This window comes from Panicum hallii, chromosome 6, assembly GCF_002211085.1.
Source record: "Panicum hallii strain FIL2 chromosome 6, PHallii_v3.1, whole genome shotgun sequence".
NCBI lineage: Eukaryota > Viridiplantae > Streptophyta > Magnoliopsida > Poales > Poaceae > Panicum > Panicum hallii.
The window spans coordinates 5,685,315-5,829,493 of NC_038047.1; the positions used below are offsets into that span (position 1 = coordinate 5,685,315).

Below are 144,179 nucleotides of genomic sequence, written 5' to 3' on the forward strand. Positions count from 1 at the left end.
TACCCTCTAATAATATTTTTTTCTCCGCATACGAATTGAGTTTTAAGTTGAAATTTTTTGAGTGGATAGAGAACATAATGTCATATGTTAAAAAATATATTAAGAATTTCTCATCGTTATTTTCATAATTTGGAAACATTTAACATGAAATTTATCCAAAAAATACAATTCTGCATGAAAAATATTCATGAAAAAAACCATAATATATTTTTCTAGCATAGGGTATCATATTATAAGTTATATTGCAAAATTTAAAGTTCAAATTCCACTTGTAAGTGGAGAAATAAAAAAGAAAAATCTCATTAGGGGGCAGATTGGACCAATTGAAATAGTTTGGGGTAGTAGCTTGAGCCTAAATTTCGTTTAGGAGGTTAGGTGGACAAAGTGAATTGTTGAGGGGAGTAAAATGGACTTTTTTTGCTATGGAAAAGTCCATTTTACTCTCTTCAACAATTTACTTTATCTGTACACGTTGCAAGGATCGCGTGAGCTTGAGAATCGATGAAAACGGAATTAAAACAGAGAAGTTATAGCTAAAATATGATTTCAGGGGCTTATTTGTAAAGATTTTAAATAAAAGAGCTATGAACGAAGAAACAGAGGGTTAAAACATAAATAAACCTAAAACTCGGGAGTTAGCATAGAGATCTAGGGTTTCTGCACGGCAGGTTAGATTTTAGAAAAAGACAGGAGCTAAAACAAAAGAAAAAGGACTGTTTTGCAAATAATTATGAACTAGTATGGACTGCGGGTTGATTTTATAAAAATAGAGTGGCCTTTTTGAAAAGAGGCTAGGGTTAACCGGTAAGAGATCTATTGATTCAGATTGGATCTAATCTGATTTGTTGGACTGGAACTGAACGACGCAGAGCGGCTCGAGGGGCGGCGCAGGCGGCCGGCGGCGGGTGGCCGGAAACTCGCCGACGTTCACTGTTTTTGGTGTTCCGGGGCTCAGTTTGACTCAGGAAAAGGACTGCGAGGCAGAGAGCGAGATGGGGAACACGGTGGAGGGCTTGCGCGCAGAACCTCGACGAGTGGAGCAGGGTGCACGGCGGCGGCGCGCGGCTCGATCGCTCCGGCAAGCAATTGCCGCGGCGAGAAGGCGCGAGAGAGGGGGAAAAGGGGCTGATGGTGGTCCTTACCATGACACGGAGCTCCGGCGACACTTGGCTGGCGAAGAGGGGCGGCGAAGCGGCAGGTCCACGGCGGGGCCGAGCTTGAGCCGCTGCGAGCTAGGGCTAGGGTTTGTGGGGGCAAAAGGCGGCGATGCAAGTCGATGGGAGGTCAAGGCGGGGTCTAGCGGTGCTTATATAGGGGTCAGGAGGGGGGGTCCTTGGCGTGTGCGCCAAGGCACGGCACGGCGGCGTGCGTGACCGGGTCGGACTCATGCTTGAGTCCGGCTCGGCTGGGAGGTTGGGGACGGACCAGATGGGCGGAGCCCACGCAGCAGCGAGAGCAAGGGAGAGAGAGAGGGAGGCGGAGCAGGCCAGGAGCGGGAGCTGGGCTGTGCGGGTTGGGCCGCGCGGGTGAGAAAAGAAAGGGGAGAGGGAGAGGGAGAGGGGAAAACTGGGTTGGGCCAAAAAGCCAAGTGGGCTGTTCGGCTAGGAGGGAAAAGAGGGAAGGAGATAGGGAAAAGGAGAGGATATTTTTTGAAACAAAAGAGAAACAACCAAATTTATTTGAATTAGTTAAATTTAAATTCAATAGAAAGACAAATAATAAAAAAATACAGTGCGGCATGAGAATGCACAAGACCTATTTTCCTTATATTTCTTTTTATGGCTAAGTAAATTATTTATAATTCACGATAAATATTCTGAAATCAAAAGAAATTAAAGATAACCTTATCGATCCTGCAAAATAATCTAGCAAAATTATTTTAAGCTTCTAAATTGAAAATTAGGGTGTTACATGGCACCTTACCTTTACAATGCGGTCAGCCCGCGACTTCAGAAGAAGAGAATGGTCGCACAAGGTCTACAAGAGGATGTGTGGATTCGTGATATAACCGGAGCAGTCACTGTCCAAGTGCTACTTGATTATCTCTTGATCTGGGACCTCACCAGGAATGTCGTCCTCCATTCGGATGTCCCTGACCGCCTAATCTGGAAATGGACAAGTGATCAGGTCTTTTTCACGGCATCAGCCTATAGGGCCTTTTTCATTGGGCATTACCCCATACCGGGGGCTAAGATTCTGAAGAAGACTCGCGGGCGCCAGGGAAATGCAATTTTTTTGGCTGGTTACTACTTCATGATCGCTGCTGGACGGCTGCTAGAAGAAAGAGAACACTTTGCAAGCAGATGATAACTGCGCCCTTTGTTGTCAAGCTTCTGAAACTATTGCACACCTACTGGTCGGTTGTCCTTTCTCCAGGGAATTATGGTACGCTATTCTTCAATACCTGCATTGGCAAGCTTTGTTCCCCGAACAGGAACCGTTGTGTTTAGCAGATTGGTGGTCAGGGGCCAGGAAAAAGTTAACTAAGACAGACCATAGGTGTTTCGACTCCATAATCATTCTCATCTCGCGGATACTTTGGATTGAGCGAAACAAGAGAGTATTTGATCGGCACACTAGATCAGTCCAGCAGCTCCTCTCCTTCGTCGCTGATGAAGCAGTTCAGTGGACACTAGCAGGTTACAAGCAAGTTGAGTGTCTCGCTATAGCTTTAGGCCGTGTCCCTGGTCGCTATATTGTGGCTGTAATGTAGTATGTTTTTGTTCTGTTTTTAAGCGGGGCGGCCAGCGGATGCCCCAGCTTGTTCTCTGAACTCTTGTATGTTGTTTCCTTCTCCTCCTCTTAATAAAACACGTGCTCGGGCACGTTCTCAATCATGTGGAGCAGCGATTGCAGATTAGAAGAAAAAAAGAAGGAAAGCAAGACGTAAGTGATGGGCTATTGTGTTAGCCTTGGGCCTGGGCTGAGGATTGAGAAAGAAAATAAACATACATATATGTACATAGGGTCGCAGTATGGGTCTCTACTGGGCTGGCCCTAGGCCATCATACTTTTTGCCCTAGCCTAGATCTGACCCTGCTTGGCCGTGGATCCTATATATATCTTCCGAAAGATTTTTATCTACATACCTTCCAATATGTGAGATTCGTTTGGTTTCTATCAGCCGTCCGATTTGTTAGGTTATTCTTGCGTCGGTGTCCAGATTTTTCAACTTCTCTACCTTTCCCGTTCGATTACGCCCCGACATGTTGCTCATCGCCCTCCCGTTCCATCGAGGAGGTGATTGTGGAGGCGAGTTAGGGTTTCTTCCATGGCGGATTTCTTCGGCAACTCCATGATCTAGTCATGTGGTTCGCTCTACCACAAGAGGATGTGATGTTTGCTTCACATCTTCTTGCTTGACCTCAGTTTTCTTTGTGAGATTGCGACTGATTTTTGTTGAGTTTTGTTTACCTTCTTTGATTCGTTTGTTTTTCCGGCGATAGCCCCAAACGTTGACTTCGATTGGATTCTGCTCCAGCTATGGGTGAGAGCAGTTCTCCCATTCTGCCAGATTCAACTTTTTCCCCTATTGGAGTCAAGAGGGTCCTGAATTCTCATCAGGATGGAAACTCTCAAGTGGCGCATGTAGATTTTAATAATATGGGGTCTGATTTCTCTATGTTCCTTGGATGAATTGATGTGCCATGCATTCTTTAATTTCTTTTTACTGACTGATCCATGAGTAATTTTTAGAGGGGGCCAATCTTATAGATAACTGGTTAATTCTAGTGCTTTTGCTTGTAAGCAAGTAGGAATACTTAGCTTCTACCTTAACAAATTATATAACTAGGAGGGACCCTGGCTCCCTTTGGCCATCAAGAAGCTCCGCCCTGGGAGGCTTGTTCACTACTGTACTTGGGGATAATGTTGTTTTGATGCCATTCAGCAGCATGGTTGTCTAATGGCATGAGCGAAGGATTGGTCTGCTTCAGTTTACCTTTTCACAGCTGTAGTTTTTGAACTGTTCCATATGCAAAGGAAAATTTTAATTTGTTGCTTTCTCTGTCCGTCGTATCCTTTTTATTGGTCTACTCATTCATAGATGTAGACTTCTTCAGTGAAACATTTTTGTTGCTATTTTCCCTAAAAATACATGGTACCAGCCCTTAAGTAACAGGTAAGTTCTGGTATGACGACAAAACATTGACAATATGCCTGTTTGGAGATGTTGTGACCTTGGAATAAAGTAGAGCCGGCAGAAGATTTCTTTATGGCACATATCCAGACACTTAGATACATGCTATCATAGTTATGCCTTTAGCTTTCGATCTATAGCACAACTGCAGCTATTAATCTATTATTAAGTAGCTGAAGAGATTTTGAACTGGCTCACTTGGATGAGGACTTGACTTGATGTTTGTCATGAACTCCATTTTGCTCTACTCTACCTTGACTGATCTCTTTAGTCGAGGCTTTTCAGATTCCAAAACACTAGCTAGCAATGCTTTTTTATCTCGATAATTTTAATAATATAAATATACAATGATATCTCCTATATTGGTGATTGTTAGTAAATATTCAGCATTTTAGATCGTTCTATTCAACAATTTGCAAATCTAGTTCGACATTACTGAATCTACTGTAGTCAACATTTCAGATTGTTCTATTCAACAATTGTATAAATCTAGTTCAACATTACTGAATCTACTGCAATCAACATTTCATATTGCTCTATTCTACAATTGTGTAATTCTAGTTCAACATTGCTGAATCTATTGCAATCAACATTTCAGATTGTTCTTTTCAACAATTGTGTAAATCTAGTTGAACATTCATGAATGTACTGTAATACTTAAGTCAAGATTACAAAGTGCTACAATCAACATCTATGTAAATGCACCGCAACATTAATGAATACTTGTTTTCAACATTTTGCTTATTATTTCTAACTTTTTTATCAGACTAAAGAATATGGGCTATAATCTGATTTTTATATTTCACAGGTGTAACACGTTATGAGAAGATATTTGGATTGTTGGAACTCTTTGTTATTTGCACAATCTCGTTACAAAAGCTTACTTCTTCAAAACCTCTCATGTAATCAGTTAGATTTACTTCTGTGCACATAATTATAAATTTATATTATATCCATATGATGTAAATATTAGTGTATGGATAGTTCTGTACGCTTTATTAGAGTTGTTAGTTAGGCTTCTTAGAATATGTATTTGTTGACTTCAATTTTTTTTACTTGCCATTTCAAATCTCTAATTGCGAGTTCAAAACTCTAACTGCAAGTTCAAGTTCCCACCCGTCACTTTCCCCTTTTAACCACATGTCCCGCAAAAGAAAAATAAAAGGCAAGGAGAATCCTGTTTGTGGTACACATTGACGCAAAAACAAAAACAAAAAAAAAGTAAAAAACAGCGTACAACTTCCTCTTCCAATGGCACATGAATGGAGCAACATCCAAACCCAAAACAAAAGGTCAAAAACGATGCTGCTGCAGCGAGAGCAGAAAATATCATGGCGCAGCATGAGGGCCTTGCTAATTGGGCTTCACGGATGTTTATTCGGCTCTATAGTTATGTATGGGGACGCCCCTGCTTGGCTGCTTCAAGGAAGTGTGTGATAATTGCGCCCTCCCCATCTGTAACTGCTTACAGCAGAACACCAATTGTTAGACAAAGAAAAGCTTAGACCTAGCTAGAGAGAGTAAATGAGACGTTTCTCTGTTCATGTCCCGGCATGGTTGTTTCTTCTAGTATTGTGGTGCCTTTCACTTTTTTCCTTACACATCAGGTGGATCAACTCCGTCCCCAATCCCCACACCACACGCATGGTGGCGGCAGCGCAAACAGTGGGTGCAGCTGTTGTTATGCAGGCCGTGAGGAGAACATCATGAAGCTATGATGCACGAGTCATGCTTAGGAAACCACACGAAGGCCCACGTGAGCATATGTGTGCTGAGTCAACAAGTTCATTTCACACCTAAAAGAAAGGTTCATTCCATTTCCATAGCCTCAACACGCCTAGTTGAGAATATTCCCAGAATGAGACATGCACATGTCTAGTTGCTTGATTACTCCGTTTATTCTTTTTACAAAGCCTATTTTGTTTCATTAGGATAATACTCGGACCAACAGTTTATTAATATTTTCTTGTCTGATATTATAAAAATACATTCAAAAATATTTTTTAATATGAATCTGATGACATCAACTTTAGGAATAAGTCTATATAACTCCCTAAAATATTGAGGTTCATCTACATAGCCCCTAAACTATAAAATCGGATATTGAACACCTCAAATTATTAAAAACCGTATAAATAACCCATCTAAACAGTTTTGAGGGTGATTTTGTATAAGGTTGGAAGCGGATCGGATTGTGGCAGAACTGCCTGAATTATTCCGGCTCAAGTGCGCTAGTCATCGCTATCCAGCCGATACTAACTCAACTCACTTCAAACGGAACAATCCATTGGTCTGTCGGATCTCCGCCCGATACAGCCACGGTTCAACAGGATCGAAGCAAGTCTACCTCGCACGAAGGCGAGTTTACAATCACAGTACAACTCATCAACTTTTAATTTTACAGAAACGCAAATATTCTTACAAACCCTGTTCAAATTTAAGGTAAACTTATACAAACAGTGTTTAACACGACAAGCTACACAGCTTGTCCAATATTACAGCAGAAGGAAAATAAATACGCGACTACGCATGTCGCGAAGGCTGACACCGTACTCAGCCCAAAGCTTGGTGTCACTCAGGAGGGGCACTGCCAGCCGGGGACGGATTCCACTCCACGACCCAGCCATACGAAATAGAAGTTGGTCATGCAGAGCTGCCCGTGGGGTTCTTGAAGGTCATACCTGAAAGATGGACTAGCAAGACTGAGTATACTAATACTCAGCAAGACTTACCCGCTTCGTGGTATACTTAGCCAGGTAACTAGACTCATGAAGGCATTGCAAAGGTTCTGGGTTTATTTTCAGCTGAAAAGCAACAAAGAGTATGATCTATTTTCAAATTTTAGCTTTCGAATTCTAGTTGATTATCCATTCTAGGTAAGCACCTACACTAAGCAAGAAAGGTTGAGATTAACTTTCATCAAAATAATTTCATCAATAGTTACACTTCTTACTCTATGTGGCAGAAGGAATAAGCAGTCTCAATTTCCGAGAGAGACGGACGATTCCGAATCGAATTTCAAAACCTTGCAAGGCAAACCTAACTCACACGCCTGAAACATCAAAAGGTCGTTCCCAGGCAACCGTTTGCCTTTCATTCCGGATTGTGGAACAGGGCCACCACAAGCGACTGTAGGACTGTACGCACACCAATTATGCAGGACATACGTCTGCAGCGCGACTACATGACCGTACTCCTATCCACTGTGCGGAATGTACTCCCGCACGTCGGTGCGTGAGAAAAACCAAATTATTCCAGGACTAGCTCGTAGTCTCCGTCGTCGAGCATCGTCGATTCTACATGATATGCAATGATTTAAGTGAGATGGTGCTTGAGTTAAGATTTTATTTCATGATAAAGTTGCAATCTAATAAATTAACACACATGAACTCACAGAACAAGGGGGTTTAATCTCAAGTTACCATTTACACTTAAGTTATAGTTATAGTACTGTAATTACTGAAAACAGAAACTAAAACATTTGAATTTGAATTCAAACTTCAAGTTTAAATTCAAATTCTAGGTAAATAGAACTATAAAGTCTTGAAAATTTAATTATGAACTAATTATTAACATATTAGATTATGGTAAAAAGATCTAAACAAATAAGCCTTAGGAACATGCTTAACTAAATTCAAACCCTTTTAAATTTGATTTGCACAATTTCAAAAGAACTTAAACTACAAAACAGCATCAAGCATGAAATTTTTATATTAGCTCACACATGACCTAAAGATGCTACATATCAAAGATCATAAGAAGTTAAGCTTGTATGCAATAGTTATACATAAAATACCCCTTTTACTTAGGTTTAAAATAGATTCAAAAGTATTTGGTTTCAAACCAAACTTCCTTAATAAAAGTTGTAGAGTTTGAATTTTAGTTTCAAACAAAACTGGTTTGGCAATTTTTGGATTTTTCTAGAATTTTCTATCAATTTTACAAGCCGACTGCTTTGCACACATAAAATAACAAGGACGTTTACACAGAGGCCCTTATTGACACTATTCCACAGAGTCTTAAGCCTTGCAGATAGCCCCCTGGGCTTTTGCATCTTCCAGCCCGAGGTCCCTGACCGTGGTCAGAGGGGGAACGTGAGGGTTGACCGGCCAAGTCCGGCGACGGCGATCGCCGGCGGCGAGGGGAAAGGGATGGGGAGGCATTAGTGAGTCTTTATGCACCTGGAGACAATTGGGATCGTGTGGGGGCAGCCTGTAGCGGCGGCGCGACGGAGACAGGCGGCCGGCGGCGGAGGTGAATAGCGGGGGCGGCGCTCCCGTGGTCGGGGGTGGTGAGAAAGAGGCCGAGGAGCTTGAAGACGATGTGGAGAAGCTAGAGGTGAGCTCAATTGGGGTCGAGAAGGGTCAGGAGTAGGTGTTCCACGGCGAGCAGGGGCGGCGGCGGGTGGAGATCAACGGCGACCGTCGAGAGGCCGGTGTGATGCACTAGGGGAACAATTAAGGGGTCGTAGAGCTTCACTGAGTCACAAGGAGTCTAGCTGTAGGGTTGTTGTGGTGTGGGGATGACTGAGGCGGCCGGTCCACGGTGAGCAGGAGGCGGCGGCGGGCGGCGTTGGTTCACAATGGTGCTCTAGTCGGAGTTAGAGGGCGGCTGGGGGCTGGGAAGCACAAGCAAGGACCGGGGAGGGCAATGGACGCTTGGTGGCGGCTGCCCACGGCGGCTCGTGGTTCACCGGAAAAGGGGATCGGGCGGCGGAGGCGATTGGGGCTCGGGATGCTTACGGCAAGGGAACCAGGAGTGCAATTGGAGAAAGTACAAGCTGCTGGTGTTACTGAGCAGAAGGGAGAGGGAGATAAGGAAAGCACGCGCGCGGAATGCTGCGGCGGTGAGGTGGCGGCCGGCGGAGGCTCGGGAGGCCGTGGCGCGCGCAAGACAAGACAGCGAGGGAGGGCTAGAGCGGCGGGCAACGTCCAGGCAACGCGTGGGGAGGGCGGCAGTAGGAGGTGGAGCGGCGGTGGCCTGCACAGCAGTGACGGCGAGGTGCTCTGCACCGGTGGCAGGGAGCAGCAGAGGCGTAGAGGAGTGCCAGAGGAGGAAGAAGGAGGGGGGGAGGGGGGGTCCGGGGGCCTATTTTGAAATTTTAGAAATTCCAGGGACTTCTTGGTAAAGCAAAATTTCCCACTAATCTAGAGGTCTAATGAGGAAATGCCCAAAATGAAAGTTGGAGAGTTTTTCAAACTCTACAACATTGCTTTAGGGCTCAAGTTCGAAAACCCAAAGCTTATATCTTTACATGTTAAATTTTGAACAAAGGTTAGATTTGAATTACTTTTGTCCTTACTGAAGTATATTTCTTGTAGTTTTGAACATGTTTGCAAGTTTTCAAGGAATATCATGATGACTTGAATTGTTAAATTTTGACCCTAAGTAAACTTTAGAAGTTACTTTTGTACTTCAATTATTTTGCATAAAAGAACCTATACTTTTATTTTAATCACATCTAGGTCCCTCTTTTTACATAAAGACCCATTTTTCCTATAATTTAACCTATATTTTGCAATGTCTTTCCTATGGTGATACGAATTTAACACCTAGTGTCACATTTTTTCTAGGTTTTGATGCTACCTCCCATCCTTACCCAATTAACACTAAAGGACCTATATTTTTCAGAATTTGCGTAAATGCCCTTTTCCCCTTTTGCATTCACATTTAAACACATATACACAAAAACAAAGCATGCACATTTTACACTAAAATTTTGCGTATTATATTCCTAATACCTGAATGTCACAGCCTTCCCCCCTAAAAAGAATCTCGTCCTGAGATTCCGGAACATAATGGACTTGGATGATTAAGTTTGGAGGTTGGCTTGAAGGAAGTCTGGAAAATTATGCTGAAGATAAGATTCGGTTTCCCATGTTGCTTCTTCTTCCATATGATGGTTCCACTGAATCTTGAATATTCTAATGGTTTCTTTTCTAGTTCTTCTTTCTTTGGTGTCTAACACTCTGATTGGATGTTCTGTATAAGTTAGATCAGATTCGATTTCGATAGTCTGAGGATCGATGATTTCGGCAGGAACCTTAACACATTTCCTAAGTTGAGATACATGGAAGATGTCATGGATGGCTGCTAGTTGAGGAGGAAGTTGAAGACGGTAAGCTACGGGTCCACAGATTTCAAGGGTTTCAAAGGGTCCGATGTATCGAGGAGCAAGTTTGCCTTTTACGCCGAACCTTTGAACACCTCGGGTAGGGGATACTCGAAGATATACAAAGTCTCCGACTTGAAACTGTAATGGTCTTCTTCGTATATCAGCGTAGCTTCTCTGTCGAGATTGGGCTGCCTTTAGATTAGTTTGTATAGTCTTCACCTTATCCTCTGCTTCCATAACTAGGTCAGGTCCAAAGATCTTACGTTCACCGATTTGTGACCAACTTAGAGGAGTTCGACATCGGCGACCGTACAATGCTTCAAACGGTGCCATCTTGAGACTAGTTTGATAGCTGTTGTTATAAGAGAATTCTGCTAGTGACAAGCATTTGTCCCAATTCTTGTCATACTGAAGAACACAGGCTCTAAGCATATCTTCCAGAATTTGATTTACCCTTTCGGTCTGTCCGTTTGTTTGAGGATGATATGCGGAGCTTTGAATTAACTTAGTTCGAAGAGCATGTTGAAGTTGCTCCCAGAATGAAGCGTCCCCCCATCAGGGAAGACTTAAAAGTGTTAATTTATCAGTCCCAAGAGGCTGATAACACTTTTATTACAACAGATGGTACATCACCGTACAACTCTTCGCGGTAATGGGCAGTGAAGCGCCACTATCGCGAGGATTACAACTAAAACCCACACCACTATACTAGTTACGAAAAGAGGATCATCAGAGTCTTGCGCCATGCGGAATCCAACGGTGGCCTCAACCACAGGCAAGACTGGGTGCAGGACGAAACCCTACTCGTTGTCTTCGGGGACGTAGTCTGGGTCTTCCACTGTAAAAGTAAGAAAGGGGTGAGTACAAACGTACTCAGCAAGTCCAATCACACCCACGGAGGGGGTATAACAGAATTTAATGCACAGGATAATCCAAGGGTAAGGTTATGGTTCATTTGCGGAAAACACAGTTATATGCAGGGGTTCATTTTAAAAGCACTTTTCAAAACAAGTTTTCCATTACCAAGGGGCACACGATGTTGATCCACACGGATCCAAATTTTAAACCGCTACCGGACTCCCCGTCCGCCGTAGCATACGGCACAACTGACGGACACTTTCCAAACGACTCACACCTGCCTATTCATTCCCAAAGAGAAACACTAGTTATGTGACCACACCATAACTTGCCCAATACCGTGGGCACGGCTATTCGAATAGATTTTCAACTCTGCAGAGGTGTGCAACTTTACCCACAGGTGGGGTACCACAACACGAACACCTTAGTGCCGGTGCAGATCCCATCAAAGCCCTTACCCACCTTAGCTAGACCTGACTAGCCACCACGGGATCTATCAAGGGGTCATTCGACCTATCACCGAGGTTTAACCGGGGCATAAGTCACGCAGAGCTTATCCCGTCTCCTTGATCACCCGTTGCTCCCAGCTCTCCTGATGGCTATCAGACTAACTAGTGGGGTTAGGCCAAGCCGTTGCCCATACAACGGTCAAGTGGTTTGCACGACAGGAAGCTAGGTGAGACGACACATCAACTCGGTCCTTAGGGGTGACAAGATGGATATCTCCCTTCCACGCTCAACCACACAGGTACGAGCTCACCAACGGCAATTCACACAGAAATGCCATCCATCCCGTCCGACTCGTCTTTCAAAACCACATTTTACCCTTTCCCACACACACGCATTTTCTTTATAAAATCAGGTGTTCCAGGTATGGTTATCACAACAAGGGTGGCTATCCTACCCTGGTTACGGCATGCAAAACCATGAAATTTTATAAAACAGGCCATCGGGTTGTGTTTATAAAAACTAGGACAGAAACATGCATCAAAGGGCGGGATTGAACTTGCCATCGTCAAGTCCTTGCGGGAGGTCCTGATCGAAGCACTGTCCTTCGGGTTCAGGGTCGCAGAACTGGTCCTCGGTTGCTTGGTCGCAGTCGGGAACTTCTTCGTTCACTCCGTGTCCTACGACGCAAACAAACAGGCACGCAATCAAGCGAGAGAACTAGAAGCTTTTATCGTTGAGCTTGAATCGGAAATAATTTAGTTACGGAGGTAGGGGTAATATTTTCGGGTGGTTTCTTAATGGCATGGCTAGAACTATACTAGAAACGGGGTGGTAAAGTTTCAGGTCGATCGGAGGTCGTTTTGCACATAAAATGACGAGGTTAAGGAGTTTCGGGTGGTTAAATAGGGTTCCAGGGCTTATTCGTAAATATCTAAAGGGAGCAAGGGCTTATTTGTGAATCTTAGAAATGTCCAGGGCATGCTAAGGGGTGCCGAGTACATCTAGGTTTATGAAATGGGGGTTTAATTTAAAATAGCGGAGAGGATAGGGCTTCTTTTGAAAAAGGGGGGTAAATAGGAGGGGGTTCCTTTGGAAAACAGAAACAAAGGAGGGGGGCTTTGGGCTAAAAGCCCTTTCTACCTCCCTCCCCCCCTCGTGACCGAAACAGGGGAGGGGATTGAGGGCGGCGGCGGCAGCCTTGCCGGCCGGCCAGGGCCAAGGGCCGCCCGGGGCAAGGGAGAGGAGGGAGAGGGGCGCACGGGGATCCCACCCCCGGTCTCACCTCGGGCTGAGGCGGGGCGAGGGGGCGTGCCCACGGGAGCAAGGGCGGCGGCGCTAGGCGGCTCGGTGGAGGCGGCGCCGGGCTGGGAGAGGCGAGGGGCCGGGTGGCGGAGCAGGTTGTGGGGTGGGTGAGTCGCGCGGGAAGCCAATTTATAGAGGAAGGAGGCGGCGGGTGGAGGGGAGTGGGATGGGGCGGCCGGCGGGCGGTGCGGGGCGCCATTAATGGTGCTCCGGCCGCTTGCGGCCGTCGCGACGCGGCGTGGCTGTGAGGGCGCCGAGGTGTCGGGCACGCGGGGAGGGAGCTGTGCAAACACAGGACGGCTCGGGCGGCGAGGCCGGGGCGGCAGTGGCGGGCGGCGCGGCGGCCGTGCGGTCGCGCGTGGCGTCGCGGTCCTGGTCGTGCGCGCGTGCGCGGTCAGCGCGGCGTGGCGCGGGCCAGGGGGTGGGGCGGTGCTCACCGCGGCGCGCGCACGTGGGAGCAGTGGCGAGGGAGGACGCGGCAGCGACGGACGGCGCGGCGTCGCGGCGCGACCATGCGACGGGCGGCGCGGCGAGCGGCGCGACGCGTGGGGCACGCGCGGGGCGTGCGCTGCCGAGCGCAGAGGCGCGCGCGCGTGGGCACGGGCGGCCGACCCCAGGGGCGTGCGTGCGCGCAGGGAAAGGGAGGTGGCCGTGGCTTGGGAGCCGGGGCCGGGCGGCGTACAGGAGCAGAGAAGGGAGGAGAAGGGGGGAAAAGGGAAAAGAAAGAAGGAAGGAAGAAGGAAAAGAGAAGAAAGGAAAGGAAAAAAAGGAGAGAGATTGGAAAAAGGAAAAGAAAAGAAAGAAATGGGAGGGAGAAAAAGGAAAAGGAGAGGGGGGGCGCGTCGGCGCCGGTTGCGGCGGCGACCGTGGCCGGTCGGCCACGCGCGCGGAATTAGCGCGCTGCACGAGGGGCGCCGGCGCTAATTGTGTAAAGTGGTCGCGCGCGGTCGTCGTGACGTGGTGGCGAGGGTCGAGGCGGTGCGCGTGGGGGAGGCCGGGCGCTGTGCGGCACAGAGCGGAGATGTGACGGCGCGCGTGTGGCAGAGAGGGTCAGGGTTTTACGATGAATAAGTTTTTAGTCGGAACACCCTAACGCGTAGTTTAGATTTGAAATTTTCAGGGCGTTACACAGAACCGAGCAATAAACTGTGCTCCACGATCAGAAATGATCGTCTTAGGTACTCCATGAAGACGAACGATTTGATCTAGGTAGATTTCGGCATACTTTTTGGCATTATACGTAGTATGCACGGGAAGGAAATGTGCAATCTTGGTTAATCGATCAACGATTACCCAAATAGAGTCATGCCTCAGAGAAGTATTGGGTAAGGCAACAATAAAGTCCATATTGATATCCTCCCATTTCCAAGAGGGAATAGGTAGAGGTTGAAGAATACCAGCAGTTTTCAAATGACTGGCTTTGACTCTTTGACAGATACCACATTCTGAGACATACATGGCAATTTCTCGTTTCATACGAGTCCACCAAAAGTCTTGTTTAAGATCTTGGTACATTTTGGTACTGCCAGGGTGCATAGAGAATTTGGATAGGTGGGCTTCATCCAATATCTGTTTACGGAGCTTATGATCCTTAGGTACAATGATACGGTCGTTGAACCATAAAACTCCTTCTGGATCTACTCGGAAGCACTTATACTTTCCTTCTCCTTGTGTTATCTTCTGCTTAATAATTCTGACTCCTTTATTGCGCTGTTGAGCTAGAACAATACTATCTCTAAGTGTGGCTTCAACTGAGAGATGGTTCATGTCACCTTGGAGAATGATTTCTAGATTAAGCTTTCTCATTTCCCAACAAAGAGTCTCGTTGAAAGCTTCTACAGCTAAACAAGAACAATGTGCTTTGCGACTAAGTGCATCCGCAACGACATTGGCCTTGCCTGGATGATAATGTACTTCCAAGTCATGGTCTTTGATAAGTTCTAACCAGCGTCTTTGCCTCATATTCAGGTCTGCTTGTGTAAAGATGTATTTGAGGTTTTTGTGGTCAGTATAAATATGACATTTTGTACCCATTAAATGATGTCTCCAGATCTTCAGGGCATGAATGACAGCTGCGAGTTCAATATCATGGGTAGGGTAGTTCTGTTCATGAACCCTGAGTGCTCGTGATGCATATGCAATTACTCGGTTGTCCTGCATAAGCACACAACCATGTCCGGTTCCTGAAGCATCACAATAGATGTCAAAGGGTTTTGACACATTTGGTTGAGCTAAGACTGGAGCAGTTGTAAGATAATCTCGGAGAGTGTGAAATGCATCTTCACATTTTTGATCCCAAGAGAATTTGACACCTTTCTTTAGTAGTTCGGTCATAGGTTTGGCTATTCTGGAAAAGTTAGGAATGAAGCAGCGATAATAGCCAGCTAGACCAAGAAAACTACGGATTTGATGGACTGAGGTGGGGGGTTTCCAATCCATCACTTCTTGTACTTTACTGGGATCAACGAATATACCGTCACCAGAGATAGTATGATCCAGAAATTTCACAGTATCCAACCAGAACTCACATTTAGAAAATTTGGCGTATAAGTGGTGGTCTCTTAATCGTTGAAGAATAACATGAAGATGTTTTGCATGATGTTCTGGATTTTTAGAGTAGTTTAGAATGTCATCAATAAAGACCACAACAAATTTGTCGAGTTCTTGCATGAAGACAGAATTCATGAGATACATGAAATATGCTGGAGCATTGGTAAGACCAAATGACATGACTAGGTATTCATATAGACCATATCGAGTGGAGAAGGCCGTTTTTGGAATGTCACTTGGCCGGATCTTAATTTGATGATAGCCGGAACGAAGATCAATTTTAGAGAATACTTTAGCTCCGGCTAGCTGATCGAAAAGAATATCAATGCGGGGTAGGGGATACTTGTTTTTGATAGTTACCGCATTGAGAGGGCGATAGTCTACACATAGCCTTAAGCTATTATCTTTCTTTTTCATGAATAAGGCTGGACAACCCCATGGTGATGCACTCGGACGAATGAAACCCTTATCTAGGAGGTCTTGGAGTTGAATTTTTAACCCGGCTAACTCGTTAGGAGGCATACGATAAGATCTCTTAGAGATAGGGGTTGTTCCAGGTTGGAGTTCTATGATAAACTCGATATCTCGATCTGAGGCATTCCAGGCAAATCGTCTGGAAAGACATCTGGGTATTCACAGACGAAAGGGATATCCTTTAACTTGATCCCGGTTGTAGCATAGGTGCAAGGACTAATGTACTTCTATTGTGGAAGATAGAGAATGGTAGGTTCATACTCAGGGGAACCTATCTCCACAGTTCGGGAAGAAATATCTAATGACACTTTATGCTGGGTCATCCAATTCATACCTAAAAGAACATCCATTCCTTCTAGGTGTAGTAGAAGTAAGTCCGTTTTTATCAATTGACTACCCAGCTGAAGTGGTACCTTCCTACATATTTGATTTGATAAGATTTTTCCACCAGGAGTTGTTATCTTATAATCTCTATTAGTAGGATAGATACCCAAGCCTATTTTAGTCCCATACTTTGCACTGACAAAGCTATGAGTGGCACCAGAGTCAAAAAGAATAATTACTGGGTGATGGTTGATAGAAAAAGTACCAGTCATTATTGGTGTCCCTTCGGGGAGTTCGGAGAGAGTGGTGAGGTTCACCCTTCCTCGGTGGACCTGGACCACTTGCCTCTTGCCCTTGCCCTTGCTGGTTAGATTGGATGTTTGCCCTTGGAAAGATTTTCTAGGTTGAGGGCAATCTTTAATAAAGTGGGACGGGCTTCCGCAATTGAAACAATGATAGTTGTTGTTTCCTTGGTTAACTGGCGGAAAACTCGGCCGCAGACCCTGTTGTTGTTGCTGCTGAGGCTGTGGTGTCGGTCGTCGATTGAATCGTGTCTGCTGGGGTGGTCTAGCTACCCATCTGCCAGGCATATTACTTCGAGGCGGTGCTCGGGTAGCGGTGCTCGGGATCAACCGATACCTTGACGGTTGCGTAGTTGTAGGCCCTGTGGGTGTCTTCCTTTTCTTTTCTGCTCTGTGGGCTGAGATGCAGTCTTCCTGAGTGATGGCCATATTGACCAATTCATTAAAATTATTGGCCCTTACCAAATTCAGTCATTCTTTAAGTTTGGTGTTCAGGCCTCGGCGAAAACGATCTCGCTTGCGGGCATCATTGTCCGCATGGTATCCCACGTACTGGCACAAGTGGTTGAAGACTTGAGCATATTGCAGAACGGTGCGGGTTCCTTGAGTCAGATTCAGAAATTCATTGAGCTTTCGCTCAATGAGTCCTTCAAGGATGTGGTGCGCTCGAAAAGCGGTCCGAAACTCGTCCCAAGTAACGACATGATCGGCAGGCTGCATGGCATGATAATTATCCCACCAGGAGTAGGCAGTGCCACAGAGTTGTTGGGCTGCAAAGAGCGCTTTGTTCTCATCTGAACATAGGGCAGACAATAAGGCGAACTTGGATTCGATAGTACGAAGCCAAGCGTCAGCGTCTAGGGGCTCATCCGCCTTATGGAATAGTGGAGACTGGGTACTGAGAAAATCTTGATAACTGGCCGATGGTGGTTCCTCTCGGCCTCAGAATTGGTGATGATATTGGCCCATTTGAGCCTGCACAAGCTGATTAAGGAGTTCTGTTTGTCGGGCCATGACTTCGGCCAGATTTGGAGGTGGCGGTGGTGGTTGCTGAGAACCACTGGCCTGATCTGCCCGTAAACCTTCCGGGGTTCCACGAGTAGCTCCAACCATCTGAAACAAAGGAGATATCCATTATCAACCATATCTTTACTCCAATTTCAGATGATATACAATTACCAAACAGGAATGTAATTCATATGTTCCATTCAATCAACTCATTGCAGATGCAAGGATATTGAGCAAGATGGTAAAGCATGAGGTTTAAATTACTACTCAAACACTGGTGGTCCTTACATCTTACATCAGGGCACTTTAACTACTGCAAGTCATTTCATAAGTACACATGCCACATATAACACAACAAGTGGCTCTAGATCTTGGTAGACTACGCACTACCTATGTCACATTTTTCTACACTAATTACAACTAGAATGTCAACAACTCAAACAAGACTAAAAGTCATCGTAGTTGCCCACGGATGACTGACTGCCTGACGAGGAGTGATGGGGACTCAGGACACGATCTCCATGCTCAGAATCGAGGTCTGAAACTCCCTCAATTTCCTCTGGATCTTCCTCTTCGGCTTCGGGTGCAGGTACAGCAGGAGGTGCTGGCTGCTGCTGGAGTTCATTGATTTGGGCTTGGGCATCATCAACCACGAGGATGAGATCATGGATTTATTCCTGGAGAAACTCAATGATCGTGTTGCGTTGGGTGATCATTGCGTCACTCTCGTTGATTTGATCTTCCCGGTGATGAATAGTCTCTTCTCGGGCAGCGATGATTTCATCTTTCTCTGTCACCAAGGCTTGAAGCTGTGCAATCTGGGTGACTTGTCGGTCAGCATTCCTAAAGTGACCTTGCGCGATATTGATCAACTGACCCATACCGCGACATAGCAGAAGTTGATAATGATGCTGAACATTCATGAACCGCATAGTACCCTAAAGCGCTTCTTCCGTTGAGCCTTCCAACCTGTGACTTTCAGCGACTTCCCTGAGGTTCCACTCAGGATCATTAGGATCTGTTGTAGGGAATAGACCGATAGGCTGTCCTACAACTTCCCTTGGATGCTGGTTGCAGAAGAGGTAGATGGCTTCCAGAGCTGCTCCATCAATTGTATCAACTATCCGATAACCTATCACGTCAACTTCGATAGGTTGCCATTGAGAACGGAAGGGATGTTGAGGAATAGTCATTCTGGCTCGACATCGACGAACACCTTCTTCCTGGTATTCCACTGCATCATATTGTGGGGGCTCGGTATAAAGGAACGAGCTTAGCGACTCCCAGAGAAGACGAGGAAAACCCTCCCAGTGCAAGGCATTAGTGTGGAGATGCCCTGCAGGATCCCAAAAGACGTTGGAAGGGGCTGCCATCTGCAACAAGAATGCAAATGGTGAGACTTATTTACCCTGCTGAGAACTCACAAGGTAAATGGAATGAGATAATCAATTCTGATAACAGCAAAGACTGGAAATCAGATGGATGCTTAAGATACTCAACTTAGAGCTACCACAAAAGTCGTATTAACCCATTCTAGAGATAAGCAACACGCTATTCGTCCTTAATAGAACCAAACATACATTGCATTCGTTTATTTGATGATGGATTATGCATGCACGTACTATTCGTCCTCACAACCAAAAACAACTGCCGAATATCTTGAGACTTACGCGGTTAATTTCGGTGGCATTACCCATACGTCTCTCACTAATAACTAGTCGATAAGTCCTATTCGTCTTAACCTATTAATCGTGGTTAGTGTACCTGCAAAAGATCATATTATATAACTTGAACCTTTCATGGCAGCACGACATGAAAGCATCCCCAAACAGTACTGTTTACTATAGAAACAGCATCTGTACCATTACCGCCGTACAGACAACGTTAACATACGTTATCGAAATAACGTATTCACGGGGGGTACCGCAAGATGCGGGGGTATGAACAACGATCGCCATACCCTGCGCCAAACCATATACTCCCAATATAACCAACCTAAGTTGATATATTGGCAGCATCTTAAGTAGGCCACTGCTTGAGAAACAACGTTCGGTTCGCATCACCGACGGGAAGGCTAACTCCCAGTTAGCTGAGGATCCTTACCTTCTTACCTTACCACCGAAGGTGTTGTTACAAAAAGTAAAGTTAAGTTGTACATAAATTTAAGTTTTGACAGAAAGTAGTGCTGCGAGTTAGAACAGAACTATATATATACATTAACAGCCACCTGATAATTCCCTTATAAGTCCCTAGGGCTTTACGATCTAAGCACAGCCTTAACGGATCCAACGTACGTTGTAAATTCATTTGTTGGGCAAGTTTCATCCTGAAAACATTTTTAAGAGCTGTTACATATGTAAAAGTAACCTACGGCTCTGATACCAGCTGTGGCAGAAGCGTCTGAATTATTCCGGCTCAAGTGCGCTAGTCATCGCTGTCCAGCCGATACTAACTCAACGCACTTCAAACGGAACTATCCATTGGTCTGTCGGGTCTCTGCCCGATACAACCACGGTTCAACAGGATCAAAGCAGGTCTACCTCGCACGAAGGCGAGTTTACAATCACAGTACAGCTCATCAACTTTTAATTTTACAGAAACGCAAATATTCTTACAAACCCTGTTCAAATTTAAGGTAAACTTATACAAACAGTGTTTAACACGACAAGCTACATAGCTTGTCCAATATTACAGCGGAAGGAAAATAAATACGCGACTACGCACGTCGCGAAAGTTGACACCGTACTCAACCCAAAGCTTGGTGTCACTCAGGAGGGTCGTCACTGCCAGCCGGGGACGGATTCCACTCCACGGACCAGCCATACGGAATAGAAGTTGGTCATGCAGAGCTACGCGTGGGGTTCTCGAAGGTCATACCTGAAAGATGGACTAGCAAGACTGAGTATACTAATACTCAGCAAGACTTACCCGTTTCGTGGTATACTTAGCCAGGTAACTAGACTCATGAAGGCATTGCAAAGGTTCTGGGTTTATTTTCAGCTGAAAAGCAACAAAGAGTATGATCTATTTTCAAATTTTAGCTTTCGAATTCTAGTTGATTATCCATTCTAGGTAAGCACCTACACTAATCAAGCAAGGTTGAGATTAACTTTCATCAAAATAATTTCATCAATAGTTACACTTCTTACTCTATGTGGCAGAAGGAATAAGCAGTCTCAATTTTCGTGAGAGACGGACGATTCCGAATCGAATTTCAAAACCTTGCAAGGCAAACCTAACTCACACGCCTGGAACATCAAAAGGTCGTTCCCAGGCAACCGTTTGCCTTTCATTCCGGATTGTGGAACAGGGCCACCACAAGCGACTGTAGGACCGTACGCACACCAATTATGCAGGACATACGTCTGTAGCGCGACTACATGACCGTACTACTGTCCGCTGTGCGGAATGTACTCCCGCACGTCGGTGCGTGAGAAAAACCAAATTGTTGCAGGACTAGCTCGTAGTCTCCATCATCGAGCATTGTCGATTCTACATGATATGCAATGATTTAAGTGAGATGATGTTTGAGTTAAAGATTTTATTTCATGATAAAGTCGCAATCCAATAAATTAACACACATGAACTCATAGAACAAGGGGGTTTAATCTCAAGTTACCATTTACACTTAAGTTATGGTTATAGTACTGAAATGACTGAAAACGGAAACTAAAACATTTGAATTTGAATTTGAATTCAAACTTCAAGTTTAAATTCAAATCCTAGGTAAATAGAACTATAAAGTCTTGAAAATTTAATTATGAACTAATTATTAACATATTAGATTATGGTAAAAAGATCTAAACAAATAAGCCTTAGGAACATGCTTAACTAAATTCAAACCCTTTTAAATTTGATTTGCACAATTTCAAAAGAACTTAAACTACAAAACAGCATCAAGCATTAAATTTTTATATTAGCTCATACATGACCTAAAGATGCTACATATCAAAGATCATAAGAAGTTAAGCTTGTATGCAATAGTTATACATAAAATACCCCTTTTACTTAGGTTTAAAATAGATTCAAAAGTATTTGGTTTCAAACCAAACTTCCTTAATAAAAGTTGTAGAGTTTGAATTTTAGTTTCTAACAAAACAGGTTTGGCAATTTTTGGATTTTTCTAGAATTTTCTTTCAATTTTACAAGCCGACTGCTTTGCACACATAAAATAACAAGGACGTTTACACAGAGGCCCTTATTGACACTATTCCACAGAGTCTTAAGCCTTGCAATAGCCCCCTGGGCTTTTGCATCTTCCAGCCCGAGGTCCCTGACCGTGGTCAGAGGGGGAACGTGAGGGTTGACCGGCCAAGTCCGGCGACGGCGATCGCCGGCGGCGAGGGGAAAGGGATGGGGAGGCATCAGTGAGTCTTTACGCACCTGGAGACAATTGGGATCGTGTGGGGGCAGCCTGTAGCGGCGGCGCGACAGAGACATGCGGCCGGCGGCGGAGGTGAACAGTGGGGGCGACGCTCCGGTGGTCGGGGGTGGCGAGGAAGAGGCCGGGGAGCTTCAAGGCGATGTGGAGAAGCTAGAGGTGAGCTCAATTGGGGTCGAGAAGGGTCGGGAGTAGGTGTTCCACGGCGTGCAGGGGCGGCGGCGGGTGGAGATCAACAGCGACCGTCGAGAGGCCGGTGTGATGCACTACGAGAACAATTAAGGGGTCGTAGAGCTTCACTGAGTCACAAGGAGTCTAGCTGTAGGGTCGTTGTGGTGTGGGGATGACTGAGGCGGCCGGTCCACGATGAGCAGGAGGTGGCGGCGGGCGGCGTTGGTCGGCAATGGTGCTCTGGTCGGAGTTAGAGGGCGGTTGGGGGCTGGGAAGCACAAGCAAGGACCGGGGAAACTTTCTACAGGGTCGGGGAGGGCAATGGACACTTGGTGGCGGCTGCCCATGGCGGCCCGTGGTTCACCGGAAATGGGGATCGGGCGGCGGAGGCGATTGTTGCTCGGGATGCTTACGGCAAGGGAACCAGGAGTGCAATTGGAGCAAGTACAAGCTGCTGGTGTTACTAAGCAGAAGGGAGAGGGAGATAAGGCAAGCACGCGCGCGGAATGCTGCGGCGGTGAGGTGGCAGCCGGTGGAGGCTCGGGAGGCCGTGGCGCGCGCAAGACAGGACATCGAGGGAGGGCTAGAGCGGCGGGCAACGTCCAGGCGACGCGTGGGGAGGGCAGCAGTAGGAGGTGGAGCGGCGGTGGCCTGCACAGCAGTGATGGCGAGGTGCTCTGCACCGGCGGCAGGGAGCAACAGAGGCGCAGAGGAGCGCCAGAGGAGGAAGAAGGAGGGGGGGAGGGCCGGAGGCCTGTTTGGAAATTTCAGAAATTCCAGGGACTTCTCGGTAAAGCAAAATTTTCCACTAATCTAAAGGTCTAATGAGGAAATACCCAAAATGAAAGTTGGAGAGTTTTTAAAACTCTACAACATTGCTTTAGGGCTCAAGTTCGAAAACCCAAAGCTTATATCTTTACATGTTAAATTTTTAACAAAGGTTGGATTTGAATTACTTTCGTTCTTACTAAAGTATATTTCTTGTAGTTTTGAACATGTTTTCAAGTTTTCATAGAATGTCGTGATAACTTGAATTCTTACGTTTTGGCCCTAAGTAAACTTTAGAAGTTACTTTTGTACTTCAATTATTTTGCATAAAAGAACCTATACTTTTATTTTAATCACATCTAGGTCCCTCTTTTTACATAAAGACCCATTTTTCCTATAATTTAACCTATATTTTGCAATGTCTTTCCTATGGTGATAGGAATTTAACACCTAGTGTCATATTTTTCCTAGGTTTTGATGCTACCTCCCATCCTTACCCAATTAACACTAAAGGACCTATATTTTTCAGAATTTGCATAAATGCCCTTTTCCCCTTTTGCATTCACATTTAAACACATATACACAAAAACAAAGCATGCACATTTTACACTAAAATTTTGCGTATTATATTCCTACTACCTGAATGTCACAACCTTTCCCCCTAAAAAGTAAACTTAATCTTCTTATATCTTTATTACAAAAATTAATAATATTGGTTATGGGAAATGAATATGACTTTTTAAATAGTTTCAATGAAAACGGATATAGATAGTGTCGGATACGGATGTGGAATTGATAGAGAAAATTAATAAAAATCGGATTCAGATATATCTACTTTACTACCATGTTAAATTCGAATACGGATAATGATATCGATATTGATGTTTAAGCGGATACGGATATCGGATATTTGTATTCATATTTCCATCCTTAAGGCTATTATATGGACTTTGATATGGCAATGACTCAATGAATGACATGTGGATTATGCCATTTAGAACATGTGGTTTTCCGGATGTGGTTTTGGAATGTTTTGTCATCCATTTAGAACATGCCACGTGCACAAATTTGCCCATGACACCGTGCCATATGAGAAAAACAGCTATGCAAACCATCTAGTGGTGATTTAAATGGTTTTAGATAGTTTGAGATGTTCAATACCTGATTTTATAGTTTAGATCTAAATAGACATATATCAATACTTCAGGGGTTATATAGATTTATTTCTCAACTTTAATTACGTATTACTAGTATAGTTCTTGGTGAAAGCGTTGCCTTAACATAACAAAATAAACCTTGTGTTTCTAAACAGGGAATGAAAGAAATTTAACTACCTATGTGTACCATGTGTTGATTCGTATTAGATAAAAGCAATAGTCCCTCTATCTTAAAATAAATGTTCGTTTAACATTTAAATTTTATCCTACAAAAAGTATTATTTGAGCTTGTGGTGAAATCCATCTAACTAAAGCAGTACCAAATACAAGAAAATATTATATTGAAAAGCGCACGGAGCCAATTAAACACTTAGGTCAGTCTCAATGCATACTTTTATTACACTGAGCCAATTAAACACTTAGGTCAGTCTCAATGCATACTTTTATTACACTGTTACCAAGACTGTGAACTTGGTAACCGATAAGTATCATGGGGATAAAACTACTTTCACATCCCATGAAACTTCCCCTCTCTCTCTCCTCATAATGATCGTACCATGTTAGCAAATTTGCTGATGTGGCATAACATTTAATGTCTATGAAACTTCTTATAAAAATCCCATGGAGACTAGCGTTAGTAGATGCTACTTTTCTAGTTCCAACCCATATGCATTTATTGAGGATCTCGAAAGCAAATAAATAATATGGTTTTCAATTGCTATAAATTAATTATGAACAACATGATTATTTTCTTAGGATTAGTAATATGCCTATTTTTAAAAAGAATAGTTTTTTTAGTCGAAGAGTATGTCGTAAGGGTAAGCAGAGATAGTGTGTGCAGGTCGAAGGAATGTGTCTGTAAAATAGCTCTACTTGTGTTGTGGTTTTAAAAATAATAAAAATAAATATATTTTGTAGAGGGATTGCATCAACGAGGTGCTAAATTAAATACAAATACTCCACTTGTATTTACTCAACTATAAGCAACTCGTCCCACAAGGACTTAAAATAAAAGGCGAGGTGGAGCGTTTTTTGCAGTTTCCCCCTTTCGGCTTCCCTCCGAGAGACGACCGCAACCAGGAGGCGAGGCTGCGAGGAGAGCACTCTCCTGTACGTGGGGAGGTTGGAGCCACGAGCCAGGAGCTGTTCCACTTCCTCCCCGGCTTCTCCGCCGGACGCAAAGGCCACGAAAAGACACTCATTTCTCCATTGCGCGATTAATCCCAGCTTCCTGCCCTGCCCCTTCTCCTACCAGCGCCAGCGCCACGAGGCACTCGATCCCCATTCCCGCACCAATCCTACGCGTTTCGTCGCATCGTCGCATGCGCTCTCCGCGGGTTAGTCCCGGCGGTTTCTTGGATCGCCTCTCGCCGGCTGCCCCGACCCGCGGCAGGTACGAGCCAATATTTCGATCCCCGTCCACGCATTGCGATTTCCTTTTTGGGTTCGGAGATGGGCGCTGGTCGATTCGATCTGGCGGAGGATTAGTAGCGTTCGTCTTGGCCGGGGGTTAGGAGAGAAGGACCGGCATTGCGCTTGATTTTCTTTTTCTTGTGTTTTTGCACTGCGTCCCAGATCGTCGGGGGTGAAATTTTGTGTTTTGTCTGCAATTGAAGTTGCGACCTTCGGGTGAATTCTTTATGCGACGATCCTTCTGTGGCGATCTGATATTTTGGGGGACAGAACTGCAATGTTCAGCAATGCTTTGTTTGCCGCATCGCACGGATCAAATCATGGTTCCCTATGCACATTATCAAGGATCCTGTGGCATCGTAAACATGAAGCTCAGAATTTGTGATCCAGAATTGTGAGTGATTCAACATGCAGAGGTGGATCCTGAGGATAAAAAGGAGTTTTTTAGTTTCTGGAAAAAGCCCAAACTTAACATGTAATTCCCTTTTCAAACTTTTGTTGCACGGCTGGGCTTTCCCTGATCCAAGTAGTACAACCTTGAGGCCTCAAGAATTGGACTTCCTTGCAACGATTTACCTTACTCCAATAATGTTTATGCTCTTTCTGGCATTGTGGCGGTTTTGCAAAACACACTTATTTATTTATTTATTTTATTTATTTATTTTATTTATTGTGGATATAACATGTGAGGCCCATGGGCTAAATGCGGCCATGGGGTAGCTCACTCCATCATGGTAGCAACTATGTGTGGGATTTAGTCCCACCTTGCTAGCCTAAATAGCCACTAAAGTGGGGAAGACCAACTTAAATAGTCAACTCTAGGAAGCATTGCATCCTTGGGTTAACCCTTTTACGCGAAGTGAGGACGAAAGCGTAAGTAGGTTGCAGTGTAGGTGTGGTTCACTCAGCGTGCAGAGTGGGCATGAGCTATTTTCTTAGGTTGGGTCCTTACATAACTTTTAGTTCAAAGTGTTGGAGTCGCTGTAGCAAAATTCTTTTAGAACCGGTGAAGATTCACCCAAGTCACTAGACTTTCATATGGTCTTTTATAACTGTAATAGGCTTTCAAACATTTTAGCCAAATAAAAATGAGGCCAATTGAACACAAAATCAATTTTAAAATTGTTATCTCAGGTTAACTTTGATAACCTGATTTGGAAGTGCATTTCTTGTGGAAATATAATTTTGGACTTATATCATTTGATTCTTTCTTCATATTGAAATTGGCAGCAGGAATATGCAGAAGTACTGTAGACATTATTTCGGCAACAAACAACAGATATTGGTGATTGCTTTTCTTGTTGAGTTAATTCTCTCAGTGTCGCAAAAACTCTAGCCTATTCCTTCACTGCCATAAAATTTTAGTATGGAACATTACTAAAATTTTATGGCAGTGAAGGAATAGGTATTTATAAACCAAAATTTCTATGGTACCAAGGGAAATTCCTAAAATTTTATGGCAGTAAAGGAATAGGTTAGAGTTTTTGTGGCATTGATGGAATTAACTCTTTCTTGTTTGTACTCCCTCCGTCCCATGAAGAGTGCAATTCTAGTTTTTTTAGACAGATTAGTGGTAGCGTGAAAAGACTCTCATATGCACTCATTTGTTTGCCACATGCGGTTAGTTTTGGCATGCAAATTAAATCTGATCACTTAATTAGGCAGGTAGTTGAGATCTAACCTCTAGAATTGCAATCTTTGTGGGATTTTTTTTCAAACGCAGAATTGCACTCTTCATAAGACGGAGGGAGATGTTGTAATAAATCATAATTAGTTGAATTCTTACAATATTTAAACATCTTTTACTGATTTTGATTCAAGATCAGGTTTGATTATTTCCACCATTTTTACTGTTATTTTGCAGAAGTGTTCATTGAAGTAAAAAAGCAAATTGCTTCTATTTTCATTGCTGGAAGTCGTAGTAAAACACTTTGCTGAGTCAAGTATACAGCAATGAAGGTGGGGCACTTCAACGTGCAAGGCCAACAAAAGGAGTGAAGTGTTATCAGTTGTGGAAATTACGCTTCACTGATATGAAGGGTGTTACAGTACCTCGCACAAGAGCAAGTCCAAGAAGACGCATATGGATATCAGTGGTTGTAATATTCATCACCATCACTGTGCTATGGGCTTATCTCTATCCGCCCCAGGATTATTCCTATCCTGTTAGGGATTGGTTCCCCTCAGAACCTACCCGGGAGCTTACCGATGCGGAGACTGCTTCACGTGTTGTCTTCAGGCAGATCCTCTCGACACCTCCTTTCATATCAAGGAACCCGAAAATTGCCTTCATGTTCTTGACTCCAAGCAAACTTCCATTTGAAAAATTATGGGAGTTGTTCTTTAAGGTATCCTGTGGCATTCTCTCTTATGATATTTGCCAACTTTATACATGATATTAGTTTTGTTACAGACTCCGGATTTGTTTGCAGTTTACTACTTGAGGGTTCTAAGGATAACGTAAAATACAAAGATATTCCTTTCTTGATAAAATGAAGATGGTTGATGTGCAGTAATTCACCAGTAATAAAAAAGATCAAAAGAACATTAGTTGTCCCTAAGCTACATATTTCATTTCATGAAAAGTGTTCTTTATTGGCTAGTTTTTATTTCAGCGCATTAGATTCAATCCACAATCAGAGTTATATTACTGTATCTGCCCCTACTACCAAACCACAAATGTATTTTGTTGACTGAATCTATCTGTTACTTTGGTCATGGCTAGCACCATTTGAATCCAAGACCAAGGCATACGTCTTACTCTACTTGTATTTTCCATTCTCTTACTATTGTTTCTCCAGGGTCATGAGGGGAGATACACCATATATGTTCATGCTTCACGGGAGAAGCCTGAACATGTTAGTCCAATATTCGTTGGCCGAGACATACACAGTGAGACGGTAATGCAATTAAGGATGAAGCCATTTTAAGCTTGTAAAACTTGTGTATTTATGAGATTATAAGGCAGAAATCTGTTTCGATTTACTAAGATTTACATAATTTCTCTACTCTACTTTTGGGAAATATGCATTCTAGTATATTATCTACTTTGTATTTTATTCCAGTGGAAATTAATCTTGACTTAACCAATGTTCAAATCCAGCTACATATACTTGAATAAGTTAAAAGTAGTTGACAAATGGCAAACTTAATAAAGACTATTCAACAAAATAAAGGCAGATGATACCTTTTCAGAATATATACACTTTTATCATGAAAAAATAATTGGTTACCACAATTCCAAAATTACAAAAGTAACATGATTCACATATAACATCCATGTAAACATGAGCATTTCCTGGCCAGGCTGGGCCGATGAAAAGCCTGGTTTTTTTGGGGCTGAAAATCACTGCCCATACCCAACCACTAGGTGCTAGGCATGATCAGGCTGGCAATTTTGGGCTGGACCAGGCTGCCTTCTGTGTTTACAGTATCAATAAAAAAACTTCATGATGGGCTCAGGCTAGGCCCGGTTTGTTTTAGTCCTACTGGCTTTACCCAAGCCCGTCCACTAACTCTTGCTAGCCTTCATTTTAGGGCTTTTTCAGGCAGGGCTGTCCTCAGGCTTTGGGCCTAAGTGGGCTGGGCCAAAAATGACGCAGTGCACTTGCATGTATGTTTGAGTTGGAAGTAGAACTAATTTAGAAGATGATTTCCCACATTATGTGTATTTGTACACATGCAGATAACTTGATTTAATAGATTTGGTTCGATCTAAGAAGTATATATAACAGTTAGAGTTAGTCAATTAATGTTTTCTGCACATTGACTATACACATACTCATTCAGAAGGCTACTGTTTTTTGCAAATTCCTTGCAGGTAGGATGGGGAATGATTACAATGGTTGATGCAGAGAGGAGGTTGTTGGCCAAGGCTCTAGAAGATATAGATAACCAGCATTTTGTATTGCTTTCAGAAAGGTGATCCATATTCCGAAGGACTCGAATATTGTTTTCTTATATAGTCTCGAAGTCTGTAACAATTCCTTATCCAATGATTTCAGCTGCGTTCCTCTTCACAATTTTGATTATGTATACGATTTCCTGATGGGATCAAGACACAGTTTTCTAGACTGGTTAGATGATGTTCTGTCTCAACTAGGTTAAATTCATTCATATCCATTAAGCCACTGCCCAGAAAATTCCATGCAACTTTATTGCCATTATTCATTATATACAGTTGCTAGCTTTTTTTTCCTGCCACTCACATTCTTAGTTATATTTCTTGGTCAGTTTTAACGATCCTGGGCCACATGGAGTTTATAGATACTCAAAGAATATGTTACCTGAGGTTCGAGAGTCAGAATTCAGGAAGGGTTCTCAGGTGACCTTAATATTTCCTCTTTGGAGATCACAAACTCTTGATTTCTAATCAATCAATGATCTATAAGTGTAAAAGGCATTGTCCATCTTAATCAATAAAAAACCTTCTTGTTTTCATATAATATATTTATTTTTAAATTTGTGGTTTTTTATTTTTTTCAAATGAGGTTTAAATGGACTATAAGTACTAAAATGTGTTAAAAATACCATTTTTTACATTGCAGTGGTTCTCAATGAAGCGACAGCATGCAATGGTGGTGATTGCAGACAGTCTTTATTACACAAAATTCAGGCTTTACTGCAGGGTAATCAAATCCAAAGTGGCATGGGCTTCCCTGCATACATGTAGATTGTAGCCGCAGCAAAGCATAATTTTGGTGTTGATTAGTGAAGGGCTCAAGTTCTTCTATAATGTTGGTTTGTGATACTCAGGGATTGCTTTACGTCTAGCTTTCAGTTTGTTCTTTAGTCAAGTGATTTCCTGTTTCTCTCAAAATTCCAGATCTTCCACTTTACTACTATTGCTATTCATGTACATGTCATGATTGTTCAATATGTTTTCATACAATATTTTTCTATCTGATGAAGATCCCTCCATTTTGTATCCCTTATCCAGCTGCCAAATTTGCTTGAACTAAGAAACTACTTTTGTATAGGTCCTATAGTTATTCCATGATTGTTTGATCTCATTCTGTTATGTTGACAGCACTATTCTGCTCAAGCTCAATAATTTGTATTTGGTTGCGCTTTGTGCCCTTTGCAGCCTGGAATGGAAGAAGGCCGCAATTGCTATGCAGACGAGCATTATCTGCCGACGTTATTCAACGTTGGTATTCAGTACACAATAGCACCGTCTATATATTTAGAAACTTCGGATCATCAATAATATCTTCTGGGTACTGACTTTGAGAGCTCTCATTTGTATTAACCAGATGATGGATCCTGCTGGGATTGCTAATTGGTCTGTCACTTATGTTGACTGGTCTGAAGGGAAATGGCATCCCAGATCTTTCCGTGCTAAGGATGTCACTTATGAACTCCTAAAGAATATGACAGTATGCTTATCAATACTTCGTATCATCTTAACATGATTATGTTGATCTCTTTTAATGTCTCTAACTTCCATTTTGCTGCAGTCGATTGATGTGAGCAACCACATCACCAGTGATGAGAAGGTGCCCTCTTCCCTTGCTATTTGAATCAATTTGCATGTAAACTTTTGCGAATTATTTAATGTTTGCATTTATTTACTGGATTATTGTACCATTTTACTTTCTAATTTATCATATATGTTGAAGTTATTCCACATGATAAGCCTGGGTAGGTTTATATATATGCAGTTACCCGTTGCAATATCTTGAGAGCAAATTATGGTAAACTACTAGGCTCTGAAGCACATAAATCAAGCAAAGTTCACACTCATTGTTGCCTCTAGTTCATGCGTTATATTTTACTGCTGATTGCCAGTGTTTTTCAAAGAACTTCAGTTGACAATCTTTTTTCAGTTGCAACATAAGCGTAGAGAAATTTTTCATCTTTGATGTCAACTAACTGTGGGGACAAACAACGTCCTATGCTTATGTTCTTGCTGTTGATTGCAGAAAGAGCTCTTGCAGAGGCCTTGTTTGTGGAATGGACTGAAGAGACCATGCTACTTGTTTGCAAGGAAATTTTATCCTGAAGCATTAGACAATCTTGTGAACTTATTTTCAAACTACACAATTTTCTGAGTTCTTACAGGAAGCGTACACATTTTTGGAAGCATTGGTGTTTTAAATTCTTTGTAGGTTTCTGGACGAGCTGATATATTTACACTAACATAGTATATGCATGTAGGGACGGAATTGAACTCCGGTGTGACAAGTTTTACAGAATTGTTTCACCAATAAACTGGTTTAGGTCTATTTTCTTTTTGATAGGTCTTTAGGGTTACTCTAGTCATGCGAATTCAGCTAATTATGTCAAAATTGTCACCTTTGCCAATTTTTCTCATTGATCCTTACAAAAAAAATAATGTGTAAAGAGATCCACCGTGCCGCTGAACTGCATCTGCCTGATAGTTTTTATTCACATTTAACCCCTATAATGTTTACATGCTCGCGACATGCAATATATAATATATCATATTTTATAAAATAATATTTAGCATTATTGTATGATAACAATAATGCAATTCTACACCCTAGGTATACGGATTGTTCTACATTACTAGCCAAACTGATCAGAAATTGCTGAACCGAATTGTTGTATTACTGAATCACGTTAAGTAAAATACTATTAATAATCATGCGTTGTAGAAAAATTGTCTGAGTAATTAGTTAGGTGTAACTACACCTAAGGTGTAGAATAGTATATGGGTGTGTTCATGTTTGATAATATATACATAAACTGGAGCTACTAGCACTCGCACATCCGATGATAGGTTTTACAGCGCACATCCGATGATGATAGGTTTTACAGCGCACATCCGATGATAGGTTTTACATCGGACGTTTTGTTGCAACATTAAAATTTAACTAATGCAACATCAAAAACATTGCTTGCAACACTAAAAAAGTATCCATCCAATTTGAGGATGGAAAATTCCCGCCGCAACAAGGCACCATGTTTCATGCAATATTCATGGATAGTAGCAACATGCACAAACAAAGTTCGCAACATCGTTGTGTTCTTTTTGCAACATCCAAAATATGATAAAAATAACAGCTCATTAACATTGGATCTCAAGAGATCGTAAGAAAAATAAACTCCTATTGTAACAAACAAATAGAGATTCATAATTTTTTTTCTTTAGCAGAGGGAAAGATGTGGATGGAACGAGTGGGGCAAGTACACGGTAACGATGGTATGGAAGCGAAATACGATCGAGGCACAGCATTACCGATACATATTACTTTCACCCATGCAAAAAGTATGGATAGTACTGTATTTATTAGTCTTATAAAAATGGATAGTAAGCCTTTGCAAAATGCAATCAACTTTGTTAAGAAGGAATAAAAATTTGGTGATTGTACTTCAAAAGATCTGGATGATTGTCCCTGAGCAAATTTCATGATTAAGCGCTGTTGTTTAAGTAAATTTCCTTCTTTGTTAAGAGCTTACAACTGAATTCCATGATTAATTTTAATTTTATAGCAGCTATGTCAAAAATAGAAGGGAAAAAAAACAGCTTAGCTACAAAGGAACCTCGGCAGTCACCACCTATTGCGTCCGGGAGTCTCATCGACTTCGTCTCTATTCTGCACCGGCGGCGGCCGCCGCCGGTTTCAGCGCCTCCACCGCCACCGCTGCCGATCGCCAGCCTTCCACCATCCCGTCCTCTTCTCTCCTCCTCTGCCGCCTCTTCTAAGAAAGCTGCCTCCTTTCTCTTCGTTGGATTCGATCTGATGAGTCCACGAAACCCTCGGTGCAGGGAGGATGTCGTCGGAGTCAAGGAACACGGCGTCATCGATCACTGAGGCGGATTCGGGCACCTACACGTTTGAGATCGACGGGTACAGCCTCAAGATCAGGAGCGTCGGCGTCGGCGATTTCGTCCGGTCGGGCACCTTCACTGTCGGCGGCCTCGACTGGGCCATCCGCTTCTACCCCAACGGCATTCACAAGGGTTCCAAGCAGTTCTTCATCGCCTCGCTGGAGCTGATGAGCAGCAACGCCGAGGCGCGCGCGCGCTATGTCCTCGGACTCGTTAATCAGGCTCCCTAATTGATGAAGATGATGTTTCCCATCCAGACGTTGGGAAGCAGGACAGTAGCATTAGCAGCGTACCGAGGTCTGCAGGACTAAAAGGATTATTCAAGTCTTGCGATGCAACCCGACACGGCCTGCAAAAACCCGCGGGCGTACCGAGGTCTCTGCTAGGGCGCTGGAGGGATCTGGGCTACTACCTCGACAATGATCGCCTAAGGATTCAGTGTGAACTTACTGTCATTAGAGAATCACTTTTGTCTGAAAACAGAGCAGAATCTGAAATTGAAGTGCCTCCGAGCGACATGATGGAGCATTTTGGCAACCTGTTGAAAGAAAAGAAGGGAGTAGATGTCACATTCCGTGTTGGAGGGAAAACTTTTGAGGCGCACAAGATCGTGCTTGCAGCGCGATCACCTGTCTTCAAGGCAGAGTTCTTTGGACCGATGAGGGAGTCAGGAACATGCTGTGTGACTGTCGAAGACATGCATCCTGAGGTGTTCAGTGCTCAGCTGCATTTCATCTATAACGATTTGTTGCCTGACATGGGTGATCTCGAGGGAAATGATTACCATGAAATGATGTGGCATTTACTTGTGGCTGCTGATAGATATGCCATGGACAGGATGAAGTTAGTTTGTCAAAGCATCATTTGCAAGAACCTTCATCTGGAGACCGTGGCAGCTACATTGGCTTTGGCCGTTCAGCACAACTGTGACAGGCTTAAAGCTGCTTGCATCGAGTTTATTGCTTTCCCAAACAACAAGGATGCTGTGGCGGTAACCAAGGTTATGCGGATCTCAAAAGGTTGTGCCCTTCTGTGTTCATTGATTTATTTGAGAGAAAAAGTAAGCTCACACAACAGAGACGAGTAGCTCATCGTAAATTGAATTTGAGTAGTTAATTGAACTGGTGATTAGGTTATATGAATGGCTTAGTTTGTTACTTGTGTTATATGGATAGTGGGTTTTGTTGAGCAGCTCCATAACGTCGACTTATGGATTGTCAGTTTAGTTCTAAGCTAGACTTAGAAAATCAGATCTTTATGTGTTCCTTTTGTCAAACTATTGGATATAATAATAGTAATATTAATATGTGGAGCTGTCATGGCCTTGTCTATTGTAATGGAAAAGGTGTTAAAAGAAAATCATGTCGTCGGAGGAATATAGCAGCATACCTAGCAAAGACTTTTATGCTATCATTAGAACGTAGGGCGCGCTTTGTGTGCCCTATCGTGTAACAATAGAAATGATTTGCATTTTAACAAAGATCAACGGCCAATGTTAGATCAATAAAACAGTTAAGAAGCACAAGCACAAGCACAAGCAAATATAAGTTATCAGCATAATTATGTGTTCCACAGTACAGAAACCACAACAGCAATGCAGCAGTATCATACTGGCAGAATGATTCTAAACTACAATCCTCCTTGTGACTAAGCATCCTTGCTTTGCTTGAACTGTAAAGGGAACAACCATGATAAGCGCTATTTGGTACTGTAATGATGGCAACTAAGCAATTTGGCATTCAGACTTGATTCTGACAATAAACCATCAAGTGCTGAGTTCCTGACGAGGAAAAGAGCTTGTGCCAGGCCAACCTCTTCATTTAAGTACTCTTCTGTGCCTTGGTTGTATAGGAAACACCAGCTACATCCATTGGGAAAAAAAATATAGAAAATATTTATAGAAAGTATCTTCTAGGGTGATGCTTCGGACAGGGGAATGGATATGAGAAGACGTAGTCATTACCTGTGAGAAGAATACATCTAGTTTTAATACTTTCATTTGTCCATCGGCTTAGTTTAGGAGCTTAAGCTATCACCAGTATATCATTCAATAATCCTTGTCTTCAAAAAACAAACTTCAGGTAGCGTTTAGTCTTTAGATAAAATATATCCAATACAATGTCTTATAAAGTATACAATTTCTAGAAAAAAATATTTAAAAAGAAATAAATTCTAGCTAGGAAGCTCAATAACCTCAAATTTTCAACTGGTATACACATGAAACTTCTATTTTTCTTAAAATTTTTCTCCTCTCCTAATAAGCTTTGCTTGCAAACCTTTGCATAAGCCCACTTAAGTACTACCATAAAATCTTGTATGGAGATATCTTAAATACATTATGCAACAAGCCAGCGGTTCAAGCACCATAATAATGTGTTAGCCCTGTTTTGAAACTGCATGACTAAAAACCTGAAAAACCGTTGAGTATCTGACAACAATTTCTACCTAACATTATTTTCTAAATATAACACATTTCCTCCATGATATCTTCTCTTACATCATTCTCTCAAAAAGCACAATTCGATTGATGCAGAGCTTGCATCCTGAAACCTAAAAAATGCCATGAATCTCAAGTTTTCAATTGTTTTTCCATGGCAATATATTGCACTTGTGTTATGCCCTTGTGCACATCATGTTTCATAGGTATGTAATTCAAGTGTAACAGTAAGCACGAGAAACCTCTTAAGTGACATATTTGTATCTACAGATCATTTCTTAAGTCAAGTAGGGAAATCAAATCAGAGAAGGATGTTGGACAAAGATGATCTGAGAATAGGAGCTTGTGACACAAAATTTGCAGACAAAACAAAATAAATTCAGAACTACAAATAACCAACTTGAAGACTTAACAAATGCACCTGTATTGGAGTGCCACCATATAAACAGTAATGTAAGAAACCAGCAGGTCCTGTAGAGTTCCTCAAAAAATGGAGTTATGTAAACCTGAGTAAGGATAATTAGGGAAGGAAAAACATCACTGCCACATAGATATACACAAATGGAAATGTCTGCATAAGTAGCTATATTGGTATGCCAGTGCCAATACTAATTAGATGGAAGTGCCGAGTGTCAGCACGATAAAAAATAGATGGACATGAAACTGGCCTTGCAGATATAAGCTAGGAATTTCTTAGCAACCACTTTAAGGTAATACAATTCTATTGAGAAGCAGATGGTACAATAAGGTAATACAATTCTATTGATGAAATTAAGAAGCAGATGCCACACTGCTGAACATATCAAAGTAAATTAAGGTTATCTTGCATCTAGAAACTTGATTGCAAGCTTAGTTCAAGCAGGAAGGCTGCATTTGCCACGGGCAGAAAGATAAGGAAGCACCTGAATGTAATCGCAGTGGAAGTGTGGAACATTGCCTCATTGCTTACTTGCTTCTCTTTCCTCTGCACTGAAAAAGAAAACCAAAAACTGCATAAACACGAATATGTGAAAAATTAGCGACCTGAATCCAAGAGCAAAGGGATTGGTATGACCAAGAACCTAGCAAAGGGATTAGTCTCACCAGTGTTCTGAGGGCCGTGATGGCTTCCTCGGTCTCCTCCCTCTAATGGGAGCAGGCTGAACAGCAAGACCAGCTTCTTGGATGCCTGTACCAGTGTCTATGGGACCAAGCAGCGCAGTGGCGTACCAGCAACAGTGGGCAGCGAAAGCCTGGGCGAGGAAGCAGCAGTAGAGGAAGTGACGCAAGCAGAGGAGCGGCAGATTGGCCTGACGAAGATGGCAGCCGTGGTGGCCGTTTCCTCCCGGCACGGACAAGCCTCCCAGACAACGGCGGCGTCAGCGATATCTGAGCGTCCGCCTAGCCAGGGCCATGACACAGATCGGTTAGCCGGCGGGTCAAATCAGAAGGAGGTGACATAGGACTCTTCGATCCGTCAGGGGCGCTCTCACCTTGGGCAGGTTTGAGGGAGGTAAGGACGAGGAGGACGGCGATTGAACGGGCGCTTCCTCCTCCGCGGACCATGGCCGCCGCGTTGGCCGGCAAGGTCCATCCAATCTGCGTGCAGCCGGATCTTACGCCGCTGAGGAGACGCTCCCTGGTGACGCCTAGCCTGCGCGGCTTCCGTGCAGGTGTCGAGGCGGCGAGCAGGAGGCGTGCGCGAGCGAGAAGGGAGGGGCGGCGGTAGGAATGAGAGGGAAGGAGAGAGGGAAGGAGGTACGGTTCGTGGGGGATTTTTTTTGAAAGGAGCGGTTAGACTGCGCGTTGATTCTGATAAAATTGAAGGATTTTTTTAAAAAATGTCTGAGGATAGCTGACAATGCACGGTGGCGTTGAGCGCTGTGGTGCAAGGAGGAGGCACCTCTCTTTAGTATCTCTTTAATAAACCTGATAAGGCAAGTGTTGTGCATTTGCTACGTTGTAAATCTGAAGAATAGAAATATTTTAATGTTTAATCTTAAGATAAAGTAACTATGTTTTTATCAAAAATTTATAGAAACATTAGCCTTCTAGAACATTCTAGAACATGATTATTCAGAGTCTGTATTACGAGAGCATAACTGCATACTAAATTGCTTGTTTCCTCAAATTCAAGTCTGGTAAAAAAAATCATAAAAAATGGACACGGTATTTTGAGGAATGAATGTTTCACATTTGTATCTAGAATCATTTGTAATTTAACCATGGAATAAATATTTGAGATGATAGAATTTTTGTTGAGCACACGTACAGACTTGGTGTTGTCTGTTTTTTAACGATAGATTCTGTCACGGACAATTTAATCTTTGCCCCGGAAGGTCAATTAGAGGCCACAGCCATGTTCCAATCTTGTGCGACTGAAAAATATTCTTATTAAAACTTCTACTCCCATGAACATTTTGGGTAAACTAGTGATGAAACCTAACACAAACCAGCCAGAACAAAGTAGGATAAAAATTGGAAAAAACTGTATTAGTAAAAACAATAATAGTATAAGGGGACTTGGATCTTGGAATGAAGCCTGCAGATTGTCTAAAATTAGTTCTTTTATGCCAATTCGGGTTGCTTTCTTAGAAGAGAGTAAGAACAATGGCAGTCAAGTTAATACTTTCTTGTCGTTTTTACTATAACAATTAACATATAGTTCATTTTATCTTTCTTATTAGCACTTGCCAGGGTAAAGACGTATGCTTTGTTTTGCTAACAGTATCATATCTAAGGTTTCAAGCCGCAGTGGTAATAACCGTTCCTAATGAAGAAAATGCCTTAACCAAGATCATATCTAAGCCTCAAGAGGACCCAGCTATACCCTATCAATGCACTCCCCTCTTGTGACATCTTAATTTTCAATTTAGGAGCATAAATAAATATTGCTAGATTTTTGCAGGAACCATAAGGTTTTTATCCAAGTTCTTTTGATTCTAGAACATTTATCGTGAATTAAATGAATTACCTAGCCATAAAAATAAATATAAGGTCACACAGGTTTTATACATTTCATGCCGCGTTGCATTATTTTATTAATTGTCTTTCAGTTGAATTTAAATTCAATTTGAATTCAAATGAATTCGTTTGTTCTCTTTTTCCTTCCTCCCTCTTTTCCCTTTTAGGCCCAATCCAAATCTCCCTCTCCTTTCCCTCTCTCTTTTCTCTTTCTCTCTCCCCGCGCGGCCCAACCTAGCTCACCCTCCCCTTTGTCTTTCCTCTCCCGCGCGGCCCAACCTGATTGGCCCAGGCCGGCCTAGCCGCCCCTCCTTTCCCGGCTTGACCTGCCTCCCTCTCTTCTTCTCTCTTTCTGCCGCCGACAGGCGGGACTTCCCCTACCCTGAGCCCGACTTGGGTCACCGAGACCCAGCCGTGCCGCCTCCCCATGCCTCCTTGGCACGCATGCCAAGACCCCGCGGCCACCTCATAAATACACTGCCTCATGCCCTTGACCTCCAATCAAGTCGCAACCGCCGCCTTCACCTCGCAAAACCCTAGCCTACGCCGCTGCATCCGCTCAAGCTCGGGTCACCACCAACCCACCGCCTCGCCGCTCTTCTTCAATGCCCAGCCGCCGCCGAAGCTCCACGACGTGGTGAGGACCCTCGCCGGCCCTTCTTTCCCCTCTCTCTCACTTTCTCGTGCCCGGGATTGCTCGCCGGAGCCCCGAGCCCACGTGCTGCTGCCGTGCGCCCCTCTCCGGCCCTTGGCTCACCAACCTGAGCCCTTAGCCGCGTTCCCCTTCTCGCTCTCCCTCTCCTAGACCAAACCCGAGCCAATACCGTGGCCGGAATCGTGTTTACGTGATTCCCCGGCGAGCCCACCACCGCTCGCTGCCGCCAGCCGCGCCAGCGCCGCCGCCCGCAGCCGTGCGATCGAGATCGGATGGACCAGATCCGATCTACCCCGAGTCAGACCAACCCCGTACCGGTCAAACCTAGGTCCTTTTTCAAAACAGCCCCTCTGTTATGAGATCAGTTGAGTTGGGTGGGTTGGGCATTATCAACCCAGAAACCATGGAGTGGGCACTTCAGATGCGATGTCTTTGGATCAAGAAAACCAAACCTGATAACCCTTGGGCTGGTGTAGAAATCCCTGTACATCCCCACTCCTCAGCTATGTTTGCCATCTCAGTTGTGACCACCATTGGCAACGGAGAAGGCACTCTTTTTTCATCAGACCGCTGGTTACATGGTCACAGCTTAGAGGAGCTGGCCCCAAATGTTCTTAAATGTGTCCCCAGCAGATTTTGTAAGGCACGAACAGTGGCTGCAGCTCTCCATGAATTGACTTGGGTTTCTGATATAAAAGGAGCACTGGGCTGGCATGGTCTCACAGAGTACCTAGAACTATATGAGATGCTCTCTCAGGTTTTGTTCTTAGCCCAACAGAGGATCTTCACCATTGGAAACCTGATTCGTCAGGCATATTCTCCATAGAATCTGCCTATTGTGCCTTCTTCATTGGTTCCATCACTTTCGAACCTTGGAAACTTCTCTAGAAGTCTTGGGCTCCGGGGAAATGCAAAACTTTTATTTGTTTGGCTATTCGCAATCGTTGTTGGACGGCCGACCCACTGGAGAAACGAGATCTTCCTCATCTCAGTCAGTGTCCCCTATGCGACCGGGAGGATGAGATGATTCAGCACATCCTCACTACATGTGTTTTTGCCCGGCAATTTTGGTTTCAAATTCTACAACCTTTGGACCTGGGTAATCTAGTCCCTAACTGGAGGTTGACTTCATTCGCTGACTGGTGGAAGAGATCCTGGAGGAGGGTACCAAAACAACATAAAAAGGGTTTCAATACTCTAGTTATACTTGGAGCATGGATCTTATGGAAGCACCGAAACAGTTGCATTTCTTATGGATCTGCTCCTAACCTCCAAGGTGCCCTACAGGCTTTTCAAGATGAAGCACAACTTTGGTGGTTTGCAGGAGCAAAAGGGCTTGCCGCCCTGGGCCTAGGCCATGTAGGACAGTAGTGCCAACGGTGTGCACTGGCAATAGTCTGGTCCTTGAGTTTTTATCTTTTCTGTAACAGCCCTTTTAGTGTTTTTCTACTCCACCCTCACTCTGGTCCAAGGTGGGGTGTGGTTTTATTGTAATTGGACCATTTCTTCTTCTTAATACAAAGATACCAGCTCTCTGCGTATTCGAGAAAAAATATCCTAACCTCTACATCTAGTGCAACATATCCGGTCATTATTAAAAAAAATGCGTGAAAATAAAGGTGAATAGTTCAAAAGCAAAGTCTATTAGTACACCGCTATCTGTTCTTCACAAAGATCTCCATAGTTGTGATCTCTAAAGGATAACATGCCCCTATTATAGTGTCTCGATCCTTCTTCCTTGTCAAGCAAGGCCCAAAATCAGATCCAATCCATGGCTCTGAAAACGATCAACAGACAAGATTGTGTGTGTGCTTTATCAAAAATAATATCACTCCGGCTATGCCAAACAACCCAACAAACTGCACTTACACCCATCAAGATTATCGCCTTTTCTTTCCCACCTTATCCCTTAAAGCCAAGACCCAAACATATTGATGATATTATTATTTTTATATAAGCTGAAGGTAGTATGAATTATTCTCCAAGCCAACATAGCAATGAGACATTCAAAGAAGAGATGTTGAATGGTTTAATTATCATTACAATAGCAACATTTCAATCTTCCATGCCAATTTCTTTTAGCTAAGTTATCATTCTTTAGAATAACCCCTCGGTGGAGGATCCAAAGGGATTTTCAACTTTAATCTGCTTCTGTGAACTGAGTTGATTCTTGTAGATACTTATGTCCATTGGTAATGAATGAAACCAGGTTGCAGCCCTACTCTTGGAAAATGATCATCTGGGATCCAAGACTGCTAGAATGATCCTCAATCTCTATTAGGCCACCTCCAATGGTGAGCTAGTGCACTAGCTCAAAATTTGTCCACCTCATAAAAGAGATAGCAAAAAGATGATACCTCCAATGGTTTGTCTCATAGCACATTGTTCGAAGTACCTTGGGTCACACAATCGCTCTCTCATCAATAAAGCGTGAAGCCCACTTACTTTCTGTGAGCTAGCTCTTGAAGAAGAGATACTACACTCTCTCTATTTACCTTCTCTTTGTCCCATGTAAGCAAAATGATGAGTTGGACTCTTATGAGCTAGCTGATGTGTCAGTGTTGGAGGAGGCCTAATGGTTGTAGGATGGTCGACTGTACACCATTTGCTCATGAGGATGTAAAAGCGAATGGAATAGTGGTGTCCGCCACATCAATGGCATATCGCAACCTCATGGCTGTGAAGAATTACAAATTCAGAAAGTGTTCAAAATAAGCAGTAGTTTCAGATATGTTCAGAATAAGGGAGGGCAGAGGAAGTCAGCATCAGTAGGGGTTTGACTATGCTGCTCTCTAAAAAACAAATGTAGCTGACAACAACAGTAACCATTCACCGTCTGCAGACCACACCACAAACCCAGCTCATGGGTGTATTATTTTCTGTCACTTTATTTTTGCTTGTCGTTGCTTCGACAGTTAAACCCGTTAATGGGTTAATGTAAAGACTTGTGGAAACTGGAAAATTAAGAGAAGTGGGATGATACAACTGAGCTCTTGAAACAGGGAAGGGATGTACTTAAGCTTAGTTGAGTTCTAGGTTTCATAGACACATCTCGATTTCTCCTACTTTCCATATTCAAAGCCCAAATCAGATCCTGATTTTCCAGGATCTGACAATGGCGTTGCCAGGACGGGGCAATTGGCTGATATTTTGGAAAGCTGAGATTACTTGGAGAAGGCTACTAACTAATACTTGAATTGTTGTTTCAGTTAGGTTTGTTAGGCTGGGTGGTTTTCTTTTCTTTTCTCTCTATGCTTTAGTTCACTCTCGATCGTTTACCAATTGGTTGGTGGTCTTGTAATTCTGTGCTACAAGGGTTCTCTTGTAGTTGCGTTTCTGTATTCTCTTCCTCTTAATGAAATACGTGCTCAGGCACGTTCATGAAAAAATATTATTAAGTTGGGTCAGATAAATGGGAGAAAAAAATTAACCTAGAGGATCATACATACCCCATGATAATCGTGCTGCAGAACTTTTATAGTGTCTTTTTAATGATGCAACACTGAATCAATTCATAAAAAAAGGTTGCTTGATTTCAGCATTAATGCATACAAACCTTGCCGTCATAATTCTTGTGGACAACCTAAGCTGACGACCAACAACAATCAGCATTACCTTGTTAAAGGACTTCGCATTTCGGTGGCCAGAGTTGGCCAAAAGACCAGAGCAATTTTTTTTCTCAAAAGCGCAGGAGAACTGCACATCATTATATTATGAAGAAAGAAGGGGTACCCCCAAAGGGTTACAGGTATGAAGGGACTGTAACACTCCCTAAAAGTACAAATTGTCTCTCTCTCTCTTAAAGAAAAAAACATCAAGACCAGAACTAGACCAGACAGCGGTTGTAGGGGCTTGGGCAAGGAGGAAGGAGATTCCTTTAGCCCCAGCAATAGACCACTGCTGCAGATCTTCCCTTGTGGTTGACAGTAAGCTGTTCAAATCAAGAACAACCCCATCGAAGACACACTTTGTTCAAATCAGCATTACCTAAGTTTAGGGGTCCCACATTTTTTTTTGACAAAAAGGGGTCCCAGATTTTGGCTTGGCAACCATGTGGCAAATTTGAGTCAAAGCAAGTGAGCCCTAAGAACAGTTAACCCTTGGGCATGATGGTCGATGACTGCAAGGGATGAACAGGAGATGCGATGGCGTGAGAAGGGCGGGCATGTGACATCAAGGCTTAAGAATAGTGGTGTTATTGTGTGGAGTGGAGAAAATCATGAGCATACCTTGTGGAACTGACACAACTATTGAAAAATTGTTGGAAAACCATTCAAAATCATAGCAGAAACTCCAGATAGTCAAATTAAAATTTCTAGCTATAAGTACGATAGTACAAGTATGGTGAATTTCCTCCAACATTTTCTGTAGTTTATGTGTAAATAGATACATTGAATTAAGTATAATTTCACGTTGTATGACCAGATTTAAAGTTCTTTCAGAGCCTAACAAAGAACAGCCAATCAATCCAGCATGGAAACAACCAAAGATGTATCCGATCTCAGGGTATGTGAGGTTAATGAACATTCTCCACCCACAAAAAAATGTTATGTACATTCACTTCTTTCAAAAAACTATCTTTCAATTTGGGAATACACTACTCAATAGGCTAAACTACTTCAGTTGAAATGTCAAGGTAGCCTAAATGGAACAAAATCAAGGTAAGATCAAACACTGTGTGCTGCTTCATGATAAACATACAAACACAAATTTCCTTGTGTTATTTGAACTATTGGATAATTCCATTAAACTGCCTGAACTATCAAGGTCACTTTTGGACCATTAGCTTTTGGGATCTCCAAAAACCAAATGACCCCAAAAGCCAGAAGCCAAAAGCAAGCTGCTATGTATTTTTCAGCTTCTGGCTTTTAGGGGCATTTGGCTTTTAGACATCCCAAAAGCTAGCAGTCCAGAAGTGCCCAGAAGCTCAAACAAATAGGACCTTATTCGTTAAAATATTGAGTGAATCAAGGCTAAAGGTAGCTCTACACCAAGCATACACACAGAAACTCTGCTAGCCTAGAAATAAATTACTGCATGTGCATTACCTAACAGATCTGCGACAACAATCAATATTACCTCGTCAAGGGGATTAGTGTTCAATCCATGACAAGATAAAAAAGATCAGGGAAATCAGAGAAGTCATCACAGCACTAGAAAAATAAAACAATTTTATGACTCATGATAGATGGAACAAAATCAAAGAGCACTTGATGACTCCTTTAGCGAATGGATATAGTCTTTGCAAAGGAAATTACCCCATGCAAATCGCTTTCTGGGAGTGGCAACCCATGAACCTTGTTGTTGATGTAACTAACTGTATGTGCTTGTTAATAAAAACATGACTCTACACGCAAAATCTGTTTATTTCCGTTGAAAATGCACACTGGCAACCTAAGATGACAAAACCATTCTTTGGTCTGTTCTCATTAATCTGTTCAGAACAAACCAATGTGATTTGTCCACGGGACCTCTCTTTCTGATGCTACTGGCAAAGAACCACTTAACTAACTGAATAATACATGCTCCTAGAAGTTAACGTTGTATGTGATATCTAAGATATACATATGATTCACGGTGCACATTCTACTCTACTTGTTTGAGCAGACAAACCAAAATGCAAACATTCACCCAGTTAAACAGTATCTGAACTTGTAACATTGAAGTTCAGAGATTATCAAGACACGTTGGTGGTCATTCACTTTATTCAGGTCAAAGGGCCACATACGAAAACCCTCTAGCTTTCTGTTGCATAAAAAATAATCAAACATACTTAGCAGTGTATGGAGATAATGTTAAGCATGGTATTGACTCCTAGTTGACATAATTGGAGAGAGTCATAACATCCATAGAGAGGGTAATAGTGTTCAGTGAAGGAAATGAGCAATCGAGGGGACTGCTTCACCTTGCCTAAAAGTTCTGCTATGACACATAGTGCATACTTTTGTTCAGGGTCACCTGAATAAAGTTGAAAAAAAGTTCAGAGGTACTATGATCACTTCATTATTATGAAGGATACCTCATATTATCTGCTATTTATGATTACTAGATGTCACTGATGATGCAATAGCAAAGCTGAATTTTGCCTAACTGTGTCGATTATCTCAGAAACAACAGAAAAACAAGCTTAGATGTAGGGCAGTAAAACCAGATTGTTGCCTTTGCACTCAATTTCAGCATGACGCTTGATTGAATCTTAACTGCTTACTACCTGATCAGATACCCCAATTTCAGTGATTTCTGGATCAAAGAGCAAATTGTCTATGAACAGGATTATCTCAGATTAAAATTACTGCAATGGCCAGGGTGGTTGATCAACCAAAACCGCACATCCACCGAGATGTTTGATCTCTGTTCTATGATACAAAATTAGGTAGCATAAAGAGTAAAGAGTAAAAAATGAATTAAGACATGCTTGAAGCGTATGGGCCTCAAGGAATTATCTGTAACATTGTACATGAAGATTCTGAATCTGCAAGATATAAGGCAATGCAAACAGACGCTATGATATCATCACTGTGTTCTGTCAACGACTACTGATACTGCATCATTTCATCGCAAAACATGTGACCATGATATCGAAAAACATTGATGCTCGATTATGTCATCATCCAATAAATTGACAAGATGCACGGCATAATGAAGAAGCTAAACTTACAACCATAGGTTCAAGTCATCACATAGTACTCTAGGAAAACAAGCAAGCTATTTTTGAAATTTAAGAACTAAACAGCCAACTCCTCATGGGCCATGAGTTGAGAATCTATGCTTTGCAGCGCCTGCTTCTCTTCTCCAACACATCTACCAAGATAGAAGGGCAAGTTCTTTTGAGATTTGCATAGCCTTGAGTTGCCACAACCGCATCCATCTTATCTGAAGATGCCATAAACTCAATGCAGATTTGTTTGAGACTCTCGCAATTATGCTGGTCCGCTATAGCCAATGTAGTCGCCACGGTCTCCACACGAAGGTGTTTGACAAGAATACTTCCACACAGCAACTTCAACCTGTCCATGGCATATATGTCTGCAGCGGCAAGTAAATGCTTGATAACTTCGCTGTAATCCTCCTCATCAAGATCATCAAAAGAGTCAGGCAGCGCATCAGTGTAAATGAAGTTCAGCAGGGCCTTGAAGACAACAGGCTGCATGTCCTCCACGGGCACACAGTGCGCCGTTGTCTCCATCTGTCCATATGACAGTTGCGCCTTGAACACAGGAGACCGTGTGGCGAGTACGATCTTGTGCGCGAGGAATCTCTCACCTCTGACCATGAAAATCACATCTGCTCCTTCTTCCTCCAGAAACAACCTACCAAAATGCTCTGAAAGGTCTGAGGGCGGCACTTGAATTTCAAGGCCCCCCTTTATTTTGCATAGCTGGGAAGCCTTGATGACTGTGAGATAACACTCAATCGTCAAGCAATCGTCCCTGACATAGCAACCTGCTTCAAGCTTGTTTTCTCTTGCTACAAAATAATTGTGAGACTCGAACGGTATTGCTGTGGAGTGGAGGCTCATGATACTCTCCGAATGCCCTGAATCTTGGTTCACCAAAAACAGATTGTAGCATGCCCGCACCTCGGCATCATTGGTCATGAGCTCCAGAGAGATAGCGACAAACATTTTGGTGCCCTTGGATACCCCATCAGGGTAGAAGCGGATGGCCCAGTTGTGGTCACCGACCGTGAAGGTGTCCGACTGGAAGAAATTGCCGATGCCAATGCCCCTCTTGAGGTTGTACCCGATGATCTCGAACCTGTGGATGCCAGTTTCTGCCTCCGTGGTGCATCTCGATGCCGTCTTCTTGGATTGATTCCCCATCGCCTCTGCAGCCAGTATAGCAAGAACTCATCACCACAGGTTTTATTAAAAGTGGCACCTTTCTTTGGAAGAGGAAGGGACGGAGACAAACCTTGAGGGAGATGATCCGTGGACAGCGGCGGCAGAAGGGCCTAGGGATGGCGGCCAAGAGACTTCTCGGAGAAGGAAAGATGGGATGAAGAAGGGTGGCTTGGTGGCTTGCTGCTGTCTGCCAATGAGTTATATCCAAAGGAAAATTTAGCTACAAGTAACTGGCACCTGGATCCTCTGCGGTATGGTCACTATGGCAAGGATTGAGCATCTTAGAAATAATTTGTAGCTGCTGCAAATCCCTTCGCTGCGGTAGCAGTTACATCGTGTTGGAAAATCTCTGGAAGGCTTATCTTTGGTAGGGTTAACGCTAGCTACTGCAGACAAATTAGGCAGGAGTAGATGGAATATTGCTACATTCTCATTTTACATATGCACCGGGTATTTCAGCCCCATAGAAAATCCGGCGGCATGAGCAAAGAATGCCATTAGCGCGTTCTATGGCGGCGGCGCGGCTTGTTTTGGGGAGAGAACGGTTTCGGTTTGATGTCCGATTAGGTTTAGGCACAAAGTCAAAACTAGCCTCTTGAGAGAAATGACCATCCTACCCCTACGCATTGAACGGACAGATTAGTTTTATTCGGGAAGGAGCTTTCGTTCACGAAGTCAACACCTTTCAGATTGTTTCCATAGTGTACTTGGCTGAAGGTCTGGATAAATATAAATCACGGGTAAGTTCTAAATTATAGCCCCGAAATCTATTCCCAGTATCCCACCAATGGGAGTTGAATGTAGTATAAAAGTATTCTTTTCATTTACACGCTATCCTTTAATTTGACATGCAAGATCTCTTATCAAGAATATAGGATATACAAATATGTTCCCAGACCTAAACACTTGAGTTTGTTACATGGTTGACAATTGACATAGATACATGATTCCGAAGAAAGAATATCCAACAACACTCCTACGAGGCCAATAGCCTAACACTATGATTTGATCAAAAGACTATAACCCACAGGAACAATGCAGCGCCATGTTAACGCATATTTAGGATGTGAGCCTTGATGAACCATGAACACATAATCGAACGGAAGCAGTGTTTTTTTCGACCAAGCCAAAGAACATTGTGCATGGGTACGGTTGCGATGGAGTTCCGAGTCCTCCCTCGGTCACATGAGCACTAGGGACATGTCAATTTTGACAGCAATGAAGATGATGATGTTGGTGCCAACATTGTGCAGCACTGGCGGATGATTCGTACGTCCACCATTGGGTGATTTATGGAGGCCTTAATGGAGTGGAAGGCTGAGCTGCCCGCCACGCCTTTGCAGAAAACCATTGCCTCACATAGTTAATGCAGCGGTTGCTGGTTTCTGCAGCAGCGAAACAACAAGCAGGAATTTTTGCCGGAGGCCATGTCGTCGACTCTTCGCAGGGCTCCCCGTCCACTTCCTCCACGGTTGATTCCTCATGCTTGTAACAATAGGTTACCGGTAACCAAATAGTTAATTGACACCCATTCACAATGTATGTTTGGTCAAGGCCTTCATACACTACGCCAAAAGCGTTCAGTACCAACGGTCAAAGAAACAAAATAGTGGACGGCTTTCGTGGAGTCTGTGCGAAAGGGTTGGAAATATAGCCCGTTTACTTCAAATGGTGAACCTAACCTTTGCACTGACATAATAATACTACATGACTAATACCTACGCAGCCGTGGGCTTTAAGGAACGTGCAGCGGTGCAAGTCACAAAAGCAATGAAGACAAGTCTGTGATATGCAAGAAACGTGTACAGCTCTAAACCAGAAGACGTCTATTATATGGATGGATCCTTTCTAAAGGTCCGCTGCGAAATCTCCAATTAGACAAATCACAAATGTGTATTGGTTATGGATCCCCAAAAGTTCTAACATGTACAACATCTCCAAATAGGGCCATCCACACGCATGCATACAACTAAATTCAAAATTTATTACCATACATTTCAGATTTAAGTCCCAAAACTACGCACTCTTGTATCTCTGCTGCTACTAATATAATACTATCAGTTTTGGCAGCGGTGCATCGACGCCGCCATGGCGCCATGGTCCAAAGATGAGGACGAAACAACAACGTGTTGCCGCCCTTGTACGAAATGCCAACGGACATAACACCAAGGCACCCCTGACACTACAACCCTATTCTACATGGCCCCCACCACGTCTAATCCGGCGCCTACAAACTCCGTGCCCGAGGGTGACGACGCCTCCTCCATGCCCTATGATGATGCTTCCACGCCATGGCCACAAGTTTGGGCACGAACACGTCAACTGCTCCCAGCTCCCGTGAACCATGGCCATGGGAACAGCCACAGCTCTCTGCGTCTGTGCCCGCTAGCATCATCATCCACCACATCCTCATCCTCCTGGTCGCCAGTACGGTAGTGGTACCCAGGGCGACCAAAAACCACAGGTTGGTACACAGCCTCAGTTTTCACCACACTATCGTCAACATTTGAAGGAGCCGAGGTCTAGCATCAGCAACCCCCCAAGGCGCCACTGGTCTGTGTCACACCCCAAAATTTCTATTTTAGGTTGTGAATAAATAACGTTAAATAAAATAACTATTTTTATTATTTTTCTAAATTTGACCAACTTTATTTTATCCAGCCTGAGTCAAATATGAATCCCATTAGTTTATTTTACCTGGAGCTAACGGCAAGCGTCCTTGATCATATCCAGCAACCAACTTTATTTTATTTAACTTAAAGTAGATAGACCATTAGTTGCATGTTGAGTCAAATATGAATCCCATGTTATGGTTTACTAGATATCCAAATATCTTCCTTGAAGCCTGGGTTGGTTAGTAGAATTTGCTTAGCCTTGCTGTCAGGGTTGGTTTGGGTCAATTAAAAGCAATCTAATACAAATTCCAATGATGAAGCATGAGAAGGATGGAATTCCTTGTGATATATGTTTGTGTGGGGAATTTAAGCAGGACGGAAAGAGTGGTATGATGGTTTGATTCGGTTCCCAGGGTTTGTGCTGGATTCTTGCCTCGGATTCTAAGGACCGGTTCTCGAAGCCTGTAACCAGGCTTAACATGCAGCCACGAGGTCTATATGGCTCTGGACCTGGCTAATTAATTAGCTACCTATTCCTGATGCAGGGTGGTGGTTTGTGTGGCTCAAGAGGGAGCCGCTGCAGTGGTGATATTATCACACCATTAGAGGTGAAACCTTAGTACGTGTTGAAGCAATGGGAGTACTAGCTTTGTGAAGGTCTCGTAGTATAACCCTGGCTGATCACCTTGGAAGTGTGAAGCGCAATGGGAAGCACGACTTGTGGGTAACGATGTGCAACCTCTGCAGAGTGAAAACTGATATATCAGTCGTACTCACGGTTAAGAGCGACCTGAACTTCTTCATGATTATTGGTGCTCAAGATGGTTGGTTGGTTTGCTGGTGGTTTTGCTCGCATGGATTTCCGAGGGTTGGTTCTGGTTTAGCTGATGGTTTCCCATATAGTAAATAGGTGCTAAGGACTTAGGACAAAAATTAGGATATATGCTGCTTAAGTGCCTGTCAAACCTAAAAAACCCTCCTATTTTAAGCCTCAAGTCATAATTTTTCCCACACATGAGGAGTACAATTTGTTGTACTCACCCCTCCTTCCTTCCCCTGCTATCCCCTAGACCCACAGGACGAGGCGAACTCCGTTGAAGATGACGACTTCGATATATCTATGTATTTTTCTTTCAGACCAACAGGTCATTTTGTAATGAAGTCTATCGTTTATGTAATAACTAATCATGGCATACATGTGATTCGCATTCGATTTTGTTTATAAAATCGGGTGCGGCAGTTTGCGGCAGTCAGCAACAGGCATATTCATCGAGGACCGGCGCCGTTAGTAGCCAGTGAATCATATGCTAAGGTCAGCTTATACAGAAGTAATGAATGTCAGAATTATCAAGGACTGTAAGGTTTCATTCACACTGTTCAAATATTATAACAAATGCAATTAATTTGACATTCATTAATTCTCAATAATGACTTTATCCAAAAAGAAGTTAGAATTTTGGATCCATCCCTAAAGCATAATTGAAACTAAAAATCCGTAGGAAATTCTACAAAAAAGGAACTCAAGACTTAAATTATTTAATCATGGTATTTAAGAAAAAAAATAATCTTAAACTTTACCACTGCATCAAAATGAGTGCTATCTACTGGAACCACAAGCCATTATATTTTATCCTAAGGCTCTTTCAGTACATAGATGATACTTTGACATATCCAGAGTTGTCTCATCCAATATAGTCATAATATGGTGCATCTAACAATCAAGATATTGACAATGAGCTGCTTATTTAACATTATCAAGATTGATATGAGCAAAAATGGATAGCTATGAACTAAAACAGCAACTCTAATTCAGCTTACAATAAGCTGCTTTTATTTAGGTTCGATGATGCTTCTCATATACCTCGACAATCACAGAAGGGCAACTTCTTTTCAGATTTGCGTAACCTTTGGTCGCCAGCACTGCATCTGTCGTCTCATCTATCTTCGACATAAATCCAATGCAAACATGCTTGAGCTTGTCGCAGTTGTACTGATCAGCTAAGCCCAGCCTAGTCGCCGTGGTCTTGACATCAAGATTCCTTCCTAGGATGTCTTGACATATCAATTTCAACCTAACTGTCACATACCTGTCAGCAGCCCTGAGCAAATGCCAGATCGTCTTGCTGTAATCCTCCACTTTGGGATCGCCAGGTCAGGAAAGGAATCAGTATAGCTATGTTATATGGTGACTCAAATCCTACTCGGATTAGGACTCAATATAGGTGTGCTATTAGGACTTCTAGTTAGACTAGAATTTGAGTGTTGAATCCTACTAGGTGTAGGACTCCTACTTGCATATATAAGGACCTTCGAAGGCTTGCAAGGCAAAACTAGGAGTGCTCAAGAGGAATAGGCAAGATAGTTCTATAGCACTAGATTCTTGTATATAGCAAGAGTCAGAGGGTCCTAAAGGGGTCAAGCAAGGGTTGTGAGGAAGCGACAATCAATTGTACTTTTTTTGGAGTTGTGCTTAAATAATTTATTGCCGGCTTTGCAAAAATTCTGTTCTCTTGTTGTGTTTCGGCTGTGGAAAAATCATGTTCCATGTTGTGGTTGGTTCAACGCCACTATCTAGGGTTTTCTATAAGATTCATCTACATTTTTCTTGATATGATGCAAGTTCGTTTCACACTCGCAATATCCTTTCAAGATCTGAGGTTGTTATGCATAATAAGGGGTATCAGATTCTAACAATATGAAATGACGCAGAGCCCTAAAAACCTCGAGCTGTATGTCCTCAACGGTCACGCAGTGCATCCTCGTCTTCATCAACCTGAGAACTCAACCTCGAGGACTGGTTACCACACCGCAACACATGCACTTGTGCGCGGTGAAGCTCTCTCCTTTGATGCTAAACGTGACTTTTATCCTTCCTTCTACTCCAGCGCCATCTTGCCAAGCTGCGTGGTGATGTGAGGCGGCAGCACCTCGATCCCCTAGTCAGTCATGCAGGTCATCTCCGACAGCTCTAACTCGTTGATGACCAAGTAATAGGATATCTTAAAGGTGCAACCTTCAGGAGATTAGGTACAAATCATAATCAGGAGAAGGAAGTTGTCTCATGAACAACAGATATTCAAATCCAGGTTGCGATCAAGTGCAAGATTGCAAAGGCGGTTGCAAAATCTAACACTCGTACAAGCAAAGCTACGAGTTGTTGGAACAAGGAAGACATGGTGGGACTGACCACATAGTACCAGCGAGTTTGTAGAGCTCAGAGGCGATACAAACCTATGGCATGGAGAGCCATAAGAGAAGATGGAGGGTCGTGGAGGGACTAGGTGCTCTAGCTTTGACACTGAGACTCACATCACCATGACGTGCACTAGCCCCTGTGGTGGCGACACTCTCCTATGTTTTGAGGGTAAAGAAATAAAATAAGAAGCTGATTTGGAGCGAATTTTTGGAGGAGCACGATGACTACAAAGGATTAGAGTCAAAGTGTAGATTGTTATATAGTGAGTCAAATCCTACTTGGATTAGGACTCAATTGGGATGTGCTTTTAGAACTTCTAGTTCTACTAAGACTTGTGCATTCAATCCTACTAGGTGTAGGAGTCCTACTTTTATATACAAGGGCTTTGGAGGGGATTATGTAAATAAGGGGGTAGGGTCTCTAGGTATCAACCAAGCAACATAAGAGCCAACACAAGGTCTCATCCAACATTTCTAAGGGGTAATTAGGAACGTTCAAGAGGAATAGACTGCATTATATAGCACTAGATTCTTATATAGGGTAAGAATTGAAAGGTCCTAGAGGGTCAAGTAGGGTAGTGTTAGTTGGAGCGATAATCACTTTTACTCTTTTGGAGTTTTGCTCAAAGAACTCACAGTCGATTTTGCAAAATCCTATTCTCTTATCATGGTTGCTTCAACGTCGTTTTTTAGGATTTTCTAGAAGATTAATCTACATCATTCTTGATACGGTGCATGCTCATTGGGGTACTAACAATATCCTTTCAAAGGCTGCTGCGCATAACTAGGCGTATCAGATTCTAACAATGGCCATCCCTAGAAGTGAACACCATCGCTAAATCCGGCATCGGTTGCCAGAGGGAGCCATATGACCTGGAGAATTGCTCACTAGGCTTACTTGGCACCGCACGCACCTCGGCGTTCTTGCTGAGGAGCTCCAGGTGGATGAAGGCATGGTCCGAGTGTGGGACGGTCTATCCCATTGAGGCAGAATAGGAGGACCTAGTCACAGGCACCGACGGCGAAGGTGCCCAACCGGACGGACTTGCCTATGCCAATGCCTTTCTTGAGGTTGTACCCGATGATCTCCAACATGATGCATGACCTTCTCTGCCACCGTTGTGCACGGCAAAACTGTCTCATTAGACTTTGGATCTATCACTCCTGCTGCAGCCCGCAGGGCCGTCTCTAGGGGTAGGCTAAAAGTGCGACCGCCTAGGGCCCCAACTTGTTAGGGCCCTAAAATTATCCGGCGCCCTGTATATGTACACATACAAATATTTCAGCTCAATATCTATTCGATTATTCCTATCTTTCTACTTGTTCATGTTAATATGCATGCATTCCTCACAGCCCCGGACTCCAAAATCATAGTGTCTTAGCGCCTATGTTAATTAGCTAGTGCTCGATTTTCTCGTTTGTTGTTGATTGCAATACATTTATTCTGCAAATATTTTTATTCCTCATCAACATAAAGATCTGTTAATGCTAAAATCAGCACTTGTGGCCATCGTATGCCTTTATTTTGTACAAGCAGTTTTATGGGCCCTTCATTTATCATCCTTCTCATAGTAACTTAATGATCTATTTTGTTCTTTCATAATTTCTTTTGTAATATTAGCATTGTTCTGATCGAACTAGAAATATGTTGTTATAAGTTAACTCATATTACCCGATTTGTGTCATGACTCATCAATATTCATTTGTACCGTTATCTAAATATATAAAATTTACATTACACAAGCGAAAAGCGTGTGTAATATATAAAAGAGTCCACAGTGCCGTGTTCGCCCTAGGGTTGGCCCTGGCAGCCCGCTATCATAGTTGTTCCATGAACAGGTGCTATGGAAGTCTGATCAAATGAGGAGAGAAAGGAGATGGGTTTTGCAAGGAGTTGGTGCCTGGTGGTGGTGGAGGTACCGGCAAACTTCGAAGAGGATCGGTGGGAGACGATGAGGGCTGGGATATGAAGGTCAGCTCTGAGGAGAGCGGTTGGAGAAGGAATGCTTGGTTTCCTTTGTCGTGAAAGATTGGAAACAGGACTATTAGAAGAAGAAGGGAAAGCCCAGCGCACAGCGGCTGCATAGGTGCCATATCTCACCTCTGCATGCCATCAGCACACAATGCACAGCGGCTGCATTTCGCACACGGAATAATCTAAGATATAATTGAAATATAGCTATGATTTGAAATACTTTGCTGCACTAATCTTTCTATAATGCCGAGGATGTGCATGGCAGTAGGCGTCGCGATGAGTAATTAATTGCGAATAATAAAAGGTTTTGGACTACTTTTCTTTTGTTCTTTAAACTTTCATAATTCCAATTTAAAAAGTTAAATCGCATGCAACTATGTTCCACTTGAACTTATATACCCAAGCCATGAGCCTTGTCATATCTAAATAAATAATCCTAGCCCACGACTTGAGAAGCCTATGTGTGGCAGACTGGCGGTCTATGTATGTAACTGTACCACAACCTATGGCTTAATAATTCGACATTTTTTAGTTTTTATTTGGCAAGGATTTCATTATTTTAAAATCTAACTTGGGCCTCGCTGCCAAAAAAAAAAAACTTCAGGCACCACTACTGCCGCCTAGAGTCTCCTACTCTTCTCCTTGACGCTGTCTCGTTTCCCCCTCATGTCGACTCGCCACTATAGGCTATAGCAATGTGGGACGGCAGCCTTTAATAGCGATGAAGCGACTTTGACATCTTCTTTCAGTTTATTCTACCATAAGATCTGGTTTTCTCCAACCTCCGTTCTGCTGTTCTGGTGATGAAGGATTGCAATGAGTACATGTGGACATTGTTCTTTTAGTGGCTACTACTAGATCTCCTTGCTAGCAATGAGTGGTTATTGCAATCGTCAAAGCCTTGTGTGGCAAAGGCAATATTGGTGTCATTTTCTCTTACTGCCATTTTAGTTTAGTCTTGAAACTCCGGCCGGTGGCGAACCATCAAAGTAAGAAGACGATCAGAAAGTCAGAAAGATATTTTGTCTAATTTTGTTCTATAAAGTTTACTTTTTTAAGTTTTCTTTTGCAAGGACTACTGTTTCTTGTTGATAAATATCAGATATGAGGGACTCTTCCGTTATCTTTCTCAGGAAAAGGGGTTTATTTTTAAACATTACTTACATTGCAAAGGAAACAATTACCTTTTTGCAATTTAATCTCTCATAAGTGTCTGGTAAATATGTAGTTTGTGAAAAGTAGTGCTAATGTTTAACATGACGCACGAAATCATTTCCGTTGACAGGCAAATTTGACACTTTGTTAGCTGTGGTATGAGCATTTTGTTTAGTTAATTTGGCCTGTTAGTTTATTTCTAGTTTGAATAGTCTGGCCAATTAGTTGTTTGATTAGCACATGTTTCAGTAAAATGAATGCAAAATGCTTGTGTTTCTCGGCCAGCGGATTGAAATATCAAATACTAGTGGGCAAATGCAGCCTTCGCTCCCTCAGCCAAATATGTGGAAAATTACTGCTATACGTAACTGAATATATGCATATTCGTTTTAGAGAACAGTACTTTGGAACGATAGAGATGTAATAGATAGCTTTCTGTATTTGAAAGCATCTAATCGTAATGATCAAGAACAGAAGCATTGGTTCAGGATGGCACTAGATATTTGATATTTCTTAATTTATTTATTACCTGGCCGAACAGCATAATAATAGAAAGATGGATATTAAAGCTTTACAAAAACATAATTACTATAACTTTGCCCTTGCGTTGCTACGGAAGGAAAAATATCATTGCGCGACCCTGGCCCAGTAAACATTGCAGATACTCGTTTGGTATCTTTTTTATGATCATAGAGATTATTTTACAATGGGCTTTAAATTTGTGCCCAAATCAGGCTCATTAAGGTGACAGGCGGCAGCAACAAAAATGACAGCAACGCTCGTGGTAAAGCGCCAAAGCGAAAGGTCCACGCGGCCCGAGAGGTGACATCCAAAGGAGAACCACGGAGAGTTAATCTTTTTATTGAAAATTTGTGGTTTTGTTTGAATCTTACAGCAGTTAAATCTGTTTTGTCTACGCTTCAAGGTATCTCTTGATATTTGAAGTGGTGGAAAACTGCCTCAACCAATCAAAATGCGAACTTGCAGAGTAGATGCTCCTCTGATGCAATCACAACTCTCTCCTCTCAGGAATGGAGCGGAGGTCCTAAGCAACAGCTCAAGGTCACCATTATGATTGAGAATTTGAGAGCGATGACGTTGTTCTCTAGGCTCCATCAAGATTTGATCTGTTGACCTTGCGTTTTAAATAAGAAAAAATTCCTTACATGCCATTGGTTAAACCCTAAATCCCTCAGTGACTGTCGGGGGATCCACATGTTATAGACACAATGATGATATATGAGTGATTACGAGTTTCTCAGTGGCATATAAGGAAATTGTCCTTTAAATAAAGTGAAACTCTTAATGTTCAATCTGGTCAATCCTGCCGAATTTTGGTGCTGCTGGCCAAATTATGACAACGTGTACACGCAAGTCAACAGTCAATGGTTTAGCTATGAAAAGGAAAGGGTCAAGCATCCTCACCTGCTCGAGTCTCAACTTGTACAGTAGTCAGCTTGCCTGGACGCCCTTGCTCTGCTGTTCTCCTGGCTTGGATGGGCGCCTCCTTGAAGAATGGCTGCCTGCATAACCCCTTGAGTTCACATGAATAATGTGTTGTGTTCATATCAGCATAGTGTTCACACTAGCCATGCGTTCCCGTTAGCCACTTAAATCAGCCAATCAAGATTGTGCTTCTGCAGTAGCATTTACCCTGCTGTTCTTCCGGCATGCATCCCACAACAGTTCCCTCCCTCCTCATCCTCCTCACGCTCATAAGCACCAGATGGTTCCTAACCGGTGCTGCGCTACAAAGCCAGCACTCCCATGGCAGTGGCGGCTGCATCGCCGCCGAGAGGGCCGCCTTGCTCTCCTTCAAGAAGGGCATCAAATCTGACCTCACCAACCGCCTCGCTTCATGGCACGGCCGGGACTGCTGCCGGTGGAGAGGCGTCAGGTGCAGCAACAAGACTGGCCAAGTCCTCAAGCTTGACCTTCGCAATCAAAATCCAGACATCAGCTCCGTCTATGGATGTGACGATGAAAGTGCTCTGTTCGGTGAGTTAGGTCCCTTTCTGCTTTCCCTTGAGCAACTAGAGCACATGGACCTTAGCAGGAACTACTTGACAGAGGATCAAGGAACTATACCTTTGTTCCTGGGCTCCATGAGGAGTTTGAGATATCTAAACCTCTCTGGCATACCATTTAGCGGTGAAGTGCCTCCTCAGCTTGGTAACCTATCTAAGTTGCAGTATATTGATCTCGGCTCCCAATATGAACCATGATCTTGGTTCCCAGTTGTACTCAACAGACATCACCTGGATAAAAGGTCTACTACTACAGTTATAGTTGGCCAAACGGGCCGCACGGCACGGCACGGGCACGGGCACAGGCACGGCACTAAGCGGCACGGCAATAAGCCGCAGCCATGCCGTGCCCTTAGTGCCGCCGTGCCCATGTCTCGGCCCTAGCACGACACTATGTGCCAGTGGTCATGCTGGACCGTGCCACAGGGTACGGTAGTGCCCGTGCCGAAACTGGCACAAAGTACCTCACACAAGTCACAGAACAGCTACACAAGAGATCACAAACACAAAAAAATCATAAAATACCAATTCATTAGGAGCTTAGTGCAATAGCTACTTCATTAAAAATCTATCCAGGTAAAACTCACCCTTGTGAGAAACCCTAGACAGAAAAAGAGTACAGCCAAGCTCCATTAAAAAGTTCATTCTCTTACTCTTACATCAATAGCACAAGTCCAGGTCCAGCACCAGCAGACCAGCAGTCACAAAATATTACAGTCCCATTACATAAATGTTCATGAATCAAGATAAAGTCTTTCAAATGTTTCTTCAAATTCCTTGTCCTCTACATTCTGTTGCAGTCTTGCTTCTGCAGCTTCCCAGTCCTTGATGCAGGTCAGGATCTCCACCATTACGGGCTTCAGCTTCCTTCGCCGCTCCTCGATGCACACTAAAAGTGGATTCCGAAGATATGGTAGACACAGGAACAATTAAGATATCTTTAGCCATGATTGGGAGTACTGGATATGTAAGTTTGTGCTGATGCCACTAGTTCAAGATGTTAAAGTCATCAGTTAGATGGTTGACAGTGTCACATTCCAAGTATGACACAAGTTTAGAAGCATTAGAACTAGTCCAAGCACCCTCTTCTCTAGTTGCTGGTTAGAGTTTATGTAGTAAGCAACAACACTAATATATAGTCCTCTTTGGCATTACCGGACCAAATATCAGAGGTTAGACACACATAATTAACAGAAGCACTAAAAGTCTCAACATGCTTAGCCTTGCAATCAGTGAAGTACTTCAGTATATCTCTAGTGGTGCTTTGCCTAGACACTCTAGCATATTTAGGGTTATGAGCAGTTTTAATATACTCTTCAAAAGCCTCAGATTCACCTATAGAGATAGGAACATCAAGTCTAGCAATCAATCGAACCAGTTGAGTACGAGCAACCAGAGGACAGTAATTCCAACTACGCATACTACCATCAGGATTAAAAGAGATTTGAGACTGAGACATGCAAGTCTTTTCGCGCTTCATAACGCAAACTGCAATATGCCGGGAAATTTGACCAGTGCCACCACTAGAGAGAGCAGAGTACTTCTTATAGCAATGCAGGCACCTAGCTCCATACCTGGCCACCTTACCATTGATGTTCTGACCGCCTTACCATTGATGTTCTTGAATAGTTTTTCGTAGTCATCCCAAATAGGAGAGGTAGAGGGACATGAGCGCTTGGCGCTGTTCCCATCCAAGGGAGGTGCAGATGGATCATCAGCGCCGCCGACGCTGATGGGATCATCAGCGATACGACTGAACATGGCCTCGCGGTCCTCGTGCATGTCGTCCTCATCATCATCTCCGGCCAACCCGCACAACCGCCGCTCTTCGTGCATACCCACCTCAACCATCTCGTCGTCAGAGCCGGCCATCGTCACTCGCTAGTGACCTGGTTCCTCAACAGCTGCAAAACAAACAAGATCTAGGTTAGGGAAACATTAGAGAGAAGAGATGATCCTAGATCTAGGGTTAGGGTTGTACTCGTACCTTTGCAGCCGGAGCACCAAGATCGCCGGCGATGTCGATGAAGCACGGTCCAGCCCTCTGGTTCCTCAACCTACACCTGCAGAAAGAGTGAGAGACAGTGAGACTGAGACACACACACACACACATACACACACACACTGACACACACATGGAGAGCGAGAGGATTCTAGGAAAGAGGTCTTACGCTAGATCCGGAGCACCAGAGTTGCTAGAGTCTGGCAACGGCGAGGTCGACGATGATGGAGATGACAAGGTGGACGACAAGGAGAGGAGGAGGCTACATCCTCTGTGCGAAATCGAGATGAGGGGTCTAGATGGGCGTGCTGTGTGCCAGTGCTGGCCCCCGACGGCTCAAGGCCACTGGAGCCCGAGAAGACGAGAGGACGGAGGAGAGAGGGGTGAGTCACAGAGAGGAGAGCGAGAGAGGAGAAAATGAGCGGCATGGCGAGTCGGGCGAGAGGAGAGAAATGAATTAGGATTAGGGTTGGGGGAGGCGGCGGCCGACACGCCATGTTATGTAGCCCTCCCCTAACGGGCCATCGTCATGCCACCCCCGGGCCGGCCCATTAAGCGTGCTGTGCCCGTGCTAGTGCCACGTGCCGCGAATGCGGCCTAGGCACGGCACTGGGCTAGGCACTAGCACGGCACTGGCACGATGGGCCACATGCTGGGCCGTTCTATGGCCGTGCTTTCTAGTGCTGTGCCAGTGCCGGTCCGGCAGGTCTGGCCCGTTTGGCCAACTATAACTGCAGTACCTTAGCAGAGCCCTGTAAATCTCTCACAGATATCAGACTGGTCCCATATCCTAAATAGTATTTCATCTCTAAGGGTCATTGATCTCTCGTCCTGCTTGCTTGGCAGTGCAAACCAATCACTTCAGCACCTGAATCTCACAAAACTAGACAAGCTTGATCTCTCTGGGAATAGTTTTGACCATGAAATTGCATCATGTTGGTTTTGGAAGGTGACAAGCCTCAAGTACCTCAATCTTAGATACCACAGATTATTTGGCCAATTTCATGATGCTCTAGAAAATATGACATCCCTCCAAGTACTTGATTTGTCATTCAATTTCAACCAGAAACGACTGGTGATGGAAGGAAACTTTAACAACCTATTCAGTCTGAAAATCCTAGACCTCACCGATAACGAAATGAACCGAGCCATAACGGTGTTGATGGATAGGCTGCTGCCCCAACGTGCATGGGTTATACTGGAGGAGCTGCATCTCGGTTTAATAATCTCACTGGAACCCTGCCAAATTTGATAGGTCGCTTCACCAGCCTGACTGTACTTGACCTCTCCAATAAAACCTCGCTGGAATTAGCCCACCAGAGCTCAGTAACTGTACATGTTTAAGGACACTTGATCTCTCAAACAACCACCTCAGTGGACTTGTACCAACTGGAATTGGTGCTTTTACTAATTTGACTTCATTGGATCTAAGCACCAACAACTTCAGTGGTGTCATCAGTGAAGAGCATTTTGCAGGTCTGATGAATTTAAAAAAACTAGACCTATCTTCAAACAGTATGAAGCTTGTAGTGGGCACAGATTGGCTTGATCTCTTCAGCCTCAAGATTGCAGTTTTGGGATCTTGCCAAATGGGTCCTCAGTTCCCTGCTTGGCTTCAGTGGCAACGAGAAATTACTAAACTTGACATTTCAAGCACAAGACTAATGGACAAGATTCCTGACTGGTTCTGGCCTACATTTTCACACGCCAAATACATAGACATCTCTGACAACCAATTAAGTGGAAGCTTGCCAGCACATCAGGGTGACATGGCCTGTGTAGAGCTAAACATCAGTTCTAATCTGCTCACTGGACCAATACCACCCCTACCAAGAAATATCGTTGTTTTAGACATGTCTAGCAATTCATTTTCAGGAACACTAACATAAAAATTTGAAGCTCTGGATCTGCAAACACTTCTTATGTATTCAAATCAAATTGGGGGCAGCATTCCAGAATCTTTGTGCAAATTGAATTGGTTGGAAGACCTAGATTTGTCAAGTAATCTTTTGGAGGGCGAAATTCCTCCCTGTTTTGAGATTAACATCAGTCAATCCATACAGTTCCTGCTTCTAAGCAATAACAGTTTGTCTGGAAAATTCCCAGCATTTTTGCAGAAGTGCACGACGCTTCAGTTCTTGGATCTTGCATGGAATAACTTATTTGGAAGGTTTCCCGAATGGATTGGAGAGATGACTGGTTTACAGTTTCTTCGACTGAGTCACAATGCATTTTCCGGAAGTATTCCAACCGAAATCACAAATCTTCAATATCTTCAATACTTGGATCTATCAAGCAATAGCTTATCTGGTTTTATACCTCGGCATCTATCAAACCTGACAGCCATGACACTGAATGGTCCCAGGCTTTTATTATCTGGTACAGCGATGACACTACCAGATGGAGAAGGAAATCAGGTTGCCGGAGTAACCATAGCTGATCAGTTTGGACAAATCCTGTCAATTATTACGAAAGGGCAACAGCTCAGGTATGGTAGCACATTGGCATATTTTGTGAGCATTGATTTATCAGGCAACTCTTTGACTGGCGAAATTCCCTCGGACATCACTTCCCTTGATGGTTTAATAAATTTGAATTTATCATCAAACAACCTGCGTGGAAAAATTCCTATGAAAATTGGGACCATGCAGTCATTAGAATCACTCGACCTCTCTTCAAACGATCTTTTCGGTGAAATCCCATCAAGCTTGACAAATTTGATATATTTGAGCTACTTGAACTTGTCCTACAACAATTTTTCTGGAAGAATACCTTCAGGGCGGCAGCTCGATACCCTCAACGTGGACAACCCAACACTTATGTACATCGGCAACGCTGGACTTTGTGGGCCTCCTCTTACAAGTAACTGCTCAGGAAATAATCCATTCATCAACGGTTATCACAAAAGCAGCAGGCATGAACTTGAATTGGTGATGTCCTTTAACCTTGGTCTTGTATTGGGATTTGTGGTGGGGCTCTGGATGGTGTTCTGTTCGCTGTTGTTCCTGAAGACATGGAGAACTACGTATTATCGGCTCGTTGACAACCTCTATGATGGACTCTACGTGTTTGTGGTGGTAAAGTGGGCAAGCTTGACAAGGAATGCCTCTGCGGAATAAATAATTAGGTTAAGTAGAAACTGTGTATGAATGGTGCAACTTATATATATATACACACACACAACACTTCAGTTGTGAAAAATGTGACGGTTATGAAGACAAGAAATCCATGTACAGATCCTTTTAAGTTCTAAGGCATTACCCTATTTCAGAATACTTACTGCTGTGGTGGCGCTGTACGGCATGGGGCTCGTTTGTCATTACCGCTGCGTTGGATACCTGTTGGCTGTTGGCATGGAACCATGGAGTATTGGAATGAACTTCTGCACTCGTCACCTTCAGCCACAGGTCCACAGCCAGAGTTCAGACAGACGAGGCTAGCGCGGCCTGAGGACAGGCGCGCTGGCATCGTCTTCCACCCCATGTTGGTGTAGCACGCAGGTGCGGAGCACCGCCAGATGTTAGCGCTTCCCAGTTTCTGCGGTGAGATCGGATCATGGGGACGATGGTGAATGTCAATAGCAGAATTAACGCGCTGGTTTTTGCCCTGTTTTGATGGCTCAAAAGTTAACAAGCAACCATATTTCACACACTGAATTTGGTCAACAATCCATCTGCCTTTTATATGAACCCCGTGAGAAGAGTGCCGGCTGGACAAATAGATGAAGCCAGCAGTCTATGTGAATGATGACAAATCGAATATGCGGCTTTTGCATGTTTCCAATCAGCAATAGTGTGCCCAATCCATTTGTTATCAAGCTTCCTTGCTCCAGGTCTCCACTGAAGCAAGTTGTAAGGAGCAACAAGAAAGGTCACATCAAGCATCACCTTCATATAGTCTTAAGAACTAGTACCCAAGATGGATGGGAGCACCAAGTCTAACGGTGACTCCGGTTAGTTTCATCATCTTTCTTGGACAAAAGTGAGATTTGGACATTGATCCGAGTGGTTTTCAAAACTAAAATTTTGACTAATACTTTCTATCACAAATTATGTGAACATAGCAAAGTATTAGACTTTTATAAAACTACACTTCGAGACAAATCTGATCCTATTATTTTCAAATATCCACACTCAACAATAAAAATAGTAATCATAGTTTAAGATGATTTACTTATGATAGGCTCAAAACGTCACTTATTTGCCAAACATCCACTGTCTATTCCGAAAGTACTTGCTTGGGCTGAATGCAGCTGAAAATTAGACACTATTGACATGGACACCAAACAATTGCTCAAATAAGGACTTCGAGTGAGTAAATTATTCATCTTGCGGCTACTGCATTTCATAATAGAAATTATTGCCAAGCATCGTGAATAGAATTGAATAGAATACATGTCTTTTCTGTAAATAAGCTATTGTGTATCCACAATTAGTGGTTTGTCCGTATAACCTATATTTGGGTGGCAGTGACAGAATAGTAGTAGTGACTAGCCAAAGGGATGCTTACAAAAAATGAGAGTACGCGTATCCTTTTGCCTATTATGTTGCTATTAAAGTGACTACAGGTGTAAGAGAGGAATTGTTGAGGATTAAGATCCACTAAATAAAATATCTAATATCTGAGAATATGAATATTCTTCAGAAGCCACCTTAATTCTTGTCTGGGATAAGTTATTCCCCATAGCTAGCCACAAACATTGCCTTCAACAAAGAAAACATATATAAGCAATTCATGTGTGAATAGTTGAAATTCCTACAACAATTCAATTCTCATCAACAATACTGTATGTCCAAGCCATTGCACGACTTTGGGCGAGCACGAGCCCATGACCATATCACATAATAAAGCACCCTTGGTCCAACTCTGCTGGGCTGAAGCAAGTGGTGGTCAGCAGCAATTCATTGCTGACATGGACATTTTTCTGACTTGACAGCATGGACCAAAATGGACAGGAAAAGACATGTACCTGCTGTAGCGACAATATGTAACTACAATGAGCTAGCGAGCTAGCTCTCCTATGCTTTCCATCATGCATCCAACAATCAAACCGCTTGCTCTTCCTCCTGGCCATCATAAGCTAGCAAAAGCACCGCTGGATCCTTGACCACTGGTGCATTAAATCAACATCCCCACCACAACCAAGATGGCACCTGTTTCCCCGCTGACAGGGCCGCATTGCTCTCCCTCAAGAAGGGCATCACAGATGACCCCGCTGGCCTCCTCTCCTCGTGGCGCGGCCGAGACTGCTGCCGCTGGAGAGGTGTCACCTGCAGCAACGACACCGGCCATGTCCTCAAGCTTCACCTTCGCAATCCGAATGATGACTTCTTCAGCCTAGATGGATGCACCGATTCCGGAGCTTTGTTCGGTGAGATAATTAAGCCCCTCGTTGCTTTCGCTGGAGTTTCTAGAGCACTTGGACCTTAGCATGAACTGCTTGCAAAATCATCCTACAGATACTATGCCTGAATTTTTGTGCTACATGAAAAATCTAAGATACCTCAACCTCTCTGGCATATCGTTTATGGGTAGAGTGCCTCGTCAGCTTGGTAAACTGTCTAGGCTGCAACTTCTTGAACTTGGCAGTGCATACGGTCCTACCTTTATGTATAATTTTTTCATAATAAAAAATAAATAACAAGTGTACATCTTTTTTCACTTTCAATAATTATGCAATTTGGCATTTCACATAAACATTCAATTTCAAATTTCAAATTTACATATTCACATTTCACATTCAAATCCACATATGGTCATATATACATACTCTCATTCTAAAAATAAAAAATTTCTACTATACTCATTTTCATATCCATATTTTTTCTAAATATTATTCCTCTCTCTCTCTCTCTATATATATATACACATACATAAATATATATATACATAAATATATATATGTGTATGTATATCCTCCCATTCAAAAAATAACATTCTACTCTATGTACTCATTTTGATCAATTAATACAAGTAAATCACTTGTAGATATGCAAAACCTTAAGTAAACTTGAGCTCAAATTGTGTATAAATCGAAAAAACTCCAACATTTCCCCAATATAAAAAAACCTCAAATTTTTCTATTTCTAAACCACAAAAAGAGCTAACCTAGCAATGTAAGATGAGAGGATGAAGTTTCTAACCTTTAGAATTGTTGGATGGATTGGGGAATCAAAATCCTTCGCAAAACATGCAAAAGATGGGCATGAGCTCCCCCACCCGAGCCAAGAACAACAAGAACAAAAGAGCTGAATAGCTCGGACAGGGGGAGGAAGAAGGGGATAAAGGGGCCAGGGACGTTGGTTCCGGTTGGAGCCACCAACCGGGATCGGAAGCCTCCAATTTGTTCTAGTTGGTGGCTCCAATTGGAACCAATGGGCCCTACGGCCATTAGTCCCGGTTGGAGACACCAACCGGGACAAATAAGGGGATTTTAGTCCTGGTTGGTGGCTCCAACCGAGACTAAATATCCCTCTCCGGCCCGGCCTCTAGCCGTTAGACCTGGGACTGAAGCTTTCACTGGTCCCGGGTCCAACGGAGGCCGAGACAAATATGCAGGACCAAAAACCATTTCTGTACTATTGTCAATAGACATCGCTTAGCAAATCTACGTTTTCTAGAGTCCCCTAACATGTCTGGAGTAAATCTCTCAGGGATAGCTGACTGGCCTCACACACTGAATATAATTCCATCTCTAAGCGCCATGCGCCTTCCTTTCTGTTCACTTGAGAGAGCAAGCCAATCAATTCCAGACTTTAATCTCACAAGCCTCGAGATGCTTGATCTTTCAGAGAATCATTTTGACCATTCAATTACATCTGGAATTGTGGATGGTTTTGGAAGGCAACAAGCCTCAAGTACATCGATCTTCATGTTAATGATTTCTTTGGACCACTTCATGATGCACTGGAAAATATGACATTCCTCCAAGTCCTTGATTTGTCCCGAAACCAGAACGCAGATCATTACTTGATGATGGTAACCGGAAAGTTGAGCAGACTTTGCAACTTAGAGCTTGTAGACTTCACCAATAGCAGGATGAATGGAGATATATTGATGCTGATGCCCCAATGCGCATCGGAAAAATTACTAGAGCTGCATTTCGGTCAGAGTAGCTTCACTGCAACCGTGCCAAAGTTCATTGGCAATTTTACCAGTTTGCGGACACTTGATCTCAGCAACAACAACCTCACCCAATGAAATCAGTGCCCTTTCGAATTTGATTTATTTGGATCTAAGCAATAACGACTTTAGTGGTATGATTGTGGAAAAACACTTTGCAGGTCTAATAAGCTTGAAGTACTTAGACTTGTCTTCCAACAATTTGGAAGTCGTCATGCGTGCAGATTGGTTTCCACCCTATAGGCTGGAGTATGGACTGTTTGCGTCCTGCCACATGGGTCAAAGACCACACATATCGACATTTCCCAAAACCAAACAAGTGGTACCTTGCCAGCACATCTGGATGACATGGCGATTGTAGAGCTGAATGTCAGCTCAAACCAACTCACTGGCGCAATACAACGATTACCAAGAAACATCACCAATTTAGACATCTCGAACAATTCATTCTCTGGTACACTACATTCAAATTTTTGAATCTCTACAACTTGAAGTATTGACTGCGTTCTCAAACCAAATTGATGGTAGCATTCCAGAATCAATGTAGAATTTGGAAAGCTTGGATGATCTGGATTTGTCAAGCAATTGATGAGGATATGATACCCAAGCATACGACCATGATTGGCACATGGCATGGAGAAGGAGGAGTCCAGCAAGGGTGTCCAAGTCAAGAAGGAGACTCAAGGCTAATTCAGTTCGAGTCGCCAAGGTGGAGGCCTAAAGCAATTCATGTTCGAGCCCATCTCGGAGTCTAGGAGCAACACGCATAGAAAATGACGCCCAGGTCGCATATGGAGTTTGTTTTGGACGTTGTTTGTATCAATGGAAATGTAATTTTATAGAGCATCCAATGGCACCGGTCCTACATCAAAATTCCATCTGAGTCAACTGAAATTGTCGAAAGAAGTGGACGTCCAGAATATGTCCGGGTGCTACGCCACCATCTTTTGGACTGTTAGCCCGTGTATGGTGTTGAAGCTTATAGGGGCGCATCCACTGGGGTCATCCACGACCTAACCTTCGTATATTTAGTAGCCGCCGCTATATTAGGGTTTGAATTTTGTTTAGTTCTAGTTTTCCATCGAGAAACAGACATCTTTCATTCTAACTGTGACGCCGAGTCCTTTTGCTGCGAATCAAGGCCCCCGTTCTTGTTCTACACTACTATGGCAATCCCCGTTCTTGTTCTACACTACTATGGCAATTAGTCCTTTTGTGTTCAGAGCTTGAACCCCATATTCAACTTTGCTCCATACACATATGCAATTTTAGATTGCGTGTTTATCCTTTGTTGCTTGTGCTCTTCGATTCGCTTGCAAGGAAAAGCCTTCTTGGCGAGGTCAATCGAGTTGTGCTTGGTTGATAACCAACGGAGCAGCGGTGTAATGGTTGCAGGGGTTTGAATCGTAACCGATTAGAAGTCCGGATTGCCAACGTCGAGTCTCCACCAATCGAAATTACCGTACCTATCTGAAGATCGGGCCAGTGCTACATCAGCAATCTCCTAGAAGGTGAAATGCCTCTATGTTTTGGGACGAATTACAACCCTGCATATCTCCTATTAAGTAACAACAGTTTGTCAGGGCAGTTCCCAGCAATTTTACAGAACAGTTCACTGGTCAGTTACCAACGTGGACAGGAGAAATGAAAAATTTACAATTTCTACGACTTAGTCATAACACATTCTCTGGTAGTATTCCAGCAGAAATCACATATCTTACGCTTCTTCAGTTCTTGGATCTGTCATGCAATAATTTGTCTTGTGTTATACCATGGCAGCTTTCAAATCTAACTGGGGTGACCCAGGCAGGCTTCAATCCTATACGCACTGTAGGTTATACCATGGAACATGGAAAAATAGTGGACTATACCATGATAGGTAGCCAATTTGGAGAAATTTTATCAATCATATTAAAAGGGAAACAACGTAGTTATGGTACCATTCTTGCGTATTTTGTGGGCACTGATTTATCAAGCAACTCTTTAACCGGTGCAATTCCCTGGGATGTAACTTCCCTTGATGCATTAATAAGTTTGAATTTATCATCGAACTACCTGAGTGGAACAATACCAAACAAAATTGGAAATTGTTCCAAACAAAATTGGAAACCTGCAGTCACTGGAATGTCTAGACCTCTCAAACAACAACCTTTCTGGTAAGATCCCATCAACCTTATTGAATTTGACATCTCTCAGCTACAAGAACTTGTCCTGAAACAATTTGTTTGGAAGGATACCCACAGGCAGGCAACTTGAGACCCTCGACGCGGACAACCCGTCTCTTATGTACATTGGCAACAGTGGACTTTGCGGGCCGCCTCTTCAAAAGGATTGCTCAGGAAATGGTACATTCATCCCTGGTTATCACAGAAGCAATAGGCCAGAACTTGAGCCAATGTCCTTTTTATCTTGGTGCCAGGTTGGGACTCTTGGTGGGACTCTGGATGGTATTTTGTGCCCTGTTGTTCATTAGGACATGGAGGATTGCATATTTCCAGCTCTTTGACAAGATGTATTGATAGAACCTATGTGTCTGCGCTTCTGGCGTGGTCAAGGCTAACTGGGAATGCTGCTGCCGGATCGGATAAGCATGCACTTGCAAGGAGCCCAGTGTCCATGACAACAAGACCATTATTGCAGTGGCACTTATACCTGTGTACGAAACACGACGAGGATCCTGATTTTGTATGTTAAGTCATACGCTTTGTATCTTCTTCTAGATAAAGACTATGTAGTCTAATCCATCATCTACAAGCAAAATTGTAATGTTCCCATGGACTCCAAATTTGGATCTCTTGTTCGATGTGTATGAGTTATCTGTGGATTGAATACTCGCCATTGCATGACGGATTTGTCATCCAGAGTAAAAACAGGCATTCTCTGTAAGTTAATGCCAAAATCTGCAATGTTTCAGGGGTACTTTATTGTTATCTATCTACCTTCCAGAAACAGATCTGTGAACTAACCAGAGCAGAGGAAACTTTGGATACGGCATCGTTGAGATAAAACCACCTTTGCTTCTTGAAGAATGGCTTCTGTTACCCTTACTTGGGGTGTTTGGTTCGTGAGTCTTGTCACATTGAATATTTCAATACCAGTTAGAAAGACTAAATATAAGCTGATTATAAAAATAACTACAGCATAAGCATAGGGCTTCTTGAAGAATGGCTTCTGTTACCCTTATTTAGGGGGTGTTTGTTCCTGAGTCTTATTTTAAGCCCTGTCACATCGAATATTTCAATACCAATTAGAAAGACTAAACATAAGCTGATTATAAAACTAACTGCATAAGCATAGGGCTTATTCACGAGACGAATTGATTAAGCCTAATTAATTCATAATTAGCACATGATTACTGTAGCATTACATGAGCTAATCACGGACTAATTAGATTTAATAGATTCGTCTCGTGAATAAACCTAGAGGTTACGGAATTTATTTTATCATTCGTCTGCATTTAATACTCCTAATTAGCATCCAGTTTAAAATAAACCCCCAGGAATCAAACACCGCCTTAGCATGCCATGATGGACATTCAGATGGTGCGAAAAAAGGCATCTTTGGCATCAGCGCCGTGGACCCTGCAGACAGTGGCGGAGCATTGTAGGGGCCATAGAGGGCTCCAGCCTCCATTTGGCACGTAAAATTTTTTTAAGAGAAGAGCAAAGAGCTCCACAATCTATTCAATATATAAGTCCAGGGTGCAGTCCGTTCAACACATAAGTCTATGTATCTTTCTAATATATTTGTATTTTATTAACTGTGATCTCTAGTTACCAGTAGTTCATCAACCAAAATTTTTTCTATAGTATTTTTTATATATTGGTTTGTAGTTGGTAAATTGCTCCTCTTTATATTTTGTTTCACGCTCCATCACTGCTTGCAGGACGCCCTCGGCTTGTGTCAATGTGCCCCTTGCGTCTGCTGTACTCCCCCCATAGACCCTAATTGGGATTGTTAGAATATGCACCTAATAGAGGCCTTGGGCCTGGCGTCCAAGCCCATAGCGGCAGGACTGCCTTGTGTTTAGATGGTAGATTAGGCAAGGATCACCGTTGATTGGGTGTTTCTATAAACCCTAGTGATCCTTGCCTATATATATATATGTACCTCTGTACTTTTTGCCATCCAATACAATTATTCCTAAGACCTATTGCTTTCAGGGATGAATCTCAGAAGTCGTCGCCATCAGAGGGCGTGAATCTGTCGCTCTGCCTGAGGTATTCGCGAGAGAGAGAGACCTGAGGTATTCGCGAGAGAGAGAGAGAGACCTGGTACTAGCGTTGCATGAGAGAGAGAGAGAGAGAGAGAGACGCGGTGGATGGGAATTGGGCATTACGCCGAACACGTCGCGGGCGCTGGCCACTGCCCGCTGAACCCCACAACTATAAAGGATGGGTTGCGTCGCAACATGGATGGAAAGAATAATCACAGAGGCTACGTGATGGTTGATGAACGATTAGCTTATGCAGCTAGCATCAACCTTGTCCCTAACTGACGAGGACGATTAAGGCTCACAGAGACAAAAGCATTCATCCATGGCTATGTTGATAACATTTGTCATGTTTTTGGCATGAGATCGAATTTATGGAATTGGTGTCTGTTACGGATGAACGTTACGGATGAACAAGGCTTTATTTTTTGCATGAGTATGGGTTTTTTATGAATGAAAGCTAGGAATATTTGAAAATTGGTTATTTGGTCTGATCAGTGGACAACAAGATTACGGACGCGTGATAGGTCCTCCGGGCCTGTGCCATTGAGCAGCCATACTATTATTGGAGCCTAGCCCACAAGCAGTAACTCCAGATCAGCTATAGCTGGTAACATATTTTTTTTGAAGGAAATATTATTGGCTTAGTGCTCCTTGATTAGCAAACCTAATCCAGTACTTACAAAGGACATGTACAGGCCCATGGACTGATGGCTTAAGGGTATACCTGGACTGCATGATTACTACATAAATGCGGCAGCGATATATAAAGCTAACGTGATGTATCAAAATTTGATAAGAATACTTGATTAATATTTTAAGAACATATTATATATAATATATATATGTGTAGTATTTGGGGTAGAAATTTCCGGTAGGAGATCTGATATCTTTCCATCTAACTGATCTTCAATTTATGGTTTAAGGTTATTTTATACTCGCATGCAGTTCATCCATCTAAGCAAGTGGGGTAGAAATTTATGGTTTAAGCAACTGATCTCCCGTGGTGAAGCCTGCTACCGTCCGCACAGTGCTCTCCCTGGCGCTCTCCCGCAGCTGGCCCATGCACCAGCTTGACGTGAAGAACGCCTTTTTGCACGGCACCCTGTCCGAGACTGTGTATTGCCAGTAGCCGTCCGGGTTTGAAGATCCAGCTCACCCGGACTTTGTCTACCTCCTGAAGAAGTCCCTCTATGGTCTGAAATAGGCCCCTCGCGCATGGTACAGCAGAATGGCCTCCTTCCTGCTGTCCATCAGGTTTGTTGAAGCCAAGTCAGACACCTCCCTGTTCATATACCACCATGGATCGGACACAGCCTACCTGTTGCTCTATGTGGATGACATTGTCCTCACAGCTTCCTCACCAGGTCTCCTTCGACGGATTATCTCTGCCCTTCAGCGGGAGTTCGCCATGAAAGACCTTGGTGAGCTGCATCACTTCCTCAGTATGCAGGTTCAGCGATGTAGTGATGGCCTCCTCCTCTCACAGCGGCAGTATATGCTGGACATTCTGGACCGTGCAGGGATGACCGAGTGAAGCCATGCTCCACTCCAGTTGACACCAACCCGAAGGTTGCTGCAGTTGATGGGGCCCCAGTGTCTGATGCTACATACTTTCGCAGCCTTGCTGGAGCTCTTCAGTACCTGATGTTTACTCTGCCAGACATTGCATATGCAGTTCAGCAGGTCTGTCTTCACATGCATGATCCTCGTGAGCCTCACCTTGCAGCCTTGAAGCGGATCCTTCGCTATGTTCGAGGCACTCTCCACCTTGGTCTCCTGCTACGACCATCCTCGTCGACTGATCTTGTGGTCTACACTGATGCTGACTAGGCCAGTTGTCCGAACACCCGTAGGTCCACCTCGGGCTACGCTGTGTTCCTTGGCGACAACCTTGTCTCCTGGTCCTCCAAGCGCCAGAATACTGTCTCAAGATCAAGTGCCGAAGCAGAGTATCGAGCAGTGGCCAACGGAGTTGCAGAGGCCACCTGGCTGCACCAGCTGCTTCTGGAGCTACACACCCCTCTTAGGCGCGCTACACTGGTGTATGCGACAACATCAGTGCAGTCTACATGACATCCAATCCAGTTCAACATTAGCGAACCAAGCACATTGAGATTGATCTTCACCTCGTCCGAGAGCGTGTTGCTACTGGTGATCTTCGGGTTCTGCACGTCCCCACCTCGTCCCAGTACGCCGATATCTTCACCAAAGGGCTGCCTTCCTCAGTGTTTACGGAGTTTAGGTCCAGTCTAAACGTGCAAAGTGGCTGACGTTTGGACTGGGGGGGAGTGGTAGAATATGCACCTAATAGAGGCCTTGGGCCTGGCGTCCAAGCCCATAGCGGCAGGACTGCCTTGTGTTTAGATGGTAGATTAGGCAAGGATCACCATTGATTGGGTGTTTCTATAAACCCTAGTGATCCTTGCCTATATATATATATGTACCTCTGTACTTTTTGCCATCGAATACAATTATTCCTTAAGACCTATTGCTTTCATGGTATCATACGCCTTTAGGTCCTCTCTTCCGCTGCCCTAGCCCGAGCGCCGGCCTCACGCCGCGTCGCTTTCTCCCTGCGCGCCGGCCCTTTGCCGCGCTGTGCTCCTCTGCCTCACGCCGGCTTCCTGCCCGCGATGGCTCCCACACCTCCCGATTCCCCCAGGCTGACGGGCGACGCCGCCTCTGTCGCTCACGCTGCGGAGCTCGCAGCGCCAGGCCCAGGAGAAGGCCAGTGCTGATGCTGCCGCCACCCAGGCTCGCGCCGCCGCCCTGGCGCACGCCCTCCAGGCTGAGGCGGAAGCCGCCGCCGCTGCGAAGGAGCACGACGCCACGGCCCAGCGGGCCAGCGACGCTCTGGCCCGGGCTGCCCTGGAACGGGCTACTGCCGTGGCACCGCAGTCCTCTAGTGCGACTTCTGGAGGTTCCCCGCCGACTGATCTTTGCGCAGCCATGCTCCACCACGAAGCCGTTGCCCTTCTGTAGCTCCACGCCTAGGCCGTCGCCGTCAGCAACATCCGGCACCACATCACCACCATCCTCGACGTCAATTCGGGGACCTTCACCCGGTGGCGCGATCAGTTCCTCCTCGTCCTCGGCAAGTTCTCCCTCCAGGACCACGTTCACGAGGACGCCCCTGATCCCGTCTCTCCTGACTGGGCCCGGATGGATTGCGTTGTCAAGTCGTGGATCGTCGCCACGCTCGCCATGACCTCAACGAGATCATCTCAGCCCAGGGCTCCACCGCCCGGCACGCGTGGCTTGCCGTCGAGTCGCAGTTCCTCGGCAATCGCGACGCCCGCTCCATTCATCTCGAGACGCGGTTCTGCAACTTCATCCAGGGCGAGCTCTCTGTCACTTACTACTGCCGCCGGTTGAAGAAGATGGCCGACAATCTCACGGCCCTTGGCAAGGTCGTCACCGACCGCACTCTCGTCCTCAACCTCATCCGGGGTCTGAATGAGCGTTTCAGCCACGTCGGGACTCTCCTTCATTGCACTCGACCCTTCCCCTCCTTCCTAGAGGCCCGCGACGACCTCATCCTTGAGGAGCTCTCCATGGGAAACCGCAAGGAGGCCCCTGCTACAGCGCTGGTCACCTCTACGTCGTCGTCCTCTCCGTCCCCTCCTGCATCCTCTGGTGCAGCTTCCGGGGGCACTGGCGGCAAGACTTCCCGCCGGAACAAGGGCAAAGGAGGTGGTAAAGGCACCAACAACTGCAGTGGCGCCTCTGGGCAATCACGCACCCCTGCTGCACCTCCCCAGCAGCAGCAGCAGCCCGCTGGCGGCAATCGGTCCTGGCCGAGCATCTTCAACCCCTGGACGGGGTCTATTCAGATGTGGCCAGGGGGTCCTCGACCACCGCTGGCGCCGATCCCAGTGCCACCTCACCTCCTGGCGCAGCAGCACGCGCAGCAGCAAGCCCTGCTCGTTCAGCAGCAGCAGCAGGCGCTCCTTGCTCACCAACAGCATGGCGCTGCCCCTGCCCCCGATGGATCCATGTCATGGGCCGCCCCGGGGTACTACAACCCCGTTGCCGGCCTCCCTTCCTGGGATCCGACGGCGCTCGCCTCCGCCTTCAGCACGACGACGCTGAACGCCCCACCTTCAGCACCCAACGAATGGTACTTCGACTCAGCTGCTACTTCACACATGACATCCCAGTCCTCTTCCCTTTCACATGTTCTCTTCCCGTGGTACCCTACTCCTTCATCTATTGTCGTTGGTAATGGCTCCACTTTACCTGTCACTGCCACTGGGTCCACAGAGTTGTCACCCACTTTACGTCTTAGTAATGTCCTTGTGTCACCACAGATTACTAAGAACCTTATCTCTGTTCGCCAGTTTACCATCGACAATAATTGTTCTGTTGAGTTTGACCCCGCTGGTTGTTCTGTGAAGGTTCTTCCATCTCGGACCGAGATCGTCAGGTGCAATAGCTCCGGGCCGCTATACCCTCTTCGTCTTCCACCAGCACATTCCCTTGTCGCCCAAGCATCATCCCTGTTGTGGCATCGGCGACTTGGCCACCCTGGTCATGAGGCATTGTCCAAGCTCGCGTCTCGTGTGTCATGCCATATTCAGGATTGCTCAGATTTGTGTCATGCGTGTCAGTTAGGGCATCATGTTCGTCTGCCCTTTCATGTGTCCACCTCCCGTGCGTCTAGCAAGTTTGACCTTATACATTGTGATTTATGGACCTCTCCAGTTGTCAGCATTTCTGGTTATAAATACTATTTGGCCATACTTGATGATTGCACTCACTATTTGTGGACATTTCCTTTACGTCTCAAGTCTGACACTTTCAGCATGATTGCTGACTTCATTGCCCACGCCTCCACTCAGTTCGGTGCACGCGTCAAGGCTGTCCAGTGCAATAACGGGCGCGAGTTTGACAACTCTAGCTCCCGTCAGTTCTTCCTTTCACAGGGCATCCACCTCCGTATGTCCTGTCCCTACACTTCATCTCAGAACGGTAAAGCTGGACGCATTAGTCGCTCTATAAATAATGTTGTTCGCTCACTCCTTTTTTAGGCGTCCATGCCTCCGCCCCACTGGGTTGAGGCCCTCTCCACAGCCACTGCTTTGCTTAACATCCTGCCTACCAAGACTCTCCAATTCTCCATGCCGCATCTTGCCCTGTTCGGCGAGCCACCAGCATAGATCATCTACGAGTCTTCGGTTGCAAATGTTATCCAAACACGTTAGCCACCGCTCCTCACAAACTCGCTCCTAGGTCTGTCCTATGTGTCTTCCTTGGCTATTCCACTCACCACAAAGGGTACGCTGCCTTGACCTCTCCTCCAACAGATTCATCGTCTCCCGGCACGTCATCTTCGATGAAAAGGCTTTTCCCTTTGCTGCGTGCCATGGTCCTAGTGCTCCGGCTGACCTCCAGTTCCTCGATGACGATATTACTGACCCTGTGCTTCCTCCTATTGGATCGATGCACAAGTCTTTGTCTGCAGGAACACCTCCGACCAGCGCCCCTGCCGGTCCCCCTGTGCCTGTGCCTGGGGCGCCCCCGTCTGCTTCTGGTACCGCCCACACAGCTGCCGGTGACGCCGGCGCTCCTCCGGTGCCCGCACTCTACATCCCGCCTGTGCTACCGGCACCGGGGGCTCCTACCGCGCCACGCGCGGCACCAGGACTTCCACTCCCGCGCCATGCACGACCACGACACTTCCGAGCACACCTGCAGCGTCCTCGCCGGCCTACGTCCCGCCCGCCTTGCGTGCGAGCGCTGGTCCCCCACCCGGGTTCCCGCCTCTACGCCCGGAGCGGTTCTTCCAGCATCACTACTCCCGTCGACCTCAGCTACAGTCGCCTCCAGCTTCTCCTGCCCCAACTGCACCTGCACCGGCCGCCCCACTTCCCAAGGGTGCCACTGCTGTGCCTCCTGTGGCAAACCAGCACGCCATGACGACGCGTGCGAAGAGCGGCTTTCGGATGCCTGCCGTGCCGAAGACCTTCCACGCCGCCTCCCTCTCTCGAAGACCTTCCGTAGCGCCCTTATCGACCCCAATTGGTGAGCGGCTATGGAAGAAGAACACAGTGCCCTGCTACAGAATCGCACTTGGGATCTCGTGCCTCGACCGCCTCGGGCCAATGTGGTCACCGGCAAGTGGATTTTCAAGCACAAGTTCCAGTCTAATGGCTCCCTAGAGAGATACAAGGTGCGCTGGGTTCTTCGCGGCTTTACTCAGCGACCTGGAGTTGATTTCGATGAGACCTTTAGTCCCGTGGTGAAGCCTGCTACCGTCCGCACAGTGCTCTCCCTGGCGCTCTCCCGCAGCTGGCCCATGCACCAGCTTGACGTGAAGAACGCCTTTTTGCACGGCACCCTGTCCGAGACTGTGTATTGCCAGCAGCCGTCCGGGTTTGAAGATCTAGCTCACCCGGACTTTGTCTACCTCCTGAAGAAGTCCCTCTATGGTCTGAAATAGGCCCCTCGCGCATGGTACAGCAGAATGGCCTCCTTCCTGCTGTCCATCAGGTTTGTTGAAGCCAAGTCAGACACCTCCCTGTTCATATACCACCATGGATCGGACACAGCCTACCTGTTGCTCTATGTGGATGACATTGTCCTCACAGCTTCCTCACCAGGTCTCCTTCGACGGATTATCTCTGCCCTTCAGCGGGAGTTCGCCATGAAAGACCTTGGTGAGCTGCATCACTTCCTCAGTATGCAGTGTGGCAGAACCAACCTGAATTATACCGGCTCAAGTACGCAAGTCCACTCCCGAGGGCTCCAACGTGCTTCAAACGGTATAATCCCTTAGCCTGTCGGGTAACGTCCCGATAAACCACCGATACACAGGATCAAATAAGGTTACCTCACACGAAGGTGAGTCCAGAGATACAATCATCATCACATCTTACATTATAGAGAATTACATTACAAGAGTTCCAAAAAGAAATACGAAGTTTCAAACTTAGAGAAGTTACTGCAAACTGTTAGAGTTATGATTTTTGGCAGCGGAAAACATACGTGACGATTCACAACACGTCGTCAAGATAGATGTCATGCTAAGCCCGGGCACGACATCACTCGATATCACCAGTGTTGGCCGGGGACGGATCCATTCCTCGAACCAATCTTCTGGAAGAGCACAGGGCCATGACAGGGAAAGAGTAGGGTCTTCAAAGGCTTTATCTGAAAAACATAAAACTAGCAAGGCTGAGTATACTAATACTCAGCAAGGCTTACCCGGGGTTGGGTATACTTTAGCCCGTAACTAGACTCATGAAGGCTTGTAAAAGTTCTGGGTTTAGTTTCAGCTGAAAAGCAACTAAGAGTAGATCCTTATTTTCAACTTTTAGCTTTCAAGTTCTATGTGATTATCCATTCTAGATATGCACTTATAACTAAGCAAGCAAGGTAGAGCTCTTTATCTCATCCATCAGTATTACTTATCATATAGTTGCTCTTCTTACTCTGTGTGATAAAGGGATCAAGCAGTCTCAATCATCGTGAGAAGCGGACGATCCGAATCGAATTTAACCTTGCAAGGTAAACCTAACTCACACGCTTGGAACACCAAAGGGTCGTTCCAAAGCAACCGTTTGCCTTTCATTCCGACTCATGGATCAAATCCACCACAAGCGACTGCAGGAACATACGCACTTCCAAAGTGCAGGACATACGTCTGTAGCGCGACTACAAAACCCGTATTCCTGGTTGCCCTTGCAACACGTATTTCCTCAGTCAAACCAAGTAACCAGAAGAACCAAATACATGTGGTGGGAGGTATGTCCACTCCTCGGGCCGATTGGTTACTAGGCTTACCGCTTACCATATTTCGCGGCATGTGGTTAGTACTTTCAAATGCTTAACCACCGCTAACACACTCTGCGGCCTTATCCAATTCAATAACACAGACGGGGTATCATCTCAACTATAATACCTCACAAAACTCCCGTCCGGCATCCTTATAGTGATAAGAGGAATGTAAACATTACAACTCCTATATCGCGCGAGTGACAGGAAATCACCCGACTTCTACCGGCCCTATTAGCATAGCTGCTAGTCGGACTCAAGTGCTAGTATCCATCACATTGGTTCCTAGGAAAATGCAACTAGGGTTTCAAGCAATTCCTAAGAACGTAATGCAAGATAGATATAAGTACATAGGTTGCAGTGTAAATAGAATAGTGGGTTATGTCCGGGGCTTGCCTTTACTGGTGGGACTGAAGTTAGGGATGTTAGCATCATTATCTTCCGAACTTTGGTTCGGGGCTTCAGTTGATCTCTTGGTGATGTTTATTTGGTCTTCAGGAACATTCTCCGTAGACTCCGGGGAGATCTCGTAGGTACCGTTGCCGAAGTAGTCGTATCTACATGTAATGCAACATTACACTCAAATGTGCACACAAAACTACTTTACTTCACAACAAGGTTGCATTTCAACATTCATTTAACAGGCTATTCACATAACAATCAAAAAGATCTGAAACTAAACTTAGGTAAAGCTTTAGGGAGACAACTAATTAGAATCAGCTACCTGTTGAGGGTTACAACAGAGCTGATTGGAAACAACGAGGGTTTAGCTGATTGATGAGTGCATCGGGTTTCTAAATGATTGATGAAAACATCGATTACTTCAGCAGAGGGATGATTCCTAAAACAGTTGTGTCTTGACTGAGATGTGCTTAAGTGTTATTCTAGGTAACTAGGTGTGGTTATATTGACTCGATTACGTCAGCACAACAATTGAGTGACGTATAGCCGAATGGAGTGTGGTTAAGGGTATATGACCGATAGATATATAGCCGATCTCTCAGTCGATAAATCGACTGATAGAAGTGTGTGGATAAGGATGGGAAAACTAAGGATTGATCGGTCGTGTTTGACCGATATGGAAAAGCAACCAAAATTGGCTTGGGTCGGCCGATGGCAAAAACTCTAAGATCGTGGGTGTCTCTCCGATACATCGACTCTGTGCAGTCGATGTAGGACAGAACAAAAGGATTGTATCGGCAGTAGCCGATACTAGAAAGGTAATAACCGCATCAGCTAATCGGTCGATGAAAGAAGTATCGACTGACAGCTGTTACACAGAAACATCCTAGACTCAAGGAAAGCGGATGCTTAGCAGCTGAACTGATAGCCAACGCTGAAGCATAGCCGCAAAGATGTTTTGGCTAAGCAACAGACACACAAGAACTAACGGGGATCCTTATACGACAAGGAACCTAAAGAAACAGCAATCGAGACGGGGATAATGTCTTGATGGCAGGGATATGAGCACTCATATGAAAGATTTAACGAAACATCACATATTTCTATTTAAGATCTATATTCTATGGCTTACTTTTCAGTTATAACACAAGCATACAATATAAAGCACAACAAAACATTCATTCCCTAACATTTGACCTAAACCACACATCAAAGACTTTCACTCAAGATCACAACATAAAACTTATAGGTTTTGACTTAGGGTTTCAAACGAAACTGATTTTACATTTTTATGAACTTCGTATGAAAATCTATGAAATGTAGAAGTTCATCGATTTGAAATAAAGAAAGTTCTGGAAATCTTACAGAAAACACCCTAGAACTATCTAAAACGTAGCAATCAAGTCCCTGGTCCGGGGAAACAAATAACAGGAAAATAACGACGATATTCCGGCAAAGGAATCACCGGCATTAAGAAGATTCAGTAGGTCAGGGCAAACCTTGGTTAGCTTTGGTTATGAAGGAGAACACGCGGAAAGTGAATTTCCGCGGTGAATAAAATTGGCGACGAGAAGAGCTCGACGGTGACGAAGAGTAGAAGTTGCTGGATGTCGTGGATCATGGGACAAGACGATGGAGCCGAATGGGTTCGCTATATCGACTTCTCCGCGAACCCTATGGTTTTCCCGCTCACGGGTTAAACTTCCTCTTCTCACGCATATGCGATGCCAAAGCCTGGTCGACCGAACACCTCTGCTCGCCCAAGAAGAAACTTTCGTTGACCTGACTGCTCCGGTGCGTGCACTGCCGGCATACTTGCACAACCATTCGCAAGGCTGCCGCTCCCTGTCTGCTTCCACACCATCGGCCTCCAATTTGCTTGCACGTGGTTTGCTGCTTGCACACGCACACGCCTGCAGAAACGAGCTGAGTCGACCACTGGCAGAACACTTCGCTCGCTTCCGCGGACGTGCTAGTCCAAATCCGTTCGGACCTTCGCCTTCGCTTGGATCGAGGTCTGCTCGCACTTGGCCACCTCCGAACTCTCCACGAGCAGTCCGCAGTACCGTCGGACTTCGTCCGTTGCCTTCTCTTCGACGGTCTCCGACGTTCTCCACGCGCGACTCTACTGCCCCTTGGGCGCGTCCGCCCTGAATCGTCGCGCCGCAGCACCTCCCATACTGCGTGTGACCTTCCTGTACACCAATTCGGTCGCGGCCTGAGCGCGTCCAGCGGAAACACCGTTATGCGCTAGACGTTGTCGTCTTGTACGCCGTTGCCTTGCACAGCTTCTTCTCCTGTTGCCGGTCTCGCACTTGCCTCGGCCTTGCCGCGTCACTCCCGTGCTCGCACACGCGTGTTCGCGCCACCTGGGCCTACTCCTGCCCCGGCCGAGCCACTCGCGCGCACGCGCCAACCGCGCTTCCAGCGCCCTCCGCGCGCGCTCCGCTCAACACCTGTTCATACCGCCAACCTCCGTACGCCATCGCGTGCACACTCGCGCCACCTGCTCGGCGCCGCCCACGCCGCCATCCTGCGTAGCTACTTCTCTTCCCATGCAAGCACAGTAATAAACCTCCTCCAACCAAGAAGAAACAACTTGTGAACCTCTAATTTCTTTTGTTCATTTCTTATCGAGGCTGGCCTGGCGTGGGGAAACATTCCATCGAACAGCTTGACGGCGTCGTCTCATACGCCGTTGTCTAGCTCTGTGCGTTGCTCACGCGTTAGCGCCATGCCCACACCAGCGCTCGCCTGTGCCCCTGTGCGTCCACGTGCTTGAGCCGCCGCCGCTCCACTTCCATTCGCCCCGTGCTCGCCTGGCGTCTGCTGCTGCCTGAACCGCTCGCCGCCTGAGCCCGAGCCGCCTGCTGCAGTCCATCGGCCGAGCCGCCCCCGCGCGCGCTTGGGCCGCGAGTCCGCGCGCGCCGCTCGCCACTGGCTCCCGTGGCCCGTCTGCGCCAGCCGCTAGGGCCCCTGCGCTGCGCGCGCCCGGGCGCGCCTGCGGCCGCCGCCCAGGGCCCGCCAGCCTGCCTACGCCGAACCGAGTGGAGGAGGGGAGAGAGAGGGAGTGGATAGGGATTGGGATGGTGCTGCCAGTGAGAGGAGGGAAAGAAGGAGATGGCAGGGAAGAAGATAAGGCGCCAGTGATAAGAAAACAGAGGAGAAAAGGGAATGGATTTCCCCAAGGACCTATGCGTAATTACAGAAACTACAAGGACCTGTCTGTAAAACAAAAATTTCCCGTTGATTTAAAACCCAAATAAAGAAATGGCCAAAACGAAAGTTGGAGAGTTTTTCAAACTCTACAACATTTCTTTATGGCTCAAGTTCAAAAACTCAAAACTTATATTTTTACGCGTGAAGTTTTGAACAAAAATCGGATTTGAATTGCTTTTGTCCTAGAAATGTAATTTATAAAATTTCAGGAGCTAAATGTAAGCATTTATGATACGTCATAATGACAGGATAGATTCGTCATAATGATTGGATAGACATGTCATGATGACTTGCACTTTTTACTCTTTAGTCCTGAGTAAATTTGAAAGTTACTTTTGTAAATCAAACATTTGCATAAAAGGACTTGTACTTTTATAAAATTACATAAACACCCTTATTTTTACCATTTTACCCAAAAATTTTACACACTTCAACACATGCATTTCAAATGAAACTTTTGGATAAACGTATATATATATATATTTACAGGGAATAAAACAAGAAAAAACATGTTTACAAAACCACCTTTTGCTTATTTTGAAATTACCCTAATCCAAATACTTTTTGCAAAAACAACCCTTGGTTTTTCTGTAATTACAAAAATACCCCTTTTTATTTGCACTTTTAAATTTTCAAAAGTTTCACATAGACATACACAAGCTTTACACTTAACAAACACATATTTCACACTAACAAAATATATGCCTAGCATTACAAATACGCGAACTGTCACATGCAGGTTCAGCGATGTAGTGATGGCCTTCTCCTCTCACAGCGGCGGTATATGCTGGACATTCTGGACCGTGCAGGGATGACCGAGTGAAGCCATGCTCCACTCCAGTTGACACCAACCCGAAGGTTGCTGCAGCTGGTGGGGCCCCAGTGTCTGATGCTACATACTTTCGCAGCCTTGCTGGAGCTCTTCAGTACCTGATGTTTACTCGGCCAGACATTGCATATGCAGTTCAGCAGGTCTATCTTCACATGCATGATCCTCGTGAGCCTCACCTTGCAGCCTTGAAGCGGATCCTTCGCTATGTTCGAGGCACTCTCCACCTTGGTCTCCTGCTACGACCATCCTCGTCGACTGATCTTGTGGTCTACACTGATGCTGACTAGGCCAGTTGTCCGAACACCCGTAGGTCCACCTCGGGCTACGCTGTGTTCCTTGGCGACAACCTTGTCTCCTGGTCCTCCAAGCGCCAGAATACTGTCTCAAGATCAAGTGCCGAAGCAGAGTATCGAGCAGTGGCCAACGGAGTTGCAGAGGCCACCTGGCTGCACCAGCTGCTTCTGGAGCTACACACCCCTCTTAGGCGCGCTACACTGGTGTATGCGACAACATCAGTGCAGTCTACATGACATCCAATCCAGTTCAACATTAGCGAACCAAGCACATTGAGATTGATCTTCACCTCGTCCGAGAGCGTGTTGCTATTTGGGGTAGAAATTTCCGGTAGGAGATCTGATATCTTTCCATCTAACTGATCTTCAATTTATGGTTTAAGGTTATTTTATACTCGCATGCAGTTCATCCATCTAAGCAAGTGGGAAGGCAACCAAATGAAGTTTTGGTCATCTAATTCATCATGTTATACTACACTGGCACTTCAAATAATATTGGAGATTCGGTGATTGGTGCAAAAAGAATAAAGTTTTGAGGCCATGGGATGGATTATATTGGTGGGCCAGCCAAATTACCACATTCCAGTTGACGAGTTGGCCCTAACAGTGTTATTTTGTTTGAAGTTAATTAGTGCAGGAGCAGACACAGTTACTTACTAGTAGAGGATAGATCGAGCCCGTCGATATTTCAACCCAAAGATCGCAACTTGACCTAGATCATTTATGATGAACATTTAGTGTAAACGCTGTGTATCTATTAACATGAGATGGTGTTGATGTACTATATAGTTGGTAGTGGCCGCAATTGTGATAGCAGGTTATAAATGATACTGATATAGAAGTAAGCATAATGGAATATATAAGCCATTATAGCGCCGCTGGTCCTCGAATTTAGCTCGTAATGTCATCCAGAACCCCCCAAACTTTCAAAATGCGCAATCAGATTTGTCGGTACCTCCTGCTAGGGTATCCAGACCCTTAGCGTGACACTGCCGTCTCACAGGGTGCGATGGTGTCCGGCTCCGGCATGTGCGGGCGCATCGTGGTGGACGCGTGCTACCACATGCTCGGCCGCCTATCCTCCATCGTCGTCAAGGAGCTGCTCAACGACAAGAAGGCCGTAGTAGCCCGCCGTGAGGCGACCTGCCTCTCCGCGGGCTCCGTCTGTCAGTAAGCTGTCTGGCAGGGCCTCCAACCAGGGCCGGTGCCACCATGTGCCCACGAGGACAGGGTGTTCGGGAATGGCCTCCACAGGCCCGAACCCCCCAGGGGGTCCGGCGCTGCCGCGTATGGGAGCCAGACCCCTCTGGGCCTGTCTATCTGGACTAGCCTCGGGAGCCCGGACCTCCCTTTCCCCCAGGAAGCACTACCGGATTCAGCCCCTTTGCTAAGTGTCTGGGACACTCAGCAAAGCCCTGATTACACTCGGCAAAGGGCACTCGACAGCGATTTCGTCGGCAAAGACGTCTTTGCCGAGTGCCTTTTATCGGGCACTCCGCAAAGGCTTTGCCGAGTGCTAGCACTCGGCAAAATGTAAATGGAAAAAATCCAAAAAAAGAAACAGGAAAAAAAATTTTGGGGGAGAAATGCACAGCCAGCTAGTGACCCATCTAATGGGTTGCACATTTTTTTCAGCAATTTTTCGTAAGTTGTCGATGATAGATTTCGAACTCACAACCTCCTGCACACAAACAACTCGCTCTACCACTGCACCATTGGACCAAGTGTGTCAACATTACGTTTTTATACTCCACATATTATAATTAACCGAGTGTAAATTATTTGTTTGAGATAGTAAATAAATTCAAATAAAAAAGTTGTTAACTACAAAGTGGCATAACTTTTTGAGATCTATAACTTTTATTTTGGTAGTTTCTTCATCGGAGATTGTTTACAAAATTTGAATTTCAAATTTGAAAACTTCAAACGTATTTTAATATGACACAATGATTTCAAATCAAAAAGTTGTCAACTATAAACTTTCATAACTTTTTAAGATCTACAACTTTAATTTTTATAGTTTTTCTATTCGAGGTCATTTGCAAAATTCGAATTTTAAATTTTTTATATTCAGATGTAGTTTTTGTTGACAAAATGATTTCAAATTAAAATGTTGCCAACTGTAAAATCTTATAACTTCTCAAGATCTACAAAGTTTATTTTGGTTGTTTTGTCATTTCTTCATCTGATATGATAATTCTAATATTGTTCACAAATCTTATATATCTCTCTTATAGTTTCATAAACTACGAGAGAGATATATATATTTTGTGAACAAATTTACATTTATTTTGTCAAATGAAGAAATGTCCAAAACAAGAATTGTGCATCTTAATGAGTTACACAACTTTGTAGTTGAAAATATTTTTATTTGAATTAATTTACTACTTCAAAATATGATTTGAAAATTATCTTTACCTAGTGTTCTAAAAAACACTCGGCAAAGGGACTCTTTGCCGAGTGTCTAAAAAAGGCACTCGGCAAAGACGTCTTTGCCGAGTGCCGAAAATGACACTCGGCAAAGTCGCTCTTTGCCGAGTGCCCGAAAAAAACACTCGGCAAAATACTTGACACTCGGCAAAGATCTTTTTTCCGGTAGTGAAGGGGTCCGGTGCCACCACGTGTCGCCTCAAGCTGCCAGGGAGGCGGCTGCTGGGCCAGCCCTGCCACGTGCCCGTGGCAGAAGACTTCCCGTGGGGCGCTAGCCCAACTACTGCATTAAATGCGGTAGGTGGGCTGTGTGTGCCCAAGTCAAAGTATGGCCTGCCCACTGACACACTGGACAGGTATGCTGACACCACGGTAAGCCCGCCTATTTTCAATGCGACGCGTCGTATCACCGAGTACTGTGCGCAAGCGACGTACAGTCTACTCACGGCGCCGCGCGCGTGGATAATGATGGTCTGCTACCAGTGAGTTGAGGCGTGCGCTGCTACAGTGTGCGCGGAGGCGACGGTGCAGCGGGTCAGCGCGGCTCCTTCGCCTGTCAGAAGGATTCTAGCCCAACAGTGACAGCACGTCCTCCTCTGTGCGTAGTCACTGACAGCAGGTACTGTGCCGGTAAGGTGCTGCACGACTGAATCCTGGCTGTATACGCACATCAACTTCCCGATCGAGAGGACTACAGAGAGGAGCTGGAGAGGAAGATCTCCATATCTCTCACATAACAGGCTCTTGTGGGCCGGGCCCACCTATCGGGGCCCCGCACAGTGTAAGCACTCCCCTTGGTATATAAAAGGGAGAGTGCACTCGCTAGAACATAAGTTCGAGGTCTTACAGGTCTCACAGACTCTCAAGTTCCCCAGAAGCTTTCCACGAGCTCTCTCAAGCAATACAATTCCAAAGTGGACGTAGGATATTACGCTCCGGCGGCCGAACCACTCTAAATCCTCGTGTCCTTCCCGTGTTCATCTGCCCTTTGATCGAGCGCTCTTAGGTCTCCCCCAAACTCTTCCTAAACTAGAATTAGGCGGGTGCATTTCACCACCCAGCTGGAGATTTCCTCCGACAAAATTCTCAAACTTACTAATTGTATCAGATGCAGTCCAAATCACCATTTTTAAATTATAAAGTGCAATTATTTCTACTAATATGGAGCTTACACGAACTCTTTTTATTTTTCTTTAATGTATAGAACTACCAATGTCCGATCTAAAAAGAAAGACAGCATGCAACTACGCGAGAACCTTCCTATCCATCGAATCGATGAGAAATACAACATACCATTCTTCTGTGGTGTGAAATGGAACATGCACGATGGGCGGCTCACGCCTAATATAATACCATCTGATATATACTGCTCTTGCATAAAATTCCTTATCGTGTGGCAAGGCCTCATTATATTTCCCAGACTTCCGGTTCCCCAGAAGAGTCCACCATGCGCCAGTGTAGTATAACATGATCGTTGAGCACTCACGTGAAAATCAATGCTCCAGTTCAAGTAGCGTACCAACATGTCAACAAAGTGGTTGAGCGGAATAGTAGTTTAGACATGGATGATCAAAGTTAAATAGGATTGATTTGCCTATATTAACTAATATTTGTGGCCTGAGAAGATACTTTGTGAGAATATGATTTTTATAATTATATCATTTTGGCCGCTCGTGACAGGCCGAGTAAATTTCAGTATCTATTTTAGCAGAGACGTCACTCGTCAGGCAACAGCAGTATAGCTAATGAAAGCTGCAAGGAAGAGCTCAGCATCTGCCCACTGCCCTCTGAAACATGTCCATCTCCTCTTCCGCCACCTGGCTGGAGATTTTCTCCGACATTTGGCATGCTAGGTAGGGGTTTAAGGTTTGGTTTGGCACTTGATCGAAACTCAAGACCGCAATAGTACGGGAAAATGGGCCTCACAACCTCCTCTTGGACGAGAAAGTAGCATCATCCACGCCACACACCGTGCACCGTCCCCCACCCAGGGTGGCAGCGCGTGCTGCTCCACAGTGTGCTGATGACAGCTGCAAGGAAGAGCTCAGCATCTGCCCACTGCCCTCGGAAACGTGTCCATCTCCTCTTCCCAATAAATATACGGTCGGTTTCTCACGAGAATTCCAGAGCTACTAGCACACTAGCTACTACTCAGACTACCTAACACCCAACGGCTAGCCTTTAACCACCGAAGGCAAAAATCTTCAGAACGAAACTCATAGAGATACGCACGCAGAGCACACTCACACACAGTCGAAGATGATTGGAGAACTGGATGCTGATGCTGTTGCTGGGTACTTCAGGGGCAAGAGCATCCTGATTATTGGTTCAACTGGTTTCCTAGGGAAAGGTACGTACGTCTCCATGAACTCATCCGCTGGTACCACTGCTCTCTAGTCTTTGAGGTTGGTGGTGCAACGCATCTCCACAATGAATAACGAATAATTTCTGTGTGTGTAGTGCTCGTGGAGAAGATACTGAGGGTTCAGCCCGACGTCAAGAAGCTCTTCCTCCTAATTCGAGCCGCTGGCGTTGAGTCCGCAAAGCACAGGGTTGAGACTGAGGTGCAAATACTTCTATCCTTCCTTCCACGCACTTTTTTAAGTTTCTGATGACTATGCTTTCTGATGATGCAAATGTGTTTTGGGTAATCATTATTTCTCCCTACAAGGACATAGGAAACTCTCTGTATGAAATTTTCGAACAAATGCAAATTTGCCGTCCTCTCTCCACAGTTGTGCACGTGCATATCTTAAATAATTAAGAAACTCATGCCAGACGCATGCACTACCCAAGTCTTGCTCACGCAAGATCAATGGGAATTTGGAAAGGAGTGGTAGCATAAGAAAGGAGTAATATTATACGAGTTAGCGAACATATTTTCGGAAAAAATAAAATCATTTCGAAACGAACAAGTTGACAGACATGTTCTTTCGATCTCAAACCATTTGCTTTGCAGCTACGCATAGCAATTCAGCAAAATTTTCCTTCACATTCAGCCTTTATATGTCCTGCCTTTCATCAAAAGGAGGCAGTAACCAGTGGACGACGTAGCAGTTATTGACTAAAAAAGCTTTTGAGAAATAAATAGAAAGCCTACTCGCACGGATTTGGAAATAAGAGAGCATCATAGATGTACACCTTTGCACTCTCCGGAATAGTAGCTGAGCGGTACCAAATGCTGAGTAACTCAATGTAAAAAAAGATGAGCAATCTCACAGGGTGCAAACTCTGCAGGTTAGTTGAATTCAGAATGTGCCCTGATAGATTACTGCATTCAATCTGAAACATATCTTCTTCTGAAAAATTTAGTGGCAGATGCACAGAGCATACTAACATGACTTGAAGTACCATAGATGGAACTGTTTACATCTCCCTAGCATTATCACTCTTATGGTAGTCTTTCCATATAAACTCTGTTTCGTCATTGGTAGGTGACAGGGAGGGAGATCTTTCAAGTTTTGAAAGAAAAGCATGGCGATAGGTTTGATGATTTCATCCAAGAAAAAGTGTGTCCTTTGGCAGGAGACATCGTGTATAAGAACTTGGGGCTAGACCATGCCAAACTAACAGAATTATCGAAGGGAATCAATATAATTGTGAATGGAGCTGCAACTACAAATTTCTATGAAAGGTCTGAGGATTTTTCTGTACTCACTCAAATTCTTTGAGATTGCATCATATATTGTGAAAGTATTTGATCAATGTTTGGTGGCTGTGCAGATATGATGTGGCTTTTGACACAAATGTCATGGGAGCCAAGCACATATGCGAATTTGCAAAGCGGTGCAATAAACTCAAGATGCTGCTACATGTTTCAACTGGTATTAGGCAACAACAATCCAATGTTCCATATACATCATTATGGTGCTCTGTCGCTTTGAATCCATATAACATTTACACGCCTTTAGCAGCTTATGTAGCCGGTGAACAAGAAGGGATACTACCAGAGAAGCCATTCCTGCTGGGTGAAACCCTGAGGGAAGGCGTGCACCTGGATATTGAGTCCGAATTAAATCTGATACAAGAGACCAGGAGAGAGGTGGAAGCCAACTGTTATTCAGAAAGGGTTGAGAAGAGAACCATGAAGGAGCTCGGCCTCAAAAGGTTAGAATGAGCCCGTTATATTTTTATCCTACTGCTGTGCATCTTTGCTTATAGATGGCTGAACAGGCCGGACCAAATGGGTGCCATAGGGCCTGATGGTTTCGACGCAGCCTAGTCACGGCATGGCTCGGTCCACATTGTGCCCAGGCCGTTAAGCCCAGTGTATGGCGTGCTGTGCTTGAGCCACTAGTGTGGCATGGTGTGCCGGTACAAGCATCACCCTTTTAAAGAGCAGCCATCAATGGATCATTAATTCTTACTTACGCAGTCCAAAATAAACCTCTAGCTACAAAACCCAGCTGGACTCCTTCCCCTCCCCTACTCCACCCCCACACAGCCACCTCTAGCCTGTTGCTGCTCCCTTCCCCTGCTCCCCACCCCTCTTTGCAATAGCGAGGCAGCGGTTTGGCCCTTCCATCGGGCCTCCACCGCTGCCCTCTTCTCCCCTCCTAACCCTAGCGCCACGGCCCTCAATCCCTACCCAACCTATCTACCCCTACTCCACTCCCCTCTTGGGGACCTGACAGGTGGTGGCCCTCCCCTCCCCTCCATGGCAACGTGACATACGAAGGTGGCAGCGTGGGTGGGTGGCGATGGTGTATGGCACGCGGTGCAGTAATCTACATGCTATTGGGATGCTACTTGTGCTATGTGGGATGTGGTTGTGGGAGGCTGATGAGGAATGGGCTGGCACAGGCACGCCGTGCTAGCCGGGCTGACCAGGCGGCACTCCATAGCCCGGGCTAGGCCGCAGAATTTTTTTTGAAAAAGGTAAAAAATTAAATTCGAAAAAGAGGTGCCGATTCGCAAATTTTCAAGAAATGGGTACCTCCTGTTCGATCAACGGACGGGAGGCGTGGGGCCGGGGATCTCCTGCCCATCCAACGGGCGGGAGGTCCCAAAACTTTTTCCGGGCCCCTCCCGAGGGCCTCTTCGCGAATAAGAAACTGTTTCTTATTCGCGAAGAGGGCCCTGAGGCTCGGGCTGGGCAAAAAAACCGAGAACCGAGAACCGAACCGAAGTTACCGAGAACCGATACCGAAGGAACCAGAACCGAAGAAGTTCGGTTCCTGTTCGGTTCCATGATCTAAGGAACCGAAGTTCCTCGGGATATTCGGTACTTGGGCTCGGTTCTCCCGAAGAACCGAAATTCAGTACTTGGGCTCGGTACTTGCTGCTACTATAATGCTACTGTTGCTTGTTTGAATTGATGTAATGCTGCTACTATAATGCTACTGTTACTTGTTTGAATTGATGTTTGGATTGGTGCTAAAATTAGAGAAGGTGCTGTCAAAATTTGCTATTGAATGAGCTGTTTTTATGCATCTTGAAACTTCGGTTCCTTCGGTAAGTACCGGAACCGAACCGAACTACCCGAAACCGAAGTTGCTCGGTTCCTGCCTCTAAAAACAACCATCGGTACCTATTATCTAGGAACCGAAGTTCTGTAGGAGATCGGTTCGGTTCCTCCCGAATGCGCAGCCCGACCTGAGGCATCCTGCCCGCCCAACGGGCGGAAGGTGCCTACCTTCTTATTTTTTGTTGGAATTTTTGTTTTACAAACTATTTAAAATTTATACTTTTTTCAAATACAAGATTTATTCGCCATACTCTTTTGTATACATAAAAAATTTCAATTTTACGAAGAAGATTACGGTATCTAAAACTCGTATGAAGATGGTTAAGCGATAACGTTTTGCAACGTATAATCGAACTATTACGATAGTACGATACATCAATCCATTAAAAATAAATATAATGGTCTTTTAAAATTATAAATACACATCCAGATCTGATACAAACTCAACGCGGCAAATATTACACATGAGCAAACAATGTTTAAATAAAATTACAACTAAACGATGCCTGATGTCGTAGTAGCACTCGATCGGCGACGTCTCCCACTCCTTGATGCAACGGGAGGTCTTCCATCTATAGCATCACCTGTAGGGCCAGCTTCAGCAGAACTAGGCCTAGCATCATTGTTCGGACAACGTTTATACGTGTGTCCACTCTGGTTACATGCACTGCAGCGCTGTATCCTCGTACGGAGCTCTGACTCATCCATGTCATTACGAATACGCCGTGTCTGACGGCGCCCTCTCTTAACCCGAGCTGTTCTCAGTTCTGGAATATAGATCACAGGATTCGCTGCCTCAGTGAACGCTCCAACTATACGGAACCCATATATCTCATACTGCCAGGTGCTAGCAATTGTTTCCTTTCTAAAGTAATGGGAAACATATATATCGACAGGATGTCTAATATCCGTACAAGCAGCCATTACATGAGAACAAGGTATGTGCAGCAACTTTGGCCTCATGCATGAGCAACAACAAGTACCATCAACCTTGAGAATGCACTCCTTTACAGGAGTCTGACGTCTCATACCACGTCGTGCTCTATCTCTGGGAGCTACCTCAAACTTGAGCTCCTGTGTACCACATTACCGTACGTGGTGTAGATGGGTGCTAGCTACCTTCTTGGTCATATAATCTGTCATCATGCTCCCAAAATATCTATCAGGATCTTGCATGTATGCCTGATTTTTAGTGAACCAATCCCTAAAGTAATCGGTACACCCGTGACGATGAATTCCACAATTGCAACCAGTGGAAGCCCACGAACACCTCGCATCACCCAATTGTAAACCTCGGCGAAGTTGGTGGTCATTATGCCGTACCTTGCACCATCGGTATCGTAAAGCAACGCCCACTTCTCCTTCGGCTCATTCTCAATCCATTCAGAAAAGGTTTTCACCGCTGATCCAGACCTTCTCCGAGTAGGTGCAGTATCTGTTGGCAAAAAACACAAAGCCTGCTTCGTCCTATGCAGTTCTGGTTTTTGCTACGTCCTCGCTTCTTTTCTTCCCGGTCAGTTCATCAAGTTTCTGCCACTGCTTGTTAAATTTTCGTTGATTTGTTTCCTTGCATAGCCTTTTGAACATATCCATAAGGTGCTTGTTCTTTAATTGCCTGAAAAAATTTGCACCGAAGTGTCTCATGCACCACCTACTACGAACATCACGCCACTTGGGCGGCTCTCCGGTCTCCACACACCCCTCCTGCAAATCTAGTATTGCCCTTAGTATGTCGGCATGACGATCATGTAGCAGGCACACATCTTCCCTATCCCGAACGACTGCAAGCTTAACCCGTTTCAGGAACCAGTACCAACTGTCTGTGTTCTCGCTCTCAACAAAAGCAAAAGCAACCGGAAGCAATTGATTATTTTCATCCACTGCAATGGCTGTCAGTATTTGCAATCTATACTTTCCTATGAGAAAGGTCCCATCGATGCACAGGATAGGCCGGCAGTATTGGAATGCGATAATGCATGGACCCAACCTGAAAAAGGCCCTCTGCAATATGAAAGGCGGATCTTGTTCTCTGTCTAGACTTTCAGGTCATAATAGCTTTCAGGATTTCTCTGATAAATGACGGCCAACAATCAAAAAATATTATCATATGCAGCCTCGAACGTCCCAAACCTCATCTCTAACACTTTCTGTTTTGCACTCCACGTCTTCCCGTACGAGATGGTATACTTATACTTCTCCTGAATATGCCTGATAATAGATTTTGGTTCAAATGACAGGTTGTCTACTATCATCCCGTACATCTCGTTTGTAATGTATTGCGATGTAAGGTTGCGATGGGACTTCTGCACGCCCGGCAAATGACAAGTGTGCTGAGTGACAATTGAGCATTTTCAATAATCTTTCCATTTGTCCTTATAGGCATGCACCCGCCACGGACAACCCTCCTTCACATATAACACATCATACTTACGAGACTTGCACTCGACTGTTCTGAACTCTCGCATAAGAGAGAGAGACCAACTTCACGCATGCCACATCATACTTACGAGACTTGCACTCGACTGTTCTGAACTCTCGCATAAGAGAGAGAGAGAGAGAGACCAACTTCACACATACCACATCATACTTACGAGACTTGCACTCGACTGTTCTGAACTCTCGTATAAGAGAGAGACCAACACTTAACAGTTGCAATCCCAAGACACGCTAGGTCCCTCATCTACGACAAGATGACTGAAGTCGCTGCTTACCTATTCTTCAGGCACATTCTCATCATCATCAAACGAATCGGCATTCATTGCTTCATCTAATTCACGTTCTTCGTCTCGCAGCTGTTCAACAGTACGGGGTATGTTCTTCCCCTCATCAACCACGCATTGAGGTGCTGCGGAGCCACCTGCCTCAATGTTTGGCTCCTCAACTTCTTCATCAATATTTTCATCCCCCACAGCAACTTCGATGTTTATGAAAGGCTTCTGCTGCACACTGACAAGGAGTACCAGTGGCTATTGCCAATAACTTGCATTTTGCAGATAACTTAACCAGTCCTCGTTGCTTGCAAGTGGCGTCAGCTCCCAGATCAAAGCGTGAGTGGTATGATTTATGACGCACTGAACACTCACAGTGTGTCTCCTGATTAATCCTTAATCTGCTCATTAACCAGTTGCATAGGGATTCAAATGTCCTTTCCTACGGTCTGGTAATTCCTCTGACCGCACAATTGAATTCACTTAAATCTACCCCATTCGGCCCATAAATCACATTTTCTTCTCCGTAATATATACTGAAAGTACCCTTTTCGGAAGATATATCTGTAAATCATTAATAAACTAGTTATACTACATATTAATACACAATGACCCTAACTTTCAGCGATTCCCAGATTATATTTTCCAGAATCTAAAGTATTCAGAATATCAATTATATTAAAAATAATTGAAAATACTAAAAACTACTCAAAATATAACTACCCTAACAAATATTTCCTAGAGTATAGTTATTTTCAAGTAATTATACGACTAGAACGAGAATATACCTCCAAACCGACGTGTGAACAGGGCTTCGCCGCTTCCTCTTCTCTCTTCCTCTCCTCTCTTTCTTTTTTTCCTAGGTTTTGTGAATAAAATGGGAATTCAGTGGCAGGTGGGGGCTTATATAGCGGCCGGAGGGGGGGTGACCTCCCGCCCACCCAAACGGGCGGGATGCCCCTCCGTAGACCTCCCGCCCGTTGGGCGGGCGGGACGCCCCGCCGGCCGCCTCAGGGCTCTCTTCGCGAATAAGAAAAGTTTTCTATTCGCGAAGAGACCCTCGGGAGGGGCTCGGAAAAGGTTTTGGGACCTCCCGCCCGTTGGATGGGCGGGAGGTCCCCGGCCCCACGCCTCCCGCCCGTTGATCGGGCGGGAGATACCCATTTCTCAAAAATTTGCGAATCGGCACCCCTTTTTCGAATTTAATTTTTTTTACTTTTTTCAAAAAAACTCCCACGGGTGTGCCGTGCCTAGGCTGTTGGTTAGGTCCTTGGGGGTGGCCCAGCATGGCCCACTTCCTCTACTGTGTTGTGCCAGCCCAGTCAAAAGTGTGGGCCATGCTTTGGCAGGCTGGGTCGTCCGTGTAGGGCCGCCCGTTTGTTCATGTATGTCTCCGCAAGTCTGACATGTTTCTTGCATAACTATGTGCACATTTAATTGAAGGGCAAGGGAGTTTGGGTGGCCGAACACCTATGTATTCACCAAGGCAATGGGGGAGATGCTGCTGGGACACCTACGAGGCGATCTCCCAATTGTCATTATCAGGCCGAGCATCATAACTAGTATCTTGAATGAGCCACTGCCTGGATGGATGGAAGGGATCAGGTGACCAAAGGCAACAAATTCACCGGTTGCAGGCATCCAATAATCATCTGTTGATTTCTTCATGTCATCAGTATATGTACAGTAAAAACTGTTGCCTTTTGTAGGACAATTGACTCGTTTATCATTGGTTACGCCAAGCAGGCTTTGTCCATCTTCTTAGTCGACCTCGACTTGATAATGGACGTGGTGAGTTTACGGTTACTGATGAATTGAATCAAATCTAGCAGAGGCGTATAGAACTGTTTTCTTTTCTGGGAATCATCAAAACAAACCAGGATGCTAGCTATATATACGCACGTATGCTGACAGGTTCCGGGGGACATGGTGGTGAACGCTATGATGGTGGCAATGGCGGTGCACTCGGAGGACCAGGGGCAGAGCATCTACCACGTGACCTCATCACTGCGCAACCCCGCGCCCTACGCCGTCCTTGCGGACTCAGGCGGCCGGTACTTCCTCCACAATCCACCGTGTTCCAAGAAGAACGGCGAGCCAGTGCGGCTGAGCAGGATGCGCTTCTTCCGCACCCTCCCCAGGTTCCGCGCGTACATGGCCGTCAAGTTCAGGCTTCCCCTCGAGGTCTTTATTAGTTGCTTACTCATCTCAACTACCTTACTTGAATGTGATCATATGATAAATAATGTCATTTTGCCAAGTGAAATAAAGCATACTGATAATTGCATGCTCTTTGATTCACCATGCATGGCCTGATGATCATCAGATCCTTCGCCTGCTGAACATCGCCCTCTTCGGCGCCTTCTCCCGGCGCTACGGCGAGCTCAGTCGCAAGTACAGATACGTCATGCATGTTGCTGAGCTGTACGCGCCATACGCCTTGTTCAAAGGGTGGTAAGTAATAAAATGATTTAAGCATAGTGGTTCTCCTTTCTCTTTTCCCATTGTGGGATGATGATGATTCACTGTATTTGCTTGGACAACTGTGAAGCTTCGACGACACGAACACCGAGAGGCTGAGGGCGGCGCTGAAGGCGAACAAGGAGCAAAACAAGAGCAGGGGATACGACTTTGGATTCGATCCCAAATCGGTCGATTGGGACAACTATTTCTACAGCGTACACATCCCCGGTGTGGTCAAGTACCTCTGCGATTAGATTGATGTAAGAGCTTGGAATGTATCTTGCGTGTTTGTAGTGGGTTTGAAATGTACCCTAAAATATGCATGAAGTGAGCAATACCTGGACTACTGGATTTGGGATCCAGCACTGCAGTTTCTTGGCTGGAGCAAGAAATTAACGGCCGGTGAGGCCATCTGTTTGGCTCATTTGGCTATATCAATGATATTCCTTGGAATTGTGAGAATCCTACTCCTTGGATTACTGCATTTATGTTCTTAGCCTACTATAGAGAAACTTTTTTTTTGAGATTCCTACTATAGAGAATCTAGATTCAGAATTTTGTAACAAAGAGGATCATCAAAGACGTGTTTTGGCTACTAGTGTCTCTAATGTTGAATTGTGAAAACAAAAAAAAAAGAAAAGGAGAGGAAAATTTTAGACATTTAATATACATCCACAAGTATAAAGTAGTCTCAATTGCAATACAGTTTGCACGGGTCAATTACATATGCTCTTGCATGTCACATGGGTTAATTAAATACATCACAGGTTCCTATAGTGATCTTAACTCCTCTCCTTCAAGCTATGCGTGTATGCCTCCAAGAACACCCATTTTAGCAAATGTCTCAGCCACAGCCACTTAGAACACTCAGTTTGGCTTCTTGACGGTGCTCTTGATGTACATGAACCTCACCTGCAAAAATAAGCATCAAAGCATAAGCCAACAGGGGCGGAGCCACAGGGTGTGCCACTTGGGCCGTGGCAATACCCTGTGGCCGAGTAAGAAAAAACTTCCGCTTCCGCTTCTCCTAGAGAGGGCGCGAGGCAGGACATAACTGCGCTGGACCTCAGCCGCCTGCAGCCTCTCATCCCCTGCCTGCCACACAGCACCTGCTCGTCCAGGGATAAGGGGTAGGGCTCTAGTGAACCAGTCCATTGCTCCGGTCTCCAAGACAAATTGCTAACGCTGGTTCGTGGTTCGTGTGATCGTGTCTAATTTTTGACTCAGTGCTCTGTTCCTGATTGCCTCTTTCGTGCATGTACCCGTTGTCTGTTCCTGCAAAGGCAAGTTAGGTGATAGCGTGGTTAGATGATTCGTTTGATCATACTCGTTAAATAGAATATTTTCATCAAAGTGATAAAGGTTACATAACTAAGACTTTTATGAAGATGAATCATCTTTGAACTATTTTATATGTGTAAGCTTCTTTTATGCATATTTTAGATTTACATATTTTATGGCTCTTAATTGTTGAATTTAAGACTTCACATATTATTTATACTAATGTATACCAAATTTTTTGGCAGATTTTGATTTTTTTTATAGAGTATACCGTTTCTATATGGATTATACCGAATTGTATATGAAAAAAATTATCGCGGCATACCCTTTACTAAAATTGTAGATCCGCCACTGCAAGCCAACTATTCAGCGATGGTTTTCTGCACAGTCAGCTCATAATACAGACACTCTAGAAGATGGAACCAGAGAAATATGGGGGAAGACCATACGTACATGACTCATTGATAAACTTTTCTAGACCACCATTTCCTTCTTTCTGAACATACGAAGGGATACATATTTCAAAGGGGCAACTAATTGGAACTACAACTACTGAGATGCGGGTCACTCGCTAGCTTCCGTACTAGTGACGTGTTTTAACAAGAGTTGTCTTTAATCACGTGTTTCATATAAATGGTAACACATTTTGTTGAGATACGTCTCGAGGGGATGACCAAGATATTAGGACCCACAAAACTGACCCAACCCAATCGAAAAAAATCCGACCTGATCCGACCAATATGTAGACCGGGTTTGGGTTGAAATTTGCAACCCACCACAAAAATCGTGTTGGGCACGGACCGATTTATTTGACCTGAAACTCGAACAAACCCGACCTGACCCGAATATTGTACATAAAAAACATGGTTTTAACCTACTCAATCCAAACCTAGGGATGTAAATGGTACAAATAAGATCCATCGTATTCGAGTTCGGATTTGTCTAGCCAGAGAGGTTAATATCTGTCTGTATCCAAGTCCGGATATTCAGTATCTGACGCCGTATCCAAATCTGAATAATAAACCTTGAATTTTTATGATGTAGATATCCATTTATATTTTATCCGATACATTTGAAACTATCCATATCCGATCCGAATCCGAGAAGAAAAATAACTATCTGTATTCGTATATATAGGTATCTGATCATATCCAATCCATTAACATCCCTACCCAAACATACCACATGTCAGGTCAGGCTCGGGCCAAAAGGTCCAACCCAGTGGTCAGGTCTGGTTCTGACCGAATAAAAAAACAACAGGTTTTTCTTGACTCAACCTGAACCCGACGAGATAGATGATCATATCTAGTGGCTGTGCTACCTCATCACCTACAGCACGTCTTCTAGAGCGTGGATGATGTCCGTGTTGGTAGAGCATCATTCTCCGTCACTGATTTAGGGCAATTAGTCCCGACCCATGAGGTGCTTCGTGCGGCACAAGGAGATTGGGGCCAATGCTGCAGCCAGTCGACCTACATCGACGAACCTAGAAATGACCCACGAGATAGCATGCTACTATGATGGATCTTAGATTACAAGTGCGTTGGCTGACACGGCGCTCGCCGTCACCCTTAGCCACTTCGTTTCAAGTTCTCACAACAAGCTAGATGATGGTTGTCGAAAGAGTGAGCTAACTCTTGCACTAGAGTATTTATCATTAGTCAGGCATCGCGTGCTTTGTAATTAATAACCTAACTCTGAATAGATTCATCAGCGGTTTTTGAGCATGCTCCTATCGATTTCTTCATAGCATTGTCTTCGTCGCATTGGGTGGCATGCCTAAGTAGGTGGCAAAGTATGAAGTTAGTGTAGACATGGCGACCTAACTGCAGGAGTGAGAGGGGGAATAATGGCGGACTTTGAGTTAGTATGCTCTACGGGTACCCGGTCCTCAACTTCGAGGAGAAATCCTTCAGTTTGTTCATAGATGGTTGCACTTGTCAATGGTGGCACTACTATCACTTATCTTTTAGGACATTGCCAAAAGTTTCACAACATGCTTTTCGGGATGAAAACCTATGATTGGAACTTTCTTTGGTGGATCACGGTAGTGATACCATTCCTTTTTTAAGCTGGAGGTTTAGGAGGGTTTAGTTTTTGCGATTCAAGTTTTAAAATTGGCGGGTGTCGTATATGCCTTTCAAGACAACGTTGTGTGTTCATGTTTTTGCAAATTTACCTTTTCCTTTTTCCACTTTTGTTTGCTCGAAACGATAAAAATTGCAGAACATACATAGAAATTGAAGTTTTCCTAAAATGATAAAAAATAGATACAAAACATACTTAGAAATTGAATTTCTAAAAAACTTCAATGAAAAACCAGCCGGTTTCAACCGGGTCGTAACGGTTCAATTGCATAACGAATCTTTTGATTGAACTGAACCAGATGGGTCACAGGTTCACAGTTTTCTGGTTCAACGGTGAACTGGTTCAGCCTTTTGTTCTATGACCATAAGTCATCTTGTTGCAAATGCTTACCCCTACTTAGTTTTGTTGCGATAACCTCCCACTCTACATATGCTTATACGAAATAATATGTTCTCATAAGTTACGAACCATCAATGTGGTTTTTAAGTAAGATTAGATAATTTTATGAGTGTAGTCTTGATATTTCTTGGAGATCTTACAAATCAAATTGCTGATTAGAGTTTAAACGTTGTTAAATTCCTTTTTGCTATTTGCACAAAATATTTCATTGAAACATGATGAATAGTCTAAAGTAAGCATTTGAATAAGATTTTACTCTACATCGCTTAAAACGGATTGATTATGTTAAGTATGTGTGTACTGGGAATTTTTCCGAATCGAACTATGTAGGAGTGGGTATTTGTAATAAATCAATTTATGTGGGGGAAGTCAAACTTAAAAGAGATTTATGGGGCTTTATGCAGTTTTACCAAAGGAAGACGGAACTCGTTTCAGAGTCGCCTTGTCTTCCTCGCCGTCTTCTTCAGCGCGGCCGCGGCGGCGCGCGGCTTCCCATTGTCCGGCCAACTCCCCTGCAGAAGGTTCGATCCTCTCTGTCGGCTCCTCCTCTCTCGCCTCCTTCTCCCGATTAGAGATGTGCCTTTATATTTCGCTACCTGATTCAGATTGAGGACCCTAGGGTATACGCGGTTCCGTCGCCGTCGTGTCGGATCTCCCTCTCCGGCCATCCTCCTCCTCCTCGACGATGACTCACTAGATGCCGAGCTCGAAGACCGTCTCGACCTGCGTCCCACAGAGGGAGCAGGGCACGCATTTGTTTTCACATCTTGGGGTACAGCCAACATAGGGCTGCGGGTGCCCCCGAGTGCATCATGTCAGACAAGTTCCCCGTTGGTGGGCACGACTGATACTTTCATTCTACCCTAATGGGACCATTGGAAAGGCCGCACACCGTTTCAGTGGTGATTGTGTTGTAGCTGCACTCAAACTGCTGCGCAAGAACACCATGGTGCGGGCCTCATGGGAGCTGAGATTGCTCGACCAGGGCACTGGGCCATCCTTATCAGTGCACAAGGAGGTGTCGAGAGTGTTTGACGCCAATGAAGACAGCAGGTTTGCTGTGTGTGTGATAAAACGGAAACTGTTTGAACCAACGACATACCTTCAGGATGATCGCCTCACAATCGAATGCATTGTCACTGTTAGCAAAGAACCACATGTAACAGGAACCATATCGTTCCCAAGGATCGAAGTGCCGCCATCTGACATTGCAGAACATTTTGGCAAGCTTTTGGAAACAAAGGAAGGAGTGGATGTCACATTCAGTGTTGGTGGAGTCAATTTGACAGCACACAAGATGGTGCTTGCCACTCGCTCACCCGTCTTCAGAGCAGAACTCTATGGACCTATAAGGGAGGGAGGAACAGAGCCCATAGTCGTCGAAGATATTCATCCTGATGTTTTCAGGGGCCTTCTCCATTTCCTCTATAATGACTCCTTGCCTCCTTTTGATGATCTCACGGAAGATGATTATGGTGAAATGATCCGCCACTTGCTTGTGGCTGCGGATCGATTTGCCATGGAGAGGCTAAAGCTCATGTGCCAAAGCATCCTCTGCGAAGGTCTTCATGTGCAGACAGTGGCAACCACGTTGGCTTTTAGCGGATCAACATCACTGTGATATGCTTAAGGATGCCTGCATTGAGTTTATCACCTGTTCAAATGCAATGGATGCTGTGGCAGCAACCACTGGTTACAAGAGTCTGAAAAGAACTTGCCCATCTGTTGTGATAGAAGCATTGGAGAAGACAAGTAGGATTCGTAAAGCATGACCATCTCATCTTATGTAGAGTTTATCAGTGGAGAATCAGTCCATCATTTAAATGAATAGCTTGTCAGCTTTGCCAGAGGAGCTCATCCTAAACTGATGTGCAGCTCACTGTTTTATGAATCTAAGGTAGATTAGTGTAATTCTGAAGTTGTGGGGGATAGCATGCTTGTTTTGCTATATCCTCTCATCCTAAGATGCTAATTGTTAGTGCAGGCAGTATGCTTATTGTACCTTTTGATGCTTGAATGCATGAATTGTCTATTCTTCGCAAGCTTGGTGTCCCCCAAAACAGAACATTTATCAATAGCTTTCTACAAAGAAAAAAAAATCTTTTTTCTGTGTGCACCCTTTCTCAGTGAGATTTTGTACTACACTATTTGCAGCTTGGGATGTTGTCTGTAATTTCTGACTGATTACTATTATCCGGTGCTATATTGCAAACTTTATCTGTAGTACTGAATTCCTAGTAATGGTCCTCTTGGAACAAACTACGATGGAAACACTAAAAAGAGAATTTTATATGACCTTCAACTTCAATTTGGTTTAATGGTAAATACTGATTACAATGGAAGGAATGGTTGTCAGCTTCGTCCAGTTTGCACCTCATCAGTTATTTGGTTAATATGATTGCCTGCTGACTGCTGTATTGGGCAATATTAAGAAAAAGCTATACCTTTAATTTTCATGTTTGACAAAGTCCACGCAGAATTCAGGACATGTTTTATTTCTTAAGTGCCATGAGTTAAGCAGTTTGTTCAGAAATTTGTGTACAAATGTGCAGGGTGTTTGTCAACTATGGTCATCATCATTGTTTTTTAAAATAATTGTCATCATCATTGTTCCTAAAATAAACTGGACTTGATCAGCCCCTGCTTCATTCTAGAAGGGATTCTGTGGAGGGCCTCTGGTTGGATATTTGCAGATCTAGAACATCATTCTGATATTCATCTGTTACTGAATGTAAGCAACAGATGAACTCATTTGGAAAATGTGAGGCATTGGGTCTACACGGCTCTTTGTCGCAAAAAAAAAATTCAGAAAGCATGGGTCCTTTGAGATGTAAGTTGTAGCCTCCCTATAACATTGCTTAGTGCCTGCAGATCACTTATTTCGGATGGTTGCATACTTTGGTCAGTAGATCAGGAAACTATGATGGGAATCTGATATCAGGTCTTTGGCTGGATATATGCTTAAAACATCACTAAACTTCTTATCAAGACAATTTGTCGCTGACCTTGAGATTTTGAAGCATAAGAATGGCTGCAAATTAGAGGATATAAGCCAGATATTGCGCTGCTGGTTCTATAAATTGAGGAGGAATGAGCTCTGTGGAGGATGCTCCCCATTCTGATGACCTGGTCCAAAGATTGCTTGTTGACGTATTGGCTGTTATTAGGGGAATGCTCAAGGGCCTTTGATGGTTGCCTGTAAAAACATGGTTAGTTTCTTCCTGCGTAGTCTTGAAAAATATATTATTCCAATCAGGTCTATCCGAACCAAAGGAAAAGCTGAAAAAACTTTCCACAAATTTGCCTTTGCTCTGCCCTGAAAGTTTTCTTTTTTGCTTTAATCTCTGCAAGAATTTGATCAGAGACCAAAATCACCAACTGAGTAAAACAAACTTTTTTCATATTTTGTGCTAAAGTATGTTATTATGTTTTCCAAAGGAAAGCTTCACATAACGCAAACTATGTGCTTGGGATCTGGAAATTCTTCTTCGATCGCAGGGTTAGTTCTACAGCAATTGTTGCCTACAGAAGTCTATTTTCCATGAACAACTCATTGTTAGTGGAGGCAGTATGCTTATTGTATCTTTTGATGCTTGAATGCATGAATTGTCTATTCTTCCCAAGCTTGGTGTCCCCGAAACATAACATTCATCATTAGTTTTCTACAAAGAAAAAAATCTGGAGAAGACACACTACAGGAAAATAGTGTAATTTCGTCGGCCAGAAACTGACGAAAATAGGCCTAAAGCCGTCGAAAATAACTATTTTCGACGGTCGGCCGACGAAATTAGGCCGAAGGAATAAAATAGACGAAAATAAGCGCTTTTTCGTTGGTTGCCGATGAAAATAACGCTATTTTCATCGGCCAACACGGCCGACGAAAATATGTTCACGTTTTCGTTGGCCTGAGTGGCCGACGAAAATAATGGAAATATTTTCGTCGGCTCTGCTGGCCGACGAAAATACGTCATCGGCTAGCTTGGCCGACAAAAATCATTGTCGTATTTTCGTCGGCTCGGAGTCGACGAAAATATTGGAGTGTGTCCATTATTTTCGTCGGCCACCTGGCCGACGAAAATACTGGGATCCTGCTAAAAAACAGTCGCATATAATAGCTAACGCAATCATCCATAAGCAGTTACTTAACATATCCATAAGCAGAATTATGAAATACATCATCACACAATCATCAAATACATCCAATAAGTATAATCATGAAATCCATAGTCTAAATGACATATATAAGTCAACGAAACGCGAAAACACAAATCAAGTAGGGGTAATATTATGTCCGCTGCAGTAGTCACTTCCAGAAATGTTACGCGCTGTCGATGGTGGCGTGGACGGGCTGCCAGAAACTCCTCGAGGATGAGTACTCGTCGAACCCTGATTATAGACAAAGTTAAATCTATTTAGTATGTATATATAAGAAAATTTGAGCATTGCTAGTTATATGATATAATTATCACTTGTGGAGACGGTAGACGCACATATGGTACAAAGTCGACGGTGAAGGAGGAGGCGAAGGAAGAAGTGACAAATTAAATTGTGAGCCAAGGGTAGCCGCTAGCATTTTCTAAAAATCAATAGTAGATCAAGTATCTTATAGCAATGAAAAGTGCATAAGGATTTGAAAAAATATCAAACTTGCATAGTACCTAAATCTGTCGTTGCTGAGAGAAAAAACCTTGTATGTACTCATGTTGTTGCCTTGCCCACTCCTCTTGCCTCTGCATCGCCTCTCTATGCTGCCTTATCTCCTCTTTCAGTCGATTTTTCCTTTCACTTTCCTGTTGGTAGCCCCGAGAATTCTGAGAGGACTGAGAACACCTTGCCTCACTCAAAGCACCACTTGTATTAATAATGCCATTCAACATGCTGAACCTGCCATGTTTCTTCCCTCCCCCGCTTGAGTACAAGGCACCCACATCCACATCATTTCTCCTCCAATCGTACTCCTCCCCATGACGTGCCACCATTTTATCACCATATCTCGCCTACCATTCAGGCAACCAATAATAAGATTATATTCGAATCATCGCTTAATTGAAATCAAATTATTTTACTAACTAGAGTCTGTATGGCATTCTCGCTGCAAAGCAACTCTGGCTGTGTAAGATCTGCGCCGTGGTGGCCTCGAATGTATGTCTCAGTATAGCTTGGGGCCACCCCACTTTGTGCCTCCTGGCAAAAAAGAAATTGTGATATTGCAAGTAAGTACATAATAATCAAATTGAAATAATAAACGCCTACCATTCGATGAGCCAAACGAAGGTGTCCATCAGCCCTATATCTTTGTGTAACCCGTGGTCCTGCTTGACGATTAGCTCTCTTCATCCTGGATTTTTCCACAAAGCTAGGTGAAGCCCAATAAGCACAAAGTGCTCGCCAAGCATCCGGACACTTTCTCAACCAAGGCAAACCACTAATATCAACTTGAAGGTATTCATCCTCTCGGAGATATATCTCAGAAGCACCCAGTTTCTTGTTCATGTCTTGCAGCTTTATTTTCTTATAGTATAAACAAACGTACTGTATACGAGCATTGGACATCATGTCGCTTACCACCTTCGTTGCTGCCTTGTCGAACACAGAATGAGCCCTATCTTGTAGGCACTACTCCTCCCCCTCTGGCAAACGATACCTCTCCTAAAAAGGAAAATAACTTTGTTAGATAACTTATAAATGAATCAAATAGATAGTAGTTATATAAATTAGAGAAGTTATGATAAAAAAAAGTACCCAGAACTCATTCCAAACTCTCGCTGCAGTCGTGACGCCCTGATCATCCGAGTGCAGCTTATAGTGCTTCTACTTCAATGCAGGCTGAAGCATACCTCCAATTGTAACCATTCCTGGGTGGTGAAACCGACAAAGTGTTCCCAATGTTGCATTCACAGGTCTTAACCTATTTCTTCCCTCCCAACAAATGTCGCCCCACTGCCTACAATTAGAACATGATATCCATCATATTTCTTACTTGAACTATATAATATATTAAATAAAACAATCACAACAATAAAATATATTACTTACCAATCCCCATGTGGCCTAATCTGTCGACGATTTGCCGGATTGGTTGCTGCAGGAGTCATCACATTGTTGCCTCTAAATCTAAATGTACCGTATTAGTTAACTAGCTCATATACAATTTTTCATGAAATGATCATAAGTACCTGAACACAGGTTGTGCAGCAGTATTCTCCTCTTCATCCTCCTCTTCCTCCTCCTCTGCATCTCCATCTCTATCCTCGCACTCTTCTCTATCCTCGCACTCATCTTCCTCTCCACTACCTCCATCTCCATCGCCATCCATATTCACGACATATTCTTCCTCATCCGCACCCCTACCTTCCTCTTCTTTCTATTCAAAGACAAATATATATTTATTGTTATTAAAGAAATTAAATTACACATGCAAACTACATATGACTTACTTGCACAGCCTCGTCTAGACATCGCTGAAGTGCACTTCTTCGACTTAGGTGAGAACTGCTGCCTCTAAAGAGAGAAGGTCTATCTGAAGATGCGGAGCCATCATTCTTCTTTGCCTGACTCTTTGAAGATGAGGATACATCCTTCTTTCCCTTTAGAGAGTGCACAAATGACCTCATTCTGAAAAAAATAAAATATGGTTAGTTAATATCATATAAAGAAATGGTAAATAAAAGATAACAAGTTTCATAACAACAATTAGCAAATAAAACACTATTAAGAGAAAGAGCCGCTCGGGGGCCCGTGGGGCAGAGGGGCGCGGGGCGGGGGCGGCGGCCACGCTGGGCGGCGTCGTGGGCCGCAGGGCGGCGGCCACGCTGGGCGGCGTCGTGGGCCGCAGGGCGGCGGCGGGGGCCCGCGGGGCCGGCGGCGGGGGCGGTGGGGGCCGCGGCGGTGGCGGCAGGCCCGGGGGCGGTGGTGGCGGGACGCGGGGGCGGGGGGCTCGGGCGCGGGAGCAGAGAAGTGTGCGTGCGGGCCTAGAACGACATCCAAATCACGCTATTAGGGTACCTATATTTTCGTCGGCCCAACGGGCCGATGAAATTAGGACTATTTTCATTGGCCTAGGGCAGGCTAACAAAAATATGCTCTTTGTTTCGTCGGCTAGGGCCTAGCCGACAAAAATATGAACTTTTTTTCGTCGGCCTGCGCTGGGCTGAGGAAAACAAGTTCTAATTTCGTCGGCTTGTGTTGGCCGACGAAATAAGCAAGTTATTTTCGTCGGCTTGTTTTTGATCGACGAAATTACATCTGGCCGACGAAATTGAGCGGCTTTGGTGCAGTGACAAGTAGGATTCATAAAGCATGACCAGCTCATATTTTGTGCTTTATTTAAAATGAATAGCTCGTCAACTTCTGTTGGAGCAGCCCATCCCAACGTTAACGTATGGTCATATGGATGAGCATATGTATCTTCTCAAGCCTAGACATTCATGGTTACTGTAGTTTTTAAGTTTCGTAAGCAATATCCTAATTCTATTTGATGCCTGAATGTATGATTGTGCCCTGGTCAGCTTCTTGCTTCTACTAGAGTAGCCCATCCCAACATGAACATACGGATGAGCAGCCATATCCTCTCAACTGAAGACATTAATGGTTACTGTAGCCTTTTAGTTTTGTTAGCCATGTGTTGATTCTATCTCCTGATGCGTGAACGTATGAATTGTGCGCTTCTCTTCATGCTTGATGTTCCCAGCATATATTATTTGCCTTTAGTTGAATATTGAACATGCATATACTGTGCATGGCGTACACTTAGTCGAATATTGAACATCCAAATTGTGTGCATGATAAATTATGTTATGTTGGCCTGAAGTATAGCAATAGACCAGCATAACACTATAATACCATGCCATGTGTTTGTGAAAAACTGAAAATATATCATCATGAATAGGGATAGTTTTGACAGGATCGCATCTTTTAGTTATGCTTCCTTGATAAGGACCTTTTAATTTTTACAGTACCAATTATATTTGATAATAGCAGTATCTTCTCTGTAGTTTTATGATTATAGTTCAGGAACTTTCTTGCTTAAAAATCCTAGCTTTGAATTTTAAATTACACACTACAATCGACTCCGACGTAATTTTATTGCCTTGAATCCACATAATGTCACTTGTGCTAGTGTTGTATGAATTAATCTGATTCAGAATGTTTTGCAAATAATAGATTAGCATTAATCCATCATCAGTTATAAAGGATCACTCAAACTGATTGGCAATCTGTTGTAATCGGCAGACTATTCTACATTTGTAAACATTAATTGACACTTTATATACTGTCAGTTTATGAAGTTTCGCGGAAGGTTATGCTCAATTGCAATCTGTCTGAGGTTTCTTGTGGTAACTGTAAGTTGAGGACTATAATTTGAACCACTTGCATTATTGTAGATTATAGCTTGATCAAAGTTGATCCCGTCACTTCATGAGGAACAATTTTGACATGGACCTGACGTGATTATCGTTTTCTTGTATTTTGACATGTTTAGTTATTTCTTTGGTGTGCTGGTCAGTCAATGAGTCAAACACTTTGTTATAGAGTTGAATTAAAGCATTAGATGCTGACCAATGATGTAAACAGTAAAGAGAAATTTTGAATGAACCTTCTCTCCCATTTGGATGTTTTTGCAACAATTCAATTTGGCCTGTTATGACAAATAATGGTTACCATGGTGTAAGGCATGGTTGTCAGATTGTTCTTATGGTGTCCACTTCTTTCAGTGATATGATCAGGATTATTGCCTAGTTTGGCTGCCTTTTAGTACTATGGATAATGCAGTTTGTCCTGAGATACATGGACTCTTGCAGTTTTTTTTTAACAGCCAGCACTACAATAATTTAAAACTGAATTTTCTTTACAAGGGAATGTGACTCTTGCAGTTTGTTGTCAATTGGGTTCATCAGCTGCTACCTTCATTCCAGATGGTGATTGTGTGAGAGCTCCCTTCAAAGGCAGTGTTGTTTCATGTTATAGTAAGGCTGCGAGAGATCACCTGGGATTCCCTTGTGCTCTCTGCTCTGAAGTTCGCATTGGCTTGTGCATTGTTTTACCTCTGAAATCTTAATGATTGTAATCATTGCCATCCCTTTAGACAAATATTTGCTATGATTCTTCTTTTGCCTTTATCTGGTACCAATCTGATCTTCCTCAACTGCAAATTGTATCTGCGCTTGATCAGTCTGAAAATTTTTGACCATGTCTTTCAGTGAAAGTGACCTGGATGCTACAGTTGGATATAAGTTTGCCACTTAGAATCTGATGAAGACCATATGAGCCAACCAAGCTGGATGAAAATGTTCCAAAAGGCCGGCGCGGTTGGTCCATGGAGTCAACTTGACAATGATCCATCAACCCATTCAAGGTGTGAGAGCGCACTGGTCCATCCATTTGGCTGTAGCTGGTTAGACCTGGTGCTCCAAGGGATATATGATGGATCGAACCGGCATGCCTGTTTCTTTTCCCTGTACTAGGAAGGATGAGGCGGCAAGAGAGGCCATAAGGCCTAATTTCTGAGGCACATCTCATCACTTTCAGACTCATTATTTTCCTACACTGAATGCACACGTGGTTTATGTAAAGGAGCATATTGTCTTTGTAGCATTGACCATAATATGACACATGTTCTGCTCGTTATACTTTGCATCTTGACAATTAGAATTAACACAACATAATAACCTGTGTAATTAAATAGCATGTTTTTATATAGAGTACATTCATAATCTGTACTATAAAACAACATCGAAAATTACATCATGCCACTGGCTTGTTCCTAGGGCTTTCTTTGTAGTTTCCTCGGATGAAAGAATCGGATGGATCAACACATGTGTCCTGCAACGTTATTTTGATAGAATAAAAAAAATGTGCACTGCTTCACAAACCCATCTGCATAAATATATAGAGAGAGATTAGATTGCACCGAAATGAAAGCCAGCTCTTTTCCTCAAATTTTCATTATTAGTATGACGACCACTAATGATATAAAAAAACTAAAATGATTACTTCCCTAAATCAATAAACTGTTTTATGTAAATGCAACACAGTCGCAGTGTAGCATAATACAGACTGCTTGCTGTCACACCCTAAAGGACTGATAAAACTGGGCCACGCGATTCTTCCATGTCACAACAGCCTAGAGAACATAATACAGACTGCAGGCAGCCTGACATTCAGCAACCAATTTTCTATATAAATTCGTCGTGCCCTCTAATCCCCATCAATGTGGCTGAACCAAGTTGTTATTTCCACTATTATTTGGATTACATGGTTGGCTATGTAAAGTTGTAAACTGTAACTACCCAGAGCCCCATTTTTACTCCAACTGCTAAAACTGTAGAGAGTACTAGCTACAGTAGCTAGCTGTTCTGTTCAATGTTATGACGCTAATCTGAAATAAGGAAAATCCATCCTTGATCCAATCAACTGCAGCCCATTGTTCTCAGATTAACATCGGCCAAAAATTTTCAGTTCAGTGCAGGATAAAAGATCTTTCTCCTCGGCCCTGCTGCTGCTGCTGCTTCAATTGATTGATTTATCTTCAGTGTGTGCATTGGTGTTTGAACTAAGACACTGCTAGCAAAGTGGAGCGTCAAAAGTCAGCCACTATTTCTGCATTTTACATGTTTTATTGGATAGGTAAAAGTGCTAACAGTGAATATGATTATGGAATCACACAAAAGACCAATGGAAGTTTTTGCATGATTGTTGGTTATGATGGATACAATATATTACAAAAGATTAAAATACCCCGAACATAGGAATTTCTTGTTTGAAAATTGTGACTCCCAATGCGTGAACAGTACACATACACAACTGTGACACAGACGCTCACGTACACATACGCACGCTCACCCTTATACAAGTACACAATTCTACCTTTATAGATATCTACGAGAGACTGAGCCGATAGATTCTCGAGATGGATGAAGTCAACATTGCTCTCTCTGTCCAGAAAATAAGTTATTCTAGGATTCAAAATTTATCCAAAAAATAAGTTATCTTACCCTATTTAGAAAGTGCATGTGCATGCAAGAATCAATTAGTACCAAATATGTGTAGTAAATAGGGGCAAACATGATTATTTTACCTTCTTGTTAATTTATTCTAGAATTTCTAGGATGACTTGTTTTTGGAATGGAGGGAGTATGCTCTTCGTTGAGCACATCGCCTGTCGCTGAAATAACGTTAGTTAAATTCTGAAATAAATCTAGAAAAATGCGAGCACCTGTGTTGAATCGAGGACTCGAATGGGTGGGCAGGTTCCATCACAAGAAATCTTACCAGCTAAGCTACGCTCAGTAGCATAACCCAAACAAAATATAATTGTCACAATCCAAATGAAAAAAATACTTTGCTGGTTGCAATAGGAAATCTACTAATAATAAAGTCTGAAATCTTTTATAAGAAAAAATTTGATAATAACGAGTTGAATTGTTTATTTAATAATCAACTTCAAAGTTCTTCTATACGGTGTTCTACCAAGTTGGTTATACGGGGAAAGGAAAGTGAGGTCGAAAGGCACCATATTAATCCAGCGCCTGTAGGCAGAGAAAATCAAATAAATTAAAGAATAAATAAAAAGGCAAAAGGAGGAACTGGGGTTTCTTCATCGCCGTCTTCGGCGGCGCCGCCGCCGCAGCCCCTATCCTCCGGCCACCCTCCGAAGGTTCGACCGCCTCCACTACCTCCGCTTTTCCTTTCTGTCCCCTCCAGTTCGCGGTTATGAGATGATGCGCTTTCTTTCTCTCTACCAGATTCGGGTTTCAGATTGGCGCCGCCTAGGGCACGCAATAGCCCCCGCCCTGTCTGATCTTCCGAACTCCGGCCTTCCTCCTCGCCGCCGGCGCCTTACGGAATGGCGACCTCGAAGACCCTGTCCACGAGCGCCCCGGAGACGGAGCAAGGTACGCATGTGTTTCGCATCGTGGGGTACAGCCAGCAAACGGGGCTCGGAAAGCCCATCAGGTCCGGCAAGTTCTCCGTCGGCGGGCATAAGTGGGTTGCCTTCTTGTACCCTGTTGTGTCCAAATTCCCCAATGGAATCGACGAGCACCACCAAGTCGCTGGGGTGGCGATGGGACCCAAAAGCGCAAAGGCGCGGGCGTCCTGCAAGCTGAGGTTAATCAACCAGAGGACTGGGTTGGCTTTCTCGGTGCATAAGGCGGCACCGAGGGAGTTCAGCCATGATAATGCCCGTAGCAGTTATGATCACTTTCAGATAAACCTGAGTGTCCTCGAAGCGCCACCTGTTCTTCAGGATGATTGCAATATTGCATCACCATGGAATGGACTATCACTGTCATCAAACAGCCAAGGATACCTGAAGTCAAATCTTTTCCCAATATTGAGGTGCCTCCCTCTGACATCGCGCTGCATTTGCCAAGCTGTTGGAAGAAAAGGAGGGAGTGGGATATCACATTCAGTGTAGGAGGAAAAAATATCGGAGCACACAAGATGGTGCTTGCCATAAGGTCACCCGTATTCAAAGCAGAACTCTATGGACCTATGAGGGAGGAGGGAACAGAGCCCATTGTGGTCAAAGATGTGCAGCCTGATGTTTTCAGGGTCCTTCTCCATTTCATATATACCGACTCTTTGCCTCCTTTGGAAGATCTTGAGGAAGATGATCGTAATGAAATCATCCGTCACTTGCTTGTTGCTGCGGTTCGATACGCCATGGAGAGGCTAAAGCTGATGTGTCAGATTATCCTTTGTGAAAATCTTAGTATTCAGACCGTGGCAACCACGCTGGCTTTAGCTGATCAACATCATTGTGACATGCTTAAGGATGCTTGCATTGAATTTATGGCCTGTTCAAGTGTTATGGATGCTGTGGAGGCAACGCAAGGCTACAAGAATCTGAAAAGAACTTGCCCATCTGTTGTAGTTGAAGCGTTGGAAAAGATAAGTAGGTTTCGTAACGGATGAACAGCTCATCTTAAGTTCAATCTGTCAGTAGAAAATTAGTTTATGAGCACAGATTATCTTAGCTTTGCTCGCTTTTGATATAGCAGCATAGATTATCTTGAATATGGATGAACAGCTGAATGTAGATAAGTAATCTAACAGAAAGTAGTCTAGTTTTTAAGTTACTGGAATAGCATGCTAATCTTGTTATATCCTCTCATCCTAAACTACTACTGGTTAGTGAATTCTTTATGTTTCATAAGCATTATGCTGACTGCGTCTTTTGATGTCTAAATGTATGAATTGCACACTCCTCAGCCAGCTTGATGCTCCCATCGTATAAAAATTACCATTAGTATTCTACAATATCTTCCTTCTTGTGGGCACCATTTGCCGATTATTGAATGTCCATGTAAGTTTACACATACTGCTATGATGACCTGAACCATCCTAATTAAACTACATAAATAATATTATTGTGGTATTATCATAAATAGGAATAACGGTATCTGTATCAGCGTTAAATATGAAGCCTGCTATCTTCTGCTAAAGCAGGTCATCAGAACTTGAACATATGGAGATTAGCAGCTAAATGATTGATAAATCTAAGAGAGGCTGTAGTTCTGATGTTAGAGGCTGTTTGGTTGTCTGCCTCGGACGCCGCGCCACGCCACACATCTCATGCAGCAGATGTGGCGGCCGAATCGGCCGCCGCACCTTAGGCGCGGTGTGGCGCCATCGCAGGCAACCAAACAGCCCCTTAGTATGTTACAGGAGTATCATGCTAGTTTTGGTTTTGCTATATCTTCTCACTTTAAGCCACAAATGGTTACTATAGGGTATCATATGCAACATGCTGATCGTATATATCCCTTGATGTTTCCATAGAGTATTTATCATTTCCCTTCTACAGAAAATTGCTTTTAAGTAGTGCATATTAACATTTCTGTAAGGATGGCAATATGGCATCAACTATCGCAATGGTTTATATAAAAATATTAATTCCCTGTTCTCAAGGGATAATAACATTGAAAATATGTATGACTTCGAGTCTTCAACACTGTCACAGTGAGCTTCTGTGGAAATTAAATTTTACCATTCTCATTTGACAATAGCTGTAAATCATATACAATATAGTATGCTGGGAGTGTATCCTCTAATGAATATTCATCATGTATAATTCATGCTTTGGTAAGTGGAATTATGAATCTGACTTCAAAATGAACTGAATGAAATTTGAAGGAATGTGTACGTGTAATTGATCAACAACTATAACCCTATACCCTTGCAGTAGCATCTTTTGGTGGCCTTTCTTAATATTAAACTCAAACTTGAGGCTGAAAAACCAAGCATTGGAGTGTGGAATTTCTTTGCTTTATTAGCTGTAGATTTCATTTGGAAATTACACTTTGATGGTTTTATTGCATGGAGTCAAGATCGATAATGTTTGCTTGCCACCTATTCTACTGTTGTAGTATGTGAGTGAATCTAGTTGCGCATATTTGTGCAAATGGGATACCAGTTACTCATCACGATAAGAAACACTCAAAGTAAGTCAGGTAGTACAGGGCAAATAATTCTTCATAGAGTTTACTATGTTAGTAGAAAAGTTATTCTGGCTCAACTTTTTCAGTGGCACTATTTCTCCCATCCTCCCATCCAACATTGTCAACTAATATCATCTTTAACCATATTGAACACCAATATTTCATCTCCTCGAATGTTTCTATTTTCTTGTATTTGGTAAGAGTGAAATCTTGACGTTCGAGTACTAGCATTGCCCTCCAATATGAGTGATGAATGGCTCTAGGTTCTGTTAGTAAATTTGGAGTCTGAATTAAATTTAAGCATATGCATAATTGTGTCATAACATGATTAAAGGTGATCCTATCAACTCATGAGAGACAATGTAACTTCTCCGCATTTTGTTTAATCTCTCGATGTAGTCGTGTCCTTCTCTAATTTGTCTGCAAAAACTTTGACCTGAATTTTGTTTGTTGTGGCAATTTTGGTTACCATGGAGTAATAAATGGTTGTCACCTTGTTCTTGCAATATTGGGGTGAGAAACTTTCTTTAAAAAAATTTGCCTGCTATATTTGGCACTGTCCTAAAAAACGTTATCTTTTCTTTATGTATTGTTATCTTTTTAAGTCTTCAGAATTCTGGACTGCTTATTCTATATATAGGAATTGAGCCTACTTCAGTTAGTTAGAGGCAACCTAGGTTCAAATCCTCTTCAAGTTAAATTTAGATGCCTATTTCTTCAAATTTAGTGTCACCACCTACTTCCTCCTAGGTTGGTCGAGTATTTTTACATGTTGTATATTTTAAGTTCATTTGTCAAGTCAAGCCCGAGCAGCTTCCCGGTGTCCGTGAGGCATGAACCTCGTGTCTCCACCCCTCTCCATGCCTCCCCATGATCCAAACAAACCGTATGGCTTGGATACCAATTGTTATGATATCAGTACACACGAGCGCGAGTGATTCGGTTCGGTTTGAGTTGGTGGATGCGAGAGATCGGACTGAAGAGCAATGACCATATTGGAGACATGGACACGGCCGACGTATGGGGAGGTGGCAGCGGAGGGGAAGAGAAGAGGAGCACCCCCCCCCCCCCCCCAAGTAAAATTCCCCCTCAATCCCATTTATGACAGAATACATACAAATACGATAGGGAAAGAGAAACAACTAGAAATCCTTATATTAACACTAAAATTTTTAGGAAGACCATCTCCCACTACTTATGTCTGTGTCCCTTCAGCTATCGTGGATATATTGCGTACTTTGGTGAACTTACAGTACATATGAGCTAAAGCCTAAAGGTTGGAAATATGATCCTTCGGTGAAAGAATGTTTTCATCACTACAAAAAATCTGTTAATCTATGATGGATTTTCAGTGACGTTCTCATGGAACGTCATAGCTATGCTAACATCTATAACGATTTGTGGATTTTCTTCACGGATATGCAAATAGCCCATCCAGGCTCAAATTTGGATCCGATTTCTATGACGAACCTTGGTAACCGTCATAGATTGAAAATAAAAATTATCACGGTTTTGATACCGTACTCAACCATAATTTTAACAAAACAAGTACGTCGCTTTCTTTTAAAAAACCCTAAAATATGTTACTTCATTATATAGTTTAAAAAATTAAAATGCATTACATCATTATATAGTTTGCATGTGCGTAGATTTTAAATTTCATAAAAATAAAATGTTAAAAATGGGCCAATGAAAGGGATTAAACCTAGACTTCACGTAACAGCATCAAGTGTCTTACCACTAAAATACACCTCTAAATAATATAATTTCGGAATTCCTAAACAACACTCGATTGTCTTTTGCCCGTCACCAGTTAATTCCTGTTTTGTCCGTCAACTATCTTTTTGGGCTGCATTTAGCAATCGTTTCTATTTTTCTGTTGAATGCAACCCGGTGCCCCTGCCCATTCTCGATTGTTTTTTTTCCTGTCATCATTCAGATCTTTGAAGGCGATTGCTGTTCTCCTGTGCGTGGCCTTTATTCGTTTTTCTTTTTTCTTTTTGTTGTTGCAAGTTGCCAAACCACTAGGAGACACATCCGGTTGTTAACATTTTTGGCTTTCCATTTATAATTGTATTTCTTCATGTCGAGTGAGACAAAGGTAATTGGTATTTCTTCCTCACATGAACTTCAAATTTGATGTTTCTTTTTTCATAAATTTTTCTGAATTCATAATGTTTAATTTAATGATGTTTGTTTGTATGTTATTTGCAATTTTTTCTAATTTTTTCATATGGATTTGTTTTCTTCCACCTAAATAGAGAATAGAAAAAATATATTTTTCCTTAACAATTGCTACTGTAACTTAATATTGTCTAATATTTTGATTAACATAAGGTTGTGTCCAAATTTAAGGTGCATACGAGTTCAAAACTTTTGTGAGGTATTCAAATTTTAAAGTTTAACTTGAGTTGTACAAAATAATGTAAGAGATCTATCCATTTTGTGAACAATGTATACTCCAATTATCATAAACCTTATGAAACTTTTATATTAAGCTTATACATCCATAAAATAATTCTATGCCAATCTACAGAAATTTATAAAAAGTTTTAGGTATTATCATTATTATTTTATAATATGGTTGTAAATAGATGTTTGAATTGTCCCTAACAAACATTTGGACTTTTTAGCTATTTTCCGGATATGAGATATAATAGAACGGATGTACTTAAAATATACTTATTTGGAATTTTTCAAATATTATTTGAGATACATGTAGTTCAAAATATAATTATTTTCAATAAACACATAAAATTTCATTTAATCTACTGAAAATAGTAAATGAGCTCGGAAATTTTTGAAACTTCTAAAAGACAATTTATATGTAGTCCATTATATTAAAAAATGTATTGGTATATGCACCTTCCGTTTCAAAATGTAGTTGTTTTGGATTTTCTAGATTCATAGGATTTGCTTTGCATCTAGATATAATGTATTTCTAAGTGCATATTAAAATCTATGAACCTAGAAAAGCGAAAATGAATTATATTTTGGAGCGGAGGGAGATATGATAATTATTTTTGTGTGTTACTTCATAAAGATGACTTAATTAGTTGGAAATAGAAACAAAAAACTAAATGGGTGAAAAAACCTAAAACTGGGCCGTTTTCTAGGCCATACGCATGGTCCAAACTTTTCAATCCATCCATCTATGATCGAACGGTTTGGATCACTTCCATGTCTGTATAAAGGTACCTCCTACGGCAAGAAACCGTAGCCTCTCCGCCGCCCGGACCGTTCCCTCCCCTCCTCCTCAGATCCACGCCCGTTGCTCCCTCTCCGTACCGATGCCTCCTCTGTGGCCGCCCCTCCCTCCCCCTCCTTCGTGGCAACCTCTCCCTCACCACAGATCCTCCTCTTGAGATCGTCCCCAAGGCTAGCAGCTCCGACCGCCGCGGATCCAGATCCGGCAGCACGGGCGCACATCCAGGGCGACTCAGTGCAGCGGCCACCGCGGCGACGAGGGGTCCCGGAGATGCACAAGCGCAGCAGCGTGTGTGCGCGACCGAGGGGCTTGCGGCAGTGCACTGGGCGCGGCGGCCTGCAGGGCCAGCAGCGATGGAAGGAGGGCAAGGCCCTCCGCGTGGATCTCGGCGCTCTGCGGCCCCCCGAGCCGCGGCGTGGCCTCCCGTCCGCGCCTGGCAGGGTGGAGGGCAAGGTTGGAAGTATGATTCTTTGGTGAAAGAATGTTTTCATGCATGGTGAAAAATTTATTTGCATCAATCAAGAAAAAAAAAGAAAATCTGGTAGTTGAATATGCTTTCTATCACCATTAGAGAATTTGATGTATCAGACCAAATGGTGAATCAAAAGTTAAAGTAAGACTCTTTCAGATATGTTTGGTGTCCTCATAAGACATTTATACTGTTGGTTATCAGCTTCTTGTAGAGTTATTTTCATTCAGACCAACTAGCCTATGGAGCCCATACGCTTCATCCTAATTTCCCCTTTTTTTAATACTTAAGTGTGAAGACTTAGTTAAAATATGAAACGAATCCAAATAATTTTGATCCAAATATTCCTACCCAAAGCCCTAAGTGGCAATAAACGTGAAACAATAGATTTCTGGTGGTGAATTAGCTTGCAGGTCTAGTCCTCTAACATAAATAAATTAAATCAATAAAAATATTTGGTGGCAGTTTGGGCCTTAAACTGCCAATGTGCAGCCCAACCCATTTTGGCCCCCGCTCGCTTGCATTCTGGAGAAATACTTTGTGCAGATCTTAATGTGCAGAATGTGGCAACCACACTGGCTTTAGCTGTGACTTGCTCAAGGGTGCCTGCATTGAGTTTATATCCTCTGCAACGATGGATAACATAGTGGCAACTCAAGGGTTCATGGATCTCAAGAGAGACTGCCCTGCTGTCTTAGTGAATGCATTCATCAAGATGAGTATCATCCGCAAATCATAGATGATGAGCTCACTGGTAGCTGTTAGGTAATTTTAAATATCTAATGGTGGCTATTCTAGATGATAATTTATATCAGTTGAATTCTAGTTCCCTATGGCTAGCTCGTGATATATCTTTATATTTGTGAACATCTTGCTTAATTTATATCAGTTGAATTCTAGTTCCCTATGGCTAGCTGTTAGGAATCATTGTATCTATTATCTGTCTCCTTATCTTGAAGGTTAATGTTCTGACTGAATTTCATATAATGCTATTCATTTGTAAAGTTTGCCCCCCTTTGGTACACATTATCATGACACCAAAATCTATGTTAGCATATTCCATCACTGATATAACAGCATTAAGTATAACAATAGCGAATATGATGCTGATTAGCAGTAACTTTGGCATTTTCGCCATGGTGTTCGTATTTTCATGATAACATAGGATCATATTTGACTATAGAAGTATGCCATCGATATGGTTACACATGATTCCTGGGAGGCTTGTATGCTATGAAAAAAGCTGAAATATCCTCAAGCAAGAACTTGGAATACCTGGCATTCACATTTGAGAGAACTAAACAGATCCAATTAGACCAATGAAATTTTGAGGAATGTAGACAATAGATGCTCAACCTCAGCCTTCATTGTGTTTGTGCTGGCCTTATTCATAACCAGTCAATAATTCAAGCCCGAGATGGGAATACTGAACTGTGAATTCGGTCACTTATCTATTCGGATGAATTATGAATTTGGGGGTATTTAGGGAGAGTGACACAAGCATTAGTACATTCACAAACATGCTGTGGAGAGGCTAAAAGTGACATGGCAATGTATCCCTTGTGAAAATCTTCATGTGCAGTACATGGCAACGACGCTGGCATTAGATGATCAACATCATCGTGACATGCTTAAGGATGGTTACCTTGAAATTATGAGCTGTCCAAGTGTGATGGATGCTGTGGTGGCAACCCCAGGTTACATCAATTTGAAAAAAAACCTTGCCCATCCGTTGTATTTGTAGCACTTGAGAAGGTGTTGACGCAAAAAATCGGTAATCGGCTTCCTGTGTAACCCCACACGAGGATCTGAGAGATTTGCTTTCCTCCGGTGCAGGCTCCAATTAGCTTCGTGTAGATGCAAGGCGTGCCAGTCAATTTGACCTGGAATTGATAAGGAATAAAACAACGTCAAATTCTGGAACGTATCGGCTGGGGTCCCGAATCGTTCGACAGGGGATATTGGCTAGAGATCCGATATGAGTCAAAAAGCAATAGGCTAGGTCAGCCGATTCAACTATAGAAGTAGTATTAATCTTAATAATGCTTTGAAAACACCATGTAGATCTAGATCTGATCGACTGTGCTTGGCGAAATAGATTGAAACAACAAAACTGCAGGAAAAGCCGATAGGTAACTAAAATCTAAGCTGGATAACCGTGATAAGAGCTGAAGTTTAGACTAAACAAATTAATCTCGTGAAGAAAAGCTAATATCAATAACGGGTGAATAAATAGATCGAGAAAGAAACGATGCAGCCCTGCTAACCAGAAGAACTCGTTGAACAAAAGAAAAAGCTACGAAACTAGCTGTACCAACTCTTAAGTGCCGGCAGTTTGACCAGCCAGGTGTCGATCTAACAGTGAGGGGTCAGAAGGTTGGATTGGAATATAACTAGTGTTTAGCGCGCATGAGTAAACATTAGGTGCTCAAGACGATTGAAGTAAAGTTGCCTTAGAAATAGTAGTAGTATGTTACAAGCGTAGATATAAGTCTGGTTAGACAAACACCAGTTCTTTGACATTTATTACATAGAAATATGGCATCGTAGACTATGTTCTACATGGTACGTGCTGAGGTAGGCTATAAGATACGGTCGGCAAAGAAGTGAAAAGAGCTAGGAAGAAACCAGAACCAACAGAAAGCAACGGGACGACCGGACAAGAATATTAATGAACTGGCTGAGGAAAGAGCCAAAAGAGAGGAGGAAGATCCAATCCCTGATAGAGATTTATGGTAATCATGTGCCAGATCCAAGTACAACGAGTATAACACAAAGACAAAGATATACATAGATTTAGGCAGTCTTTGCATTAGACAGTTCGCATCCATGCCATGCTCTTACTAGGCCCAAAAGCCTGTTATACTTCTTAGGGTATCTTTATGAATGGTCTATTTAAACCATTAGATGGTCCATATAACTCTTCACAAATCTCTATTGTTTTTGTCACACCCTCTAGACTCATGGCCGGATGACCCTCATTTGAGGGTAAAAAGCTCATGACAAGCTAATACCAAAAATTATCATGGATATATATTCCTATCATATCGTTCCGGACAAAAAAAAATGTTCCAAGAATATAGCAAAATTGGTCCACTACCAATCTCCTCAGAAAAAGAATTATTTTGGACAAAATGAAGGTGATTTCATTTGAAAATTTTGTTCTAAACTAGAAGTTTCAAAGAATATAGAAAAAATGTTCCACCAGTAAGCCATTAAAAAATTGCTCCAAAGAAGAACCAAAATACTGATCGAATAGAAAGTGTTGAAAATAAACAAAATATGTTGAATGGCCCATATATAGAATTTTATATTAAATGGTTATTGTATACTACGGAAAAGGCGAAAGATCACGTAGCCTAGTGGTTGCAAGAGTCTCAGTAGCACCTTAGGTCCTGGTTTCGATTCCCTGTGGGAACAAATTTTCTACAATTTAACAGCGTTGTGCTTTCCGTAGTAGGCGCTGTTCCACTCGACAGTGATGCGTCTGTGGTGACTTTGTCAATCTCGAGAATTTGCCAGCTCAGTCTTTGAAGATGCTTATAGGGGTAGGGTTTGAGTAATTAAAAAAAAACTCAAACCTTTCTATTTAAATTTAATGGTCCGTTAGCCGTGGCCTACATGCAAACCCGGGTATCCTATACATCCTTTGGAAAAAAATTTCTTACACATCTTCCACTATTGTAGATACGTAACCATTGAAGTATACCAGCTGCCAGGTGAACTAGACCGTGCATGTTGGTGACTTTTTATTCCAATCTTAAAATAGATTTTTGCTCTTTCAAATTATAAATCTATTTTAAATTCTTTTGAACTACTGACTTATTGAGAATTAATCCAGCAAATGAGATCCAATATGAATATATTTAGCCATTTTTAAAAATTCAATATTTTGAAATAAGTAGTTCAGTGTTTTGGATAAGTTATTTCAATATTTTGATATAAAATGTTGAACTAGCTTATCTAAAATGTTGATTTAGCTTCCATGGATTGTTGAACCAAGCTTTTAAAGTGTTGAAATATGATATATATAAAATATCAAACTAGTTTATCTATAATAATGATATAGTAAAATCAAAATATTGATATAGTCGTACGAATTGTTGAAATAGTAGTAGGAAGTTGTGATAGTTCGTGTATTTGTAATGCTAGACTTATATTTGATAGTGTGAAGTGTACGCTTGTTAAGTGTTAAACTTTTGTGTGTTTGTGTGAAATTTTTGAAAATTTAAAGTGCAAGTAAAAAGGGCATTTTTGTAATTACAGAAAAACCTAGGGTTGTTTCTGTAAAATGTATTTGAATAGGAGGAAATTTCAAAATAAAGGAAATATATTTTTCTTACTTTATGTCTTGTAAAAATATATATTTATCCAAAAGTTTCATTAGAAATGCGTGTGTTGAAGTGTGTAAAAATTTTGAGTAAAATGGTTATAATAAGGGTATTTATGTAATTTTATAAAAGAATAAGTCCTTTTTTGCAAAATAGGTGATTTACAAAAGTAACTTTCCAAAATTACTAGAAGTAAAAAGGTAATAATATAAGCAATCATGACTTACATAGCATCTTGCAAAAAGGCCCAATGTTATATGTAATTTACACTAACAATGACAAAGATTTTATAAAATTCAAATTTAGTCCAAGTCTTAAAATAAAACTTTATATTTTGAGTTTTGAAGTTCAAACCCTAAAACAAAGTTGTAGAGCTCGAAAAGTTGTACAACTTTCATTTTAGTCACATTTTTGTTTGAGCCCTATAACAGTAGTTAAATTTGTTTTTACCAAGAGGTCCCTGTAGATTTCAAAAATTACAAATGAGTCCTTAGGAAATTCCCTTTGTCTTCCTCCTCTGGCGCTGCTTTGTTCCTGCTCTGCAGCCCACCGCTGTGCCGACCCTCATCGCCACCTCCTGCTGCAAACAAGTACACGCGTCTAACGGTGCTGCTCCCTTATCCTCTCCCCGCGCTGAGTATTTCCCTGCCTCCCTTCCTCCTCTTCCTCACCGGCAGCACATTTTTTTCTCTGCTCCACCCTTATCCACCGGCCGATCCTCTCCCTCTCTGCTCCTTTCCCTCTCTCCTTCTGCTCAGTTCCAGCGGCACAGGTCCAGGCGCTCGGGCTCCAGGCGTGCGGCCCGAGCGAGTAGGGCAGATCCAGGGGGGCCTGAGCGGGCCCCTGGCGGAGGCGCGCGGCTCCAGGCGCGGGCGGGCGCAGACGCGCGGCCCAAGCACGCGCGGGGGCGGCTCAGCCGGAGGAGCGCGCGGCTGGCGGCGGGAGCCGGAGGAGCGCGGCGGTAGGCGGCGTGTGCGCGCGCGAGCAGCGCTGGTGGAGCGAGCGGCGGCTCGGTCAGGCGCTGAGGCAGGGCGTGGCGCTAGCGGGGCGGCGCCCAGGCGTGCGCGGCCGCGTGGCTGGCTCGTGGGGGGCCAGGACGGAGCGGCGTACGGCGCGGATAGGCCCGCGTGGGAGCGAGCCGGCGCAGGCACGGCGGCAGCCCGGCTCGGCGCGGCGCACAGGAGCGGGAAATGCGCGGCAGCGGGCGTGCGGAGGCGCTGGCTCAGCGCGGTTGTTCGGGAGCACGCGCGCGGGCGTCGCGGGAGGCGAGCGGCAGCACAGGCGGGCGAGCAACAGGCCCAGGAGCGGCTCGCGGGCATGCAGGCGCGCGTGGCGCGAGCAAGCGGAGGCCGAGCAGGCGCGGTTCGGTACGGCCGCAGGTGTGAGCGCGGCTGCGGCAGGCGGCCGCGGCCCAAGCGGCAGGCGTGCCGGTGGGACCCAAGGTGGAGAGCGCTGGCGCGCAGAACAGCAGTGGTGAGGGCGAGCGGCGCGGCCAAGGGCGCTGATGCGGCTCAGGCACGCGGATGCGCAGGGGCACACGCGAGCCGTCGGCGCGGCGCAAGCACGCGAGGTGCGGGAGTGGGCGCGAAGGCTGTGGTGCGCGTGCCGGGCGAGCTGGTGGCGGCGTGTGCTGGCGTGGCACAGTGTGGATGCGCATAGGCGCGGTGCAAGAGCGGGTCCGGCAGTGCAGGTCATAGCGCGCTGGTGGACCGGATCGTGCGTGAGCTGCAGGGAAGCTTCAGTGGCCATGGTTAAAGTTAGTTAGGGAAGTGATGTACGTGACGCTGATCTGCATGGGTGAGGCCGTGTCGCTCGGTCTCATGGCGACGTGGAGCGGGTCTTATGGATCATGGCGTGGAGGCCGGCTCCTGGCCGTCGTTGCGATCGGGGCGTTCGTTGCTGGATTTACTGTGCATCTCCTTCTTTGCGTACGTGCGCGAGTGATCAGGAGAGGGAGAGTTCCTGGCTGTGTCAGCATATTTCCCTCACGCAAGCACAACAGCAGCACCATGACGACGACAACCCCACATCCGGCGACCCCGTCGTGTCCCTCGCCACGACTGCAACGAACTGCAGCAAATGGAACTCGCCATCACCGCCGGTGAGAAACCGAGAGCCTCTCTGCGAAACTCTTTTATTATTTCATGTGTGCCAAGCAGCTAACTTATAAAATCCGTAGGAAATGATATAAAAATTTTAAAATGTCAAATGAAGATGTTGTGGAATCCTTGTGAGTAGATCTATGCAGTATGTGTATAATTTTGTATGTGTTAGTAGAAAAATCTTGTTTTAGATTTTTGTCTATACTTGTTAGGGTTAAATTCATATCTGTAGTTGTACTGCTCCAATTGCAATGAATTACAATTCATTTATATAATCTTTTCAAGTTGTTAAAGAACAACATCCTTGGTAGGTTAGACATCTAGGTATGAATTTCTGAAGTTACCCGTCAGGTTTTGCTCATGTGCTGTGTAGTCCTTAATGTTTGTGATGTTTGGTTAACCTTCATATAGATGCTTATGCCTTTGCCCTGGTTTTGATTGCAATCTTGCTAGAGCCCTTTCTATATAAAGATTCTAGTCTACCTCGTGTATCAACTACTTAGTTGATACACCTTTGTAACTAGGTTTAGCAATCGGCTACTAGTTTAGCCGATTTTCGATAGGCATGACCCTAGCAGTCATAAGCCTTTTGACTTCTTCCCTATCGGCAAAAGCCCATCGGCCCAATGTTAACCACCCTATCGGTCCGATCCAATGTTAGTGCCCTAATTGACCCAGTCCAATCTAGACAACCGCGTTGGCTATACGTCAATCGGTTGTTTTGTTGGTAAAATCGAACCAATCAAACACTAATTACTTCGGTTAACACTTTAGTCAAGAGTCGGATAGGCACATTCAATAGAGAACGTATTTATCAGCTAAGCACAGCCAGTACAGCATAGGGAATCGGCTACTTGTGCCGATTCACAAATCTAACGCATGCGCATATATTAGCTCGGTCGATGTTCACACTATCGACTAGTTTACCAATGCACAATCAAATAGTTACATACCCTGATCGGCTAACATGCTGATGTTCACAGATCGACTAGCCATCCGATTTTGATAACGTATCGGCTGCACATAGTCGACGTATCAGAGATACACACACAATCTTAGAGTTCTGTTATCCACTGATCTAAGCCGATTCCAGTTGTTTCCCATAGCGGTCAAATATGGCCGGTCAATCCTTAGTTTTCCCATCTTTATCCACACTCTGTTATCAGCCGATTTATCGGCTGAGAAATCGGCTATATGCTTACCGATTACATACCCTCAACCATATCCCCTTTAGTCTAATTCTGCACTTATGGTCTCACTAACCTAGTTTAATATTAGTGTTCTGTTACATCTAATTCTTGAAATAGGTTTAACTTAGATAACCCCATCGGCTGTACATCACTCAATTGTGATACTGATGTAATCCAGCCGATGCAACCACACCTAGTTACCTAAGATAACACTTAAGCACATCTTAGTTAGGCACAACCAGTGCAGAGTAGGACAATCAGCTACACAGCTGATTCACCAATCGGCTGAATACGCTGAGACAGACCATACGGATACATAGTTTGACTAGTCTATCAATACACCATCGGCTAATTACCCACATTAGTCAACTAGCTATGCCGATACATCACTCGACTAATTCTACCCGATGTATAAATCGGCGAATGTGCCGATATACTAAATCGGCTAGAAGGTCAAATCACTGATCGACTAGTTTTGCTAAAGCATGGATCCGCTATGCTGATACGCACGCGGTCAGTTAAGTACGCCAGTGCTCACCCAGATTAGTTAGGACACAGCCGCTCTAGGAAACATCCCTCTACTAAAGTGATTGATGTTTTCATCGATCAATTAGAAAACCAGTGCACCTGTCAATCGGCTACCCAGACCAAAGTACACAACCTTGGATCAGTAAGATCGCACAGTAGACACGTCTCTGTTAGGCCCGACCAAAGCACGTCTATCGGCTAAACCTGATGCATCCTCATCGGTTAAGGTCAAGATCTATACACCAACTAATTAAATAACTGAACATGCTACCTAATGAAGTTAGTATAGATGTTTAGGGTAAACCCCCTGTGCCTAACGAGACTAGTTAGTTTAGTTAATACTCGATAAATGACTGCCCAGTACAGGGTAGTTAGGTTGTTTGTCGAAATGTAATGTTCCTTTATTTGGATTGCAACTTTATCGTGAGTTGAAATGAAAGTGTATGCATTCATTAAACTCCATCTTGCATATCATATAGATTCGACCACTCTCGCCGACGGAAATTACCAACTAATCCCGGAACCAGAAGGAAGTTATTCTGAAGACCCCAGGAACTTCGTCGCGGGATTATCTGAAGCCCCGAACCAAAGTTCGGAAGATATTGACTTACTGACTTCAGACCCACCAATAAAGGCAAGCCCCGGACATAACCCCTACTTTATTACACTGCAACCTATATTATTTATATATCTTTATGCATTAGGTTCTTAGGAGTTGTTTGAAAATCTTAGTTGCATTGTTCCAGGAACCAATGTATTGAATACTAGAACTTGAGTCCGACTAGCTGCTATGCTGATAGGACCGGTAGAAGTCGAGTGATTTCCTATCACTCGCGCGATATAGGAATTGTGATGTTTACATTCTTGTTATCATTATAAGGATGACAGACGGGAATTTATGAGGTATCATGGTCAAGATGATACCCGTCTGTTTTGATGAATTTTGATAAGGTCGCAGTGTGTGGTAGCGGTGGTTAAGCGTTTGAAAGTACTAGCCACATGCCGTGAAATATGGTAAGCGGTAAGCCTAGTCACCGATCGGCCCGAGGAGTGGACATACCCCCCACCACATGTATTTGCTTCTTTTGGTTACTTTGTTCGGCGTGTAGGCATACGTGTTGCTGGGCAACCAGGAGTACGGGTTTTGTAGTCGCGCTACAGACGTACGTCCTGCACTTTGGAAGTGCGTATGACCTGCAGTCGCTTGTGGTGGCACTGATCCACGAGTCGGAATGAAAGGCAAACGGTTGCTTCGGAACGACCCTTTGGTGTTCCCAAGCGTGTGTGTTAGGTTTACCCTTGCAAGGTTGAATCTCGATTCAGGAATCGTCCGCCTCTCACGATGAATGAGACTGCTTACCCCCTTTATCACATAGAGTAACAAGAGCAACTTTGTGATTATGAAAGATGATGTTTGGTTAAAGATTCTACCATGTTTGAGTAGTTATAGGTGCTTACCTAGAATGGTTAATCCACTAGAACCTGAAAGCTAAAAGTTGAAAGTAAGGATCTACTCTTTATTGCTTTGCAGCTGAAAACTCTACCCAAAGCTAAAAGCCTTCATAAGTCTAGCTACATGGCTAAGTATACCATGAGACGGGTAAGCCTTGCTGAGTATTAGTATACTCAGCCTTGCTAGTTGAATGTTTTTCAGGTGATATCTGTGAAGACCCTACTCTTTCCTTGCCTTGGCCCTGTGCTCTTCCAGATGATTGGTCCGTGGAATGGGATCCGTCCCCGGCCAGCACTGGTGATATCGAGTGATGTCGTGCCCGGGCTTAGCATGACATCCATCTTGTCAACGTGCTGTAGATCATCGCGTATATTTTTCCGCTGCTAAAAATCATAGCTTAAACAGTTGTATTGTTTTCTCTAAGTTTCAAACTTTGTACTACTTTTATAAACTCTTGTAATGTAATTCCCTGTTATGTAAAATGTGATGGTGACTGTATCTCTGGACTCACCTTCGTGTGAGGTAACCTTATTGATCCTGTGTATCGGTGGTTTATCGGGACGTTACCCGACAGGCCAAGGGATTATACCGTTTGAAGTACGTCGGAGCCCTCTGGAATGGACTCGCGTACTTGAGCCGGTATAATTCAGGTTGGTTCTGCCACAGAAGTAGTCGTACAAATTGTTGAAATAGTCAGAAGTAGTCATACAAGTTGTTGAAGTAGTCGATCGAGCTTTAGAAAGTAATCAATCGAGGGACCGAATAGTTGTACTAGTTGAGGAAGTAGTTGTAAGCAGGTGATGAAGAGGTACGGGCGACGATATCGACGGACGGAGTTGGTGCGCAGGGACTTATGGTGAACAGTACCAAATCTCGAACGTGAAGATCAAATTGATGACGACTTGTAACTCGTAGAAGACCAAATCTCGGGTGTATCTAGCATGATGATATTCTCATCATCCTCCCCTTCTTGAACTGGAGTCATCCTCGACTCCATCCCACCATCAAACACCTACAAAGTTAGTGCCAACAGCATGCAATTTGCTAGATATAGGAGGTTCATGTGAAAATGAAATGTGTCTGCAAAGCATGGTATGGCATGGTGCACCATCAATAAAAATTTTCAGCATTCAAAGATGTTTTAGCAAGCAAAGCACCTCCTGTCATTGTATTATCCTTGGATGTAACACCGGATGAGTCGAAAGTATGATCATTATTAGAAATTTCAGCAAGCTTTTTGTCATGATGTACAATTTCAGCAGGTGTTAAAGGAAGTAAAATAATTTGCTTGCCCTTATGCATCAAAATATTTGTATTAGTTCTACCATGGTGTAAAGCATCAGTATCATATTGCTATGGATGTCCTAATAAAAGCGAACGTGCTTGCATACGTACGATATCAAAATCAGCATAATCATCATATGAACCAATAAAAAAGTGTATTCTTGCTGATCGAGTTACTTTTGCCTTACCACTATTGTTAAACCATTCGAGGTGATAAGGTTTGGGATGAGCACATGTGGTCAAACCAAGCTTCTTGACCAAATTCAAACTAACCAAGTTGTTGCAGCTCCCACTATCAATTAGTGTACGAATACGACAAACCTTGACAATAAGGAATATGTTGAACAAATTATAGCGTTGTAGCTTCTCCCGCTCGTGCTCAAGCTGTGTACTCGACACACGCTGCACAAGAATAGATTTGTAGCCTGCAGCAGCGGTCATAGGATCAATCGCCTCTTCTTCGCTCTTCGAATCTCAACATGGTTAGCAGCAAGAGCCAAATCATCTTCAACATCACTAGCACTTACATATCATCCATCATTGATAGCAATAAATGCATGACGACTCGGGCAATCCTTCATGATGTGTCCCATGCTCTTGCAGTGGTGGCACACGATGTTGGAGAAACAGCTCAATGAAGCACTAGTAGAACAACCTTTCTTGTTGTTAGGGCTGCAAAGAAGACACATTACTCACCTCGGAAGTATGTGTAGTAGCAGTAGCAGCAGGTGGTGTCGCTGGTGGCTTAGCAACAGGTGCCATAGGTTTGTCGAAGTTGGAACGTTGCTGAAAGAATCTTCCAATGTTGGACTTGAAATTCTACTGTTGTCATTGTCCCTATATTTCTCTTTCAGCCTTAAGAGCAAGATGATACAATTGGCTGAACCTGGTCCATTCTTTATAATCAAGGATATTCTGTATATCACAATGCAAACCACCAAAAAATCTAGCACAAATATCCTGATCATCCTCATGTATATTACAACATGCTAAACCAATGATTAGCTCCTGATAATATTACTCTACACCTTTATCACCCTGATTTGAAGTTTGCAACTTTAAACACAAATCACGTTGATAATAAGGAGGCACAAAGCGAGATTTTATACGTTGTTTTAAAGCATTCCAAGTCTGAGGTATAGCATTGTCATTGTTAGGAGCAGTGCAAAGGTCATTCCACCAAAATAGAGCAAAACTAGTAAACTCACTAGTAGCAAGTCTAACTTTATGCTCAGCAGAAATCAAATGAGAATTAAAGTTTTTTACAACAGCAAGTTTCCAATCTAAATAAGCCTCTGGGACAGTAAGTACCAGCAAAAGGAATCATGGTAAACTTTATTTTAGCAAAAGGATTATTATTACCATAATTATAATTACCTCCCGTACAATAACAATTACACCAAAAACGATCAGCATCAAGGTCGGCATCATCGTCCTCTTCCTCCTCACCCTCCAGTGGTTGATGTTGGGGCTGACGTGGAGGAGGTCATTGTTCAATATGTTTAATCCGGGTGATCAGATTGTTAACAGTTTGCATCATCTCCTCAAACTTCTCATTCATGTAGGTGCGTTGGTCATCAAGAAGCCTCATAAGCTCATCCTTGAACACACACTCGTTGAAGTCCGAAGAGAACTCTACTCCTTTTCCTGATCCTCCTGACATGGTTAGAAGACAGCAAAAGATAATAGCAAGATATTATTCCTATCAACTAACAGCTATCGGGTGAGGGTGAAAGAGGAGGGCAATAGCTCAAGCGGTTTACCATCATCTTGCAAGTGTTCTTACCAAAGGCAATAGATTGTGATTGTAACAGTTGCAAGACGAAACTATACTGACAGCAAGGAATCAGCAATTATCAAAAGCAGATTAGCAAAGTTCAATAAGTATCCAAAGTAGTAGTCACCGTTGCTGGCTAAGATATGTCTCTAGGCGCAACAAAACAAGTTGGAACAAAGAAACATTGACAGAACTCAAAGAACAAGCAACCTGCAACTCATGCAATTATTTTTATCTATTTCCTTGATTTTTCCTTCTATCGTTGTTTTTCTTGCAACTTTTTTAGTTTTTCAACTATTTTTTTATATTTTTATGCGAACAGGGAACACACTAGATGAAAGCATAAAAAGTTTCAGCCTAAACTGAGATAAGATGTGGTCTACAGAAAAATCAGGCGCATTCTCTAAAAAGCGTGCAGCAACTTTGGAGCTTGAGATCTTCCACTTAGAAAGCGAATTTTGGGATTCTATTTTTGCACCGACCAGGTTCTCCGATTCATGGTTGGATGCAAAATTAAATTTTACACGATTTCAAAATTTTTTTTGCCCCAATCCGAGTTACGAGCAAAAAGTTGTGCCTGTTTTAAGGAAGGGCCTCCGAATCAGGGTTTTTGGAGTGCAAAAACAAGGCAGAAGATGTCGGCGCGGCTAGGGCAAAGCATCCCTATCGTCCAATATGGAAACACGGCTGAGCAAAGTGTCTCAGCAAGCGAACAACTTAGGGCAAAGCATTCCGTGTGTATGCAGCAATAATTATTGCCAGATGAAAACAAAAAGGGCTGCGATGCAAGGCGAAAAACACACGGCGGCTTGCAACCTATGTAGGGCTTGCGTGGTGAGAGTTCACACAAGGCAGCTAGCGGGGGCAAGTCAAGTAACGTGAGGGCTCGACTTGTTGTTTGGGTAAAAGTGGATGAGACAGTGGCGGTTACAAAAATAACGACGGGTGATTGAACTACGACCACGAACACACTAAACCAGCAACCACGATTCGACCACGAATACAAACTCAACAAAGAAAATGTGAAATAAAATTGCAAAGGCTAAAAATAGGTGATAGGATAGCGGAATGTGTAATTTTTTAGCTTTTTATGGACCGTAGGTAATGCAAACGAGATGAATCTAAAGGGAAACATGAAGGTATATCTCACGGTTAACCTGAATCCTGATACCACTTGAAAAAAGATCATATTTTTAGAGGCGGGTGATAACGTCACCCGCCTCTAAAGAGGGAATTTCCAGTGGCGGGTGGTGCCATCTCCCGTCCCTAAAAATAGGGCACTTTTAATAATGTACTGTAACTTTGTATGTGCAATTATTTATATTCATGAAACATATTCCATGTCGATCACTATGATATTCAATCACGCACTAGCTTAATAGGTCAAAACTGACAGGAAACAAAATTTTAAAAGGTAGCAGGAAATAGATTTGTAAAATTTAAATTCAAGTCAGTAAAATTTTAGGCGGGAAGAATGTTTCCAGGGTGGGTCATGCCCTAATCCGTCCTGGAAATCAATTTTTAGGGGCGAGTCACTCAATTTTTAGTGGCGAGTCACTCTAAAAGTCGCCCCTGAAGACCCGTCCCTGAAAATTGATTTCCAGGGACGGGTTAGGGCACGTCCTGCTTCTGGAAATGGATTTTCAAGGGCGGGTAAGGTATCCGCTCCTGCAAACAGTTATTTTTAGCTGCGATAAATAGGGGTGAGTAGCGTACCCATCTCTAGAAATGGGTTTTTACCCGCCTCTAACAACCATTTCTGTAGTAGCGGTTATGATTTAGATTGGGCTGGTTATTGGGTTGAAAGATACATAGGTTAACTATCTTCCACAAAATAAGATAGATAGGAGCCCCTTGCAAACCACCTCATTGATACGGGACTCTACGAGGTAGAAAATCCTTCTGATTCCATTGAAACAACATCGACACCCTCGCCTCCTACTCTTGCTTCGTCCCCATCTACTATTCTATTCTCACAACGTAGGACTACGGTAGGAGCCGCCGGCGTCGAGCTCGATCCGTGACGACGCTCGATCACATGTCCGTGGAGGCAGCATTGCAAACTCCAGCTTCTATATCCCAAGCCTCCGTCTACCTCTCGCAGAGAGACGATACTATCCGAGTTCGAGTCGGTGATCGATGGAGTCGTCTACTAGAATGAAAAAAAAGAAACCCAAACTCGATGCTGTCTCCCGAGTCGGACACGGAGTAGTACATGGTAACCGAATCGAGAACGAACACACCTACCTCGTCGTCACAACAAAAGGAGAACCGGCACCTTATTATCTCCATGACTCCATCCCTCATCGAGCACAAAGTCGCACGTACGCGCGCGCCAGCTCCTGGCCGGCGAGTCGGCGCCATGCCGGCAACGGCGGCGGCGACGACGACGAGGTCGACGTGCACAGTGGAGACGGTGCGGGGCGAGCACGTGTTCGACATCTTCGGGTACAGCCTGCACAAGGGCATGGGCGCCGACAAGTTCCTCCAATCCGCCACCTTCTCCGTCGGCGGCCACGACTGGGCCATCCGCTTCTACCCCGACACCCCCCGCGTCCGCCCGGGCGCCGCCGCCGCCGCCACCGCAGGCCGCGGCGCCCGGGAGTACGTCTTCGTCTATCTCGTGCTGATGAGCGAGGGCGCCACGGCGCGGGCGTCCTGCGACCTCGGCCTGGTGGACCGCGCCACGGGGCGGCCGGCGACGGTGCACGCCACGGCGGAGCCCCGGGTGTTCACGTACGGCGAGCAGAGCATGTTCTACCCGGAGGCGGCCTTCATGGGCCGCGCCGAGCTCGAGGCGTCGCCGTACCTCGTGGACGACCGCCTCACCATCCGTTGCGCCGTCACCGTCATCAAGGAGCCGCGGGTGTCAGCCTCCGCTGCCGGCGGGCTCGGGTTCGGCCGCCTGACGTCGCTGGGCGCCATGGCGAGCTGCTGGCCGCAGCTGAGGAGGATGCGGGCGATGTCGCACTCGTTCGCGGAGGGGAGGTTTCCAGGGCGCACGCCAAGGGTACAGGCCGACGATGAGGTAGCCAAGTCGCCATATTTACCGGCCGGCAAGGAGGCAGCTGAGCTGCGGATCGGAGGTGAGGCTGCCGCAGCGTGCTACCGTCCAAGGGCGATACATATTCCCTGACGGTTCTGTCACGGGTACCGTAATATTCAGGATTTCAGGGGCAAGAAAAAGATTGAAGATTGACATGACGTCGATATGCTAAACTTGATCAGTCAAAGCATGTATAGGCTCTTTTGGGGGCAATCTTGGTTTGGAGGAATTGGCAAACATTGTGTTGAACTTATCATGAGTTCAAATGCTATGGATGGACGCAGTCAAGATCTAAAGACAATGGACAATCTTAGAGGAACTACTTGTCCCAATATCCTAGCAGGTGCATATATTGAATAAGACAAGTAGCTAGGATCTGTAGAAAAAAAAAAGAGCAGCTCATCTGAAGCGGTTCTACTGGTTTTAGCTTTTAAACTGTGCTGCTACTAGCTTTTTTAGAGTTTACTAGAGTGGCTCAGTGTTAGATGACAATCTCAGAGCGGTCTGACATGTGTATATGCAGATCATACTTTCGCCAGTATCAGTTATTGATCATAATCTGATTTATATGTTTCGTAGAAGTGTAGAATCTGTGAATTGTCCTTCTAATTTGCCTTTTTATGGGCACTCTGTTTGATGTGCTGATAGTCTACATTTTACATGTATTGCTCAACGATGGCCTTCATTCTGGTTCGCAAGATAAATAGCTTTACATATTTTTGTGTCATATTGTCGAGGGAAGACACCGCCTATAGAAATTTCTTTTATTTTCAACAATTTACATTCGACATCATCACATAAGCATGGAACCATGTGCAATTCTACAAGACGCTTTGCTGAAACAGTTATAAGGCGAGATTGTTGGAATCATATATATTCAATAAAGATGAGATGGAAACCAAAAAAAGACCAGCACAGTAGCGCATGTTTTCTTTATTTCATCAGGTTGCTGCTGCAAAACATTTTTGGAGGTCAAAAGAGGACCCAGAGTTTCTGTAGTTTGGGATGAAATTTCGTTGAACAAACTGCACATGCATTTCAAAATTGGATTTTTCAACTGAACATTTAAATTAAATATGTCAATAACCAATATTATAACTTGGAATGAGCAAGCAGTCCACAATCGTCGTCCATTGCTAGGACAGAAGGTCATAACTCCTAAATTCGGTTTCTCTGTGTTTGAAAATATATTCTGCTATGATTTGAATCATGAAATCCACATTGCAGAGGTATAATAATCGTGAAAAACATTTTGAGGATTCATACCATTTGTGAATATACTCAACAATTAAGTTTATTTTTAGGAAATAGGAAGGACAAGACACTACTCAATATGTATAAAAAAGCCCGAAATTACAGAGAGAAGAATGAAAAAAGGACACAAAAATTGATCTAGCCAAACCGAGTATTGGTTGTTGCGAAGTAATAACCTGCCTTTTCCTGTTTCTTGTACTCCAAATACACACCAACTAACTAAAACTATTATATACAGAAAGAAGGCCATGGTTAATTCGCTTTTTGAACTGAATAATCCTCATGTCTTGTTCGGTTAGTCCCCTCTTCAGGCTCCGTTTGGATATTTTTTTGTTGTTATTGTGTCTGTGCACGGTGGGGGTGGGGGTGGGGGTGGGGGTGGGGGTTGGGGTTGGGTGAAGATTTGCATCAAATCGGGCCGAAACCTGATCACCTTGGGGAGCTTACACACGCCATGAAAAAAATATGCGCGGTGTGCCGAAATTGCATTTAGGGAGCGCAGAGTTGGAATCCAACCCAAACCCAGCTCAAGGGAATTGAGGGTTTTTTTTAACTTGCAGGGTATTTAATCCTGCACAACCCCCTCCAATCCGATTCACTCCCCTTCAAACTGAACAAGGACCCTTGTATGACTGGCACTTTGCAATACTATTGTCCACCAAGCATACTCTTGCAAAAATTCAGTACATGAAGAAATATGGGTATACTGTCTCCTGATGATCTGCAGATGTCACACAACTGTTCACATTACAGTTCCTTCTTCTTGCAATGTAACATACCCCTTGTTACCTTGTATTCAATTGATCCTTTAGTATCAGGCAAAAGAACACCTTGTATTCAATCGGCTCCTGAGTAGTCCTGATCATCGTACCGATAGCAATCAAATGCATTTGCCGGCTGCTTTTCTGAATTTCGGAACTTTGTGTAACTCAATTCTGAAACTTTCATGCCTGACAGAAAGTCTACTGTGAGTATAATCTCTTTTCTTTTTGCTGGTTATTGTGAGTATAATCTCAAACTGGGTCTGGGCCGCTGGGCATCGACCACACACCACGCGGAATCGGAGTCCGAGCCGGGGACGGTGTCCAATTGCAATGAGTACTCGTACGATTCGAATACGGAGTTCATTGCCTGTTCGTGTCAAACAAATCGGAGAACAGGCACCTTCATCATCTCAATAAAGGCAGAACGAACCCCTCCTCTTCGTCAGATGTTCCCAACACACGACACGAACGATAGATTGCCGCCGCCGTTCTGGTCGCCGGCGCCTGAGACCAGATGTCGACACCGACGAGGACGAGGACGAGGACGCGGTCGATCTGCACGGCGGTGACGGAGCAGGGCTCGCACTCGTTCGAAATCTCCGGGTACAGCCTGCACAGGGGCAGCCACATCACGTCCGGCACCTTCTCCGTCGGCGGCCACGACTGGGCCGTCCGCTTCTAGTTCTACCCCGACGGCGGCTCCTCCCTCGTCCACGGCAACGGCGGGTCGTCGACCCAGCCCTACATCTCCATCTTCCTCGTGCTCCTCAGCAAGGGGGCCAAGGTCCGGGCCACCTGCGGCCTGAGCCTGGTCCACCAGACCACCGGGCTGCCGTCGCCGACGGGACGCCGGAGCCGAGGGAGTTCAGCTACGGCGACCCCAGCATGAACTTCCCGCACTCCGGCTTCATGCGCCGCGCCGAGCTCGAGGACTCCCCGTTACTCCGGGACGACCGCCTTACCATCCAATGCGACGTCACGGTGATAAAAGAACCCCTGGTGCTCACGAACATGTTCTCGAACGAGATCACCGTGCCACCACCCAACATCACCGAGCATCTCGGCAGGTTGCTGGAGACGGGGGTGGGTGCAGACGTCACCTTCATCGTGGATGGGGAGATACTCGCGGCGCACAAGCTCGTGCTCGCGACGCGGTCGCCTGTGTTCATGGCGGAGTTCTTGGGGCCGATGAAGGAGGCGAAGGAGACACACGTCGCCATCGAGGACATGCGATCCGATGCCTTTAGGGCCCTCCCCCTCCTGCATTTCATCTACACTGACTCTCTACCTGATACTGATGATGCTCGAGGTGATGCTGGCACCGAACTGATCCAGCATTTGCTTGTTGCTGCAGATAGGTATGATGTGGACAGGTTGAAGCTCATGTGCGAGAGCATGCTCCGCGACGGTCTTGATGTGTGGAACGTGGCAGAGGTACTTGGTATCTTGGCAGAAGCATTTGAGTTCAAGACAAGCAGGTTGCGTAAAAAGTGAGAATCTTATCTCAAGCAGAATCTACTACTAGTTCTTGAATTGTTCGAGCTAATACCTCGCGAACATATGAACAAGTAACTCGATCAAAGTTGAACTCTCTGCTAATCTGTTTGAGTAGTTGAGATGGCACCTACAACTTTCAAGGGTGAGGAGGCCATGCAGCTTTCATGGTGAGATGCTGTCAGCGGATTTTTCTTCTATTTGTTGTCTGTATTTGTGAAGGTGATCAATACTGACTTAGAGCTTCTGCATAATTTTACTGTCGATCATCAATATTTGTGTGCTATCTTATTTTGTGGTTACTGATGCCTGATATTCTTTATCTTGCTCTTGATCCGGATTTCTACAGAATTTCTGTTCACAACAATTGCTGTCGAGTACTGAGCCTGTTGGCTCTCAATGGTTCAGTAAAACAGAGGAGAGTATTGAGCCTGTTGGCTCTCAAGAACCGCATGATATTTGAATTCAGTTGTATTCGCTCCAAATTTGAACACCCTATTGCAAACTAATCCAACAAACTAGTCATCTCTGTACTTCTATGGTACATAGGTATAAGACAGTGAGTTCCCTCAATGCCATTAGAATTTTTGAAGATCCTCTTAGTGCTATCGAAATTCTCATCTTCCCATGTTTCTAATTTCCCTTCCCTTGACTGCCATTCTCTTTGATTTTCCATCCCAATAGTAACGGGAGCTGGCGCTCGACTTCGCCAACATCATTACATCAACGGCTACTCCGTGCATGCTCGCCCGAGCCCGAGGCGGATCAGCAGACAGCTAGCGGAGCCGCCTAGCTCGGTTGGGCAAGCGATGGCCATGGACCCAACCGACAGCATCCTCGCTTATCACCTCCTTCTCCCACTCTCAGCCAAGCAGCTGCAGGATTATTCCCCACTCGCTGGGTCTCCGAACACTGCGGCCATGATACTCGGAGGGATGGCGATCCACGCTCTTCGTAGCGGGTATGTCTCTGCCTCTGTGCGCGTGTGCTGACGATGATGCAGTTTCATTTCGTGGATGATGAAATGAATCTCTATACTCTATACTCTATACTCTCGGCAGCCATGGAGATCATTGGTAATTTTGCCTACTTCGACATCTCCGCGAACATGGTACGTACCTGATGGGCCCCTGGGGCACTCCAACGCCTCCACCACGGCATATGTGAATGTCGGGTAGGGTCGCATTGTTATCTAGTTTGTCATCAAAAAGATATGCAGTTGTTGACAGCCTCAATACAAATATGGTTCTAGCTATTTTTCAATGAGAATTAGGAAATAAAAGTTTTTTGTTATTATTGCTTACTTTTTAATTTTTTTTTCCTTTTCATTTGTAGTTCTATTGAGCTCTTGAAGATAGCATACTTCACAATATCATTTCTTATACTCTGACGTGAGTATTTGGATGATGCTTTGAACGTGTGAGCAAATAAAGGCCCACAGTTTTTTTTTCCCATTTTCTATAAAAACCGGCCACGCAATAGAGGTATCTTCAGCTGTGTCCTTTGGGTGACAGGTGTCAAACTATTATTCGAAACGAACCAGCAAGAGATCTGCACTTTATATTAAAAAGCCAGAACAAGTGTCAAACTATGTGTAGTTTATTGATTGAGGCCTAAATTTTGTGACATTAGTAAACGATACTGTATATTTTTTTTTATAAAAGAGTCGATATTCAATAATCGTAATTTCCCTGCAGGTTGGGCCTGCATATACGGCCCATGTGTATTTTGCTCTCTTCATGTGTTGGTTGGCCCACACCACCGCACCATTCCCGTGTCTCCAGTCCACTCTCCACTAGCCTTCGTCCCCATCAATCTCGCCGCCGCCGCCGCCGTTGCCGCCGCCTTGCAGTTCGTCCTCCGAGGAGGATCGCGCGCTGCGAGACCCCCGCGAAGCCTCCGCCGCCGCCACCTCTCCCGTCGATGCCGAAGCCGGCGTCGAGGTGCGGCGTGGAGGCGTCCCGGGGCGCGCACGTGTTCGAGGTCGGCGACTACAGCCTGCACAAAGGCCTCGGCGTCGGCCGCTTCGTCCACTCGGCCACCTTCGACGTCGGCGGGTACGAGTGGTGGTCCGTGCTCTTCTACCCCGACGGGTCCGCCGACACCGCCGAGGACTGCGTCGCCGCGGGGCTCGAGCTCAGGACGATCGACGCCCGGCGTGGTGACGGCGTCGTCGTACACCTTCGGGCTGATCTGCCAGACCACCGGGGAGCCGTGGTTCGTGACTGAGTCCCGGGCGGCGGAGTTCCGCGCCAACACCCCGTGGTTCAGGAGCAAGTTCATGAAGAGGACCCAGCTGGAGGCCTCCCCGTACCTCCGCGACGACCGCCTCTCGATCCTGTGCGCGGTGACCGTGATCAAGGAGGAGACGTGGCTGTCTGAGATCCGGGCGTTGCCAGAGGTCGCCGTGCCTCCGCCGGACTTGATCGCCACCTTGGCCGGTTGCTGGAGGAAGGGGAGGGGGCGGACGTCACCTTCGAGGTCAAGGGGGAGAGCATCCCGGCGCACAGGACGCTGCTCCGCGTCGCGGTCACTTGTCTTCAAGGCTGAGCTCCATGAGCAGATGAAGAGAGGAATGAGGACTGGATTGCCATCAGCGACATGCAGCCCGCCGTGTTCCGGGCCCTGCTTCGGTTCATCTACACCGATTCGTTGCCCGCAGTGGATGATCTGAACAAGGAGGACAGCTTGGAAATGACCCGGCATCTGCTCGTTGCTGCCGACAGGTACGCCATGGACAGGCTCAATCTCGTTTGTGCGCAGATCCTTTCCAAGAGCCTAGATGTGGAGAGTGTTACTACTACATTGGGCCTCGCGGACCGGCATAACTGCAGTGTCCTCAAAGATGCGTGCATTGAGTTTATCATATCATCCAACAAAATGGATGATGTGGCAAAAACTCAAGGGTTCGCGTGCCTAAAAAGATCTTGCCCTTCTGTGTTGGTGGAGGTATGGGAGAAGGCGGGCAAGTTTGGCAAAATATAGTCTAACCTTGTCATAGTGAGTTTGAATGGTTACCCCTAACCTTGATTCTTAGATCATACAAGCTTTGAGCTTGAAAACAACCCCGGGTCGCTCGCGAGGGCGACGCAGGGGTGACCACGCGTCGAGCCGCCGATCCCTCCTCAACCACGCTCCGACAGCCACTACCGCCGCCGGCAACCGGCCACGGCGGTGGCGGCCCACCCCCCCACCTCCCCACCCCCATCTCTCTCTCTCTCCCTCCCTTTGTTTTCCTCCCCACTCTCACCCTCACAAACCCTAGGTCGCCGGTCGCCCCTATCCGCCGCCGGTCGCCGACCACCGGCCGCCGGTGGTAGATCCACCTCCCCAAAGCCCGGATCTACGCATCCCTGGCTCGGGAGGGTCTCCCTCAACGATGACTGCCCCGCCCCTTCTGCCGCTTGGTGTGCCGGGGCACGGATGGGTGCGGCGCTGCCTCCCGGCAGTCGTCCATGCCGCCCCTGGCCGGCTTCCCCGGCCCTTCTCTTGCCCTTCCGCCACCTTGTGTGTTGGGGGCTTTGCCCTGGTGCGCCTCAGCTGCTCGACAGCCAGATCTGCGCCGCCCTACCGGCTGGGCTTCGCCCGCCCCGTTCCTATATCCTGCCCAGCTGTGCCCTGGTCTGGCATGGGGGCTCGGTGCGCCGCCGTCATGTTTGGCCAGGTGGCTGACACACCCATGGGTGGAGGCGCCCTTTGCTGCCGGCGGGGGTGTCCGGCTGGCGGTCTGCCCTGATCCGCGTTGTGGCGACACTCCACGGCCCGTGGCAGATGTTTCTGGTGGTGGCGGTGTATTCTAGGGAGTGAATGGGGAAGGTGAAAACCTAGGACTTGCTTGTGGGCCACTGACAGCGACGCTCTCGGGCGTCGTTTACCTTCTTGAAGGGGTCAGTCGTTCCCCTTTTCTTTCCTCTCTGGTGAGTTTTTCGGGTCAAAATCTTGACCTTGTAGGTCGGACAACGATGGTGCTAGTGGCGTAGCCCCCCTCCTTAGAGGTGTCGTTTTGGAAGCTCTGCCGAATGTCGCTACCATCACTTCAGGGATTGTTGCCAAACGCCGTCCTTGTTTATCTCCGGCTTGTCATTGTCGTGGCGGTGGTCGTCAGCTCTCCTCAGGGAGTTTCCTCTTCTGCACCTGTCTTCGCTTTGGTTCAGCCACTTCATCCAGGTTGCTCAGGTCGCCGTCGTCGTCTGGCGGATGCTTGGCCGCCCCTCTCTATGCTGGCAGATACTTTCCTGCCGTTGATTGCTTGCTCTGGCGGATGCTTTGCCGCCGCCATCATGTTGGTCGTATCGCTTTGGGCAGATGCTTTGCCACCTTGTTTCTGTTGTTTGGGTGGATGCTTTGCCACCTTTGGTTAGACACCTTTGGCAAACTTGTCGTGGTGGTATCTTTTAGCAGGTTTAGATGTTTGGTCGTATCTAGGTTTGGTGGGTTTGAGTGTGTTTTCCTCCGGCAGATTGTACACAGACTCCATATGTATTTTGTTTTTTGCTCAGATTGTAGATTTAACAAATGTGAAGTTACTGATAACCGGATTCAGTGCTGTATTTTTTTTACCTGATAGAGAATGTTGTGACGCAAACAGGGGAACCATCCCTAATGTTTCTTTAGTTCGATGTACAGATCAGAAACCATGTGTAATATTTTCTCTGCTGGAATAGAAATAGCAAAGTACAGTTCAGTCTGCATATAAAAACTATAGTGTTTTAGGAGTTGATATCACCCTCATTTTTCTCAATTAGTTTCCAACCACACGGCCCAGTCAACAAATGTCAAGTTACTTGATGTACTGCAGTTCTTTTTGGCAAGAGGTTGCATTTCGGTTAATGAAAGTATGAATCTGATTTATAGAAAGAAAAATTTTCAATAGCATGTAGTTGTAGTGTACCACATTAGCAAGCAGATCAAATGCATTACTATCCCCTCTATTAGAGTTTGAAAGGATAATGAAATACAAGCTACCAGCGTGCGAAATTCTTTGGTGCCTCCACTACCATTATTTTATTTTCCATGAACTTATTTTACAGTGATGCTAACTAGAATTACACATTTGATTGACAATGTACCAATCTCTGTCCTTGATGTGATTCATAGACTGTACAGTAAAAGTTCCAGTACTAATCCAGGCCAAGCGAGTAAAGTTGTACTGTACAGTAAAAGTTCAAGTACCGATCTCTGTCTTCTGATAACTTACGGAATATGCTTATGGAGTTAACTATATTTGACTGCTAGGCCATGAGAGCTTGTATGTGTTGCTTAACTTGTTCATAATGTTTTGGAGTCTATCTAATATTTGACATGTGGCATTTGGCACTTAATTTGCAGTATTCAGTCATTCAATTAAAGGTAGCAATTACAAATATTGACATTTGTTCTGAGCTCTGTAGCGAAAGTACATTATTATTAACTCATGAGATTTATACTTGGGTAGCTTGTATTCAGAAAAGTATAAGAACAACATGGTTTCCTGTTTTTTATCTTAATTTTCATGAATATAATGTTTGAAATATTTGCCTGTAATTGTGCTTTGTGATTCGAAATGGAGACACGCTGTTGAATTGTTGCCTGTTGTCCTCCAAACAGGCATAGTAAAAGTTTCACTAATTGGTTTGTTATAACAAATATTTGTACAATGACAAATAAAATTTGTTTCGCAGCTACTTAGCTGCCATCACGTACCTTTTATGTTGTGTTGAGACGTTTTGTTATATAAAAATAAGCACCGAAAGAATGAAACCTCAACAATCTTGGAAAAGGAAGTACGGTTCTGAATGATATAGAGCAAGCAGAGCAAATGCATTACTAATCCCTCAGGCTAATGGTACAAAAATGCCTAGAAGCTGAAACATACGTGACCTTATCCTGATAACTTAGGGAATATGCTCATGGACCTTGCCTCACCTAGAAGTTATGAGGAAGTTGATGTACATCTTATTAGCTAATCTCAGGGTTCAAACAATTTAACAATATGCTTATAGAACTTAAATGTAGATTTTGAAATCATATTGCCGAATATATATTTGATTAGTATACTAGAGACGGAGGGAGGTTCGGGAGAGAGGGAGGGAGGGAGAGGGAGA

General features: G+C 44.3%; 6 protein-coding genes, 1 long non-coding RNA gene and 5 pseudogenes across 11 annotated transcripts; 10 read left to right on the forward strand and 2 right to left on the reverse strand.

The window, feature by feature from the left end:
- The first annotated feature begins 25,291 nt into the window (after positions 1 to 25,291).
- LOC112897665 lies at positions 25,292 to 31,464 on the forward strand. The gene is made up of 11 exons (XM_025966017.1): positions 25,292 to 25,391; positions 27,276 to 27,759; positions 28,213 to 28,311; positions 29,232 to 29,332; positions 29,416 to 29,487; positions 29,645 to 29,735; positions 29,959 to 30,039; positions 30,498 to 30,560; positions 30,667 to 30,789; positions 30,871 to 30,909; positions 31,336 to 31,464. The coding sequence occupies exons 2-11, from the start codon at positions 27,445 to 27,447 to the stop codon at positions 31,462 to 31,464; spliced, it is 1,113 nt and encodes a 370-aa protein (XP_025821802.1). The 5' UTR covers positions 25,292 to 25,391; positions 27,276 to 27,444.
- A 1,687-nt stretch (positions 31,465 to 33,151) lies between these two features.
- Positions 33,152 to 34,325, forward strand: LOC112898059 (annotated as a pseudogene).
- A 420-nt stretch (positions 34,326 to 34,745) lies between these two features.
- LOC112896445 lies at positions 34,746 to 37,349 on the reverse strand. Of its 4 annotated transcripts, XR_003229457.1 has the most exons (6): positions 37,119 to 37,349; positions 36,730 to 37,026; positions 36,549 to 36,635; positions 36,068 to 36,152; positions 35,173 to 35,270; positions 34,746 to 35,070 (listed from the first exon to the last, which is right to left on the reverse strand). It is a non-coding gene; the product is annotated as an uncharacterized LOC112896445 (long non-coding RNA). The 4 variants fall into 4 exon arrangements; XR_003229456.1 differs by having other exon boundaries at positions 35,173 to 36,152; positions 36,549 to 36,615; XR_003229458.1 differs by having other exon boundaries at positions 35,173 to 36,117.
- Positions 37,350 to 45,882: 8,533 nt separating this feature from the next.
- On the reverse strand, positions 45,883 to 47,252 carry LOC112897924 (BTB/POZ and MATH domain-containing protein 1-like). Its single transcript, XM_025966328.1, has 2 exons — positions 47,158 to 47,252; positions 45,883 to 47,071 (listed from the first exon to the last, which is right to left on the reverse strand). The coding sequence occupies exon 2, from the start codon at positions 47,064 to 47,066 to the stop codon at positions 46,008 to 46,010; it is 1,059 nt and encodes a 352-aa protein (XP_025822113.1). The 5' UTR covers positions 47,067 to 47,071; positions 47,158 to 47,252; the 3' UTR covers positions 45,883 to 46,007.
- Positions 47,253 to 57,604: 10,352 nt separating this feature from the next.
- On the forward strand, positions 57,605 to 63,175 carry LOC112898060 (annotated as a pseudogene).
- Positions 63,176 to 63,974: 799 nt separating this feature from the next.
- Positions 63,975 to 72,523, forward strand: LOC112898062 (annotated as a pseudogene).
- A 16,008-nt stretch (positions 72,524 to 88,531) lies between these two features.
- Positions 88,532 to 97,446, forward strand: LOC112897481 (fatty acyl-CoA reductase 1-like). 2 transcript variants are annotated; one of them, XM_025965781.1, is made up of 10 exons: positions 88,532 to 88,696; positions 88,807 to 88,910; positions 89,781 to 89,980; positions 90,070 to 90,170; positions 90,261 to 90,453; positions 95,965 to 96,126; positions 96,231 to 96,312; positions 96,436 to 96,705; positions 96,848 to 96,975; positions 97,073 to 97,446. In XM_025965781.1, exons 1-10 carry the CDS (start codon positions 88,606 to 88,608, stop codon positions 97,236 to 97,238), a joined length of 1,497 nt encoding a protein of 498 aa, XP_025821566.1. In that variant the 5' UTR covers positions 88,532 to 88,605; the 3' UTR covers positions 97,239 to 97,446. The 2 variants fall into 2 exon arrangements, with proteins under 2 accessions (XP_025821566.1, XP_025821567.1); XM_025965782.1 differs by lacking the exon at positions 95,965 to 96,126.
- A 4,252-nt stretch (positions 97,447 to 101,698) lies between these two features.
- On the forward strand, positions 101,699 to 102,524 carry LOC112898063 (annotated as a pseudogene).
- A 10,073-nt stretch (positions 102,525 to 112,597) lies between these two features.
- LOC112898064 (BTB/POZ and MATH domain-containing protein 2-like) lies at positions 112,598 to 113,670 on the forward strand. The gene is made up of 2 exons (XM_025966471.1): positions 112,598 to 112,937; positions 113,021 to 113,670. Exons 1-2 carry the CDS (start codon positions 112,598 to 112,600, stop codon positions 113,668 to 113,670), a joined length of 990 nt encoding a protein of 329 aa, XP_025822256.1.
- A 23,446-nt stretch (positions 113,671 to 137,116) lies between these two features.
- Positions 137,117 to 138,096, forward strand: LOC112898065 (BTB/POZ and MATH domain-containing protein 1-like). Its single transcript, XM_025966472.1, has 2 exons — positions 137,117 to 137,272; positions 137,374 to 138,096. Exons 1-2 carry the CDS (start codon positions 137,117 to 137,119, stop codon positions 138,094 to 138,096), a joined length of 879 nt encoding a protein of 292 aa, XP_025822257.1.
- Positions 138,097 to 139,929: 1,833 nt separating this feature from the next.
- LOC112898438 lies at positions 139,930 to 141,207 on the forward strand (annotated as a pseudogene).
- On the forward strand, positions 140,020 to 140,353 carry LOC112898439 (BTB/POZ and MATH domain-containing protein 3-like). Its single transcript, XM_025966759.1, has one exon. It carries the CDS (start codon positions 140,020 to 140,022, stop codon positions 140,323 to 140,325), a length of 306 nt encoding a protein of 101 aa, XP_025822544.1. The 3' UTR covers positions 140,326 to 140,353.
- Positions 141,208 to 144,179: the final 2,972 nt, after the last annotated feature.

Bases quoted from the DNA above. Each gene is read 5' to 3' on its own strand.
- LOC112897665 (XM_025966017.1), top strand. From the start codon at position 27,445: ATGAAGGGTGTTACAGTACCTCGCACAAGAGCAAGTCCAAGAAGACGC. The intron at 29,333-29,415 runs GTGATCCATATT...CAATGATTTCAG, and splicing joins TTTGTATTGCTTTCAGAAAG to CTGCGTTCCTCTTCACAATT. The intron at 30,561-30,666 runs GTTGGTATTCAG...TGTATTAACCAG, and splicing joins ATCTGCCGACGTTATTCAAC to ATGATGGATCCTGCTGGGAT.
- LOC112897924 (XM_025966328.1), bottom strand. From the start codon at position 47,066: ATGGGGAATCAATCCAAGAAGACGGCATCGAGATGCACCACGGAGGCA.
- LOC112897481 (XM_025965781.1), top strand. From the start codon at position 88,606: ATGATTGGAGAACTGGATGCTGATGCTGTTGCTGGGTACTTCAGGGGC. The intron at 90,171-90,260 runs GTATTAGGCAAC...CGCCTTTAGCAG, and splicing joins GCTGCTACATGTTTCAACTG to CTTATGTAGCCGGTGAACAA. The intron at 96,313-96,435 runs GTGAGTTTACGG...GTATGCTGACAG, and splicing joins TCGACTTGATAATGGACGTG to GTTCCGGGGGACATGGTGGT.
- LOC112898064 (XM_025966471.1), top strand. From the start codon at position 112,598: ATGGCGACCTCGAAGACCCTGTCCACGAGCGCCCCGGAGACGGAGCAA. The intron at 112,938-113,020 runs GTAGCAGTTATG...AATATTGCATCA, and splicing joins GTTCAGCCATGATAATGCCC to CCATGGAATGGACTATCACT.
- LOC112898065 (XM_025966472.1), top strand. From the start codon at position 137,117: ATGTCGACACCGACGAGGACGAGGACGAGGACGCGGTCGATCTGCACG. The intron at 137,273-137,373 runs GTCCGCTTCTAG...CGTGCTCCTCAG, and splicing joins TCGGCGGCCACGACTGGGCC to CAAGGGGGCCAAGGTCCGGG.
- LOC112898439 (XM_025966759.1), top strand. From the start codon at position 140,020: ATGCCGAAGCCGGCGTCGAGGTGCGGCGTGGAGGCGTCCCGGGGCGCG.